The 144,179-nt window shown below is 44.7% G+C and overlaps 1 protein-coding gene across 2 annotated transcripts; it reads right to left on the bottom strand.

Annotated features, from left to right (window-relative positions):
* Positions 1-40,556: 40,556 nt before the first annotated feature.
* Positions 40,557-132,657, bottom strand: RAB3IP (RAB3A interacting protein). 2 transcript variants are annotated; one of them, XM_077265269.1, is made up of 11 exons: positions 132,522-132,657; positions 104,775-105,038; positions 92,299-92,554; positions 91,559-91,654; positions 84,602-84,679; positions 71,950-72,150; positions 70,569-70,697; positions 59,539-59,651; positions 50,501-50,600; positions 50,334-50,403; positions 40,557-40,929 (listed from the first exon to the last, which is right to left on the bottom strand). In XM_077265269.1, exons 2-11 carry the CDS (start codon positions 105,014-105,016, stop codon positions 40,847-40,849), a joined length of 1,368 nt encoding a protein of 455 aa, XP_077121384.1. In that variant the 5' UTR covers positions 105,017-105,038; positions 132,522-132,657; the 3' UTR covers positions 40,557-40,846. The 2 variants fall into 2 exon arrangements, with proteins under 2 accessions (XP_077121384.1, XP_077121385.1); XM_077265270.1 differs by lacking the exon at positions 132,522-132,657 and adding an exon at positions 132,446-132,510.
* Positions 132,658-144,179: the final 11,522 nt, after the last annotated feature.

The following is a 144,179-nucleotide window of genomic DNA, read 5'->3' as shown; positions in this document are numbered from 1 at the left end:
TATGTCTGTCCCTACAGTATGTAGCTGAGAGATCACCACTACAAACACAAAGTATTACATTTACTGTACGTATACTACACATATTATACCCAGGCTTTGACCGGCCCACAGGAGAACACAAAAATCCTCTGTGCAAGAGTGAGCCAATACCCTCTTATATGAGCAGTACTTGGCACAACATCTGAAACACTGAAAAGTGTGGGCCCTGGGGTTGGTTACTGATGGGCCCTTGGCACCCCAATCCTACACTACTTGTGTCTCTTGTATTCTGCAGCGCTCTGTCCCTGTCTTCAGTCTTCTATCAGGTAGTTTGTTGTGTAGGACATATACTACTTTAGGGCACTGCCTCCATAACACTTAATGTAACATGGGACAGGAGTTGACATTATGAGATATACTGTACGTGGTCTGCCTTCTGCGCCCCCTATAATTCCTGGTTCAACTTGTAGAGTATTGAGTGTAGTAATGATCACTCCCATCATTGTAACTGTGTAAAAAGAAAGTGAATACAAAAAACACCCATGACACTTATTTTTTCTTTTAATTTTTTTTTATTGGAATAGCAATAAGCAACACTGTAATAAAAATATGACCGGCCCTTTAAGAAATTAAACCATGATCACAATGACTCGCAAGTCAGGCCCTATACGGACCACAGAACTAGCTGTGGGCATTGAGGACCGGCTGAGAGCCACTGGACCGAAAGACCCAGAGGAAGGCGAAGAAACCCCTCGGAGAGTTCTGCCTCAGGGGGGGAAAAAATTCCTTCCTGACCCCAGTTGTGGCGATCGGATATTTCCTTGGATCACATCTGTCCTGCTGCATATTGCTGTATATCTACAGGTATTATAAGACCAGGAGAGTCGATTTGGAAGGGAAAAGATAAATACACCCTGCTCCTAGGAGCTTACAATATAATATACCATATACACCCTGCTCCTAGGCGCTTACAATCTAATATACAATATACACCCTGCTCCTAGGAACTTATAATCTAATATAAAATATACACCCTGCTCCTAGGAGCTTACAATCTAATATACCATATACACCCTGCTCCTATGAGCTTACAATCTAATATACCATATACACCCTGTGCTCCTGGGAGCCTACAATCTCCAATATAAACTCTGCTCCTAGGAGCTTACAATCTAATATACAATATACATCCAGTTGAGGTCATACAGAATAATGTACAGGTAAATGGCGTTGACGGCTTGCGATCTTCAGTTCAGGCTGGAGACATGCTGGTGGGTGCCGCACCTGCTGGTCATTACCGCGATACGGAAATAACGAGAGGGCATATGTCGGCACATCCAACCAGGAAATAAAAGTTGAAATATTTATTTGTGTAACATTAGAAGAGCTTACAGTCTAATTTAATACATTATACAGGCTGCCCCTGAGAGTTTATAGACTAATCTACACCCTGCTCCTAGAAGTTTACAATCTAATTCCATGACTACTTTGCTGATCTAATTAGCAATAGATATTCTGTCAAAAAAGCATTTACACTGCATGATTACTGTAAACAAGAGTTTCTTAGGGACGCTCGTTCACAATAATTGTGCCATCTAAATAGACTGCCAATCATCCAATGAATGAACAAAACGCTTGTTCGTCAGTTGAAATGATCTTTTGTGCCTCACAAAAAGATCATTTTTCTTGGTGGCACACCATCCTGTGTAAATAGGACATGTGCTGGCGAGAATATTGCACACTGAATGATTTATTACAGATCGTTCACTGAACATCTGAAGTTGAGTCTACCAGTGGGAATAAGCCACACATTGGGAAATTTAATGCATCACAAGGCTTCTAAACATCTATGCAAGGCCGGCGTTAACGGTGCAAACTTGACACTTGACCATACACAAAATAACTCCTTGCTTTTGCAGGCATACCGTATTTCTCAAATTATAAAAAGCAATTTTTTTCCCTCCAAATTTTGGAGGAAAATGAGGGTGCGTTTTATAATCTAGCTCACCGAAATGGCTACTGTGGTGGAGCGGGATCACAGGAGGCAGGGTCGTTGTTTCAGGAGGCTGGCGGAGTCGGCAGGAGTGGGCAGATGCTGCTGGCCCTGGGCTCTCATAAGATGTTGGTGCCAGTGAGCGGAGTCTCCTTTTCCATCGATTTCCTTGCGATGAGCTTCGGAAAAATGGCTACCGAAGTTGGCGCATGCACAGATTGAGATCTCGGGAGACGAGATCTCGTCTTCCAAGATCTCATCTCCCAAAATCTCAATCCGCGCATGTGCGGCCTCTGGCAGCGATTTTCCTAAGGCCCACCACAGGGAAATCAATGAGAAAGGGGACTCCACTCACCGGTGCAAACATCTTATGAGAGCCCAGGGCCAGCAGCATCTGCCCACTCCTGCCGCCTCCTGAAGCAGTGAACCTGCCTCCCGTGATGACGCCCCCCGGGAAGCTACCGTTAAACCAGACTAGAAGACAGATCCCCAGGTTATTTTAAAATGTTTTTTTTCCTATTTTCCACCACAAAAATTGGGGTGCATATTATGGTCAGGTGCATCTTATAGCCCAAAAAATTACATATATATAATAGAGTTGCAGACTTTGATCAGGCTTTGATCAGAGTGCGATCAAAGTGGCATCCATATCTCTCACAGGTGGAGAGGGGGAAAAAGTTTCTCCATTTTGACAGTTTTTAAAAATCGGAGAGCTTATATATTTATATATATTTAATTTATATATAGTATGTATACATAGCTCTGTAGAATTAATGGCATTATGTAAGTGAGTAAAATAAATAAATATCTGTGTTTTGTGTGTATTTGTGCAATTCTATAAGCCTGTGCACAGAGTAGAATACAGACTAATAGACTTTCTATCGAGCCTGTACATAGATTTGAGCCCGCTCAGGCAGAGCTCTGTGCTTCTGTCTGTTGAGCAGCATGCTATAGAGCAGCTGTTTGGAGCGATCAGTGGGTTTCTCAGGACCCAGTCGCCCACTGATCAACTCCACATAAGGCTATGTGCACACAATGCCGATTTTGCTGCGGGTCCGCAGCAGTTTCCCATGAGTTCACATTACAATGTAAACCTATGGGAAACAGAAATGCTGTGCCCATGCTGCGGAAAACAGGCGGAAACGCAGCGGTTTACATTCCGCAGCATGTCACTTCTTTCTGCGGATTCTGCAGTGGTTTTACACCTGCTCCAATAGAAAACAGCAGGTGTAAAACCGCAGTGAAATCCGCAAAAAAAACGCGGTAAATCCGCAATAAATCTGCAGCAAAAACGCAGCGTTTTTGCCCTGCAGATTTAACAAATCCGCTCAGGAAAAATCCGCAGTGGACCATTCTACGTGTGCACATACCCTAAGGGCTCGTGCACACGACCAATTTTCTCATCTGAATGCCAGCCGTGGTTTTGACGGATAGCACTCATACCTATGATATTCTATGGGGCTGTGCAAATGTCAGATATTTTCCACGGACCCAGTGGTCCACAGAAAAAAAATCGGAGACAAGTCAAAATCAAGAATGCAAGTCTATGGGCCCGTGAAAAAAATTGGACCCCACTTGGATGACATCTGAGTGCACTCTGATTTTCACAGACTGACATAATAGAAAAGGTGGAGAAACCTTTTTTCCCTTCTCCAGGTCTGAGAAAAACTGATGCCACTCTGATCAAACTCTGATCTGAGTCTGTAACTCTATTACGCCAGCTGCTGTTTAATCAATTCTGCTCATTATATCCTGTGGTTCCAGTTCTGGTCCTCCTGTCATCCAGCTACTATGTTGTCCATTGTTTCTGCTCAGCCTTCCTGCTGCAGCACCGTCATCTGTCCGTGCTTCATTACAGCTGCTCATCTGTACTAGATGAGACATAACACCTATCATTACAAAAAAAGAGGATTAAATGGTAGGTCGTATTTAAGGAATCATTCTGATGCACAAGAGAGAACACGTCACTCAGAGATGTTTGCTGCATTTTTTAGGGGTAAATGGTGCAGGTCTAAACATCACCATGAAAAACCCAAAGGCAGACAATGTGTGAATGGGGCCTTAGTGGTAAGTGAACTACCTACTGGGACTTGTCTTCCTCAACCTGCTGCTTCTGGGGACACAAGGTGGTTCAGGATAATAACTTTATACATTCTGTATCAATTCTGAGGTCATGTGATATCTATGATGTCATGTGCCCTGTGATGTCATGTCCCCTGTCGTAATAACGGCCACTGGTGTGTTATGTATCAAGTTTCCAACATCAAGAGTAGAATTAATAAAACAAAATCACAGGCTGCAAATAACCACCAGCCTCAATTTTAATTGAGTCATGACGCACGTTAAAACCTGAACATTTCCACCATTTTATTCTAATCCGTATCACCTACTGTTCTATGAACTAAAGGAAACCACAGGACGCCATACTGCAATTACTGATCAGGATAAACTGTCAGCTCCCGGTCACCCCTGATCCAACAGGACCAAGAGAGCTGACAATGGAGAACTGTAGCAGTCTGCAATTAAATTTATGTTACGATAACGTTTCACAACATTAATGGCAAAGCTACCCAAAAATGGAACCAAATGGAGTTGTCTCACCTGGCCCACCCCTCTCTATATGCTTTTATTAGAGTACATGGGTGTCACAGAGGGCAAAACCAGCCGATTACTGAGGGTCTTCAAGACGAGTGACACGTGATCAGTTGATCGCCACCAAGTCCTCATTTAGGGAAGGGGTTGTCCAGATTAATATCCCCGGTTAGGTCAGGCTCACACTGGCTTAACCCCTTTCTGCCCTTGGACGGAATAGTACGGCTGATTGCAGAACCCCCGCTTTGAGGTGGGCTCCAGCGGTGAGCCCACCTCAAAGCAGTGACATGTCAGCTGTTTTCAACAGCTGACATGTGCCTGCAATAGGTGCGGGCGGAATGGCGATCTGCCCACGCCTATTAACTAGTTAAATGCCGCTGTCAAACTGACAGCGGCATTTAAATCGCGCTTCCGCCCATCCGGCCGGAAATGCGCACCGGTGACCCCCGTCACATGATCGGGGGTCATTGGCGTGTCAGCATAACAACCAGAGGTCTCCTTGAGACCTCTATGGTTGTTGATGCCGGAATTCTATGGGCGTCACCCTGTGGTCAGCGCTCATAGCAATGCAGTAATTCTGCTACATAGGGGCGATCTGAGTATTGCCTCTATGTAGCAGAGCCGATCAAGTTGTAGCAACCTTTAGCCTCCCATGAAGACTATTGAAGCATGCCAAAATAAAAAAAAAATGTTTTCAAAAATATCAAAAAATTTAAAAAAAATCTAAAAGTTTAAATCACCCCAGTTTCGCTCCATTCAAAATAAAACAATAAAAAAAAAAAAATCAAACCTACACATATTTGGTATCGCCGAGTTCAGAATCGCCCGATTTTTCAATTAAAAAAAAAAGGTTAACCTGAGCGCTAAATGACGTAGCGATAAAAAAAGTCAAAACGCCAGAATTACATTTTTTTTTTGTCACCGGGACATTGCATTAAAACGCAGTAACGGGCAATCAAAAGAACGTATCTGCACCAAAGTGGTATTATTAAAAATGTCAGCTCGGCACGCAAGCAATAAGCCCTCGCCCAACTCCAGATCATGAAAAAATGAGACGCTACAGGTATCGGAAAATGGCACAATTTTTTTTTTTTTAGCAAAGTTTGGAATTTTCTTTCACCACTTAGATAAAAAAGAACCTAGACATGTTTGGTGTCTATGAACTTGTAATGACCTGGAGAATCATAATGGCAGGTCAGTTTTAGCATTTAGTGAACCTAGCAAAATGCCAAACAAAAAAGAAGTGTGAGATTGCACTTTTTTGCAATTTCACCGCATTTGGATTTTATTTCCCGTTTTTGAGTACAGCACATGGTAAAACCGATGGTGTCGTTCAAAAGTACAACTCATCCCGCAAAAAATAAGCCCTAACATGGCCATATTGACGGAAAAATAAAAAAGTTATGGCTCTGGGAAGGAGGGGAGCGAAAAACAAACGCAAAACCGGAAACCAAACCAAAATGTTCATATTTTCCTTGGAATCTGGTCAATAACATTTTTTTAAATCATAGAATCATTATAACAATCCCAGGACACATGATATAGCGGTTTTTGCTAAGATTTTCAGTTGAAGGATGTAGTTCTGAATTCCACTACTAACTCCCCATCTATACAATTTGTGAGTGAGGTCGTAAGTGAAGAGTTCCCTACCTGGACTTGTTTCCTTCAGGCTGTCAGGCTCTAATGAAACAAGATGGCTCAGGTGTTACACTTTGCACATTCTATGCTAGTTGTGATGTCATATGATGTCTATGATGTTTATGTGCTTTGTGATGTCATCCAAACTGCCTGTTTAACCCCTTCCCACCCAATGACATACTTTGATTCTGTGAACAGGTAATTTGGAAGGCGCAACCAATGGTAATCATCCAAAACTATCTTTTTACCACAGAAAGGAAATCTAACTATAGGGACATATATATATATATTTATTTACAAATTGATACAAGCAGGTAAACAAAGTTAGGAGTAATAGTAAGAGTAGTACAGCACTTTATGACACTTACTAAACTAAAAGCAATATTTGTATACATTATCCTTAGGGTTCAAAAGTCAAACAAATATTTATGCCTTACTGTCTTAGCTCAATGGGCGCCATTCTCAACACTAGACCTGTCACTGTCATATTCTCTACACGCGATTTTGATTGTCAGGCTAAAGTCACAATTGCGAGTGTGATGCGCGAGTCTCTCGCATCAATACCTAGCACTGCCACCGGCACTCGGGACCGGAGCGTGCAGCTGCATAGAAATACATGCAGCCGCACACTCCGGTCCGACTGCCAGGTATTGATGCATGAGTTTCTCGCATCACACTTGCAAGTGTGACCCCGGCCTTACAGTGGCAGTAACGGGGGTCACCAGTATTTGCCGCTAGGTCACAAGTCCTTCAAAAGTGAGTCACTTAGTACCTTGCATGTGCTCGCCACTCTATCCACCCTCGTTCTTTTCTGAAGCGTGGCCACAGCCCACACACTGTACCGTATGTCTACCCTGGAAGTAACGGCCCAGAGGAACAGTACTCTGCTACAGCCGGTGAACACGGTGACTTTGGCAGCAACACCCGTCGCGTAGCACAATCACAGCATAAGTATCGCATTGCAACCGCGAGGGTGCTGACACAAACCATTTGCAAAAATTCAACTGGGCATGATTTTTGCGCCTTGTTTGTCATGGTCGCATTATAACTAGGGTTGCAATGCGACCTGGTTCACTTGTAATATGCTGCAATGCAGCAGTAGCACCTAGCAATGTTTGGTCACCCGACGTGTCACGGCCAAAGTCAACAGGTAGCTCCAACCTTACAGTGCCATGAATTACAGGTATTGTCAGGACTCTGAACATTTTTTACCTTTTGTGCATTACTGCCCTTTTCCAACATGGCGTCTTTGGTCTCATGTGCACTTGTCTTCCTGCTATAAAACTCCACCCCAGCCTTCAGTCTGTGCTAGATTATTCTGCTTTGCATCTAGCTCCTGATTACTCCCTGGCCTTGCACCTGCACCTGCTCCTGTGAACCTGTGTTGGAGATCCTGCCACTCTGCTCTGAGTTCCTGCTGCATACACCAGTTTCCAGTAATCCTCCTTCATCTGCTGCTCGTGTTACTTCCATCTGCATTTGCTGGACATGTAAGCTGTTTCTGCTCTGCAAAACCTGAGACTATTAACCAGACCTCCCTGGTTGAGCTAAGATATGATTTGAACTGCCTAATAGCATATCTATCTGTGTCTGGACTAAGTCAAGGATCTATTCGTGTCAAGTTTCCTCAAGTATAACTGTGCTTCATAAACTTTCTGTTTGTTTGCATCTACCTCTGAAGTTTCCTATTGACTGCTAAGCTGCATTTATTATTTGCACCAAGTGTTGTGGACTTGAGTTTCTCTCTGCACCTGCTTGAATCACCGTGTGATAATATAAACTTTACCACTTATAAAACTGTGTCCTGTTGTCTTGTTCCACGCAAAGAGTCTCCTGAATTATCCCCTATAATTATTACAGGATAATCTAGCCATAAAAAAAAGGACACTGCTGGAACAATGACTGCAGAGAGCAGATTAGAGCAGGTGTTTTCCATAATTATATCACTGCAGAAAGATGTGGAAGGTCTGCAAAAGAAGTTTGGAAGCTTTGAACACAATCAACAAGTGTTTGGAAAAACTTTGCAGGACTTAAGCAATCGCATGGCAGCCCAGGAAAACAAACTTGCTGGCATAGAGTCCCAGTATGGATGGGCTTTTCAGGACATAAGCACGCAAATAGCTGCACAAGTGACTTTACCCTCTGGGCAACCGCCACCAGCTAGCCCACCTAAGTTGCCCCCATTCAGATTTAATGGTGATCGCGACAAATTTCGTGGCTTTGTCAATCAATGTATGCTATATTTTGATGTGCATGCTGACCGTTTTCCTACTGATAGATCCAAAGTATTGTGTGTAATAATGCTACTAACCTCACGAGCGCTCGCCTGGGCGAATCCGATGATTGAGTCTCGTGACCCACGGTTAAATGACTTGGATGATTTCTTGGCTGCTATGGCATTAATCTTTGATGACCCTAATCGCCGTGCAACCGCTGAATCTGCTTTGTTGTCTTTACGCCAGGCTGACAAATTTAGGGTACGTAACTATCCAACTGGGCTCCTTGAGTTGGAAACCTCCAGGGCCCTTAACAACACCAACAGTACGGCCACAACCACATTCAAGAACCCTAGACTTCCTTTTGTACATAACCATCACCCCACCATGCACAGAATCCACAACATTATCCGTGGACACTGGCCCCTCCTGACAAAGGCCTATCCACAAATTCAAATTTTCAAAGACCCTCCCCTGATGAGTATGAGACGACCGCGGAATATAAGAAACAAAGTGGTGCGGGCTGACTTAGGCACATCTAAAATACCTCCACCCAGGACACTAACAGGACAGAAAAGATCAGGCACCTTCCCTTGCCTTAATTGCAGGTGTTGCTCCAACATTATCAAAGGTAGTGAAATACTACATCCCCGCACTGGAAAGGCTTTCCCCATTAAAGAATATCATATATGCGAATCAAATTTTGTTGTGTATATCATCAAGTGATTACTCTATGTAGGCGAGACCACCCAGGCTATTAGGGATAGGATCTCGAGCCACAAATCCACCATTAGGTGCAACAAAACCTGGCTGCCACTTCCCCTGCACTTCAAGGAAGCCCAACATAGTGTCGCTCAATTAAGATTTCAAGTTATAGAAAAAGTCCATCGCCCAAGGAGGGGGGTTAACCACATCCAGTTGCTTAAACAGAGAGAAACATTTTGGATTTATGCGTTAGACACACTTCATCCTAGAGGTCTTAATAGGGAACTGGAGTGGCTAATCTAACCAAGTTTTTGTTTCCCTTAGGCGAATTGACCCACCGCACTTATAGACCCTATGTACGCAGGATGGTAAGACTTGTACCCCCAATATTTTTACAAGTTTCATTTACCCCTTGGTATAATTAATTTTTTATTTTTGGTTCATTTTTTTATTTATTTCATTAATTTTTTTCATTTTTTTCATTTATTCATTTATTCATTTTTTTCATGTTTATCTATTATGATTATTTTTGTTTTGTTTTCCCATTTTATTCAACTCAAGGTTCCTTTTCAGTTTGAATAATCATTTTAGTTTGGACTCCTACTTTTCACTTTCATTTTCAGCTGATATCATGCCAATGATATTGTTCTACTTGTCTCTTGCGTTGTACAGTGATATATACATTTGTCTACTAACTAAACCTGGTGAGCTATTACACAATGTTACATCACATAGGTTACTGTGGGTTCACTACCACAAACAAACCCTGTAAGTCTCCACAATAGCGCACTAGCTCTTAGATGTGCGTTTCTTTTTTTATGCACAGCGCAGACGCCAGTACCACTTCCAGCACGCAGGTGCCGGGTAGTTACACGGGGACCGCTGCATTACAAACCATACTGACACCGGCCCTCACATTATACACAGCGCATGCGCCGGCAGTACCCCCATTGCGCAAGCGCAAGTCTGGCAATGTTACCTTCATTCTGGGTACTGCGCAAGCGCCGGCATCCCCCTCACTTCCGGTCACATGACCGGGTAGAGCAACATTTAGAGCGGCACCGTGCAGCCTCTGGCATTGCCGCCATCACCGCCAAGACACAGTCTGTGTCGGCGCCTCCCACGGTACCACCAACACAGGCTCCAGGCTCCCCAATTGCGGTTTTCGGACGCTGGATGTGAGACTACAGAGTTACTACAGATAAGTCCAACACATATACTCACCTGTTGCTATACATATTATGTACTTTTTGCAGATCTGAGCCTCATCCACTCTATATAAGTGGATCCACACTACCCGGGGTTTATTGCTCCTAAAACCAAAACCTCTCACTACATGTGTCCCGTATCCTATGGTCAAAACAATATACAGATAAAATTAAGGTAGAACCAATCTCTACATGTAAACCCTGGTATTCTATCAAGTACCCAGATACCATATTTACCCTTAACATGCATTTGTGTTACAGCCAACCTAATATATGGCAGATGTCTTAGAACCATATATACACTGTTCTGGATAACCGTATACTAGACTAAAGGCCTTATTCTCTCAACTTGGGTAAATACCCCCCTCGTTACATGTCTAACCCCTGTGTACCACTCATTGCGTGATTCCCATAGACTTCCTTTTGAATCTATGCGCATTAAAGAAAGTTTAAGTACCTGGGTTATTAAATGTATTAATGTATATAATAAGATTAAGACATATATACTTCCCCTCATGTTCTCCTATGACCTTTGAACAGGGTAATACGGGGCCGTCTCCACCTACGAATATAGTAGAATACTTTAATATCACATGACGGAATGCAACCATAATAGGGTACGTGAATCCGTCTCTACCTCCTGTGTCGTACTGTCTTTCCTCTCAGATTTATATTCAAACCTCTGCTGACCATGCCTTGTTTTATGTCCCACTATCCAACTTGGGATTGCAGAACCTTATTAATCGCTGCCTATTGTTCATAGATGCCTGACATGTTTTCTATATAGTTTTTATTATGTATATAGCTCTTGTAGCGTACTTTGTATATAGTATATATTTGAGCACTGTATATATTGTGTGTTCATACGTATTTTCTCTATTTTTTTTGTTACAGCACTTGTTTGTGATCAAGGCCACTGTGTGGCTGAAACGTTAAAAATTTGCCCTGTGGTTTCGTCTTCTTCTTTAATAAACTATTCACTTCAGCAAAAATCACCAAGATGAGTGCAGTGATTTGACTTTCTCTTTACGCCAGGCTAAACGTTCTGTTGAGTATGCCACTGAATTCAGGAGATTGGCGGTAGATACCAATTGGGACAGTTATGCACAATTGCCTATTTTTAAAAGGGGTCTGTCTAGTATTATAAAAGATGAACTAGCTCGCTCAGTCACCACAAGAACTAGAGACATTTATACAGCATTGTGTGCGCATAGACATTCGCCTTACTGAGCGTAAGCAGTAGAAATTTGCTGCATATAACCGTATTTCTAACTTTTCCCTTCCTTCCAAAGAGCCTGCAGGTAAAACATCTCGGGAAGTGGAGGAGGTGCCCATGCAAATTGATTCCGTTCAGAGACGCGAGATCAATGAGCACCGGGAGCATCGCCTTTGTGAAAGTCTGTTTCTACTGCGGCCAGTCTGACCACTTCTTGATCAATTGTCCTAAGTGTCCTAGATGGCCTAACAAGGTGCTAGCAGCAATAGGGGAGTATGACAACTGTGATGATGAATCTGACATCTCTGAATGTAGCCTGCCTTTAAACGCTGTATTCCATTCACTTTCTATGACTTCACCCCCCAAGGAGCTGAAGGAAAAGAACTCTCACTGTTCTCTCCCTATTAAGATCCTGTGTTCAGGAAAGTGGATTTCCAGTTCAGCTATGATTGACTCTGGTGCATGTGGCAATTTCATGGATATCGCATTTGCCAAGGAACATGGTATTAAAATTCAGCAAAGAGCCTCTCCAATTACCATGGAAACAGTGGATGGGTCACCTTTAATCTCTGGGCCTGTGGATCAGGAGACCGTAACCCTTGAAATTTTGTTGGAGCCTAATCATCAGGAGCAACTTTCTTTCTTGCTAATTTCTTCTCCTCCTCATTTTCCTGTGATTTTAGGCATTCCTTGGTTGCGTTCTCAGAACCCAATTATCAATTGGGAGACAAAGGAGATTATCTTTCCAACAAAGAGCAACTCGGCGTTAACAGAAGCTGTCCCTGAGTCCACGGCTACGAAACCACATGTACAGGTATCTTCTTTACCTCCAGCATATAAAGAGTTCTCTGACCTCTGTGACAAGAAGAATGCAGATCAACTTCCTCCACACAGGCATTATGACTCTTCCATTGAGTTGCTTCCTGGGGCAGATTTATTCCTTTTGGTCACGTATACCCTTTGGCGGCACCTGAGCTTCAAGCCTTAAAGGAGTATATTGATAAAAATCTGGCCGAAGGCTTCATACGTCCTTCTTCCTCACCAGCAGGGGCACCCATTTTTTTTGTAAAGAAGAAGGATGGGACCCTGAGACCCTGTGTTGACTATCGGGAACTCAATAAAATTTTACACAAAGACACTTGTTACATTAGTAAAGAGGAATATGTAATAAAAGAAGGGATATGAGATGGTTTACTGTATGTAAACCATGTCTCATATCCTTTCGGGTTTGTGAAGGAGAGAGGAAAAGCCGGCAATTGAAATCTAGCACTGAATTAAATATAAATATATATACAGTGGGGCAAAAAAGTATTTAGTCAGTCAGCAATAGTGCAAGTTCCACCACTTAAAAAGATGAGAGGCGTCTGTAATTTACATCATAGGTAGACCTCAACTATGGGAGACAAAAAAATCCAGAAAATCACATTGTCTGTTTTTTTATCATTTTATTTGCATATTATGGTGGAAAATAAGTATTTGGTCAGAAACAAAATTTCATCTCAATACTTTGTAAAATATCCTTTGTTGGCAATGACAGAGGTCAAACGTTTTCTGTAAGTCTTCACAAGGTTGCCACACACTGTTGTTGGTATGTTGGCCCATTCCTCCATGCAGATCTCCTCTAGAGCAGTGATGTTTTTGGCTTTTCGCTTGGCAACACGGACTTTCAACTCCCTCCAAAGGTTTTCTATAGGGTTGAGATCTGGAGACTGGCTAGGCCACTCCAGGACCTTGAAATACTTCTTATGAAGCCACTCCTTCGTTGCCCTGGCGGTGTGCTTTGGATCATTGTCATGTTGAAAGACCCAGCCACGTTTCATCTTCAATGCCCTTGCTGATGGAAGGAGGTTTGCACTCAAAATCTCACGATACATGGCCCCATTCATTCTTTCATGTACCCGGATCAGTCGTCCTGGCCCCTTTGCAGAGAAACAGCCCCAAAGCATGATGTTTCCACCACCATGCTTTACAGTAGGTATGGTGTTTGATGGATGCAACTCAGTATTCTTTTTCCTCCAAACACGACAAGTTGTGTTTCTACCAAACAGTTCCAGTTTGGTTTCATCAGACCATAGGACATTCTCCCAAAACTCCTCTGGATCATCCAAATGCTCTCTAGCAAACTTCAGACGGGCCCGGACATGTACTGGCTTAAGCAGTGGGACACGTCTGGCACTGCAGGATCTGAGTCCATGGTGGCGTAGTGTGTTACTTATGGTAGGCCTTGTTACATTGGTCCCAGCTCTCTGCAGTTCATTCACTAGGTCCCCCCGCGTGGTTCTGGGATTTTTGCTCACTGTTCTTGTGATCATTCTGACCCCACGGGGTGGGATTTTGCGTGGAGCCCCAGATCGAGGGAGATTATCAGTGGTCTTGAATATCTTCCATTTTCTAATTATTGCTCCCACTGTTGATTTCTTCACTCCAAGCTGGTTGGCTATTGCAGGTTCAGTCTTCCCAGCCTGGTGCAGGGCTACAATTTTGTTTCTGGTGTCCTTTGACAGCTCTTTGGTCTTCACCATAGGGGAGTTTGGAGTCAGACTGTTTGAGGGTGTGCACAGGTGTCTTTTTATACTGATAACAAGTTTAAACAGGTGCCATTACTACAGGTAATGAGTGGAGGAAAGAGGAGACTCTTAAAGAAGAAGTTACAGGTCTGTGAGAGCCAGAAATCTTGATTGTTTGTTTCTGACCAAATACTTATTTTCCACCATAATATGCAAATAAAATGATAAAAAAACAGACAATGTGATTTTCTGGATTTTTTTGTCTCAGTTTGTCCATCCCATAGTTGAGGTCTACCTATGATGTAAATTACAGACGCCTCTCATCTTTTTAAGTGGTGGAACTTGCACTATTGCTGACTGACTAAATACTTTTTTGCCCCACTGTATGTTTCTCACTGACATATATATATATATATATATATATATATATATATATACCTATTCTATGTGTACACATTTATTCTACCTATTCTATTCTAACCTGTCAGTGTGATTTTACTGTACACTGCACTGAATTACCGGCTTTTCTATAGAACACCGGTGCGTATTTCTCGCAAGTCACACGCATGGTCCGTGTAATCCGTAATTTTCTCGCCCCCATAGACTTTTATTGGCGTATTTTTGGCGCAATACGCTGACAAACGCAGCATGCTGCGATTTTCTACGCCCGTAACATACCGTATATTACGGATGCGTAATATACGGCAGATAGGAGCTGCCACATAGAGAATCATTGGGCCGTGTGCAATGCGTATTTTCTGGATGTATTTTCTGCGCTCATACGTCCGTAAAACTTGCTAGTGTGACACCGGCCTAAGACTTCATACATGGTCTCTTTAACACCTTCACTCCCAGCCAATTTTTCATTTTTTTACCTTTTTAGTTTCCCCCCTTGTTTTCCAAAAGCCATACATTTTTTTTTGGTGTGTTAACATGGCTGTACAAGGTCTTGTTTCCTTGTGAGAGAAATTATAGTTTTGAATAACACATTAATTTTACTATACAACTTACAAAATAATGTAAGCAAAATTTAAAGTGGGATGGAATGATGCAAAATCTGCAGTTCCAACTTTATTTTTATGGCGTAGATTGTATGGTAAACATGGCCTGGAAGCCTGATTCTCCAGGTCAGTACACTCCCTGACAGAAGTTGTGTCTCTTATCCATGTTATGTAAATAAAAGCTTATAACTGGACGTTAAATTCATCCATTGCTTGTATACATTATTTTTTTGAAAGCTGAAACCTTCCGAAATCTGATTTAGGTTATGAAAATAAATTGGCATCAATGCAGAAATATTGATCAGTTAATGGAGACAGAATGGCCCGATTTTGGCAAGACAAAAGTTTTGTCGCCTGGTCATATAATGCACCCAATCCTAGTTTACATCCTCACCTGTGCTCAGTAAATGATCGGTTAATTAGTATGTGTGTATAAAAAGAAACCCAGCACCCCAGACCTTCACTTGAACTGCAACTAAAGCTCTGACAACATGCCAAAAATCCACCCTGCGACCAAAGCCTGGATTATCAAGAGGCTGAAGACCAGATCCACTGCACCGTTAGGCTGAGTTCACACGTAGCAGAATTGCCTCGGAAATTTCCGCGGCAATTCTGCGCCTCCTGCCGCGGGTATATCGCATGCAGAATTAGCATGCATATACCCGCAGAAAACTAGCGTTTTGCAAGCATAATTAGCTTGCAGAATGCTAGCGTTTTCCAAGCGATCTGTAGCATCGCTTGGAAAACTGTTTGACAGGTTGGTCACACTTGTCAAACATAGTGTTTGACAAGTGTGACCAACTTTTTACTATAGATGCAGCCTATGCAGCATCAATAGTAAAAGATAGAATGTTAAAAATAATAAAAAAAAAATAAAAAAAAAGGTTATACTCACCTCAGCGGCTTCCGTTCCTAATGCTGTGTGTTCAGGACCTTCCATTGACGTAGCGGTCACGTGACCACGATGTCATCGCAGGTCCTTCACACACACCTCGGAAGCCGCTGAGAAGGTCGGGCCGCCAGAGGGTGAGTATATCGCTATTTTTTATTTTAATTCTTTTTTTTTTTTACCACTTATATGGTGCCCAGTCCGTGGAGGAGAGTCTCCTCTCCTCCACCCTGGGTACCAACCGCACTTGATCTGCTTACTTCCCGCATGGTGTGCACAGCCCCGTGCGGGAAGTAAGCAGATCAATGCACTCCTATGTGTGCAGAATCGCCGCGATTCCGCAATTTTAATGAACATGCTGCGTTTTTTTCTGGATTGCGATTCCACTCAGGAAAAAAATGCAGCATGTGCACAAAAAATGCGGATTGCATTCTGTTACATAGGATGCTTAATGTTAGCGTTTTTTTCGCGGTTTTATAGCGTTTTTATAGCGAAAAACCGCGAAAAAAACGCAAAAAATCTGCTACGTGTGCACACAGCCTTAATGTGTCTCAGCATCAAGTACAAAGAATTAAAAAAAAGATTTGAAGAGACTGGAGATATGTTTGTCAAGCCCAGGTCTGGCAGACCCCGCAAGACAACTGCTCAGGAGGAACGTTTGTTGGTTAGAAAATCCAAAGCAAGCCCCTCTTTCACTGCAGCAGAGCTCCAACAGGTCTGGTCACCTCAAGTCCCTGTGTCAACTAGAACAGTTTGTAGGATTCTGTCTCAAAATGGCCTCCATGGTCGAATCAGTGCCCAGAAGCCAGCACTAAACAAAAGGCAAATAAAAAAACGTGTGGCATTTGCAAAGTCCCACAACCTGCTAAACAGATGGATGCTGGAAAAGTGGTAGGAGGTGGATTTCTCTGATGAATCTTCAGTAGAATTACACCACAACTGCCGCAAATACTGCAGGAGACCTACTGGAGCCCGTATGGATCCAAAATACACCCAGAAAACAGTTAAATTTGGTGGTGTAAAGATCATGGTCTGGGGTTACATTCAGTATGGGGGTGTGCAAAACATTTGCAAGGTGGAAGGCAATATCAATAGCCTAAAATATCAAGAAGTATTAACTACCTCTTATATTCCAAATCATAAAAGGGGTCAAATTCTGCAGCAGGATGGTGCTCCATCTCATACATCCATCTCTACAATAAAGTTCCTCCAGGCAAAAAAGATCAAGGTGCTCAAGGACTGGCCAGCCCAGTCACCAGACATGAACATCATTGAGCATGTTTGGGGAAGAATGAAAGAGGAAGCTTGGAAGACAAAACCAAAGAATCTAGATGAACTCTGGGAGGCATGTAAGACTACTAAGACTACATTCTTTGCTATTCCTGATGACTTCATTAATAAATGATGCAGTCTTTCAAGCATGGATGCAGTCCTTCAAGCTCATGGAAGTCACACAAAATATTTAATATGACTCTAATAGCACTGCAACTTCATTCACCAATGTTATGCAACATATATTTGTATTTTAAGTTAATTATTTGTTTGAATATCACATTACTTTCTGTGGGCGACAATTTTTGTCTTGCCAAAATCTGTCCATTAACTGATCAATATTTCTGTATTGATGCCAATTTATTTTAGTAACCTAAACCACATTTCGGAGGGTTTCAACTTCTTTCAAAAAAATAATTTATACAACCAATGGATGAATTTAACGTCAGGTTATAAGCTTCTATTTACATAACATGGATAAGCGACATACCTTCTGTCAGGAAGTCTATGATGATACCAATATTCCTTTATTTTTTGTTATTTTCTAAAACCTGTAACTTTTTTACTTTTCTATGAGTTAAGCTGTGTGATGACTTGTTTTTGTTTTTTGCTTTTTTTTTTTTGCCTGTGAGCTGATGTTTTCATAGATGCCATTTTGAAGTTCATGAAAATATTTTGCTTTCTCTCTAAGGTCACTTTCAGACGTCCTGATCTAAAATTGGTACCGGAGAAATCTGTGTCCGTATTTCCTTGTGTGTGATTTCCAGTATACATATATATTGATATATTGGGGGGCAGGTTGCATATATGGTGGGGGGCAGTACAAGAGACCAGGAAGCATATACATGGGGGGAGGGGCGGGTTGCATATATATGGGAGAGCCAGGACAAGGGACCAGGAATTATATATGGGGGTCCAGGAGAGATACATGGTGGGGCAGGACAAAGGACATATGAGGGACAGTATGTATAGCTGGGGAAGCGGGATGGATATCTGGGGGTCAGGCTGGACAAGGGACATAGAGGGCCAGGCTCAGGCATATTATAAAATAAAGGGGGCCAGGATGAGGGACTTAATTACAGTTTGGGGGCTAGAATGAGGAACATGCTATATTAGTTTATGGTAACAAGTGGGGAACATAGTTTCTTCAGGGTCCAATTAGGGACATTATTACTACTGTAATATAATTTACTTATTAGGAAACGGTTTTCTATGGAGGGAACAAAAGGGACATCCTGTTACTGTGCAGAACGGTACTATGTAGCTTTTCTTCTTCATCTCACGTAGTGTAGAAGTCAGGGAAAAAGTGGGGAAAGTGTTCTGGAAGTGATCAGCTATTGATGACTGTGTTATTTTTTGCAGAGACCGAGTCCTGGCTGGAAGAAGTGATGGCGGTTTGTGCTGGTTGAAGAAGAAAAGTGAAGATGAAGGTCTTCAAATACAGATGTCACTGGTGAGTCAGTGTATTACATGTACACGCACACTATATACTGTGTAGAGCTCCTGAGTATAATGTCACTGGTGATCACTGAATTACCTGTACACTGACACTATATACAGATCTCCTGTGTATAATGTCACTAGTGATCAGTGTATTACCTATACACTGACACTATATACAGAGCTCCTGTGTATAATGTCACTGGTGATCACTGTATTATCTGTACACTGACACTATATACAGATTTCCTGTGTATGTCACTGGTGATCCCTGTATTACCTGTACACTGACACTAAATACAGTGATCACTAGTGACATTATACACAGGAGTTCTGTATAATCTGTACACTGACACTATATACAGACATCCTGTATATAATGTCAATAGTGATCACTGTATTATTTGTACACTGACACTATATACAGAGCTCCTGTGTATAATGTCACTAGTGATCCCCGTATTATCTGTACACTGACACTATATACAGATTTCCTGTGTATAATGTCACTGGTGATCCCTGTACACTGACACTATATACAGAGCTCCTGTGTATAATGTCACTAGTGATCACTGTATTACCTGTACACTGACACTATATACAGAGCTCCTGTGTATAATGTTACTGGTGATCACTGTATTATCTGTACACTTACACTATATACAGATTTCCTGTGTATGTCACTGGACTGGTGATCCCTGTATTACCTGTGCACTGACACTATATACAGAGCTCCTGTGTATAATGTCACTAGTGATCACTGTATTATCTGTACACTGACACTATATACAGAGCTCCTGTGTATAATATCACTAGTGATCACTGTATTATCTGTACACTGACACTATATACAGAGATCCTGTATATAATGTCAATAGTGATCACTGTATTATCTGTACACTGACACTATATACAGAGCTCCTGTGTATAATGTCACTAGTGATCACTGAATTATCTGTACACTGACACTATATACAGATTTCCTGTGTATAATGTCACTGGTGATCCCTGTACACTGACACTATACACAGAGCTCCTGTATATGTCACTAGTGATCAATGTATTATCTGTACACTGACACTATATACAGAGCTCCTGTATGTCACTAGTGATCACTGTATTACCTGTACACTGACACTATATACAGAGCTCCTGTGTATAATGTCACTAGTGATCACTGAATTATCTGTACACTGACACTATATACAGCTTTCCTGTGTATGTCACTGGTGATCCCTGTACTACCTATACACTGACACTATATACAGACCTCCTGTGTATAATGGCACTTTTGATATTAATAGTGTTGTTAGTATTGTGGTTTGTATTTATAATCAGATTGTAGTATTCAGTCACTATGTGGTGGTAATTTGTGGTCTGGTCATGGTGTGGCAGTATTTGTCCTTGTATGTGGCATTATTTGGTCCTTATATGCTGGTAATATGTCATTATTTGGCCACTATGTGGTGGTAATATGTGGTCTGGTCTTGGTGTGGTGGCATTTCTCCCTTGTATGTACTATAATTCGGTCACTATGTGGTCTGGTCATGGTGTGGTCTGGTCATGGTGTGGTTGTATTTCTTCCTGTATGTGGTTGTATGTGTCTTAGTATAGGGTATTGTGTTGTATATGGTAGTCATTTGTTCTCTCTGATATTAATTAGATTCTTTATTTCCACTAGAGATTAGATACTTGGAACACAGCAGCGGAGATGCACTTACAGGGGTTTCCTGTGGAAAAAGTAATCACCTATCCACAGAATAAGTGATAACGTATTGATTCGTGGAGGTCTGACTGCTTGGAACCATTCAGCAAAATGTGGAACATTTTATCTCCATTAGACTGGAGTGCCATGTCTGACTTGACCACTGATTTATTCATTCCCTCAGTGGCTGCACTTGTTTTTTTCTAGAAGCCCCAAAGAGAATGAATGGAGCTGCGGTCCGATATCCCACCTGCCGCTCCATTTTAAAATGGGGATGTGTCCTAGAAACGATAAAACGTCCTCATTTTTCAGTTCTGTGTAGTTTCTAATGGTCGGGCCTAAGCGATCACCTATCCTATGGAGCCCATGGATCGGTGATAACTTGTTTAACCAAAGAACCCCATTAATGTAAACTACCGTAATTATACATCCCAGCTATGGGGGCGCACAGTAGATGTGCAGGAGCTGGCCATGTTTTACAGCCAATGTTCCACTATAATGGGGATAATGACTGAGATATTTGCATATAGCTGTAGAGTGGGCCCCTGGAGTCAATTCCCCTAGTGGGCCCATACACTCCAATCCAACCCTGCCGCCGGATCACAGATCAGACGGCATCCACAGTGCCTCCATCTGCCTCATTATAGGGAATCTTCCACCAGAGGTTCCGTCTGAATCAGGTATTTCAGAGATTTACACGGAAATGCTGATGCAAGCGCTCAGCGTAGAGAGCAGGATAAATGTGCGCCAATCCAAGTTCAAAGAAGAAAAGAATATGCGGCACTCACCCCAAGGTAGCAGTGAAGTTCGTGGACTTTATTGGAGAGAATATATGACATAGATCCGTCAGGACATCAGAAGTGCAGGTATACAGGAGGGTGCGGTATTGGAGTATGGACGACGGCCGTTTCGCACGCAAATGTGCTTCAACGGGTCCCGTTGAAGCACATTTGCGTGCGAAACGGCCGTCGTCCGTACTCCAATACCGCACCCTCCTGTATACCTGCACTTCTGATGTCCTGACGGATCTATGTCATATATTCTCTCCAATAAAGTCCACGAACTTCACTGCTACCTTGGGGTGAGTGCCGCATATTCTTTTCTTCTTTGAACTTGGATCTTCGCTTGACATTTTCATGCAGAGCACCAAAACCCTTAGCATTCGTGACGCCTGATTACCAGCTGTCCACCTTCAGTCCTGTTTATTGGAATTTCCATTTGCTCTACTGCCGTTCTATTTTTTTATACTTGTCTGTGGTATAAATGTGCATCAAGGCTTACTGCAATCTTTGGGAGGCAGAATGAAAAAAATCAACAGCAGGTGAAGAATTGGATTTATTTATTTTTTACGCCATTCCTCGTGCGGTATAAAAGATTAGGCGACTTTTTTCATTGGGTTGGTGGCATTACAGCGATAGCAGATTTATATCAGATTTTTATGTGTGACTGCTGTCACACTAAAAGACACTTTATTGCAAAAAATAGTTTTGAATCACCACATTTTTGAAAGCTATAATTTTCCCATATTTTGGCCGAAAATCACGTGAGGTCTTGTTTTTTGCAGGACGATCTGACGTTTTGATTGGTACCATTTTCAGGCACATGACTTTTTGATTGCTTTCTATTCCGATTTTTGTGAGGCAGAACTAACAAAAACCAGCACTTCAGGAATTTTTTTTTTTTTCTTGTGCCGAACCGTGTGTGGTAAAATTGATAAGGCAGTTTTATTTTTCGGATCAGTACGATTACAGCGATACCTTATTTATATAGGTTTTTTTATGTTTTGGCGCTTTTATACAATAAAAGCTATTTTATAGAAAAAATACCGTATATACTCGAGTATAAACCAACCCGAGTATAAGCTGACCCCCCAATTTTGCCACAAAAAACTGGGAAAACTTAATGACTCGAGTATAAGCCTAGGGTGTGAAAAGCAGCAGCTACCGCTAAATGTCAAAAGTAAAAATAGATACCAATAAAAGTAAAATTAATTGAGACATCAGTAGGTTAAGTGTTTTTGAATATTGATTTTGAATCAAGAGCCCCATATAATGCTCCATATAGTTTATGATTGGCCCCATAAGATGCTCCATATTAAAATATGCCCCATATAATCCTGCATAAAAGGTTAATAATGGTCCCATAAGATGCTCCATATAGACACTTGCCCCATACAGTGCTACACAAACGTTAATTATGGCCCCATAAGATGCTCCATAAAGATACTTTCCCCATATAATGCTGCACAAACGTTAATTATGGCCCCATAAGATGCTCCATACAGACACTTGCCCCATTTGCTGTTGCTGCGATAAAACAAAATTAGCCGGATTACTTACGGTAATGCTCTTTTAATGAGTCCATGACAGCACCCACTGGAGAGATAGGGATCCGCCCCAAGGAACAGGAAACCTACAGAGACATAAAAGGGGGCGGTCCCCCTCTCCTCCTCAGTTTAATTTCAGAGTACCCGGAGGACCGCCAGTGTTAGTCAACCATTACAATGTATCATCAGAACATAAACTTCATAGAAGTAATTACATTGGCTTTTATTAGGGAGGGATGTGACTGGGTGCTGTCATGGACTCATTAAAAGAGCATTACCGTAAGTAATCCGGCTATTTACCCTTCGCCATGACAGCACCCACTGGAGAGATTTCCAGAGACCAACACCTAGGGGGGGACCACCGTGCTGAGGATAGTCCTGCCAAAGTGTAGGTCAGAGTCTGAAGACAGGTCAAGCCTGTAGTGATTATAGAAAGTGGAAGGAGCCAACCAAGTTGCAGCCTTACATATATCCTCGATTGGCACGTTCCCTTTTTCGGCCCAGGAAGAAGCCATGGCTCTGGTGGAATGTGCTTTGATACCCTCCGGAGGTTCTTCGTTTTTCATGGAATAGGCCAACCGGATAGCGTCTCTTATCCACCTGGATAATGTTGCTCTTGTGACTCCATATCCTTTCTTTTTGCCCTGGAAGGATATGAACAGAGCCCTACTCTGCCTCCAACTACTAGTTTTTTCAATATATTGCAAAACTACTCTCCTGACGTCTAGAGTATGAAATTTTTGTTCTTCAGGAGTAGAGGGGTCTTTAAAGTAAGTAGTAAGATGTGTCTCTTGTGACCTGTGGAACCTCCCTGCTACCTTAGGAAGGTATAAGGGGTCCGGTTTTAAGATTAGTCTGTCATGAAATGTGAGAAGGTAAGGTTGATCTATCGACAAGGCCTGAATGTCGCTGACTCTTCTAGCCGATGTTAAGGCTACTAAGAAGGCTGTTTTTAACGACAAGTGTTTCAAAGATGCTGTGTCTATAGGCTCAAACGGAGATTCTGTTAGAGAGTCTAAGACTAGATTTAGATCCCAAGGAGCTACCCTAGGTATGTGGACAGGAGTAACTCGTTCACAGGCCGTGATGAAGCGGGATACCCATTTATTACCAGCAATATTATGGCCATAAAGGGCACCCAGAGCGGACACCTGGACTTTTAGTGTGTTAACTGACAGACCTAACTCTTTCCCTTTCTGTAGAAATTCTAGTATAGATTTTATTGGGACTTCAGAGGGGTTTGAACTAGTATGGAACTGAAGAAACTTCTTCCATATTTTGGTGTAAATTTTTGTTGTAGATGGTTTCCTGCTAAGCAGGAGTGTATCAATTATGCCTTTTGAAAACCCCCTGGAATTTAATATCTGCCTTTCAAATTCCAGGCCGTCAGGTGGAGGCTGTCCACCTGAGGGTGGAAGAAAGGTCCCTGAGAGAGAAGGTTTGGGATTGAGGGAAGGACCCAAGGATCCGTCACCGACATTGACCGCAGGCACGAGAACCATGGTCTCTTGGGCCAGAATGGTGCTATCAGTATTATCCTGGCCTGCTCTTCCCTGATCTTCCGTATTACTTGTGGGAGCAGAATTATCGGAGGGAAGGCATACGCTAGTTTGAATTGCCAGGGTGTTTGAAGAGCATCTAGAATGTCCGGGTGATCTGCACGGGACCGAGATGCGAATTTCTGGACTTGTTTGTTTTGTTCTGTAGCGAACAGGTCTATTTGGGGCTTGCCCCATAACAATGTTATTTTGTGGAAAACGTGAGGATTGAGAAACCATTCTCCTTGATGAAGAGTGTGTCGACTTAGAAAGTCCGCTTGTTGATTGTCCTCTCCTTTGATGTGGACTGCCGAGAGGGACAACAGATGCTTTTCGGCCAGGATTAAGGTACCGTTTGCGGAAGACATTAGAGCGTCTGATCTTGTGCCGCCTTGTTTGTTTAAATACGCCACTGTCGTAGTGTTGTCTGAACAGATTCTGACGTGGCTTCCTCGTAGCTGTGGGAGAAATTGACGCAGTGCATAGTTTACCGCACTCAATTCTTTCAGGTTTGATGAATATAAATCCTCATTCTTATCCCAGGTTCCCTGGCAGAATCTATCTCCCATGTGTGCGCCCCACCCGTGGGGACTAGCGTCCGTAGTTATCGTGTGGGATGGTGATATTACCCAAGGGACACCCCCCGCTAGGTTGTTTTTATCTAGCCACCACTCTAAGGAGGATAAGACTTTCTCGGATAAAGTTATTTTTGATTCAAGGTGCCCCAGAAATTTTCTCTGTTCCCGAAGTATCTGATGTTGCAATGTTCGGGTATGGAGTTGTGCCCACTGAACGGCTGGAGTACAGGAGGAGAGGGATCCTAGCAAGGACATTCCTGCTCTTAGTGACATTTGAGGTTTGTGAATAGCCGCCACTACTTTACCCTCTATAAGAGATATTTTTTCTTGGGGAAGTAGACATTTTTGTTTTATGGAATCTAGATTGAATACTAAAAATGTCTGAAGAGAAAGTGGGATGAGTCTGGATTTTTTATAGTTGACGATCCAGCCCAGGCTTTCTAAGGACGAGACAGTGTCAGCTAATCGTTCCGCACACTGAAGGGACGAATTTCCTACCACTAAAAAATCATCTAAGTAGGGAATGATTAATGTGTCTCTCTGGCGAAGGTAGGCCATTACTTCTAACATTACCTTCATGAAGATCCTGGGTGCCGTGGAGAGACCAAAGGGCATGGCTGTATACTGGAAATGATGAATCTCCCCCTCAAGAGTTACTGCCACTCAAGTATTTTTGATACCCGCTATGGATAGGGAGATGGTAGTAGGCATCTTTTAAATCAATGCCGCCCATTTTACAATTCGGAAAAAGGAGCTTAATGGCCGATCTAATAGACTCCATTTTAAACGTATAATTTTTAATAAACGTATTGAGTTTTCTAAGATTTATAATTGTTCGAAATGAACCATCGGGTTTAGGGATTAAAAATAACGGAGAGTAGAACCCTCTACCCTCTTGTCCCTTTGGCACCCTAACTAAAACATTTTTAACTATGAGACTTCTAATTTCCAGTTCAAGGGCCTTCTGTTGTACTGGTGAGGAAAGGGCTGTTAAAATAAAAGAATCATGGGGAATTTGGAGGAATTCTATCTTCATTCCTTCCTTAATAATATTTAGCACCCAGGAACTTGACGTGATTTTTCGCCATTGGGGAAAGAAAAATTTTAACCTACCCCCTACTGGGGTGTCTGGTGTTTCAGAATTTATTGTCTCTACGGAAGGGGGGCCTTTAAACATAGTGCCACCCTGTTTTCCCTCTCTTGTGGCCCATCGTGACGATCTTTCGTTTTGTGTTCTTTTCCCGAACGGCCTCTTCCTAAAGGTCTTCCTATAGAAAGGAATTGAGGGGTCAGGGAAGGCTTTTTTCCTCTCTTTCGCTTTTTTGAGGATCTCGTCTAATGCTTTCCCAAACAAAAACTCACCCTCACACGGAATAGCACAAATCTTAGCCTTTGACTGCGTATCCCCCTTCCAGCTCTTCATCCATAACGCACGTCTGGCATTATTAATCAGACCGGCTGATCTTGCTGCAAGGCGAAGAGAGTCAGCTGAAGCATCGGCCATGAATGCTGCTGCACCTCTAATTAGTGGTATCGCATCCCGCAATTTTTGTCTGGAGACCCCCTGTTCGATCTGTTGATCCAGCTGATCAATCCAAACAAGCATGGATCTAGCAGTGCATGTGCTGGCAATTGATGGTTTAAATATGCCCGTGGAAGCTTCCCATGATCGTTTTAGTGACGATTCTGCCTTCCGATCTAGAGGATCAGAAAGTAGGCCCGCATCCTCTACTGGTAGAGCTGACTGTTTTGAGGTGGAGGCGACTGCAGCGTCCACCTTAGGGATTTTAGTCCATGAAATTAACTCCTCATCATTAAAGGGGTACTTCCTTTTGGAGGCTGACGGGAGAAAACCTCTCTGGTCCTGTTTCTCCCACTCCCTCTTTATCAGTGCCTTAACCGCAGGAATTACTGGGAATGCTCTTCTCTTCCTCTCTGCCAACCCTGCAAACATGATGTCTTGTGCAGTTTGGTCGTCTTTTGCATCCTCACAACCTATAGTATTCCTGATGGATTTTACTAGGTTGTCCACCCCATCAAGGGGAAAACAAGCTCGACCCTCAATGTCCGATTGTGTCGAGGAAGAGGATGACGCCTGCGAGGAGTCTGAGTGGATAACGCCTTCCTCCTCGGACTCAGAGCTGGGTATAGCCTTTTCTTTCCCGGATCTTTTAGGGGGGGTACTGGCTTGTGAGATGGCCTGTAATTCCTCTCTAATTATGGCCCGTATATCTGTGACCGACATAGATGGACTCTGCATTGTTTCCGCTATACATTGATCGCAGAGTTTTTTGGGGTGGGAATCTGGGAGAGGCTCGTCACATAACGCACACTGTTTGTGCTTAGATTTTTGTCTCCTTTTGGCCTGAGAGAAGAAGACATTTGTGGAAAAGAGTGTCAGCTTTATAGGCAGAGGGGAATTTACACTCACCCAGTGAAGCTGTACGGTACCGAAATAGGAGGTTGCGACTTTCTGGATCTTGAATCCTTGGTCTCGCTCCTGTGGCTGGCATCTGAGGACCTTTTGCTGGCTGGCTCACCTGCTGGGTCCACTGTTTTGCCTGGGGACGACATGTTGCATCACCTGTGCGTTTGCAACTTCCCCCTTTTTATACAAGATTCGGTCATTTTTTATTTTTTTTTTCTCTTCAGCGGTCTACTGCGCATGCGCGAAACCGCGCTTTCCCTCACCGCTGTGTGAGTGACCCGGAAGTGTTCCCATACCTCCGGGTCAGTATGGGGATTCTTACACCGCTCCACGCATGTGCGGCCGCCATCTTATCCCGGCCTGCGCTATGGAGCGGTGTACCGGCTGCCGCTGCAGCTGTGCCGCACATCCCGGACCCTTTACTTGCTGGCCCGCATCTGGAGCCTCTTCAAGGCCACACCTCTGCAGCGTTGCTCCGTGGAATCGGGCGGCGTCTTTCCGGACCCAGCCATCCCACATGCTGGACAGACGAGGGGGGAGCCGTCTAACGGAGTCTCCCCCGACGCTGCTTCTGGACTGCATCCCCTGCCGTTCCCGCAGAAACCGCACAGGCGGATGCTCCTAGCCCAGGTATGATCTTCTGTAGTTTTCTCAGAGAATCAGAGATCCTGTCCCCTGGGAACAGGAAACCTAAACTGAGGAGGAGAGGGGGACCGCCCCCTTTTAGGTCTCTGTAGGTTTCCTGTTCCTTGGGGCGGATCCCTATCTCTCCAGTGGGTGCTGTCATGGCGAAGGGTAAAAATCACATACTCACCTCTCGTCGCTCAGGCCGCCGACACTTGCTATATTCACCTATCCTTGTTCCGGTGCCGCTCCGTCTTCAGCACTGACATTCAGGCAGAGGGCGTGCACTAACCACATCACCGTGCCCTCTGACCTGAGCGTCACTGTTGAAGACGCTGAAGACGGAGCGGCACCGGAACAAGGAAAGGTGACTACAGCGCACCGCTCCCCCACCCCATTATACTCACCTGCTCCTGGTACGGTCCCTGAAGGTCCCTGGTTCCCCGGCGCCGCAGCTTCTTCCTGTATTGAGCGGTCACCGTTACCGCTCGTTACAGTAATGAATATGCCCCTCCACCCCTATGGGAGGTGGAGCCGCATATTCATTACTGTAATGAGCGGTACCATGTGACCGCTCAGTACAGGAAGAAGCTGCGGCACCGGGAAACCAGGGACCTGCAGGGACCACGCCAGGAGCAGGTGAGAATAATTAGACTCCCCTCCCCTGCCGACCCCTGGGTATGACTCGAGTATAAGCAGAGAGGGGAACTTTCAGCCCCAAAAAATGGGCTGAAAATCTCGGCTTATACTCGAGTATATACGGTAATTATTTTTGCATCGCTTTATTCTGAGAGCTATAACTTTTTTATTTTTCTGCTGAAGGAGCTGTATGACAGCTTGTTTTTTCAGGACACTGGATGATAAAGCATTGTTTGGCATTATGATAAAACATTATTTTTTGCCTTGTTTTTTATTTTTTTATGGTATCCACTAAAGGGGTCAACTAGTGGGAAAGTTTTATAGGTCGGGTCGTCGCTGACGCGGCGATTTTAAATGTGTACTTTTATTGTTTTGGTTTTTTTTATTCAAATATTTAAAAATAGCTTTTGATTTTATTTTTTAAAAATATTTTTACAATTATTTAATTTTTTTTTTTTGTAAACTTTTTTCTAACTTTTTTACTTCGTCCCACTATATGACTATAATTTTTTGCCGGTCTGATCTCTTCTAGAGCATGGAGATGTTGCTGCATCTCCAATTGCACTGGGCATGATCAGCAGTTTGCTAGGTCTGGTGACCCGGATGTCGTCATGACGACATCAGGTCACCATTAGTGATGAGCGAATGTGCTCGCCACTACTCAGTACTCACCAGAGTATCACTATGCTCGGTGAGCACCGAGTATTTCCGGGATTATTCGGCGGGAGCTTGGGTCTCTGCCCTGCAATTTTGGCGCTCTTTAGACCATGCAGGGATTGTCAGCCATGCACTGTAATGCTGCAGCCATCTTTGTTGTGGTATTACAGTGATTGGCTGGCCGCACAGCGTCATCAGGTTTATAAAGAGACCTGGCGTCGCCCTGCTCGCCGCATTCTTCTCCGGACTCAGCGAGTGTAGGGAGATCTGCTGCTGAGATAGGGTCAGCATCAATCTTTTAATAGTTAGTGTGGGTCTGCTAGTGTTCAGTCCACAAATCCTGATAAACCTACAGTCCTTTTTAGGGCTAATTCAAGGGTACATAGATTGCAGTGCAGGGGCAGGGGAGTCTATGTGCACATCACATCAGTGCAAGGCCTGCAGGCACTGCATGTGAGTGCATAGATCTCACTGCATACCTCAAAAAGCTCCATTACTGTCTGCTGCTGCTTATTTTATATATACCTAGCTGCAGTTATCCGTGACAATTTTTTTTTGCAGCTTATTACCTGCTCATTATAAAGCAATCCATAGCCCCATTTTTTCTACATTTGCTTGGTCACGCTGCAGACTACAGCCAGGTCATTGCAATACAAGAGCGTTCAAATCTAAGGGTATGTGCACACGTTGCGGATTCTTTGCGGATCCACAGCGTTTTTTTGCAGTGCAGAAAGGCTGCAGATCCGCAATTGATTTACAGTACAATGTAAATCAATGAGAAAAAAAAAATGCTGTGCACACTTTGCGGAAAATCCGCTGCGGAAACGCCGCGGTTTTAAAGAAATAGCATGTCAATTCTTTAAGGTGAATCTACAGCGTTTTTGTACCCACTCCATTATAGAAAACCGCAGGGGTAAAAACCGCAGAAAATCCGCAAGAAAACCGCAGCAAAAACGCACAAAAAAACGCTGCGGAACCGCACAAAAAAACCGCAGGTGCGTTTTCTGCCAGGAGAGGCAGAATCCGCACCAGAAATTCCTAAGCCTAAACCGCAACGTGCGCACATAGCCTAAGAATATATAAAAAAAAAAAAAAAATTGTTCCAGGCATCAGATTTGAGTGAGCAAAAAAAATCTGTCTTTTTTTTGGTACTATCAAATATTTTGAAGTGTCTTACAACATTTTTGGACACCATTTTGCTGCCCCAAAAATCTGTAGCTGGTCCAAAAATATTTAGCTACAGTTCTTATATTTATCACTGAGAGTTGTACGCCACACGCATCGCATATCATTGCGCTAAATATCTTACAATTTTAGTACTCCTTTTTTTAGTTTCATAGACAATTTATTGACACAAATTTTGGTGTGCCCCCCAAAAAAAATCAAGGCCACATTTTTATCAGTATGCCAGCTCTGGCTGACGCCTGGTGTATCTGTGTTGTCAAAATCCTTGCTTTGCAGGCATACGTTGTATTGTTATGTCTGCTAGCCTTGGTCTACTCAGTATTTACTGTTTTCAAAAATTAAAAAAAAAATAGTTTATACAGTCTGTTATCTCCATTAGATGCCTGGTTTATCTGTGGTGGCAACAAGGCATACGTTGCATTGTTGTGTTTGCTAGCCTTGGTCTACTCAATATTTTTTGTTAAAATATTTTTGTTTTGTTTTTTTGGAATATTTTTTAAACGATCTGTTATCTCAGTCAGATGCTCGGTGTATCTGTGGTCTCCAAATACTTGCTTTTCAGGCATACTGATCACATAATTTTTCTCCAAATAAATCCATTTGTATTGAGCTTTTCCAATATTTCAGTAGGCCCACATCTTCGCGCTCGACCTTCCTGTTCCAGTTTCTAGGGAACCGCAGCACACCAGTATTGAAGCCAGAGCAGTGTGAAAAGGTTGTTGGTTGGATAGCGGAATGCTTCCAGTCACTTAGCCACCATGTCTTCCACACGGTCAAGTCTGAGTAGCCATGAGTGTGGACCGGATATTACTCACCCTGATCCACCTTCCTCCCACCATGCCGAGTGCCCTGAGACAACAGATCCCACACTTGGACACTGCGAAGAGCTGTTCAGTTTTCCCTTTAAAAGATTCTGGACTCTCGGCCGGTCAACTTGAAGTGGGGCCAGATGAGATCGCATGTAGTGATGCCCAAAGATTTGAACAGCCAAGGTCACACGAAGGCGATGGTGGGAAAGTGTCACAAGAGGTGGACGATGATGAGACAATTGCCAGAAAGTCAGGAGGAGGAGCAGAGTTATGTAGAAGACTAAAAAGTTGTGGGTGACAGTGACTGACCCAACCTGGCAGGACATGCAGAGTGAGGACAGCAGAACACATGGGGAAGGAGGCATAGCACCCAAACAGGCAGGAAGAAGCAGTATGGTGGCCACAGACAGAAGGCGTGCATCCGTTTCCCCGTAACACCAACATGAGAAAGTTGCCATTCCAACTGTTAGATCTTCCAGAGTCTGGTTATTTTGTAAAGACTCTGCGGATGACCCCAAACAGGCCATTTGCAGTAACTGCCACACCCGCATCAGCAGGGGTAGCAAAACTACCAGCCTGACCACCACCAGCATGATCAGGCACATGGCAGCAAAGCACCCAACTTTGTGGGCCAAACCCCAGGCTCCAGGAACACTGTCTGCAGGTGACACCACGGCTTCTTCCACTGTTTTGCGTAGGAGCCAATCCCCAGTTCACCGTGCCTGTGAAGATGCCTCGGGCCCGGCACCTGTTGTTGCCCACAGTCAATCAGCACCATCATCCACGTCCTTGTCCCAGCACAGCCTTCAGTTGTCTATACCAGTCATTGGAACGCAAGCCGAAATACCCAGCCAATGCCCCACAGGCCACAGAACAAAATTCTAACATTTTCCGTCTGCTTGCGCTCCAACTGTTGCCTTTTAGGCTCGTTGAGACTGAAGCTTTCTGCAACCTGATGGTGGCGGCAGTCGCAAGGTACACAGTCACCACTATTTCTCCCGGTCTGCCATACGGCATTACATCAGCATGTGTCCCACAACATTACCTGTACCCTCAACAATGCTGTTACTGTGAAAGTCCACCTAACCACGGACAAGTACTTGTGGGCAGGGACGGTACATCTCACTGACGGTACACTGGGTTAACATAGTGGAAGCCAGGACCCAGTCAGACCTTGGGATGGAACACATCCTCCCCACGCCAAGGATTGTGGGCCATACGTCAATCAGGGTTGCCCCCACAGTCTACAGCTCCTGCACCTCCTCCTACTCTTCAGCCTCCATCTCTGAGATTAAGACATCAGTCAGAAGCTGGAAGCACTGCAGAACTTCCTCAGCCAGGCGGCAACAGGCTGTGCTGAAGATAATCTACTTAGGTGCACAAACCGCACAAACCGGACAGCGCTGAAAGAGCAGTCAGATATTTGCATGACACCGCTGAACCTACAGCCAGGCATGGTCGTGTGTGACAATGGCCGGAACCTGGTGGCGGCTCTGAGGCAAGGTGAGCTCACACACGTACCTTGCTTGGCCCATGTGCTTAACATCGTGGTTTAACGTTTTCTCAAAAGCTACCCGGAGCTGCCAGATCTGCTAGTGAAAGTACGCCGTCTGTCTGCCCATTTTAAAAAGTCAGCTACAGCTTCAGCCGCCCTTGCCGTGCTTCAGCAGCGGTTGCAGCTTCCGGCTCACCGACTGGTGTGTGATGTCCCCACGTGTTGGAACTCTACACTGCATAGATGGAAAAGATTTGTGAGCAGAAGATGGCAGTTGTTGACTACCAGCATCAATAAGGCCTTCGATTCAGTTCAGACTCCACACATAAGACCTCCGAAGTGGACATGGATGTCAGACATATGTAACATCCTCCAAAACTTTGAGGACTGCACCAAGATGGTTATCGGTGATGACGCCATAATTAGCGTCACCATCCCGCTTCTCTGCATTCTGAAAACCTCTCTGCTCACAATTAAAGAGGATGCATTGCAGGCAGAGCATGAGGACATGGAGCAAGGAACCATACAGGGTGATTACACTCAGTCCAGCCTCATGTCGTCCCAACGTGGATTGGTAGACATTGAGGAGGAACAGGTGCTACAAGCACAGCTGTCATACCATCTGTTCAGCGGGGATGGCCTGAGGACAGGGAGGAGGAGAAGGACAGCATGTAAAAATACTTGGGTTTCCCATAGACTTGCACTGGGCTCGTTGCTCAGGTTGAGTACCTGAGTATTCCAATTTGTTCGACCCGAGCATTTTAGTGCAATGAAATGCAATCAGAAAGTCATATGTACCCAAAAGACATCCATAAAAATCAATAAAAATATCCATAAAAATATAATCCGAGTCTTAACGCAGTTCAAAAGACAAAAAAATAAAAGAGCAGGTGTCTGAAAATGTCAATACAATTTTTTATTTACTTGGTACCAATTTTTTTTTTTTTTTTTTGTATAACCACTAAAATGTAGAATTTAAAACAAACTATAATAATAATAATAATAATAATAATTTTATTTATATAGCGCCAACATATTCCGCAGCGCTTTACAACTTATAGAGGGGACTTATACAGACAATAGACATTACAGCATAACAGAAATCACAGTTCAAAACAGATACCAGTAGGAATGAGGGCCCTGCTCGCAAGCTTACAATCTATGAGGAAAAGGGGAGACACGAGAGGTGGATGGTAACAATTGCTTTAGTTATTTGGACCAGCCATAGTGTAAGGCTCGGGTGTTCATGTAAAGCTGCATGAACCAGTTAACTACCTAAGTATGTAACAGTACAGACACAGAGGCTATTAACTGCATAAAGTGTATGAGAACATGATGGAGGAACGTGATTATGTTGTTGTTTTTTTATTAATAGGCCACACAGGGATAATTAGGTTAATGCGTTGAGGCGGTAGGCCAATCTGAACAAATGAGTTTTTAGGGCACGCTTAAAACTGTGGGGATTGGGGATTAATTGTATTAACCTAGGTAGTGCATTCCAAAGAATCGGCGCCGCACGTGTAAAGTCTTGGAGACGGGAGTGGGAGGTTCTGATTATTGAGGATGCTAACCTGAGGTCATTAGCAGAGCGGAGGGCACGGGTAGGTTGGTAGACTGAGACCAGAGAGGAGATGTAGGGTGGTGCTGAGCCATGGAGTGCTTTGTGGATGAGGGTAGTAGTTTTGTACTGGATTCTGGATTGGATGGGTAGCCAGTGTAATGACTGGCACAAGGTAGAGGCATCGGTGTAACGGTTGGCGAGGAATATGATCCTGGCAGCAGCATTCAGGACAGATTGGAGCGGGGAGAGTCTGGTAAAAGGTAGGCCAATTAGTAGAGAGTTACAATAGTCCAGACGAGAATGAATAAGTGAGACAGTAAGAGTTTTTGCAGAGTCGAAAGTAAGAAAAGGGCGAATTCTGGAAATGTTTTTGAGATGCAGATAAGAAGAGCGAGCCAGTGATCGGATGTGGGGGGTGAATGAAAGCTCGGAATCAAGGATGACTCCAAGGCAGCGGGCATGTTGCTTTGGAGTAATGGTGGAACCGCACACAGAGATGGCAATGTCGGGCAAAGGTAGGTTTGTAGAGGGAGAGAACACGAGGAGTTCAGTTTTTGACAGGTTCAGTTTCAGATAGAGGGAGGACATGATGTTAGAGACAGCGGTAAGACAATCACTGGTGTTTTCTAAAAAGGTCGGCGTGATAACTAACTAAAAGTTTAGTATGATAATTGTACTAACCTGGTGATTTTGGCAAGACATTCACTACAAAATGAAAACCGTAAAAACAAACAAGGAGGTGGCGACGTGGGAGGAGAAGATCACGCTCACACGCTCAGTATTTGGTCAGTATTTTAAATCAGTATTTGTAAACCAAAACCAGGAGAGGAACAATCAGAGGAAAATTATAATAGAAACAAGTCACCACTTCTGTATTTATCACCCACCCATGATTTTGGCTTACAAATAGTGATGTAAAATACTGACCAAATACTGAATGTATGTTTATGTATGTTTATTTTAACAGGGGCCAAACATTCAGATGGGATAGTCCGAGTAGTGAACAACCCCTTTAATCCTGTGTTTCTAAAAACAGAACAATGTCCGAATGCAGATTGTAAGGTAGTCCAATCTATTACATCTCTTACATTCAAACATTTTGCCAACATGATGCACAACTATGTAGACAGCAGTTTCCAAGTAACGTACTTTTTATTTCCTAAATGTTGCACTTCAATTTGGTTTTGTCACAATTTAGGCTTAGTTCACACGCTTCAGGCTTTGATGCTATTTTTTGCTGTGTTTTGGTGCAAATTATACGTATATGTATTAAAAAACATATCGTCTGGGTTTTTTTGCAAAATTTTTGCACGCATTGCTTTTTAAAATGCTGCAAAAACACTGAAAGAATTGACGTACTGCAAATTTAAAAAATACTGCAGTTTTTAAATTCCTTAAAAAAACGTGTGCATGAGATTTCTGGAGTCTCATAGCTTTTGTTGGTACTGTAAAAAGCAGCTTTTAATAAGCATAAAAATGCTGGAAAAACAAGCCACAAAAAACGTAACATGTTTACACTATAGTGTCATTGTCAGTGTTACATGGGACTGGAGGTTTCATCTAAAATATCTGTGCTGAAAGAGTTAGCAGTCCATTATCTGGTATGCTAATTTTTTTTTTGCTTGGGATGTTGCAAAACAAACCTCGGGCCACGAGTTTAACGTTTTCCTGTCAAAGGAGCTTTACAACTGCTTATTTTGTTTGACAACAGGTGGTTTTACGAGGTTCTATTTTCTGATACGACTAATTTTGTATTACATTTTTTGAAAGGCAGAATGGGGGTGAGGGCGATTTTTTTTTTTTTTTTTTTAAACACTTATCCATGAACTATAAATTGACATGCTAATTTAGTTAGAATTTGCAGAAACAAAATTTACCACATTATATAAGAACTAGATTGTGGCCCGATTCTAACGCATCGGGTATTCTAGAATATGCATGTCCCCGTAGTATATGGACAATGATGATTCCAGAATTCACGGCAGACTGTGCCCGTCGCTGATTGGTCAAGGCAACCTTTATGACATCGTCGCCATGGCAACCATTATGACATCTACGTCGATACTGTGCCCGTCGCTGATTGGTCGAGGCCTGGCGGCCTCAACCAATCAGAGACGCGGGATTTCCATTATGACATCATCGTCGCCATGCTGTGCCCGTCGCTGATTGGTCGAGGCCTGGTGGCCTCGACCAATCAGACGCGGGATTTCCAGGACAGAGACAGACAGACAGAAAGACAGACAGACGGAAAAACCCTTAGACAATTATATATATATATAGACTAGATTGTGGCCCGATTCTAACGCATCGGGTTTTCTAGAATATGCATGTCCCCGTAGTATATGGACAATGATGATTCCAGAATTCGCGGCAGACTGTGCCCGTCGCTGATTGGTCGAGGCAACCTTTATGACATCATCGTCGCCATGGCAACCATTATGACATCTATGTCAATACTGTGCCCGTCGCTGATTGGTCGAGGCCTGGCGGCCTCGACCAATCAGAGACACGGGATTTCCATTATGACATCATCGTCGCCATGCTGTGCCCGTCGCTGATTGGTCGAGGCCTGGCGGCCTCGACCAATCAGAGACGCGGGATTTCCAGGACAGACAGACAGAAAGACAGACGGAAAAACCCTTAGACAATTATATATATACTAGACTGTGGCCCGATTCTAACGCATCGGGTATTCTAGAATATGCATGTCCCCGTAGTATATGGACAATGAGGATTCCAGAATTCGTGGCAGACTGTGCCCGTCGCTGATTGGTCGAGGCAACCTTTATGACATCATCGTCGCCATGGCAACCATTATGACATCTACGTCGATACTGTGCCCATCGCTGATTGGTCGAGGCCTGGCGGCCTCGACCAATCAGAGACGCGGGATTTCCATTATGACATCATCGTCGCCATGCTGTGCCCGTCTCTGATTGGTCGAGGCCTCGACCAATCAGAGAGGCGGGATTTCCAGGACAGACAGACAGACGGAAAAACCCTTAGACAATTATATATATATATATATATATATATATATATATTTATTAGATATTTATTAGTCCCACATAGTTACATAGATTGAAAAAAGTTCTAGGTCCATGAAGTTCAATCTTTCTCCACCAATTGTACATTTCGTCACTAATTTAACTATAGCCCACAATGTTATGTGTATCGAGGAAATCACCTAGCCCTTTTTTTATAAGCTTTTATACTGTCTGCCATTACTACCTCTTGTGGTAAGGCATTCCACAGTATGACTGCTGTAACTGTAAAGAACCCTTTCCTATTTAGCTGCCGGAAACGCATTTCTTATAACTGTAATGAGTGGTCCTTAGTATTGCATTTGGAAGAAATAAGTCATGCACAAGTCCTCCCAGTTGCCTGGATCCACCTTCTTACCTCTCAAATATCGGTACCACATCATCCATCCTCCAAACCTGTGGCACCACCCATGTTACAAGAGAGACTAAGAAATGGAGATGCAGCGGTCTGCCAAATAGCAAGCTCAATTCCCTCAGTATTCATGGATGAGTGCTATCTGGGACGGAAGATTTGTAAATGTTTAGTTTGCTCAGCCGCAGGCATACCTTTTGTGTTCAACTAGTTATATCAGGTGGTGAATTTAGATTTTTGCCATGTTGAAAGATCACTGGAACAGACAGGTCATTGATGAACATGGATGAAAAGTGCCTGTTTAATATCTCAGCCTTTTCTTTGTCTTCTATAATCATCTTGTTATTACAGTCTTTTAAGGGGCCGATCGCATCTGTTTTTTTTCTTTTTGACATTGATGTATTTATGAAATTTTTGGAAAAGTATTTTAATGTCGTTGGAGATTTTTTTCCCTGTAGATCACATTGCTGGCTTGATTTCTTTTTTACACTTCTTATGTAGATCTTTATACTACTGAAATGCCATGTCTGTATTCTCAGCCTTCTTGACGCTGAATGCCCTTTGTTTTTCGTCTCATTAAACTTTGTAGTGTCTTATTTATTCATAATGGTTTATTGGTTTATTTCTTGACATTTTATTATCAGAGGGTACACATTTTCCACAGGATTTTAGCAGTATTTCCTTAAACTTGCCGTATTTATGTTCGGTATCCCCATTACCATGACATGGTAATTTGTTGAAGTCAACCTTCCTAAAGTTTCAGGTTTTTGCATTTTCCCTTTTGAATGTTTGCGTTTCAATGCAATTTTCACTTACCATATTATGGTCACTGCTTCCAAAATGCTCCCTGATCTATAGATCTGAAATTGTATCTGGTCTATTTGCCAGAACCAGAATCAGTAGATTATCTTTGTTGGTTGTTTAATCTACCAGCTGAGAGAGGAAATGGTCCTGAACTGTGGATAAGAACTTATAACACAACAGAAGTTTCTATGTCCCATTGAATGTCTGGATAGTTTGGACAGTTAAAATCCCCCATAATAAGGACCTTATTTTCTGCCTTTTTAATTTGTTGCGGCATTTCATCCTCAACCTGTTCAGCTATATTAAGAGGCTTGTGGCAAACTCCAATTAGCAGCTTTCAATTATTGCCATCCCCATGTACATTTACCCATACTGACTAGGAATCACTCCTAAACTCAGATGCGTGGAGGGAAGGCACTAAAGAAATATATCTGTTCTAATATGGAATGTAAGTCTGCAAGGACAGGGTCCTTTCCCCTCTGTACTGGTCTGTCATTGAAAATTTGTTTACTGTAAACGATATCTATAACCCTGTACGTAACCCCTTTTCTCATGTATAGCACCATGGAATTAATGGTGCTATATAAATAAATAATGATAATATGCAATAACGGGTGGGAGGAATCCCGCAAAATAGGTTTACCATAGTGGGCGGAATCTCTGGCATAGAACCAGTGGGACTTCAGGAAATTCTTACAATCAGGCCTGCCACTATGGGCGGAGTCCCTGATATAGTACCAGTGAGGCTCCGGGAGCTGCATTTTTGACGCACCCCCATGAAATCATGTGACCATCGATGAGACTCCGGGAATTATGTTGTAACAGACACCCCCCCGTTGGCTCATGTGATCATCACACACTGCCCACTGACAACGGGTTACACTCACAAAACACATTTTATTGCCTGATTGCCATCAGCTCCCAACTCTTCAGCCATGTGGGCGATCTGCCCATATAGCAATACGTACATGCAGCATCACAATGTGACCATATACAATCAAACTGACATTCATGGGATGTGGATAGGCAGGTCCATGGATGGAACCACTGTCTTTTTACGTCCTATTGGAAACTGGCACGTTCCATTAGGACGTGGAAAGATTGTTTTGCGACAGGAGGAAACATGTTTCATCTACGCAATGCAATCAATGTGTTTACATGCGCATGTTACGTAAAAATAAATTAACCCCATGTAGTGAGGAAGGATAATCTTTGGAAGAATGTAGTTTACAAAAACACTCGATGTGAGTGGTATCAATGAGGTTACATCCACCACATACCTGCTGAGATACGTACAGAATTATTGTAATGAATAGGATATAGGTACAGTACCTGCTGATTGTGCACCTATCTCAACAGGTAGGTGGGGGTGCAGCTCTGTTCAACCCCTTTTAATGTCCCATTACTCATCCTCAAGCTTCTCCCCCATACTAAGAAGACAGCTACTAATCTATGCTTAAAGGGAACCTGTTATCCCCAAAATCGAAGGTGACCCAAGCCCACCAGCATTAGGAGCTTATCTACAGCATTCTGTAATGTTGTAGATAAGCCCCCAACGTACCCTGATAGTTAAGAGAAATAGGTTAGATTATACCCACCTGGGGGGGGGGGGGCGGTCCGGTCCGATGGGCGTCGCGGTCCGGTCTGGGGCCTCCTATCTTCTTACGATGACGTCCTCTTCTTGTCTTCATGCTGCGGCTCCGGTGCAGGCGTACTTTGTCTGCAACAGGGCAGACAAAGTATGCCTGCGCCGGAGCCGCAGCGTGAAGACAAGAAGAGGACGTCATCGTAAGAAGATGGGAGGCCCCGGACCGGACCGCAGTGGGAACGCCCCTGGGTGAGTATAATCTAACCTCTTTCTCATCTTTCAGGATACATCGGGGGCTTATCTACAGCATGACAGAATGCTGTAGATAAGCCCCTGATGCTGGTGGGCTTAGCTAACCTTCGATTTTGGGGGTGACAGGTTCCCTTTAAAAACATCCAGGCTGCCTAACAGTTTATGCTTCACAAAAACATTTTAAAAAAGAGAAGAGAAGAAAAAAAAAAAAATCTGAAAACTACTAAAATGCTGAAATGTAATTAAATGTTAATTACATACTAGTATGGAATACTGCAGGCGAGTAACTACAACACAAACAGAAAAAAGACAAGGTACCCTTCAAATTACCGTTTATTTCTTAAAATTTTGAAGTTACTAATAATTTACAGATGTAATGCCTGCAAATGCTTACCAGAAGCTCAGCAGCGATAGTATCAGGTGCGTACAGGACAAGTCAATTTCAGAATACTACATGAACGCTAAGTAGTGTAGCTCACAAAGAACAGTATAGATATGTAATTATTTTGGTGGCTTAGATATGCAGTCGATGTGTTACCATTATCCATCTTTACTTCTGCCTTTGTGGTTTTGGAAAATGTCCCCATATATAGTACTTAAGTGTTTTAAAGTTCATCTTTGAAAAATCCAAGCTTTGCTCGAGACATTTCCTTTCTTAACTGCATGATTTCCCAAAACATCTGGTCCACTATAAAAACAAACAAAAAAAACATTCTTACATTCACACAAATAACCTTTTATTTTGTAATCATTTTGTAAGTGAAGCTCCCCCCTTCAATAATAAAAAAAATAAAAATAATATATAGATAACATTATTGATGATTGATGTGTGTATAATTTTAAGTTCCCCTAGGACTTGATGGGTCAGAACATCTGGCTTCACAAGGTTAGCAGCAGATCATTTAGGTCTTCTAACGTGTGAGGCCTCCAGGCAGATTTTTCAGAGCAACCCACATATGCAATTGATATCTGGAGTTTTGAGGCCAAGCAAACACCATGAACTCTGCCCAATTTCCAGCACCATTCTTGTATATTTTTTGCATGGCACATTACTCAGCTAAGCCAGTAGAGAATTCAACTGTCATGGCACTTGGTCTGTGCAACAAATAGGTAGTTCGTGTCAAACATAAAACCTCAAATACCATGATCCATCCAAGATTCACCATCAGAGCAATGCTTAAATTAAACAGCACACTGCTTCTGCCAATTTGCCTCATTTTCCATAGTGCATGACTTTAGGCGAGTGACGCACAAGAACCAAGCCAGCCACATGATGGATGGATGACATGATACACGTTAGTGACTTTTGGGCATCAATTATCTTGGCTCATCTGTTTTCGTTAGGCCACTTTTGGTAGCACTAAAATTACTCCATGTCAAACGCCCCACAAGTCCTACTGTTTTGAAGAAGCTCAAAAATCTCAATGTGGCTCTTGTGAAATATATATATACATTATTATTAGAGTAGAGTGTCACCCATTGTTTATATTGGTACGTTTTTATTCTTTTCTTCCTTGTCCATTAACTCCAATAATATGCATGTTCCATTCGTTATCTTTCTGGTTGTGATGCACCTATTTCAGAGACAGTAACCATGATCGGCTATTTGGCGTTCTTCATCTCCATGGCACCACGTCGGGTTTCTATGGGTGCCCTTGGTTTCCAGGAATGGACAAAATACTTTGCTCACGTGGTGACACATCATACCTAGATCACATCCGGAACACGTGATCATGCCAGGAACCAGCAGCGTCTCCACGGTAACGGTAATCACTGCACTGCTTGTCACTACCTCACACATATTGGTGGTGTCGTGCAACCCAGAAATACTAATGGTTCACAGCATGGGGCGCGACCAGAAGTATTGTATCGCGCTGGCGGTGCCGGCTATTATAATTCGATTCTGCACACACATGGAGCTCCTTATACATCATTGGCTATTGACACGTTAAAGAATCCTTCTGCCAGCACCCAACCACCCCTGGACGAAGCGTTTCATTGCAAAACGTGCGTCGGGTGTGGTGGGTCCCCAGTTGTCATCTTCTAAGTATAGTACCTTTTTCTATGTATTCCTTTTTTATTTAAAACTGTAGTGTCTCCCTTGGTTACCATTTTTCTTCATACACAATTAACAACTCTGCATTTAATTTTTAGCAATCTGTCTAATGGCAACTTTGCCTTTTATTACTGTTATCCAATACCAATATGCAGCTGGCAGTTCTGTATAATTATATTAACCCCTTCACCCCCGGAGCTTTTTCGTTTTTCGCTCCCCTCCTTCCCAGAGCCATAACTTTTTTATTTTTCCGTCAATATGGCCATGTGATGGCTTATTTTTTGCGGGACGAGATGTACTTTTGAACGATACCATTGGTTTTACCATGCCGTGTAACAGAAAATGGGAAACAAATTCCAAGTGCGATGAAATTGCAAAAAAAAGTGCAATCTTACACTTGTTTTTTGTTTGGCTTTTTTGCTAGGTTTACTAAATGCTAAAACTAACGTTCTATGATTCTCCAGGTCATTACGAGTTCATAGACACCTAACATGTCTAGGTTCTCTTTTATCTAAGTGGTAAAAGAAAATTCAAAAGTTAAATAAAATAAAAAAATTGCGCCATTTTTCGATACCCATAGCGTCTACAATTTTCGTGATCTGGGGTCGGGTGATGGCTTATTTTTTGCGTGCCAAACTGGCTTTTTTAATGATACCATTTTGGTGCAGATACGTTCTTTTGATCGCTCGTTATTGCATTTTAATGCAATGTTGCGGCGACCAAAAAAACGTAATTTTGGGGTTTTGATTTTTTTTTCTCGCTACGCCATTTAGCGATCAGGTCAATCCTTTGTTTTTATTGATAGATCGGGCGATTCTGAACACGGCGATATCAAATATGTGTAGGTTTGATTTTTTTTTTTTTTAAATTGTTTTATTTTGATTGGGGCGAAAGGGGGGTGATTTGAACTTTTATATATTTTTTATTTTTTTATATTTTTAAACACTTTTTTAAATTTTGGCATGCTTCAAGAACCATGCACAACTCTATCTCCTCTGCTACATAGAGGTGAAGCACAGATCACCTCTATGTAGCAGAAATGCAGGGTTGCTTTGAATGCCGACCACAGGGCGGCACTCAAAGCAATCGGCCATCAACAACCATAGAGGTCTCAAGGAGACCTCTGGTTGTTATGGCAATGCACCGATGACCCCCGATCATGTGACGGGGGTCAGCGGTGCGAGCACCTCCGGCCGCGCGGCCGGGAGCCCTAGTTAAATGCCGCTGTCAGCGTTTGACAGCGGCATTCAACTAGTTAATGGGCATAGGCGGATCGCGATTCCACTCGCGCTCATTGCGCGCACATGTCAGCTGTACAAAACAGCTGACATGTCGCGGCTTTGAGGTGGGCTCACCGCCGGAGCCCACCTCAAAGCGGGGGTTCTGCCAGCTGACGTACTATTCCGTCAGCTGGCAGAAAGGGGTTAAACTATTGGTCCATTTACAGCTTTTTTCTCTTTACAGGGCAACTTTGCCTTATATCACTGCACTTTAACAATGATGCTAGTCGTGCATAAATATACTATTAACTACTTGCTATATATTGTTTACATTGCGTATTTTTTACATGTTTTTGCCAATTAGTAACAATTGTTGCACTTTAAATTTGACTAATTTCTGAAATCTGTGTGTATACATGGGTCTCTTATTATAAAAATTGATTGAGTACTTTCTTATATACTATCTGGGTGTTCCCACCTTTCTCCCGTTTACCTGTGGTGCTTTCTCTTTATTGTTTACTTACCGCTTTTATGCATGGCTTTAATGTATTGAATAAAATTTATATTTTTTACCCATTTAAACTCTGGCATCTATTGTAAAGTTCTTGTTGGTGTATCTATGTCTTTTCCTTTACGGCCAGAGCATAGGATAATTAATTGGTGTATTTCTTGTGAAAGTCGCTCAGATTGTTAAAGATGTTTTCCCACAAACAAAGTACATTTTAATTAATAGAGCTTGATCCCCCTCGGCCAACAATAAAATGATCCAATTATATATAATACAATCAATCATATTTAACCCAGTCACGACTATTTAAAATGGGTTGGACTAACTCTTCAGAAAGTCTGAGATGCCATACAGGGGAAGCAGACTTTTTACATATGGTCTGGGGATGTCCAGTTATTCAATCCTTTTGGAGTGAGGGGACATCATTACTAAACCTCCCTTGTACATATTTCCGATCCTTTGAACCCATTAATATGTTTATTCGGGGTACTGGAAGAAGAGACAAGGGGACACCATGTTCAATTTTTTTTTTTTTGAGAGAAACGCTTTTTCTGGCAAGGAAAATGATAGCTTTGCGCTGGATGGGAAACAATCACCCATCCCTTAGGGCCTGTATTGATCTGGTGAATTCAGTTATACCTTATGAACGTACATTATACCATAATAGGGGCTGTATGGGAAAATTTGACAAGATCTGGGATGTATTGAACTCATCGTACCTCACCATGTCGTCACGTGACAGATAGTCTAGCCTCACTATAATAAATGGTAGAATTCTACATTGGTTCGCGCCTCGTTTCAACATTTAAATACAATCAAAATGAAATTGGTTTGGGCAGCAAGACAGTTTTAGAGTTTTATTACAGGTCCTTTGGATATACTGTATTATTTTAAGTTTTCTGAGACTAGGTCTATGTACCAAGATATGTACTGATATTACTTGGGCTATACATTTGTACTGGCTTGGTTGCAAGCAACATGTATGTCTTACTGTTCTCTGTTTTTTGATGTTTAATAAACGAATTAAAAAAAAAAATTAATAGAGCTTGGAATAATAAGATTAACAGTTCAATGCATTAAGAAAAACATTTCCTGTGCGGAGATAATCCTATAAATGTGCCACTACTATGTGCCGTCTTATTACTGTGTCCAACAATGCATAAGTGCTCAAGTTCATAGTCTATGCATACCACAGTTCCTGTGGATGACATAGCAGGGGCTCACAGCTGCTTCTCTCTTAGGTAACATTCCTGCCCCTGTTATATCACAGGAGCAAGTGTTTCTGCCACGTCTCCAGCACTTTAAGCTCATCATAAAATCAGTCAGTGATGTAAGAGTCCAACGCCTGCCGAAGCTCCTACGTCACTGGCAAGATTTAGGATGAGCTCATAGTACTGACAACGCAGAAACTCACTTCTCTGTTAAAACAGACAGGGGAAATATGTTCCCTCACAGTAGCAGCTGTAAACCCCTGCTGTGTTGTCTGTCTAATCTCTTCTCATAAGTGACTTCTGCTTATTCCGCTAGCCAGAAGCTATGGTATGTAGGACCAAGAACAGGAGCAGCTATGCACGGTCAGACATTGCAAATAACATTGATAAGGGCACATTGATAAGATTATCGCAGATAAGGAATATCACTCTGTGGAACTTCTTATTACTCCAAGAACTATTAAAGTATACTTGGTTCGAGGGACGACCCCTTTACAACCTTAGGTATTACTTTCTTGGAGTTTTAGTTTTTTGCTTCCCTTTTTTCCAAAGCCATAAACTTTAACTTTCTGTAAATCTGGCCATGTGAGGGCTTGTTTTTTGCAAGCCGAGCTGACATTTTTATTGATACCATTTTGGGGTAGATATGTTTATTGCGGTGTAGAAAAAAATACTAATTCTGGAGTTCTATTTTTTTCTCTCGCTAGGCCATTTAACTATTGGCTTAATTCTTTATATTTTGATAGATCTGGCGCTTCTGAACACAGTGATAGTAAATGTGTATTTTTTTTAATTGTTTTACTTTGAATGGAACAAAAGGGGGTGATCTTAATTTTATTTTAGAAAAATCTTTAATTGAGGTGTGTCCGCACTTTTGGGGTGTGTGTGTGTGTGTGTGTGTGTGTGTGTGTGTGTGTGTGTGTGTGTGTGTGTGTGTGTGTGTGTGTGTGTGTGTGTGTGTGTGTGTATGTGTATATATATATATATACACATACATACATATATATACACATACATACACACATACATACATATATATACACATACATACACACATATATACATATATATACATATATACACACATATATACATATATACACACATATATACATATATATACATATATATACATATATATACATATATATACATATATATACATATATATACACATATATACACATATATATACATATATATATATATATATATATATATATAATGTGTGTGTATATATATGTATGTTTTGTCTGTATATATATATATATATATATATATATATTTTGTGTATGTGTGTGTATATGTATGTTTATGTATATGTGTGTGTATATATGTATGTATATATTAGGGGGGTCGGCTTATACTCGGGTCGGCTTATACTCGAGTATATACGGTACATGCATATACACACACACAGTACAGACCAAAAGTTTGGACACACCTCATTTAAAGATTTTTCTGTATTTTCATGACTATGAAAATTGTACATTCACACTGAAGGCATCAAAACTTTGAATTAACACGTGGAATTATATACTTAACAAAAAGTGTGAAACAACTGAAATTATGTCTTCTATTCTAGGTTCTTCAAAGTAGCCACCTTTTGCTTTGATGACTGCTTTGCACACTCTTGATGAGCTTCAAGAGGTAGTCACCAGGAATGGTCTTCCAACAATCTGGAAGGAGTTCCCAGAGATGCTTAGCACTTGTTGGCCCTTTTGCCTTCACTCCGTGGTCCAGCTCACCCCAAACCTTCTCGATTAGGTTCAGGTCTGGTGACTGTGGAGGCCAGGACATCTGGCGTAGCACCCCATCACTCTCCTTCTTGGTCAAATAGCCCTTACACAGCCTGGAGGTGTGTTTGGGGTCATTGTCCTGTTGAAAAATAAATGATGGTCCAACTAAACGCAAACCAGAATAGCATGCCGCTGCAAGATGCTGTGGTAGCCATGCTGGTTCAGTATGCCTTCAATTTTGAATAAATTCCCAACAGTATCACCAGCAAAGCACCCCCACACTTCCTCCTCCATGCTTCACAGTGGGAACCAGGCATGTAGAGTCCATCTGTTCACATTTTCTGCGTCGCACAAAGACACAGTGGTTGGAACCAAAGATCTCAAATTTGGACTCATCAGACCAAAGCACAGATTTCCACTGGTCTAATGTCCATTCCTTGTGTTCTTTAGCCCAAACAAGTCTCTTCTGCTTGTTGCCTGTCTTAAGCAGTGGTTTCCTAGCAGCTATTTTACCACAAAGGCCTGCTGCACAAAGTCTCCTCTTAACAGTTGTTGTAGAGATGTGTCTGCTGCTAGAACTCTGTGTGGCATTGAGCTGGTCTCTAATCTGAGCTGCTTTTAACCTGCGATTTCTGAGGCTGGTGACTCGGATAAACTTATCCTCAGAAGCAGAGGTGACTCTTGGTCTTCCTTTCCTGGGGTGGTCCTCATGCGAGCCAGTTTCTTTGTAGCGCTTGATGGTTTTTGCCACTGCACTTGGGGACACTTTGAAAGTTTCCCCAATTTTTCAGACTGACTGACCTTCATTTCTTAAAGTAATGATGGCCACTCCTTTTTCTTTTCTTAGCTGCTTTTTTCTTGCCATAATACAAATTTTAAGAGTCTATTCAGTAGGACTATCAGCTGTGCATCCACCAGACTTCTGCACAACACAACTGATGGTCCCAACACCATTTATAAGGCAAGAAATCCCACTTTTTAAACCTGACAGGGCACACCTGTGAAGTGAAAACCATTCCCGGTGACTACCTCTTGAGGCTCATCAAGAGAATGCCAAGAGTGTGCAAAGCAGTCATCAAAACAAAAAGGTGGCTATTTTGAAGAACCTAGAATATAAGACATAACAAAAGTGTGAAACAACTGAAATTAAGTATATAATTCCACAAGTGTTAATTCATAGTTTTGATGCCTTCAGTGTGAATTTACAACTTTCATAGTCATGAAAATACAGAAAAATCTTTAAATGAGAAGGTGTGTCCAAACTTTTGGTCCGTACCGTATATCCATCCTGACCCCCTTCCCTCCCATATGTATAACCATCCTGGCCTCCCCCTCCTCATTTGTATATCCATCCAGGCCCCCTTTTTTTGCAAATTTCACTGCACTTGGAATTTTTTTTCCTGTTTTCTAGTACATGACATGCCAAAACCAATGATGTCGTTCAAAAGTACAATTTGTCCCACAAAAAATAAGCCCTCGCATGGGCATATTGACGGAAAAATAAAAAAAGTTATGGCTCTGGGAAGGAGGAGAGCTAAAAACTTATAACGCAAAACCAAAAAAAGCTGGGGTCATGAAGGGGTTAAAAGTCTCCTTAGGAGACTTGAAACTGCGATCATCTACAGAGCCCCAGTTGTCATGCCAACCCATTGGCGCCCCAAAATCATGTGACAAGTGGGGGTTGTGACATGCTCCCAGGCAATCATTAAATGCTGATATCAGAGATTGAAGGCATTTTAACAGCAGTAGGCGGATCGTGATTCCACCCGTGGCTGCTAGAGACACATGACAGTTGATCAGATCCGCTCTGCGCCGCAGCCCACATCAAAAAGGGGATACACTACCTATGATGCACCTATACACCATAGGCTGTTAAAGGGTTAAACTTGCCAATTGATTCTGCGTACAACACTTCAAGAGCTCACCTCATACTTTGTAACCAATGTGATTCAAGGCTCAACTCACCTGCCAGTGGTTGTACCATTATGCAGACAGGTTAAAAAAACAAACCAAAAAAAAAAAAAGGGTACACTGGACATTATTTCACACAAACCCCCCAAAATGGGCCAGACAAAATTGTTGGCACCCTCAACTTAATATTTGAGTGCAGTTTTATTGTATTCCAAAGGGTGTGCAACAAGTTGCTTCCTATAACCATCAGGCTTCTTACACCTCTCAACTGGGATTTTGGACCACTCTTTTGCAAACTGCTCCAGGACTCTTATGTTCGAAGGGTGCCTTCTCCCAACAGCAATTTTCAATGTTCAATAAGATTTAGATCTGGTCTCATTGCTGGCCACTTCAGAACTCTCCACCACTTTGTATCCATCCATTTCTGTGCGTTTCTTTAAGTATGTTTGCGGTCATTGTTGTGCTGGAAGACCCATGACCTAGGATGCAAACCCAGCTTTGTGACACTGGGTACTACATTGCGACCTTTGGCTATCTTCAGATTTCATGATGCCTTGCACACAGTCAAGGCATCCAGTGCCAGAGGCAGCAAAACAACCCCAACATAGCTATGAACCTCCATCATATTTTACAGTAGGTACGGTGTTCTTTTCTTTGCAGGGTTCATTCTATTATCGGCAAACAGTAGAATGATGTGCTTTACCAAAAAGATCTATTTTGATCTCAAAACCAAAAGCATTTTGGCTTACTCATGTGCATTTTAGCAAACTGAAGCTAGCTATTTTACGTCTCCGAGTCAGCAGTGGGGTCATCATGGATCTCCTGCCATAGTGTTTCATTTTTCATTTCAATCAAATGTTGACAGTTCGCTGACAATGGTGTACCCCAAGACTGCAGGACAGCTTGAATTTCTTTGGAACTTGATAGGAGCTGCTTATCCATCCTCTTGGCTTTATTGCATTTCAACCTTTTATCAATTTTTTTCTGCCGTTCACTCCAGGGAGATTAGCTACACTCCCATGGGTTGTAAACTCCTTGATTATGTTGTGCACCGTGGATAAAGAAACATCAAGATGAAGATGGACTTCAAAACCAAAATTGTTGAAAACAATCTCAAGGTTACAAGTCCTCAGACAGATCTTTTCTCCTCTTTCTGTTCTCCATGTTTAGTGTGACACACACATACACAATGCAAAGACTGGGTCAACTTCTCCCCTTTTTATCTGGTTTCATATTCACCAGACCCGTTACTTGCCACAGGTGAGTTTGAACGAGCATTGGAAAGGTACCAATGCACCCATCCTTCAGCTATAAAGCTTTAACTACTGGCAGATGAAAAGCATAGTGAATCACATATATAACAATGTATTCATTTATGGTTACAATTACTACTATATGACATGTTCCACAATATCGTTGTGTCCCATAAATAACTTCCGCTACTCACCATCCTGTTGTTTAACAAGTCCTTGATGGATGTATCGAATATACGTGAAGAAATTACACACAGAGGTAATCTGTAAAATAAATTAATAGGCATTAGTAAGGATACGTTAAAAAACAAACAAACAAAAAAAAAAACACATCAGTAAAACAATGACTCCTCTTACTCACCCTATATCTACAGCATGGAGAAATATAGTAATAATTGCTGGAGTCGCCAAGTTTGATTCTGTGCTTACAAGATTTTGTTTGACCACTTAAAGCGCATTTTCTGAAAAACAAGTTAGTAATGATAAAAAATATTCTAGGCAACAATAAATATACATATTCAAAAAAAACTGTCAGGAGATGCATACTGCCCGATGAACAAGATATTTAGGAGAAAACAAAAGGAAGCTTGTTGAATTTATAAAAGCAATAAATTTATTGATTACAAAAAACACTCCATAAAAAGACCGATAAAATACACACAGTACAAAAACACAAGCACATTATCTGTAAATAACCGTGCATATAACACAAAAGTATAAAGAAGAACACCAGGACTAAAAAGGAACGTTCCAGTTAAATCATTAACTGTATATATCTGAATATATGCTGTAACTAGGGTGCAGACAAGCCAAAAACTCCATATATTGCTACTGGTAGAATGAATAATATATCTATCACCCCCTACATGTCCTGTTCAATATGGACTGGAGTGATGGAAAAAACTATAGACCACGCGCTATGTATAACCTAAGGTCCTAGACCCCATGACCTTATGGACCCTGGAAACGCTAGTGGCCCAAAGTGAAAAATGATTTGTATGATGAGCACATGGAGGGCTAGTCTCACCTGATAAGGGAACGCTCCAGCACGCACCCCGACGCGCGTTTCGCTACTTGTAAGCACTCGCTTTCTCAAGGGGAATGGTGTGGATTGGGAATGGTTTACAGGACCTTATATCGTCCTGACAACGGCCATGTGACCATCATGTGATGGTACCCGCCCCCCGGCCGTGTTAAACGGCGCATGCGCACATCGCCGTAGTCGTCTCCCCACCCCAGCCCGGACATGCCCTGCCGCACACAGGAGCATGCTCCGAAGGTCCCGATCACATGCGCAGATGGGCGCCGCCGGACAAGAGCGGGTGACAAACCGCAGCGACAGTGCTGATGCGCACCACAACCAGGGAGCATATAATAAACAATTCTATAGCCTATACAACAACGAAAAATCTATATATGTACTGCATAAATATTCAAAACAAGCTCTCCCATATAGCAGGGGTCCAGACTTTTGCAATTTTTCTCCCAATATGTTGATACTGTCCAATCTTGTATTCCAAGTGACCCTATGGATCTTTTGCTGCTTATATCATATGCAGAGGAGGCAGAACTTAGTAATGCTGCAGTATTCACTGCTTACTATGGGAGAGAGCCTATATCGTATAAAACAGAAAAAAGAAAAAAAGTGATTAAAACCAAACACAAAACACATAAACAATGTTAAAATACAGGATGGCTAAAGGGGAAGGAAATTGATGTAATGAGGGGGTGGGGAAAATAATTTTACAAAAATGTAGCAAAATTCAGGGATTCATTTAAACCAGCCGGTTTCATGGTTCCTAATGTTACAATCCATCTCAATTCTCGCTGCGCTAGCAGCTTTTTTACGTCTCCCCCTCTGATGCCGGTGTGTATAACATCTATACCTCTTACCAGAAAGTTTCTGGGATTACAGTTGTGTACCATGCGGAAGTGTCTCGGTATTGTTTTAAGAGATGACACGTCTTCTACCGTTGCCGCAGCCTCAATATCTCGCACGTGCTCTCTAATTCGTATTCTCAATTCCCTGGATGTTAACCCGATATATATAAGGGGGCAGCCACAAGTGGCGTAATAAATTACGTTCTGTGTGCTGCACGAGATGTATTCCCTTATTTCAAACTCTTTATGATCTACTGACACAAAAGATGACGTTTGGTATGCATTTTTACATGCTACACAATGACCGCATTTGAAAAAACCCTTTCTGGGTTGTATATTACCAAAGTAATTTTTAGTTGGAGCCACATAGTGGCTCCTAACTAATAGATCTCCTAAATTTTTTGCACGCCGAGATGTCATAAGAGGTTTATCTGACAAAAAGGGTCTCAGGGAGGGTTCCGCACTAAGCACAGGCCAGTATCTAGTCAGTATACCTCGCATACTGTCCCACTCGTGGTTATATACCGAAATAAATCGTATATTGTCATCCTTTTTCTTCTTATGCTTTTTTTGATACAGCAAAGAGGTGCGGGACACTGACTTAGCCTTGTTATACCCGCGCTTGATGCACCTCCGACTATACCCACGCTGCTCAAAGCGTTCTCTCAAGTCTGAGGCCTGCGTTTCAAATCTCTGGTCCGTCGAGCAGATCCGCCGCATCCTCAGGAACTGTCCAACCGGGACGGCCCTTACTGTGGACTGGTTGTGCGCAGTCGTGGCATGGATCAATGAATTAACGGACGTTTCCTTACGGAAGACATCAGTCTGGATGGTGGATGTGGAATCCACCTCCAGGCTGATATCCAGGAAATCAATTTTGGTCTTATTGTATCTATATGTCAGCTTGATGTTAAAATCATTTCTATTCAAATCCGCCATGAACTCGTCTAACTGCTGCACTGTCCCCCGCCAAAAAAACAAAACGTCATCGATATAGCGTAACCAGCACAGCACATGGTCCGCGGCCCCCGCCCTGGCGTCACCAAAAACCAACCTCTCCCAGTAACCCAAAAAGAGGTTAGCGTACGCCGGGGCACAGGCCGCGCCCATGGCCGCGCCACGCCTTTGTTGATAATACTGGTCTTTAAAAGTAAAAAAATTGTGCGTGAGGACAAAGTGCAGCAGCTCAAGAACAAGTTCACACAGAGGGCCGTCCAGGTTGGAGGTCCCGAGGAAGAAGCGGACCGCCCGAATGCCATCATTGTGGTTAATGCAGGTATACAAGGTTTCTACATCGGCTGTTACCAGAATGATGTCATGACCTACAAAGGCGCCGTCAACCCTCGTAAGGACGTCCGTCGTGTCCTTAACATATGAGGGTAATGTCTCTACAATTGATTTTAAATAGTGATCTACAAATTTACAGATGGGGTCACATAAGCCACCTATTCCTGACACGATCGGACGTCCCGGAGGGTTGACGGCGTCCTTGTGCACCTTGGGAAGTAAGTAAAAGGTAGGTATTTTTGGAAATTTAACAGTGAGGCCCTCAACAACCTTTTTGTCAATAACCCCCGAATCCAAGGCTCTCAGCAGAATTTTTTGGAGCTGTGCAGAGAAAGACACCACTGGATTATATCCAATTTTGGTATAAACATCATTATCACGTAGCTGTCGATATGCCTCCCGTTCATATTTAGCCACGGGCCAGACCACAATGTTCCCTCCCTTGTCAGCCGCTTTGAATACCACATCCTCCATAGATTGTAACTGGCGGATGCTATCTCTTTCTGCATGGGTCAAATTGTCATACCGGCGATAGGTTGACAATTTCTTCAAATCATTGGTAACTAATTTAGTGAAGACATCTACCGCCGGGCAGAGTGACAAGGGAGGGAAACTTGTGGATCTGGGAAGAATATCTCTGGGGAACCTACCTTCCGTAGTTGGGTTCTGTTCACGGAACCCAACTACGTCTGGCCCGTGGCTAAATATGAACGGGAGGCATATCGACAGCTACGTGATAATGATGTTTATACCAAAATTGGATATAATCCAGTGGTGTCTTTCTCTGCACAGCTCCAAAAAATTCTGCTGAGAGCCTTGGATTCGGGGGTTATTGACAAAAAGGTTCTTGAGGGCCTCACTGTTAAATTTCCAAAAATACCTACCTTTTACTTACTTCCCAAGGTGCACAAGGACGCCGTCAACCCTCCGGGACGTCCGATCGTGTCAGGAATAGGTGGCTTATGTGACCCCATCTGTAAATTTGTAGATCACTATTTAAAATCAATTGTAGAGACATTACCCTCATATGTTAAGGACACGACGGACGTCCTTACGAGGGTTGACGGCGCCTTTGTAGGTCATGACATCATTCTGGTAACAGCCGATGTAGAAACCTTGTATACCTGCATTAACCACAATGATGGCATTCGGGCGGTCCGCTTCTTCCTCGGGACCTCCAACCTGGACGGCCCTCTGTGTGAACTTGTTCTTGAGCTGCTGCACTTTGTCCTCACGCACAATTTTTTTACTTTTAAAGACCAGTATTATCAACAAAGGCGTGGCGCGGCCATGGGCGCGGCCTGTGCCCCGGCGTACGCTAACCTCTTTTTGGGTTACTGGGAGAGGTTGGTTTTTGGTGACGCCAGGGCGGGGGCCGCGGACCATGTGCTGTGCTGGTTACGCTATATCGATGACGTTTTGTTTTTTTGGCGGGGGACAGTGCAGCAGTTAGACGAGTTCATGGCGGATTTGAATAGAAATGATTTTAACATCAAGCTGACATATAGATACAATAAGACCAAAATTGATTTCCTGGATATCAGCCTGGAGGTGGATTCCACATCCACCATCCAGACTGATGTCTTCCGTAAGGAAACGTCCGTTAATTCATTGATCCATGCCACGACTGCGCACAACCAGTCCACAGTAAGGGCCGTCCCGGTTGGACAGTTCCTGAGGATGCGGCGGATCTGCTCGACGGACCAGAGATTTGAAACGCAGGCCTCAGACTTGAGAGAACGCTTTGAGCAGCGTGGGTATAGTCGGAGGTGCATCAAGCGCGGGTATAACAAGGCTAAGTCAGTGTCCCGCACCTCTTTGCTGTATCAAAAAAAGCATAAGAAGAAAAAGGATGACAATATACGATTTATTTCGGTATATAACCACGAGTGGGACAGTATGCGAGGTATACTGACTAGATACTGGCCTGTGCTTAGTGCGGAACCCTCCCTGAGACCCTTTTTGTCAGATAAACCTCTTATGACATCTCGGCGTGCAAAAAATTTAGGAGATCTATTAGTTAGGAGCCACTATGTGGCTCCAACTAAAAATTACTTTGGTAATATACAACCCAGAAAGGGTTTTTTCAAATGCGGTCATTGTGTAGCATGTAAAAATGCATACCAAACGTCATCTTTTGTGTCAGTAGATCATAAAGAGTTTGAAATAAGGGAATACATCTCGTGCAGCACACAGAACGTAATTTATTACGCCACTTGTGGCTGCCCCCTTATATATATCGGGTTAACATCCAGGGAATTGAGAATACGAATTAGAGAGCACGTGCGAGATATTGAGGCTGCGGCAACGGTAGAAGACGTGTCATCTCTTAAAACAATACCGAGACACTTCCGCATGGTACACAACTGTAATCCCAGAAACTTTCTGGTAAGAGGTATAGATGTTATACACACCGGCATCAGAGGGGGAGACGTAAAAAAGCTGCTAGCGCAGCGAGAATTGAGATGGATTGTAACATTAGGAACCATGAAACCGGCTGGTTTAAATGAATCCCTGAATTTTGCTACATTTTTGTAAAATTATTTTCCCCACCCCCTCATTACATCAATTTCCTTCCCCTTTAGCCATCCTGTATTTTAACATTGTTTATGTGTTTTGTGTTTGGTTTTAATCACTTTTTTTCTTTTTTCTGTTTTATACGATATAGGCTCTCTCCCATAGTAAGCAGTGAATACTGCAGCATTACTAAGTTCTGCCTCCTCTGCATATGATATAAGCAGCAAAAGATCCATAGGGTCACTTGGAATACAAGATTGGACAGTATCAACATATTGGGAGAAAAATTGCAAAAGTCTGGACCCCTGCTATATGGGAGAGCTTGTTTTGAATATTTATGCAGTACATATATAGATTTTTCGTTGTTGTATAGGCTATAGAATTGTTTATTATATGCTCCCTGGTTGTGGTGCGCATCAGCACTGTCGCTGCGGTTTGTCACCCGCTCTTGTCCGGCGGCGCCCATCTGCGCATGTGATCGGGACCTTCGGAGCCTGCTCCTGTGTGCGGCAGGGCATGTCCGGGCTGGGGTGGGGAGACGACTACGGCGATGTGCGCATGCGCCGTTTAACACGGCCGGGGGGCGGGTACCATCACATGATGGTCACATGGCCGTTGTCAGGACGATATAAGGTCCTGTAAACCATTCCCAATCCACACCATTCCCCTTGAGAAAGCGAGTGCTTACAAGTAGCGAAACGCGCGTCGGGGTGCGTGCTGGAGCGTTCCCTTATCAGGTGAGACTAGCCCTCCATGTGCTCATCATACAAATCATTTTTCACTTTGGGCCACTAGCGTTTCCAGGGTCCATAAGGTCATGGGGTCTAGGACCTTAGGTTATACATAGCGCGTGGTCTATAGTTTTTTCCATCACTCCAGTCCATATTGAACAGGACATGTAGGGGGTGATAGATATATTATTCATTCTACCAGTAGCAATATATGGAGTTTTTGGCTTGTCTGCACCCTAGTTACAGTATATATTCAGATATATACAGTTAATGATTTAACTGGAACGTTCCTTTTTAGTCCTGGTGTTCTTCTTTATACTTTTGTGTTATATGCACGGTTATTTACAGATAATGTGCTTGTGTTTTTGTACTGTGTGTATTTTATCGGTCTTTTTATGGAGTGTTTTTTGTAATCAATAAATTTATTGCTTTTATAAATTCAACAAGCTTCCTTTTGTTTCCTCCTAAATATCATGTTTAGTAAGGAAGATGATCATGGTATCTAGTGATATACAGTGGTCGCTATGATGTTTCTGGAAATTTGGCTAATTGCCCGATGAACAAGCATGAAACAGACAGGCTCCCTTATTTGAGTTGTCTCAGAAGCAGAGCCCCCTTCAGATTGTCATTAGGTTCCAGCTGCACATAGCCGAGGCAGCATGAGGCAGAGCCTGTCAGCATGACTGCAACCAGGTATGTTTTTTCTAGTAAATGTTGAGGTGCATTTCTAGTTCAGTTCCCAACTAGCTTTTCCTAGCCTCGCAGTTGATTAATAGGTCGCTTCCATGTGTATAGACAGATATTTGTTGAACAAGTATGGAGAAAAGCTGGCCGGGGGCCACATCAGACTGGTCAAGTATTTTCCTATTGTCCATGCCCAGTTTTACAAACTAGGTTTTCTCTGAAAACGCTGCAACATTTCTGAGTAAAATGTAGCTGGCTGCAATTGTGCAGCCAGGCACTTATTACCGTATTTACCCGAGTATAAGCTGACTTTTTCAGCACTTTTTTGTGCTGAAAATGCCCCCCTATGCTTATACTTGAGTGAGGGTCCAAAAGATGGAGGGAGAGCGGGAGCAGCGGGTCTCAGGAGGCAGGAGCCGGCTGCTGCGGCTAAAGCCTCAGCCTGCTGCTTAAGAGAAATGAATATTCACTGTGCCGGCAGTGAATATTCATCTCTCTGTAATAGCATGCACAGTGTCAGATGCCGACTTCCAGCAGCGGCCGGGCGATCACGTGTTCCCGCTAAAGAGAAAGGAATATTCACTTCTCTCCGCTCCCATGGGCGTTGAGGGAAGTGAATATTCATTCTCTTAAATAGCAGGGACACATGATCGCCTGGCCGCTGCAGTTGCTGGCACAAGACGGAATAAGATGCTGTGGGGGAGCTCAGGGACGTCAAGTAAGAGGGTTTTTTTTATGCTGTTCTGATAGGGGCCATGCATACCAGGAAAGGGATGAGGAACTATGCATACCAGGATAGGGATGAGGAGCCACTCATATCAGGATAGGGATCAGGGGACCATGCATACAAGGATAGGGATGAGGAACTATGCCTACCAGGATGGGGATGAGCGGGCCATGCAAACCAGGATAGGGATGAGGCGGCCATGCATACCCGGCTTATACTTGAGTCAATAAGTTTTCTGTGCTAAAATTATGCACCTTGGCTTATACTCGAGTATATATGGCAATTCTGCCCATGGTTCCGGCAGCATGATAAACGACTGGCGTTGGCACCCGTTTAGGCACCAATCATCATTCTCCACATGGGATACCATGGCAGCCAAAAGCCTACTATTGTCTCCATCTTTTAATGCACACCTGAAACACACTGCTTCTTTGTGTAGCATCATGGGAAAGTCTAAAGAAATCAGCCAAGACTTCAGGAAGAGAATTGTGGACTTGCACAAGTATAGCTCATACTTGGGTACAATTTCAAGATACCTGAACGTGCCTCTTTCATCTGTACAAACAATTAAAGTAAGTACAAACAAGATGGGAATGTCCAGCCATCATACCGCTCAGGAAGGAGACAGGTTCTATGTCCCAGAGATGAACGTGCTTTGGTCCAACATGGGCGCATCAAGCCAAGGACAAAAGGAAAAGACGTTGTGACGATGATGGCAGAAGCAGGTAAGATTGTGTCAATATCCAGAAGGAAACAAGTACTGTATCAAAATGAGCTGAAAGGCCACTCTGCCAGGAAAAAGCTATTACTCCAAAAGAAACATTAAAAAAAAAAAATCCACATTAATGTTTGCAAATGCACACAGGACGAAGAGACCTTAATTTTTGGAGACATGCCCTGTGGCATGATAAAACTAAAATTTACCTTTTTTGGCATAACCATTGTTATGTTTGGAGGAAAAAGGGAGAAGCTTGGAAGCCTAAGAACACCATTCCAACTGCGAAACACGGGGGGTTGGAAGCATCATGTTGTGGGATTGGTTTGCTGCAGGAGGGACTGATGCACTTCACAAAATTGATGGCATCAGGAGAAAAGAAGATTATGTGGCAATACTGAAGCAACATCTCAAGATATCAGCCAGGAAGTTCAAGCTTGGGCGGAAATGGGTCTTCCAAATGGACAATGACCCGAAGCATACTGCCAAAATGATAATAAAGTGGCTTAAGAATATCAAAGTCAATATTTTGGAGCGTCCACCACAAAGCTCTGATCTCAATCCTATTGAAAATTTATGGGCAAAGCTGAAAAGGCAGGTGCGAGCAATGTGACCTACAAACCTGGATCGGTTACACCAGTTTTGTCAGGAGTACTGGGCCCAAATTCTGACCAACTATTGAGAGAAGCTTGTGGAAGGATATCTCAAACATTTGACCCACGTCATTCAGTTTAAGGGTAATGGTACCAAACACTGATGAAATGTATGTAAACTTTTGACTTTGCAGTAAGTAATAAAAATGCCTTAAATTATTGTTTTCTTTTTTAAACTGCAGCTATCATTTTTTCATTACTTACTTTGGTCCCCCGCATTCAACAGCTGACGCTTTCACAAATCGAACAGGCTGAAGGCCAGCAGGCTCAATACTCAAAGTATTATTTTCAACGGCTTCAAGTACAGCAGCTGCTAGCTGTAAGATGAAAGTAGCATTAAGTCATTAAATTCATTTATAATCAATAGCATCTCATTCAGTTAGTCAAAAGAGCCTTCAATCACTATAGAATCCCTATCAAAAGTGCAAAAGATCTTTCCATTTGGCCAATTTTTGAAGTGGACTTCAAAGTGGGAATAATTCATCCAACGCAACTAATAAATGGGAAGCAAATCAAATGGTAAAACTGGAGAGACAAAAAATGCAAATAGGGTCTTATCCATTAACTGAGTGGTATAAAATATTACAGGCAAGCTCTTTTTTTCAGAACCCATGACAGCACCCTTATATTCCCTCCCTTTACAAAAACGACATTTATATATCTTAACTTTCACTAACACCAAAGGGGTGTATAAGAAAGAAAGAAAGAAAAAAAAAAAAAAAACACCCAGCAACCTGGTGGTGATAGTTTTAGTAAAGTTAGGGAATATAAGGGTGCGGTCATGGGTTCTGAAAAAAAAAAAAAAAAAAAAAAAAAAAAAAGCAAAAAACCCAAAACACATTACCGGTAAGTAATATACACGTTTTTCTGTCACCCATGACAGCACCAAGAATTACTCATATTGGGAAGGGTCCACAGCCTGTAGAACCCTTCTCCCAAACACGAGATCAGAGGATGCAGATAGCTCTACTCTATAGAGCTTATAAAAGGGTAGATGGAGGGGACCACATGGCCATCTTACAGATGTGCACGATGGAGACATCCGCCTTCTCTGCCCAGGATGCAGTCATTGCTCCTGTGTAGTGGGTCTTCAAGACCTTCAAGAACAGCCTTGCCTACACTCACATAAGCTAATTTAATAGCCTATCTGACCCTTTTTGCTAAGGTCCCCTTTGAAACTTTAAGGCCCTTTCTAGACCCTTGAAATTATACAAAGAGGGGCGCTATCTTTCATCCAAGGTGCGATGCCTCAAATACTGCAGTAAACCTCTTCAGACATCTAAGGTATGTAGTTTTTCATACTTCGGATTGCTAGGATTAGAGCAGAAAGATGGCAACACAATCTCCTGCGACCTACGGCGTTTTGAAACTACATTAGGGAGATAGATCCGGGTCTAATTTCAAAACTATCTTATCATCCAGAACCTTAGTGAATGGAGGTTCTGCTGATAAAGCTTGGATATCACTTATTCTGCGGCCGATGTTAAGGCTACTAGCAGGGCTGTTTTAGCGAGACTATCTTGTCTGAGGCAGAATTCAAGAGTTCCAGCGAAAGCTTGTTAGAGGTATGATTGCAATTTTCTTCCCCCTTTATATGAGGTGCTATAAAGATAAAAGGTGAGACTCAGCCATCTAATAAACTGATTAGACAGTGTCCTTAAGGATCTTGGCAGAGATCTCCCCTAATGGTATATGTAAGCTCCAGTTACTCTGTTATATGACAATATATTTACATGGTGACTTTGTATAGATGAAATGACCTTTGTTATATATTGCTTAAAGCTTCTTTAGGTTTAAAGGAATCAAATCTTTTATGCAATATACAGGTGTATATCTGTGACAATGCTACTACTGGAGGATAGAGTCTCTAACAGCGATATTGCCTTAGAGTGGAGGTCAGACTGCTTATTAATTTTGACACTTAGCACGACACCTTCTTCTACCTTGGGAGAAAACAAATCTGACTCTCCGAGTTTACGAGAAGACAACGGATGACCTACACTCTTGGGTTCTAACTCTTTTTTTTTTTTTTTTAAAGTAGACAACCTAACTGTCAAGGTTGTCCCCAACTCTGCCAACTGAGTTCTGCAGCGCTCAACACATCTACCCATCATCCGAAAATCGTCAACGTAAATGATCACCAATGCTTCCTTCTTCGATAAGCAAGATGTAATAACTACTTTAATCTCCCTAAAGCCGTAAGGGCCCATTGACAACATTACTCCTTCTACGCTGAGAACTATTCTCAGGAAATATGGCGTTTCATGTGCATTTGGACATGATTGCTATATAGTAGTCTAGGAGTTAAATTTGTGTACAATCAGGAACCAGAGGTTTAATAGCCGATCTTAGACAAAATTTTAAAAATGACCTAACTCAGGAATCTGTACAGCTCCTTCAGATGGTAGAAAACCCAGGTAGGACTGGGTTAAATCATAACTGAACAGGTTTTGATTAAGGCACCTAGGGAGCTCTGCACATGAGCAAGCCAGGTGTCCTTCTTGTCCAGACTGCTGGAAAGACAAGCAGACTGCATGCGTCTTGGAGCTAAAAAGAGAGACAGGCCAGACTACACTTCAGCCGAGTATGCACGGGGCCATATGCAGAGAACAGTAGTTGCCCTGGATAAATGCAGTTTTATTTGACCAAGCAGTGGTTAGCTCAGCTGTATAGCAGTAGTCCGGGTCTGTGCTGTTTAGTCAGTGCTTGGAGAAGGCTAGACAGTTTAGGACTATGACCTTTGTGCAACTTGTAGAAGGAACAAAAAACTGCCCTTGCTTGAACCAAACCCCCATTGGCTGTATGAACGCTACCCCTGAATTTGGTAACCTTGCCTTGCATAGTGAACAGTTGCTGAACTTGGTTCTCTCAGACTATAACCAGTTATGCAACGGTACCTTTACAATGAGGCACCATAAGGTACAGAGGGGCCATGCCATGAGGCAACATAAGGCACTATGAGGTACAATGGGGTGGGACTATGAGGCCACAAAGCACTATGGAACACTGAGGCAATATGAAGACCTATGGGACACTATGCCCCATGAAAAATGCTATGGGGCACAATGAGGCAATATGAAAGTGCTAAGAGGCACCATGAGCACTAAGGGTCGCTATGCGGCGCTACGAGGCACCATGAGCACTAAGGGTCGCTATTTGGCGCTACAAGTCACTATGAGGCGTCACGAGTCACTATGAGGAGCTAAGAGTCACTATGAGGCACCATGAGGCTCTGAGTCACTATACACTGTGTTCCAAATTATTATGCAAATTGGATTTAAGTGTGATAAAGATTTAATTGTTTTGTTTTTCAAATAAACTCGTGGATGGTATTGTGTCTCAGGGCTCAATGTATCACTGAAATCAATTTTAAACACGTGATAATTGGTTTTCCAGATGATTCTAATTAAAGGAAAACTACTTAAAAATGATGTTCCACATTATTAAGCAGGTCACAGTTTTCAAGTAACTTGGGAAAGAAAAAGGATCTCTCTGCTGCCGAAAAGCATCAAATAGAGCAATGCCTTGGTGAAGGGATGAAAACATTAGAAATTTCCCGAAAACTTAAGCGTGATCATCGTAGTGTTAAGAGATTTGTGGCTGTATCTGAGCACAGATGTGTTTATGCTGATAAAGGCATAATGAGGAAGATTTCTGCCAGGCAAGTTCATCGGATTAAGAGAGCAGCTGCTAAAAAGCCATTACAAAGCAGCAAACAGATATTTGAAGCTGCTGGTGCCTCTGGAGTCCCTCGAACCTCAAGTTGTAGGCTCCTTCAAAGGCTTGTTGTGGTGCATAAACCTACTATTCGGCCACCCTTAAACAGTGTTCACAAGCAGAAATGGTTGCATTGGGCCCAGACATACATGAAGCCTAATTTCCAAACAGTCTTGTTTACTGATAAGCATTGAGCAACCCTGGATGGTCCAGATGGATGGAGTAGTGGATGGATGGTGGATGGCACCATGTCCCAACAAGGCTGCAACGTCAGCAAGGAGGTGGAGGAGTCATGTTTTGGGCCGGAATAATGGAGAAACAGCTGGTAGGGTCCTTTAAGGTTCCTGAAGGTGTGAAAATGACCTCTGCAAAGTATACTGTATAGAGTTTCTGACTGACAACTTTCCTCCATGGTATAAAAAGGAGAAATGTGCCTTCAGGAGCAAAATCATCTTCATGCATGACAATGCACCATCTCATGCTGCAAAGAATACCTCATTGGCTGCTATGGGCATAAAAGGAGATAAACTCATGGTGTGGCCACCATCTTCCCCTGACCTCAACCCTATAGAGAACCTTTGGAGTATCATCAAGCAAAAGATCTAGGAGTGTGGGAGGCAGTTCACATCAAACCAGCAGCTCAGGGAAGGAAGAAATACAAGCAGAAACTCTCCAAAAACTCACAAGTTCAATGGATGTAAGAATTGTGAAGGTGATATCAAAGAAGGGGTCCTATGTTAACATGTAACTTGGCCCGTTAGGATGTTTTGGAGTTAAATAGATTTTTTATTCAGTTAATGTGACTTGCTAATGCTGCAAATTCAACAAATGAGCATTTTCAGTTCTTTAAAACATATCAAATGTTTAGAAATTCTGCTGTGCCTAATAATTTGGAACAGTACATTTTAAGTTTTTATTCATTTTGGAGATTATACTGTTATCATTGGGAGGTTTCTTCAATAAAATTCGATGTATACTCTAACGGGTGATTACTTTTATTAGACTGACTGTCATTTGCACCAACCATTTAGGAAAATACGATAAAAATGTCAGTTGCATAATAATTTGGAACATAGTGTAATGAGCTATGAGGTACTATGAGTCATTATGAAGCCAAACTCACTTCCATTTAAAAGAGTAACCCATCTCATTTAAGATAAACCTTCACCTTGGGTGGTAAATCTCAATTGTCAGACTGTCCCTATTAAAAGTCTGTCCTCCAGCTGCACCTCATTAGTTAGCTCTTTCAGGTGGGGCTAATGTGCTGTATTAACACTATGTACCCTTCTAGGGGTGGAGTAAATAGGCTGGACAGCAATGGAAAAATGTGAGTGTTAAGGTACCGTCACATTAAGCGACGCTGCAGCATCGCTGTTTCGTCGTTGTGTGGTCGCTGGAGAGCTGTCACACAGACAGCTCTCCAGCGACCAATGATGCCGAAGTCCCCGGGTAACCAGGGTAAACATCGGGTTACTAAGCGCAGGGCCGCGCTTAGTAACCCGATGTTTACCCTGGTTACCAGTGTAAATGTAAAAAAAAAACAAGCACTACATACTTACATTCCGGTGTCTGTCGCGTCCCCCGGCGTCCGCTTCCCTGCACTGTGTAAGTGCCGGCCCTAAAGCAGAGCGGTGACGTCACCGCTGTGCTCTGCTTTACGGCCGGCCGGCGCTGACACAGTGCAGGGAAGCGGACGCCGGGGGACGCTACAGACACCGGAATGTAAGTATGTAGTGTTTGTTTTTTTTTACATTTACAATGGTAACCAGGGTAAATATCGGGTTACTAAGCGCGGCCCTGCACTTAGTAACCCGATGTTTACCCTTGTTACCAGTGAAGACATCGCTGAATCCGCGTCACACACACCGATCCAGCGATGTCAGCGGGTGATCCAGCGACGAAATAAGGTGCTGGCCTTCTAGCTCCGACCAACGTTGTCACAGCAGGATCCTGATCGCTGCTGCGTGTCAAACACAACGACATCGCTATCCAGGATGCTGCAACATCACGGATCGCTATCGTTGTTAAGTTGTTCAGTGTGAAGGTACCTTTAGTCTACCACAAAAAAAAAAAAAAAGGAGGAAAAAAAACACCTGCTTACATGTGATAAACCTAGGGAGCTCTGACAATAAATGGCTTCACCCAACCACTAAACTATGAGCGGAGAAAAAGCTTCGGTGTTATCATTCATATTCTCTAACATAGCCTAAGGGTCCAAAGCCCAGGTTCCATCCTGAAGCTTACACTTAAGTAAATGAAGCCTTTGGCTCAGCCGGGGTCTTACAAAGCACACACTCCCTCTTTGCATTAACTTTCTTAAGCCTTTCCTAGCAAAAAAAACAACAAGGAAAGGGCCCCATTAACAAGGTTTGTTAGAGGTATGCCTGTGAACATTCACGAGGATTAATCACCACCAGCTGTTTAGTGAAGGGTACCGGATTCAGAGACTGTACCAAGTCACAACACTGTTCCTCTCTGTAGCTGTGGACTCATGACCCACTCTGCTCCACTGGATGGTGTTACTGTGGCTTCTTCACTGCTGCTGTACCTCCATCATACACTTGAAGGAAAGCCGGAGCCAAAGCGTTCTTACTGCACTCAGACCCATTTAAAATGGGGGACTCGCTACAGCTCATGGATGCCTCCTCCAGACACCCGATGCCCAGCCAGTCTCCCATGCCGGTACTTGCCCAGCCTCAAGCTGCGTAGAGGCTGCGATCCATGTCAACTAGACGAAGGATGTGCTTCCTTTTTCACCAACGTGCATCATCAGGGACCAATTTTCTAGATAGCGTCCTGAGGCTGGACATGCACAAAGCTGGGATGCGTGGACGTTGGGCACCAGCCTGTGAGCAAATACTGGTACACTGCAACAATCACTCGGGGAGGACACCCATGTGGGACCAGCCGCGGCCCTGCCAGGAACTGGCCCAAGGCTGGAAAAAAAAAAAACAACACTTTCCTTCTTTCTTCACCAAATGTTCCCCATCAAGGACAGGAAACCAACAGATGTCGAGAGAGGCGTCTCCCTTTTTCTCTGGAAGGTTTCCTGTCCTTGAAGGGCGGATTCGCTTTCTCGCTGGTGCGGTCGTGAGTGACAGAAAGACCCTGTACATACATATCATTAGTTTATGGTATATCTCATGACAAGCTCCTTTCAGCCCCTTTCCAACAAGGCCAATTTCTGTGTTTTCATTTCTTCTGAGCCATATATTTCTTATTTTTCTGTTCACATAGCCATATGGGGGATTAGATTTATGCAGGACGAGTTGTAATTTTAAAATGAACCCATTCATTATAACACAATAGTGTACTGGAAAATGGGGGGGGAAAAATCCAAGAGTAGTGAAACAATTCTGACATAGTGAGGTAAAAATTACTTGGCAATATGACTGTCCTCATCAGTACGATTATGGCGATGCACGCTGTGAGGATTCAGGAGTCTGCAGTCACAGAGTTAGCAAAAGATTGGACAACTGGACTCAGTCTGTGAGCCAACTCCATGCAGCCACTCCGGACTTGCACTGTGGGCTTCATAAGTTAGGGCCTTTATTAGTAATATTTTTGGGGTACATAACACTTTTCGATCGCTTTCAGTATTAGGCGGGATCACATTCCCATGTTCTCCGTTGAGCACTTAGGTGGGGTTTTTTGTGTAAATCCTACGAAAATTTTATTCAGATGAAACCCCCAACAGAAGCAATCACTGTAATGAGGGAGATAGAGACACTTTGGACTTATTTTGCATATGTTCAAAATGAAGAAAAGCCAGCAATTCAGTTTTTGTTGCTTTTATGCACAGATCACCGTGCGGTAAAAGTGATAAGGCAGTTTTATTCTTCGGATCACTACAATCACAGTGATACCAGATTTATAACTTGTTTTATGCTTTGCTACTTTTATACAGACTAAAAACAAAATCTTACAAAAATGAATTTATTTTGCATCGCCATATTCTGAGAGCAGTAACTTTTTTTGCTGAAAAGCAATATTAGGGATTGGTTTTATGCAGGACGACTTGGTGTTTTTGTTTATACATTTTGTTAAACATACGTATTTCTAATCACTATTTATTGAATTTTTTGGGTGTTAGTGATGAGCGAATATACTCGTTACTCTAGATTTCTCGAGCACGCTCGGGTGTCCTCCGAGTATTTTTTAGTGCTTGGAGATTTAGTTCTCTTCACCGCAGCTGAATGACTTACATCTGTTAGCCAGCTTGATTACATGTGGGGATTCCCTAGCAACCAGGCAACCCCCACATGTACTTATGCTGGCTAACAGATGTAAATCATTCAGCTGCGGCAAGAAAAACTAAATCTCCGAGCACTAAAAAATACTCGGAGGACCCCCGAGGTGCTCAGGAAATCTCGAGTAACGAGTATATTCGCTCATCACTAGAGTTAGTATGATGAAAATGTGACCATTTTTGCTGCAATTTTTATAAAAACAAATTTTTCGGTGTTTGCTGTATGGAATAACATGAAAGTTTTGTAGATTGGTATTGCTTAATCAGGAATGACCCAATTATGTGAATGTTTTATTTTTATTTTAACACAAAGGCTGCGTTTTTAGTGGCCAACGGCTTTGTGATCTTTTTGCGTGTTTTTTTATTTTTTTTTATTTTAAAATGTCACTTTGTCCCACTGTGGGACATGAATATTTTTTACTTTGATCGCTGGTCTCATACACTATAGTACTTGCATTCTGCAGTGCAGGAGTACTTTTAATTCTAGCTATAGTGACTCAACCTGTTAGAATCAACTTATAGCTGAAACTAACAGGTCATCATCCCATGGAGTCATCAGATAACCTCGGGGGAAACCATGGCAACAATCGGCACCTGTGATTACGACCCCGGAAGTAAGATTGTGTTTAAGGGGGTGTTATAAACCCCTTTTAACCACTTATATGTCGCTATTGTGCTAGATAGCAGCATTTAAGGGGTTTATTGGCCCTGAACGGGCCCTGGTCAGGGGCAATGCCTCAGGATGTAAGCTGTCATATTACTGCTGGTCATCCATGGGATTTTTGACCATTGAGATGCGCTATACACTCAATCCTTGGAGCATTGGGAAAGTAGCGCTGAGGATTAAAGGGCACCTGTCACCCCGTTTTTTGAAGATGAGCTAAAAATACCGTTAAATAGGGGCAGAGCTGGGCGTTACATTAGTGTCTTTGTGTGCCTTTATAACCTACCTAAGCTGCCGAAATACCTTTGTAAAGTCGCCGTTTTCTGCTGTCACTCACGCTGGTCTGGTCCTATGGGCGTGGTGATAGCGCTGTTTCTCCCCCAGAAACCTGCTCATCATTACGTTGGTGGCGTAGTGGTGTGCGCATGTCCAAAGCGAAGATCCACTGCCCAGGAGATTCAAAACAGCGCGGTCTTCGCTATTCGCCGTTTACCGGTGGGCGCGGCCATCTTTCCTGTGGCCGCGCGTGCGCAGATGTAGCGCTCTGCTGCCCGGGGCTTCAGGAAAATGGCCGCCGCGATCTCCATCTGCGCACGCGCGGAATCCCGCGGCCATTTTCCTGAAGCCCCGGGCAGCAGAGCGCTCCATCTGCGCACGCGCGGCCACAGGAAAGATGGCCGCGCCCACCGGTAAACGGCGAATAGCGAAGACCGCGCTGTTTTGAATCTCCTGGGCAGTGGATCTTCGCTTTGGACATGCGCACACCACTACGCCACCAACGTAATGATGAGCAGGTTTCTGGGGGAGAAACAGCGCTGTCACCACGCCCATAGGACCAGACCAGCGTGAGTGACAGCAGAAAACGGCGACTTTACAAAGGTATTTCGGCAGCTTAGGTAGGTTATAAAGGCACACAAAGACACTAATGTAACGCCCAGCTCTGCCCCTATTTAACGCTATTTTTAGCTCATCTTCAAAAAACGGGGTGACAGGTTCCCTTTAAGGACCCTTAATTACCCCTGCAAAAAGGTGTATTGCTAGTTAATATCACATACTGGTATCCACACACATTATATAAAAAATAAATAATAAAACTATGAATTAACACATGAATTTGAATTATGGCAAGAAAAAAGCAGCTAACAGTCTATTCAGTAGGACTGTCAGCTGTGTATCCACCAGACTTCTGCACAACACAACTGATGGTCCCAACCCCATTTATAAGGCAAGAAATCCCACTTATTAAACCTGACAGGGCACACCTGGGAAGTGAAAACCATTCCCGGTGACTACCTCTCGAAGCTCATCAAGAGAATGCCAAGAGTGTGCAAAGCAGTCATCAAAGCAAAAGGTGGCTACTTTGAAGAACCTAGAATATAAGACAATTTCAGTTGTTTCACACTTTTTTGTTAAGTATATAATTCCACATGTGTTAATTCATAGTTTTGATGCCTTCAGTGTGAATGTACAATTTTCATAGTCATGAAAATACAGAAAAATCTTTAAATGAGGTGTGTCCAAACTTTTGGTCTGTACTGTATATTACACACACCCCTCCTAAATTAAAATCAGTCATGCTGGGCAGCTCACAGCCTCCTTGTCTTATCCTGCAGTCTTAACTTCGCTTTCCGATGACCTGTCACTTCTGCCCTTTCCCCTCCAGAGCAAACATGAGTATGGAACTCATCCTCATCTCTACAGGCCGGCCAGGCTCCTCTCCCCAATGAGAGAAAGTGTTAATCACAGGCATGGATCGTGGTAGTGGGAGCAGTCATTACACAGTCAGTAACTCTCAACTGACTCACTGTCACCTCCACTAGTCTGGCGGCTGGTGCCCTGTTCGATCGCACATGGCGAAGGCCAGCCATGGGCACATGCTCTATATGGCAAGGAAATTATTATAAGCAATACAATGAAGGAAAAAAAACTAAAAAAACTCAGACTTTGAGCATTTAATCAGATAGTGGTTCTTAAATGAATTGGTCAGCAGATTTTGCTACTTCATCTGAGAGCAACATAATGTAGGCAAAGACCCTGACCCAAAGATCTATCACTTGGTTTGGGGCTAGGTTCCCGCAAATCAGGGCAGGAGCCGAAAATGGTACAAACAAAAACGTTAACTTGTCCAGCAAAACACAAGTCCTCACATGACTGTCAGCTGAAATATGGAAAATGTTATAGCCATCTAAATATAGGGATGCGAAAACTAGTTTTTGCAATAAAAAGCGTCTTTTATTGTGTGACAGCAGCTAAACAGAAAACCCGATATACATCTGGTATCGCTGTAATCGCACCGACCCGAAGAATAAAGTTTTCTAATCACTTACAGCACACGAGGAACTGCGTAAAACATTAAATAAAACCAAATCTTCACCTGCTGTTTATTTTTTCATTCTGCCTCCCAAAGATCGCAGTAAGGCTCAGCTCACATTTATCTGGCGCTCTACAATGAGCGCTTACATTGGGGTTTCTGTGTAAATCTCCAAAATACGTGATTCAGACAGAACCCCCTTATAATGAGGCAGATGGAGGTACTGTGGACACCTTCTGATCTGTGATCTGGTGGTGACCATTTTTTTAGGTTTGTTGAATTGTAGAATTTACCTCATTCTTTGGAAATGATAAACAGGGACAGATGTCTTGCTGATAGATCCTTTTTAGAAAAGGACAAGTTCTCTCCATTAGTGGCTCTTCCTTCCATGCTTTGAATTCATTGTAAAGTGAGGAGTCGGCCTGTAAAATTTAACAGCATTATAAAATAATTTATCTTAGTGTGTAACTCTTTGAGCATTAGATCCTATTCAGAATTCATTTTTTCACATGTGTTCTGTGTTTTTCATAGATCGAACACGCACCCACTATAGCCTAAGGGGCTGTTCACATGTTTTCCTTTTTGCAGGCGATTTGCAAAAAAAAAAGTCATGGATAAAATGCCAATTTTTGAGTCATGGAACAGCATTACATAGTCAATAGCTCGGTAAAAATGAATGGCAGCACATATTGCCATCTTGCAAGCCGTGTGCTGTCCGCTTTTAACATCGTAGTGGATAAGTGGAGCAATACAATTCAGTGATATTTATTGTATGAAAAAATATGAAACAACGAATGTAAAAACTGAAACACTGACCGACCAAGCACTGATGAAAAGCGTAATTTTTTGCATACCTGAAAAAAAAAATCACAATCACCAACGTCTGCCGGAGGGCTTAGACTGGTATTCTACGCATGGACATCAAATACGATAACCACTTATTCACGCAGTAAGGAATTCCGTTCTAACATGTCTGAATGCCTCAGCAGCAACCACATCTTATCCTGCAGCAATTTGATCAATTTTATTTACTGAAGGGAACCCGAAAGCTCATACATGCTGGCCAATTCACAGACAGCAAGTAACAGATACTGGCTGCTTGATTTAAGGCACGTGCGATTCTGAAACATTGCAGCGCTTCAGAGAGAAACACACTTTAAAAGCCATCTTGGAACAAGGCGCATGGGAGACTCATCATATAGGGTTTTCAGTGGCTTCTCCCCACACATGAAGGCAAAGACCTGTCATTCAAGGAGGGCAGAGAGAAGCCACCATGGACATGGACCCACCCGTCCACCTAGTCTCCCATGCGACTCGGTCCCCGCAAGCTTGCAAAGTCAAACAGACCTGGGTGAAATTACACAACCAGTGTCTGATAAATGCTGCTTGTGGATCAGCCAGCATGCATCAGCTGTCAGGTTCACTTCAAAATTTTTTTTGTTCTTAAAAAAAAAAAAAGAGAAGTTCTCTCATGACTCATGTAGACTACAAATTACACATGAATGCGTAATCCTGCAAATGTAAGATTAGTTACCTATAATAATTGATTCAGTTGCCATTTTGCAATGTCAGGGCATTATAAAAAAATACTAACAGTCCCTTCTGATAGTAAAAGGAAAGGAAACCATAACAAAAGTATTCAGAAAAAAAAGAAAAGAAAATTTTTTTTATTACCTCTCTACATTTTTTCACAATTGGCTGCATTACAGTAAGGTCCTGAGTGCCAGCTCCCATAGCACTGCTCGTGCTTTTGTTCCTTGCATGGCCTTTCTTAAACGGAGTCTTCCCACCTGGCTGTAGCTCTTTTGTAGGGGAGGATGGGGATGTGGAGAGAAAACCCTTTAGGGCTTTAACTTCTGCTTGCAATATATCAATCTATAAAAAAAAAAAAAAAACACAACATTGTCAACCCAAAAATATGCAAGATACCCTGAAATATAAAGAAATCACCCTGCACATCTGCACTTGAACTTAAAGGGGTATTCACACGACCAAAAGTTCATTTTAATAAATAGATCTTGGAATAGTAATACTTTAGACAATTGGATGTAGTTAAATAAAATGTTCCTGTGCTGAGAATGTTATACATGTCCCCTGCTGTGTACTGTGTAATGGCCGTGTGACCGTGCAGGAACATGGTATGATCATATCACAGCTCCTGGGCAGGGGGATGCAAAAGAGCATACAGACATCACAGGAGGGGATCACAAATTGTTGAGGTAAAATATTAATTCTTTGAGGTAAAAAATTTTTTAAAGACCAGCAGGAAAAGGTTTTATCTCACAGAAAGAATTATTATTATTATTTATTATTATGGTGCCATTTATTCCATGGCACTTTACATGTGAGGAGGGGTATACATAGTAAAAACAAGTACAATAATCTTAAAAAATACAAGTCACTGACTGGTACAGTAGGAGAGAGGACCCTGCCCGCGAGGGCTCACAATCTACAAAAGAATCAGTTGTGATCCCCTGCTGTCCTGTCTGTATACTCTTTTCCTTCCCCCTCCCCTGCCCAGGAGCTGTGGTATGAGCAGACCATATTCCTGCATGGTCAGACATAGCAGGGGACATTTATAAGATTATCTCAGCACAGGGACAAATTTTTTTTTATTTTTTTTTAAACACATCCAATTGTGGAAATTATGTTTATAATCCTTATTCCAAAAAATGCTGGGGCGCTTTGTAAAATGTAAAGAAAACAATGCAATGATTCTGAAAATCGCTTATAGCCATGTTGTATTCACAACAGAACATGGTAAAATGTATAACTCTATGATCTATTTCATTAGGAAAATTAACTCAATTAGAAATTGACGGCAGCAACACATCTCAAAAACATTGAGACACGGCCATGTCTACTATTGTGTAGCATCCCTTTTCACAACAGTGGGTAGACGTCTGTCTAGGATGTGAGGAAACCAACTGCTAAAATTTTGGGAGAGGAATGTTGTCCCATTCTGGTCCGATGTAGGTTTCTCGCTGCGTCACAAACTTGGTTCTTCTTTGATAATTTGGTAATTCTTTGTTTCATCACACATCAAATGTTTTCTATAGGTGAAAAGCGTGTACTGCAGGAAGTCAGTTCACCACCCGAACATTTCCTCTGCAAAGTCATGCGTGCTGTTGTGATGCAGTACGTGGTTTAGCATCATCTTGCTGAATTAGGAAAAGTTTTCCCTGCAATAGACATTGTCTGCACCACAGCATATCTGGTTCTAAAACCTCTGTATAATACCCTGCATTGATCATATCATTCAAGATATGCCAGCTGCCCAATGCCATAGTCACTAATGCAGCCTCATACCCACAGATACCGGCTAAAGAACTGTGTCCCGATAAGCTGGATGGTCCTTAGAGTCTGTATGTCCCGGAGATCCTGCAGACTCACAGGCACATGGTTTCCATAAAGAATTTTGATTCATATGACTGCAGAATACCGTATAAACTCGAGTCGTCGCGTCTTCCCCGTCCTCTGCACTGACGCTCAGGTCAGAGTGCACGATGATGCGATTAGTGTGCGCGCCGCCCTCTGCCTGAACAGTCAGTGCAGAGGACGTGGAAGACACAGCGGCGCCCAGCGGTGGAACAGGAAAGGCGAGTATAGCAAGTGTCAGGGGCCTGAGAGGCGAGTAGGTCTTTTTTTTTTTGTTATCGCAGTAACAGCATATGGGGCAAATGTCTGTATGGAGCATCTTATGGGGCCATAATCAACATTTGTGCAGCATTATATGGGGCATATTTTAATATGGAGCATCTTATGGGGCCCATAATAAACTGTATGGAGCATTATATGGGGCGTATTTTGTATGGAGCATCTTATGGGGCCATCATGAACTGTATGGAGCACTATATGGGGCTCCTGATTCAATATGGATATTCAAAAACACTTAACCTACTGATGTCTCAATTAATTTTACTTTTATTGGTATCTATTTTTATTTTTGACATTTAACAGTAGCTGCTTCATTTTCTACCCTAGGCTTATACTCGAGTCATTAAGTTTTCCCAGTTTTTTGTGGCAAAATTAGGGGGGGTCGGCTTATACTCGGGTCAGCTTATACTTGAGTATATACAGTAGGTTTCCTTTTTGCCCAAATCCATTTTAACCAAGCTTTGGCCCTCAAAGGATGACAGCATTTCTGGATTGTAGTGATATCAGACTTCTTTGCATGATAGAGCTTTTTTGTGGATTACACAGCAAACTGTTCACAGACAATGAATTCTGGGAGTATTTCTTAGCCTATGCAGTGATTTTAATAACAAAATCATGTCTGTTTTTAATGCAGTGCAGCTTAAAGGGAACCTGCCAGCAGGATTGTGCACAGTAACCTACAGACACTGTCAGGTCGGTGCCATTATACTGATTAAAATGATACCTTGGTTGATGAAATTCGTCTTGTAGTTGTTCTTTAACCCCTTAGTGACAGAGCCAATTTGGTACCTAATGACCAAGCCAATTTTTACAATTCTGACCAGTCACTTTATGTGGTTATAACTCTGGAACGCTTTAAAGGTAATCTGTCACCGATATATTTATTTCATTATTTTTCTCTAACTAAGGGGGTGATCAAGGGGGGCTTTATTTACTATTTTTTTATTTTGATCACTGTGATCGGGTCTATCACAGTGATCAAAATGAATCAATAGAAGAAATCTCCTATGGGATGCAGGAGGGTCCAGGGACACTGGGAGGTACTGTGGGGGAAGGGAAATCAGGGGACCCCATTTCTCTCTCCTCTGATGTTCGATCACATCAGAGAAGAGCGAAACGAAATGGCAAATCGGACTTTTTTTTTGCAGTCACCGTTATACGGTTAAATAACGGCGATCGCAACACTGAGGTCGGTAAAAAAGGAGATTTTTGTGTACTCACCGTAAAATCTTTTTCTCCGAGCCAATCATTGGGGGACACAGGACCATGGGTGTTATGCTGCTTGCCACTAGGAGGACACTTAGTAAACACAAAGAGTTAACTCCTCCTCTGCAGTATACACCCCTTGACTGGCCAGTAACGACTCAGTTCGGTAGTAAAGCAGGAGGAGTAAAACCAAGACATGTAAACTATGTCCAAAACTAAGGAACAAAATACCAACAACAACCAGCCAAAAGTCTAACAGGGCGGGTGCTGTGTCCCCCAATGATTGGCTCGGAGAAAAAGATTTTACGGAGAAGTACACAAAAATCTCCTTTTCTCCTACGCCTCATTGGGGGACACAGGACCATGGGACGTCCTAAAGCAGTCCCTGGGTGGGGAGCAATTGCACTGCTAAAAACCCCATGTACCACTGGCTTACTGAGGTACCGCTGTCTGCAGAATACGCCTGCCGAGGGCAGCGTCTGCCGAAGTCTGGGTATGGATATGATAGTGCTTCGTGAAGGTATGCAGACAGGACCAAGTCGCAGCTTTACAAAGCTGTTGTGCAGACGCCTGGTGCCGAATGGCCCAAGAAGCGCCGACCGACCGAGTCGAATGCGCCGTAATCCCTGCTGGGGACAGGAGTGTTCCTGACGCGATAAGATTCCTGAATGGTGGAACGAATCCATTTGGCTAGAGTGGCCTTCGAGGCAGGTAGACCTTTCCTGTGTCCTTCCGGAAGCACGAACAGGACATCCGACCTACGGAAGGGAGCCGTGCGAGAGATGTACCACCGAAGGGCTCTAACCACGTCCAGAGTATGGAGAGCCTTCTCAATACGATGGGTTGGTGCCGGACAGAATGACGGCAAGACAATGTCCTCATTTAGATGAAAGGAGGAGACTACCTTCGGTAGGAAGGAAGGAGAGGTTCTCAGAACTACCTTGTCTGAGTGAAAAATCAAGAAGGGGGGGGGGGGTCGGCAAGAGAGCCGCCAACTCAGAAACCCTCCTGATTGACGTAGTCGCCACGAGAAAGACCACCTTCCATGAAAGGAGGGTGAGAGAAATGTCCTGCAATGGTTCGAAAGGGGTCTCCTGAAGAACTCCGAGAACCAAGTTAAGATCCCATGACGCCAAAAGGCATTCTATAGGGAGGAACCACTCGGGAGACTCCTTGGATGAACGTCTTAACGGACAGTTTGGAAGAAATCTTCCGTTGGAAAAGGACGGACAACGCGGACACCTGCCCCTTGAGCGAGCTTAGGGCAAGGCCTGAGTCTAGACCGGATTGGAGAAACTCCAGAATGGACGGAATGGAAAAGACCAAGGGAGAACGTCCATGGGTATGGCACCATGAAAAGAAGATGCGCCAGGTGCGATGATAAATGCGCATGGATACGGGTTTCCTAGCGCAAATCATGGTAGAAGAAACCCCTGGAGAGAATCCGTCTTGGGCTAAAATCCAGGATTCAACGGCCACGCCGTCAAAGACAGGGCCCCGGAGTTCTGGTGGTAAAACGGGCCCTGTGAGAGAAGGTCCGTGCGATCTGGAAGGCGCCAGGGGGTGTCGGTGACCATTTGGACGAGTTCCGCATACCATGCTCGGCGTGGCCAGTCGGGCGCAACGAGAATCACCGGTCTCCCTTCTGCTCTGATCTTCTTGATGACTCTCGGAAGCAGAGGAAGAGGCGGAAATATGTATGGCAGCTGGAACCGATGCCACGACAGGACCAGGGCACCTGCCCCGACGGCGCAAGGATCGCGGGAACGAGCAATGAACTGGGGAACCTGGTTGTTGAACTTCGAGGCCATGAGATCCACATCCGGCATCCCCCAGCGAAGGCAAATCTGCTGGAAGACTTCCGGATGGAGGGACCACTCGCCCGAGGCAAGACCTTGGCGACTGAGGAAGTCCGCTTCCCAATTCTCCACGCCCGGTATGTGGATTGCCGAGATGAGCGAGTGATTGGTCTCGACCCAGCGCAGGATCTGGGAGACTTCGAGCATGGCTGCTCTGCTGCGGGTTCCCCCTTGTCGGTTGATGTACGCCACGGCCGTGGCGTTGTCGGATTGTATTCTGATGGGATGGCCTGCGAGAAGGTGGTGAAAGTTGCGTAAGGCAAGAATGATCGCTCGAATTTCCAAGATATTGATTGGGAGGCACGACTCCCTTGTGGACCAACGGCCCTGTGCCCTGTGGTGATTGAAAACTGCGCCCCAGCCCAAGAGGCTGGCATCGGTGGTTACCACTAACCAACGCACAGGAAGAAAGGACTTCCCTTGGTTCAGGGAGGACTGTAGCATCCACCACCTGAGGGTCTGCCTGACTGGCGGGGGCAGGCGAAAACGACGGTCGAGGGAATTCGGGCTCCTGTCCCAGGCTAACAGGAGCGCCTGTTGCAAAGGGCGGAGATGGAACTGTACAAATGGAACAGCTTCCATTGCCGCAACCATTTTTCCCAGGATGCGCATCGTGAAGCGAATGGAGTGAGGGACTGGGCGGGAGACCTTGCACGCTCCCTGTTGTAAAGATAAAACCTTCTCTGGAGGGAGAATGACCAACCCGCGGGAAGAGTCCAGAATCATGCTGAGGAAGCAGATTTGCTGAACCGGCACTGGAGATGATTTCTCGAAGTTGATCTTCCAACCTAGGTGAGAAAGAGAATCCACGGTGATGCTGACAGACTCCTCGCAGGCGGACTGGGACGGACCTTTGATTAATAGGTCGTCTAGATAGGGTAGGACTACCACTACCCGAGCGTGAAGAATGGCCATGACAGCCGCCATGACCTTTGTGAAGACTCTGGGGGCGGTGGCAAGTCCGAAGGGCAAGGCCACAAACTGGAAGTGTTCTTCTTGGACTGCGAAGCGCAGGAACTGCTGATGAGGAGGAAAAATTGGAATGTGTAGATAAGCATCCTTGATGTCTATGGATGCAAGGAACTCTCCTTTTTTTAGTCCATCCTGAAGTGTCGGACCCGTACGAACTTGTTCAGCAGTTTGAGGTCCAGTATGGGCCGTAGAGTCCTGTCCTTCTTTGGGACCACGAAAAGGTTGGAGTAAAACCCCTTGAACCTTTGGTCTCGAGGGACCGGAGCGATGACCCGTCCCTTTGAAGCGCCTGTATGGCCTGAAAGATGTGATGCCTTTGATTTGGGGGGAGAAGACTGGAAGAAACGCGGAGGGGGGGATGGAAGAAAACTCGATTTTGTATCCGTCGGACACGATCTCTCTGACCCACTGGTCGTGAACGACCGAGAGCCAATTTTGACGGAACGAAAGAAGGCGTCCGCCTACTCTGTCGGTGTCCGTCGGACACGCCAACGAGTCATTGTGTGGAAGGTTTAAGGGATGCGGATAGCTTAGGGGCAGACGGTCTCGGTCTGGGTTTCCAGGAGCGGTTTGGTCTGTATGAGACCTGGGAAGTTCTGTTGTCCAGTCGGCCCGAACCAGGGGAAGAGGAGGACCAACCGGAGTTGTTACGAAAGGACCGGAGTCAAAACTGCTGTTGATTCCGAAAAGGCCGGGCCGGTTTTTGCTGGGGAAGAAATTTACTCTTCCCTCCGGTAGCGTCAGAAATGATTTGGTCTAATTTCTCCCCGAATAAACGACCCGCTTGGTAAGGTAGAGAAGTCAGCGACTTCTTAGAAGCAGAATCTGCTCGCCAATCGCGGAGCCATAAGGCCCTCCTGATGGAAATTGCGTTTGCCGCTGCTTGCGCTGCGCAATTCGCCGCATCTATGGAAGCGTTAACCACGAAATCTCCGGCCTGAGCTATCTGGCTAGCTAGTCTGGCCGCCTCTGGGGGAAGAGTACTGCCGTGGACGGAAGAGGTTAACACCTCTGCCCAGGCCACCATAGCCTTAGCTACCCAGGTAGCTGCAAAGGATGGAAGAAGAGCTGCTCCTGAGACTTCAAAGACTGAGCGAGCCAAATAATCAATTTGACGGTCAGAGGGATTTTTGACTGATGAACCGTCTGACAGGGATAAGACCGTTTTGGATGCGAGTCGCGATACGGCCGGATCCACAGAAGGAGAGAAAAGCAACTCCTTGACCAGATCCTTAGAGAAAGGATATTTAGCTTCCGTGGCTTTCTGAGCCATGAAGCGCTTCTCAGGGTGCTCCCTGTGTTTTTGGATAATGTCCTGAAACTCAGGGTGATTAGCAAATATCTTTTGGACGCGTTTAGTCTTTTTAAAAGATACAACGTGTTCCTGAGAGGAAGCAGATTCGTCGTCCACCATTAACGTTTTGTTGACTGCCTCAATAAGGGAGTCAAGTGTCTCCTGACCAATAGAGGAGTCTTGGGTTAAAGATTCCTCCGACTCATATACTGAGTCCCGTACGCTGCGACCCTCAGGGGAGGGAGAGCGAGAAGATGAGCTCGCAGAAGCTGAAGCTCGGGCGTGTACGGGAGATGAGGGAAGGGTCCTTTTTCTGGAACCCCGGGAGTCCCGTAGAACGGTACACCCCCTGTGGTCGGACGGCCCCGCACCGTCACCAGATTCCGTCGCAGCCGACGGAGGTGAGTTGTGGCTCAGGGAGGACCCTCGGAAAGAGTCCAATGCCTTGACTAAAGATTCCATTGAACGTGACAGGGACGCGGCCCACACAGGAGGGTTAGGCTCGGCGGGGTCGGTGGCGACATCGGAGGTAGCGGCAGAAGGTGGCTGCGCACAGGCCGGGTCACAGTTCTGGCACAAGGGAGTACTGTGGGCCCGCGGCAAAGAAGAATTGCCAAGTGGCACATACGGTAAAAAAGACAGTCTACGGAGGCAAAAAGGGGCAACAAAAAGCACACTGAGACATAGCTGTATGTCTGCCTCCAAAATACTGCACTAGCCTGGGATTTTGCAGAGAAGGGGTTAAGCGTTTCCCTATAGGAAGGGGCAGCTTACCCACGGTCCTGCGTCGGTGTCCCCAGGGAGGAAGAGAAGCGTTTTCTGCAGCGTTCCACACAGGAGAGGGAGACCCAATATGGCGGCCGAGATCTGCAGGGCTGTTCTCGTTCAGAACGAGAAGCGCCTGAGCGGTGGGCGGAGCTCCAGCGGTGGGCGGGAATTACAAAACGCGGCCTAGGCCGGCTGAAAAGCCGGGAACTAAATTTACACAGGCTGCCGGCGGCATGCGCCTGCGGGCGCAGTGTAGCGCCGAACGATCGCCGCTGCGGCAACAGCGGCGCCTCTCCCCAGGGACCCGGACCGCATCCTCCAACGCTGCAGCGTGAGGAGGGGAATACTCACAGAGCCTCAGTGCGGCTTCCAGCTCAATCTGTCCTCCCTGCGCCGGGGGATGAGAGCATCGTATGTACCTGCCTCGGAGGACTTATGGCTGTGCCACCATGCAGATGTGCCTGCCGCAGGGGACTTTACGGCTACCGTGGGGACTACAAGACGCCGAGGTGAGGGCTTGAGTGCGGTGGAGCCCGGGAGATGCACATGAGAGGTATACTCTATGTGCTCGCCCTCCTATAATGGGGGAGATCGGGACAGAGTAGGAACTGTCGCCCCGGGTTACGTTAGGCGTGCCCCATACGTCGCAGGAGAGGAACGGGGAGGTATACTCGCCGTGCACGCCTGTTGATGGTTCGGGGGAGAGCGGACCCTGGAAAAAGAGTCCGTCGCCCCCTTCACTCCGTTAGATAAAAAATAAAAATTGACAGAAAATAAAAATAAAATAATAAATGGTGGGGTCTGAACAGACCCAAGTGCCTCCTGCAGACACTAAGCAAGAACTGAGTCGTTACTGGCCAGTCAAGGGGTGTATACTGCAGAGGAGGAGTTAACTCTTTGTGTTTACTAAGTGTCCTCCTAGTGGCAAGCAGCATAACACCCATGGTCCTGTGTCCCCCAATGAGGCGTAGGAGAAAATAATCCGAATCATGTTCTCTGGGGTCTTAGGTACCCCTGGTAGCCGAGACCCCAGAGAAAATCCGACTCTGGGAGGCGCTATACACTTTTTCCACAGTGCTGTTAATTAACGGCGCTGTGGATTAAGTACCCTTAACTACCACCGTTAAAATGCGTATCAGTGGTCATTAAGGCCTGTAGCTAATGAGTATCCAATAATGACTATCGCCGTTGTCCTTTGTGCACATGGATTTCATTAGAATCTCTGGATCTTATGATATCTACTGTAGATAGTGGTACTCTGCATCCATCACTGCTCCTTATAAACAACTAGCTATTGAACCCGTTCTATGCCCGGGTGGCGAGCATTTATATTGGTATATGGTCTCCATCCTGGTATGTGCTGCTCCCATCTTGCTCTCCCATCCTGTCATGTGCTTCTCCATCCTGCGCCCCCATCCTGTCATGTGGTGCTCCCATCCTGCGCCCCCATCCTGTCATGTGCTGTTCCATCCTGCGCCCCCATCCTGTCATGTGCTGTTCCATCCTGCGCCCCCATGCTATCATGTGCTGCTCCATCCTGCGCCTCCATCCTGTCATGTGCTCCCATCCTGCGCCCCCATCCTGTGATCTGCTACTCCATCCTACACCCCCACCCTGTCATGTGTGTGCGCCCCCATTCTGTCATGTGCTGCTCCCATCCTGTGCCCCCATTCTGTTGTGTGCTGCTCCCATCCTGTGCCCCCATTCTGTAATGTGCTGCTCCCATCCTGCGCAATCATTCTGTAATGTGCTGCTCCCATCCTGCGCCCCCATTCTGTAATTTGCTGCTCCCATCCTGCGCCCCCATTCTGTCATGTGGTGCTCCCATCCTGCGCCCCCATTCTGTCATGTGCTGCTCCCATCCTGCGCCCCCATTCTGTCATGTGCTGCTCTCATCCTGCGCCCCCATTCTGTCATGTGCTGCTCCCATCCTGCGCCCCCATTCTGTCATGTGCTGCTCCCATCCTGCGCCCCCATTCTGTTGTAATGTGCTGCACCCATTTTGCCTGTTCCTGTTTCCATTCTGCCATATGTTGCTCTCACCTTTCTCTCTCCGGCTCTACTGCCCGAGTGCGGCTGTGCCGAGTGCGGGCAGCTGTGCGTGGCTGTGCCGAGTGCCGGCGGCTGTGGCGAGTGCCGGCGGCTGTGGCGAGTGCCGGCGGCTGTGCGTGGCTGTGCTGGGCGCCGAGTGCTGGGGGCCTGAGCAAGCGGGGACACCGGCGCACTGTGGGGGGTCAGGTGCCGGAGTCGCCGCTAGCTCAGGCCCCCGGCACTTGCTACATTTACCTGTCCCCCGTTCCATTCCACTGCTGCGCGCCTCTCTGTCTTCCGGGGTCCTCTGCCTGTGACTGTTCAGTCAGAGGGCGGCGCGCATTAAGCGCGTCATCGCGCCCTCTGAACTGAACGTCGCAGGCAGAGGAGGAGGTGGAGGACGGAGTAGCACGCATCAGTGGAACGGAGGACAGGTAAATATTGCATACTCACCCTCCTGGCTCGTCCCTGCTTCTCCGTTGGAGATCGCGGTGTGCGTTCAGTGCTTACGCACACCGCGATCTCCTGGGAGCGTCGCTCTGTGGGGTCCAGACTGCGCCGGCGCTTGCGCAGTCTATAAAGGCTTCGGACAGAGTGACGCTCCCAGCGTTATATTATAGATGTCTTGTGACTTGGTTATTGACACTAGCTGTTTATTAGAACCACTTCTTCAGTCTTTTGTTAACCCTGTCCCAACTTTTAAGATGTAATGCTGCCAATTTCTAAAATTAGTTTGTTTGTTTTTTTTCAAATGAAATAGAACATTTTTTGACTTTTAAAGCCACAGTCACATATACAAATACTGATGTAAAATATTGAAAGTCAAAACCAGGAGGGGAACAATCAAAAGGAAAAAGTATAATAGAAACACATCACCACTTCTGCATTTATCACCCACTCCTGGTTTTGGCTTATAAATACCGATGCAAAATATTTACCAAATACTCAACATGTGCATGTGGCCTTAGCTTTTGATCTGTTTTTTTATCTTCTTTTGTTAATAAAACATGGCTATTAGACTTCCAAATCACTGCATTCTTGTTTTCTTTACATTTTACAGAGCATTTTAGCAGTGTTTGGAATTTGCATTGCAGATAAACAGCATATGAACTTAGGATAACCAAACCCAGTAAACCCCCCCCCCCATAAGAATCTGTTATATACAATATACACTTCAATATGTACAAAACTCCTGTGAATCTGACTCTAGAAGCAATACTCAAGATGTTCACTTCTAGAATAAAGCCAAACTATTTTGAAAGAAAGCAGAGTTACAATCAAAATTATATCCCTACGGAAAATTAAGTTTATCATAACAATTTTGAAATTCTGTTGTTTGCAATAAACAAAGTAACAAGAAAAATTTAAATAACTTCAGTAATTAAAAATTACTTTTCACTGTTATGACCTGCTGCAAACTTGATGCATAGTCAGACACCAGATTCTGGGACAGTTCCTGAATTCCAGTTCACTAATATTTTGGGGTCTGCGTGCTGCAGCAGCTTTCTACAAAGCCAAAAGGATTTTTGAGTTTCAAGTCAGGCTACTGTATTGGCCACTCCAGAATTTTCCAGCACTACCTCTGATACCAAGCATTGGTAGAATTTGATGTATACTTGGGCATAATTGGAAATTCCAACAGGACAATGACCCCCAAGTGCATGTTTTCTCCGAGAATTTTTTTAAATACATCTTGCCCTCCACATGCTGCAGTTTCCAGTGCCGGAAAAAGAAAAGTAGCAACAGAGCATCATCGAGCAACTGTCATATGTCAATGTAGGCAGTGTGTTTAAGCGTAGGTTTCATTCTTCTACCTTTAAACATATCTCTGATTTATTGGCTAGAAAACCTAGATTGGTTCATAGAACAGAATCCAAAAACTTCTGTGGCTTATTTATATGTTTTTGACCTTATTTAAAGCCAACTTTTCTTGTGCTTGTTGCTCAGTCAAGATAGAGATAGAGCAGGTAGAATTTCAACATCAGTGCCTGCTGCCACCAAATCTTGGAGCAGGTCTTTTGTAGTCATTTAAGGGCTTTTGATTACCTGCCTCCTCAGAAACCTGGCCGCAGTTGAGGAAAGATTCCTCTTTCTTCCATGTCCAGGTAGAGTAACCAGTGTTCCAATGTAGATTATAGGAGGCTAAATAAAAGGATGCCTTGTCTGTAATCCAATGTCTTATTCCAGAGAAATCTACATTTTTCTTATATGTAGAGAAGCTGTTAAATACTATGGGCTAGTACAGTAGAACTGAACTTTGTCTCGTAACAAGCACATTGCAGCAACTCTCATAGCTCTGCTGTATTGCAACTCTGGCTTTCTGAGAGATGGAAGATGAAGCACAGAGGGTTCTAATAAGAATTAAAGATACTAAACTAAAGAAACTATTTGTTATACGAGTTGCATTGAGCAATTGTTCTCTTTACATTGCTTATTGCAAACAGCAGAAAGTTTGCAAAAGGTAGCTGAACAATTTTGATTTTTAATGAAGACTAAAATATCAAATGAAAAAAAATATGTTACGCTTTTAATCACATACCTTTCCCTGTGCTTCCTTGAGCTGCTTCTCAGCCGTGGCCTGTTTTACATTTGCTTCATGAACCATTTTGTGTGCCTCCTGGAACAGATATAAATTTTACAGACATGACGCCTTACATTTTTTGCCAGCCATTAGATGACATTAATAGTAAAATAGCACCTTACAGTTTAAACCAGAGGGCCCAGCGAAGGTCGCTGGTCGTTGCTGAAAGTTCAGAACTTTATTTGGTCGTCAGATCGGCGTGTATCGTCGTGTTTGACAGCAAAAGCAACGATGCCAGCAATGTTTTACAATGGTAACCAGGGTAAATATCGGGTTACTAAGCACAGGGCCGTGCTTAGTAACCCGATATTTACCCTGGTTACCATTGTAAAAGTAAAAAAAAACCAAAAAAAAAAAAAAACAGTACATACTCACCTTCTGATGTCTGTCACGTCCCCCGGCGTCCGCGCTGCTGCTCAGAGCTTCCTGCACTGAATGTGTCAGTGTCGGCCGGAAAGCAAAGCACAGCGGTGACGTCACCGCTGTGCCCTGCTATTGCCGGCGCTTACACAGTGCAGGGAAGCGGACGCCGGGGGACGCGAATGTAAGTATGTAGTGTTTGTTTTTTTACATTTACAATGGTAACCAGGGTAAACATCGGGTTACTAAGCGCGGCCCTGCGCTTACCAACCCGATGTTTACCCTGGTTACCCGGGGACTTCGGCATCGTTGGTCGCTGGAGAGCTGTCTGTGTGACAGCTCTCCAGCGACCACACAGCGACGCTGCAACGATCGGCATCGTTGTCGATATCGCTGCAGCGTCGCTTAGTGTGAAGGTACCTTTACTGATGGTATTTAGTTTGTTTATCTATGATCTTCTGTTTCAGATCAGCTGCAGTGCTCTCTAGCTGCAGGATTGGATCAGGATTTTCAGGGGGTTGCACATGTTTTTCTTCTAGGTCTTCATGTGGGGTGGATCTGCAGAGCAAGAGGCTCTATGTGAATATTAATGACGGCAGAGCATTTCATCATCAAGACCACTACTTGACTGTCCTATCCCCTGATGATTCCCTTTTTGGGATGAAACGCGTAGGGAGGTGGTCCTGAACAGGAATGGTCTATGGAGTCATGTATCGATTCGTTGGATCTCTGACTAACTGAATAGCAGGGTGCATCCTTTATGTGGCATCTTCATTATCTGGTGAGATTGTTACATATTATATTATGCACCCCCTTCTACTTTTGCAAGCATATTATGAGTGATCATCAGTGGTACTGATCTATTTCACATATTTGAGCAAAAGTATACTGGCACTGACAGTAGCATCAATATCTGTTCAGATTTGAACACTCAGTTTCTCTGTTGAGCTTGAATAAGGCCCATTAGTTGAATAAGTGTCTTTGAATCAAAGAGAATCAATCTGTCTGAAGCACTATCATTTTGATCTCTATTAATAATCAGTTTATTATTTGATTAACTGTTGGTAATGCACGTTTGGCAATATATGTTGTATCTTGTCAATTAAAAAAAAATATATTAAATGCTATGTTTTAGGTCCCCTTTTTTTGCTATTTATCTAAATGGATCTGCAGAGCAGCTGATCCATCTCAAGTTGTGACAATAGCTTTCTCTTTATGACATTGAAACGTTGGGTGACTAGCTATTTCTCAGTGAGTGGACTTGCAGGTCTTGTATCCATCAAGAGTTTCCTCATAATACGCTTCATATATCCCCTCTCATTTGGTCTGCTGTTATAGTAGTATTTCATCAGATCCAGGTTCTCTTGCCTTGTCCATGTCCCTTGGAAAAGAAGATTGGCGACAAAGATCAAGGCGACAGGAAGGGAAGTCAGCCAACTAACAAACACAGAAGGGTGGAAAGATAAAAAAATAAGACCAAGCTGGACAAGTGCAAAGGTCTGACCCCAACTGAAGCCCTAGAGACTACTAAACAAAGGCTCACAGCATTTGCGGCAAGACTAGGGATGTTCATTAGAGAAGCTGAGGACAAGAAGATAAATGCCCTGTTCTCCAAAGAACCATCCAAGGTGTACTCCCAGTCCCAACCACACAATAACAGCACAAAGGCAGCAACTCCACCAACAGCAGAGACTGAACAATAATGGAGTAACATGGGAGAAGGAAAAAACACCAGTGCAATGTGGCTGCAACATCTGACAATAAAACTCAACAACCAACTAGAGCAAAGAAAGAAATTACCAGCAGTACATGAAAGTGTGGCAAAGCAGAGGAACCAGCTTGGCTAACACAAGGAAGAAGAGCACTGATCATGAAGGATCAGTTCCATCCAACTATCGCCCAATATCCTACCTTACAACAACATGGAAACTCCTGTCAGGCATCATAGCCACCAAGCTACAGAACCATATAAACCAGTACCTGAATCCAGCTGAGAAAGGCACTGGGACCGGCACCAGAGGCTCTAAGCACCAGCCCCTAGTAGATAGAGCAGTCGCTCAAGACTCAACATCCAGACAGACCAATCTCAGCACAGCCTGGATTGACTACAGGAAAGCCTATGACTCAATGCCACACACATGGATCTGTGAATACTTGGCTCTCTACAAAGTCAACAGGAAATTAAGAACCTTCCTCAGAAACTCAATGGGGCTATGGATAACTTATATTGGAAGACAACTCAAGACAACTCGAACAAGTAACCATCAAATGCGGCATATACCAAGGTGATGCACTGTCCCCATTGCTGTTCTGCATAGGCTTGAACCCCCTCAGTCAGATAATTACAGAGTCTGGCTATGCATACAAGTTCAAGAGTGGAAGCAGAATCAGCACCTCCTCTACATGGATGACATCAAGCTGTATGCGAAAAATGAACGAGACATCAATTCACTGATCCACCTGACAAGGATCTACAGCAAAGACATCGGGATGTCGGTCGGACTGAAGAAGTGCGGCCGGTTGGTAATAAAGAGAGGCAAAGTATTCAAGACTGATGGAGTGGAATTACCAGAAGGGCACATAGATGTACAGATATGCTACAAGTACCTCGCCATCCCACAGAGATACAGTAACCGTGATGAGGAGGCAAGGAAAGCAGCCACAGCCAAATACCATCAAAGGTTAAGACAGGTCCTGAAGAGCCAGTTATCAGATACCCTGCTGGCATAGTGTGCTGGCCTGGATGCAGATGTGAAGACGCAATAGCTCCTCACAATGCATGGAGGTCTCCATCCTAAGTCTAGCACCCAAAGATTGTATACCAACAGAAAGGAGGGCGGTCGAGACTTGATAAGCATCCAAGCCACCATCACGGATGAAAGGAGGAGTATCCAGGAATACATTAGAAAAATTGAATCAAAAGATTAGATGCTGAGAGAAAGCCTAAAGGCAGCAACAACAACAGATCTGAAAGGAAGAACAGGAACATGAAGTGCCATGTCAAGACAAGCCGCTGCATGGGATGTACCTTCAACAGATAATGGAAGTGGCAGACATGGAGAAATCCTACCAATGGCTGGAGAAAGCTGGACTCCGAGACAGCACAGAGGCACAAATCATAGCGGCACAAGAGCAAGCACCAAGTACCAGATCCATAGGAGCAAGAATATACCACACAAGACAAGACCCAAGGGTGTAGACTATGCAAAGAAACCTTAGAAAAAGTCCAAGACATAGTGGCAGGATGCAAAATGCAAACAGGAACAGCGTATACCGAAAGTCACAACCAAGTAGCAGGAATTGTATACAGGAACATCTGCACAGGATATGGGCTAAGTCCCCCTAAGTCCAGGTGGGAGACCCCAGAGAAACTGGTGGAGAATCGAAGGACTAAAATCCTGTTTTCGGGCACATGACTTATTTTTTTTTATCGCTTTCTATTCCAATTTTTGGGAGTCAGAAGGCAAAATTAACAAAAACCAGCAAGTCAGGATTTATGTTTTGGGGGGTGAGGGGGAGGATTTATGCCATTTCGTGTGTGGTAAAATTGATAAGGCAGTTTTATTCTTCGGGTCAGTACGAATACAGCGATATCTCATTTATAGTTTGTGTTTTTGGCGCTTTTACACAATAAAAGCTATTTTATAGAAAAAAAAAATATTTTTGCATTGTGTTATTCTGAAAGCTATACCCTTTTTAATTTTCCGCTGATGGAGCTGTATGGCAGCTTGTTTTGTGTGGGACAAGATTATGTTTTCAGTCGTACCATGTATATTTATATCCGTTCGTTTTTAATCGCGCTTTATTCCACTTTTTTTTCGGCAGCATGATGATAAAGCATTGTTTTTTGCCTTTTTTTTTTTTTTTTTTTACTTTTATGGTTTTCATTAAAGGGGTTAACTAGTGGTTCAGTTTTATAGGTTGGTCGTTGCAGATGGACGTGGCAATGCCAAATGTGTACTTTTATTGTTTTTTTTCCCATACAAATATTTAGTTATATAGATACAATATCTTGATTTTTTTTTTTTTATTATGTGTGATATATTTTAAACTATTTTTACAATTATTCAAACATTTTCTTTTTACTTTGCAGGCTGATCACTTGTACAACATGGGGATGCAGCAGCATCACCATGCTGTAGAAACTGTCAGCTCTGCACTGACACTCAAACTGGCTGATCACGCACTACGCATATAATGAACCACTAAGAGCTAGAAGAGCAGAATCCCCCTCAAGTGATCCCATTTTGGAAATTATTCCCCATTAGGAATTTATCTACAGGTGTAGTAATGATTTTTGACTCCATGGAAATTTTCCAGAAACAAGCAACAGTGGATGTTGCTCAGTGAAAATTGCAAACTGCCATTGTAGTGACCAGAATGTTGTAGTGCCCGTACATTGTGCCCAGCTCATGCACCTGTAAATAATGAGGGCTCCCATCGATACAGAAATGCCAATCATGCGGACGCTGGGGTTCAGAAGGGAGGGGATTTGGGAGCACAAAATTTGCTAAATTTCTTTTGGGTGGAGGGCGAGGGCCATTTCGAGTTTCCAGAGTCTTTGTGCTTCCATGAACATAGATACACCCTGCATTTCTATTACGGCTGTGTGCACACGTTGCTGATTATTTGCGGTTTTTTTGCAATAAAAACGCTATAAAACTGCAAAAAAAAAAAAAAAGTATACAATATGCATCCCATCATTTAGAATTAATTCTGCAATTTTTGAGCACATGATGCGTTTTTGTCCGTGAAAAAAAAAAAAACGAAAAATCCGCATTGCGGTAAAAAAACGCAGCATGTTCATTAATTTTGCGGGTTTTTTTTGAGGATTTCCCACTATAAAATGCATTGGGAAATGTCCGGAAAAAAACGCGGCAAAAACGCATGCAGATTTCTTGCAGAAAATTTCAGGTTTTTCTCAGGAATTTTCTGCAAGAAATCCTGAACGTGTGCACATAGCCTAACAGATGACAGAATGCGAGTGGGGACTTGCTTTTTTTTGTGGATCACATTGAAGCTTTTATTAGGAACATAATTTGGACATTTATCTGGCGCTCTACGCTGAGCACGCACATTGGAGTTTCCCTTTAATTCTTCGAGTGACGCAATTCAGATGAAACCCCCGAGGGAGGCACTCACTATGGAGGCAGAAGAGTTTCTCTGGACTCAGTCTGGCCTTTGTTCAGTGGTGGCCTTTTTTTTTCCCCCATAGGTGAAGAAAACTGTGGCTGACGGCACTTTTATGCACGCCTAATAAAAAGATGAACACCGCCGGATCACAGATCAAACGGCATCCACAGTGTCTTCATCTGCCTCATTATAGGGAATCTTCCGCAGGGGGTTCTATCTGCTGCTGGCATGGATAAACCACACTTGGCTCTTTTTTTTTTGCCATCCTCAACAATTGACATATGAAAATTTTATGACTGGTTCTGGAAGGACCATAACGACCATTTATTTTTTATTTTTTTCAATTAAGTCGACCATTTTAGACAATATTCTTTTTTCAAAGAGCTTTGGAACACTTCTGTTTTTTGTTCCAATTTTGAAAGTGCCATTTTTGCAAGATTCCTCGAGCCACCAATAAGATACAAACTATAAATCCTTAGAAGTTTCATAGCCCAGCATACTGTGGAGACATTTTATTGAAAAGGTTTTACTTTTTTCTATGAATTATTTTGTTTTTAGAAGGGAGGACTCAGTTTTTGAATCTAGAATAACTCCTACTAATTGTTTCTTGAAAGAGGGAACAAGAACTGATTTTTTAAGGTTTAAGAGTCAGCCTAGACTAAAGAAAGGAGGGGAACTCTTATCCTGGATAAGTTTTCCCGAATACTTTCAATGGAGTATAGCTGACCTTTCTGAATTTGGACTGAAATAACAGCACCAGATAGAAATTTTACTTTTTCTGACACTAGTATGTTCAGGGCTTTTGATGGATGGGAGAGATTACATTTTTCAGGAGGATGGGAAGCAAGAATGGAGGGATTGCCAAAATCTTTATCTTTGTAACAGATGATGCAGCTGAACGTCATCAGTGGGAGGTGGAGATAAATGATGCACAGGAAGTAACATAAAGAGACTGCAACACCACACTGTGGCACACCAAATGCCGGAATGTACGTTGTTTCTCATAGTTAGCTAAACGGAAACTGGAAACAAGTAGCCACCACTTGAATGACACCCATCCAGGCAGGAGCAGGAGATATGTCACTTATGTGTGCCCACTATCCCACTGCCCCATGTTGCTTTAGCCATAGGGCGGCTAGAAGAAACGTGGATCAAGAGAGGCAGTGGAAACAGAAAAGAAAACAAGAAACTCCTGACCTGGGGCTGCTCATCAAGTCGTTCCCCGTACAGTCCATGAGGACTGTCTTATTCCTGACCCATTGTAGTAACAGGAAACCCTGGTGGGAGGTTGAAGTGGGACCCTTTTGAACTTCTGTTCCTGCGCTTACAAATTTCAAGGGTCATCCTCCTTGTGTGGCGTTATGGAGGATACGGATGAGGTTTTAATAAAATTTTGTCCAAACGCTACTTTCAGCTACCCACCTCAAAAAGACTGGCTGTCAGTTCTTCCAGTTCAAGCCCAAGTTGGTCCCGCACTTTGGAAAGTCTTTCACATTCTTCATCTTTTAGTTTAAGCTCCTGGGAAGAAAAATATTTGGTGGTGAGCCTGTTGAATTTCATAGATTTTTTTTTTGAAGCAACACATCAATAGTTCTTTGAGAATACATATTTTTAACTTCTTAGGATGCATAAAATTTTGGTCTTGCTACCCAGGGATATTTTTTTTTTGTTGTTTTGGATCACAGTGCTTACAAAGTCATAATGATTGCTCTGTTTGTATACATACAAGAGGGATTATTTTGTCTGCAGAAAACAAAGGTTAACAGTACGTAATAAATCAGCTTAGCTGTTCAACAAATGTGTAACTTGCAGAGTTGATGTCGGAATGACCCAGCAGCTTTGCAATACCAGCAGAAACCTAGTAATCGCCAAGGTCCTACAGAATCATCAGCACTAGCAATGTATCCACCAAAAGGAGAAGACAGAAGTGGTATTAAACAGCTTCTGTCTTATCCCCAGTGTCCACAGCTATGTATGACAACCAGGCACTAGACCTGCTGCTGATAGATCGCAAGAGCCTGAATTGCACTGCGTACAATTACAATGGCATTGGTATAAGGATCAAGACCAAGTGCCATAAACTTATGTACAATAAAAATATGATATTTAATGCAGTAACTAAAATAAGCATTACTAATATTACATGTACACATTAAGATTACTCTTTGCGCTTTAGCAAGTTCCTCTTTTAGTCGCTCATTTCCTTTTTCTCTGACTTCGAGTACAGATGGGCTCCGTAAACGGTACAGGCTGTCTGTACTCCTACTAAGGATATCATCTGGACCATCCATCGCATCCATCACAGCTCCCTGCAAAAATTCCCGCTCTGCCCGATTGCTGTCCTTCCTTCGTCCACGTTTGGGAGAACATGTCTGACATCCCGAGGTAGAACAAGATAAAGTGTCTGTTTGACTAGTGCTGTAAATGATATAGAATATTTGCATGTCAGAAATGTTTTACAAAAACTGTGAAAAAAAACAAACAAAAAAAAAAACATTCTACAGAATAACTGAGTTAACTGCTAATGCATGGAAACATAGGAAGTTTTTCCCACTGTGATGTCATTTCAGGCATCATTTTATCATGTCCAGTGACCACTAGTGATGAGCGAACGTGCTCACATAACAAACAGGCAATCCCTCGCATGTGTTGTGGCTGTCTATCAGCTGCAAAACATAAAGCCACAGGACTCTTCAAATTATTAGAGCAAGCCCAAGATACTCAGATAACACCCGAGCATGCTCTGATAATACGTTATCCGAGCACGATTGCGCATCACTAGTGACCACCACTCACACACAGTGCTCCATACAGCATAAAAAGGGCCCCACATTAAACAAAAAAAAAAAAATCCTCCACTCTTGGCACAACGGGAGTGTTGTAATATTATTGCGTCCGCTGAGCTATCAGATGCAGAAGGAGATTGATGGCAGAAGGACGCTCCCTCCTCAATCATTGCTCTCAACTGTATAAGAATCCAGGATGCCAATACAGTTTAACCCCTTCATGACCCAGCCTATTTTGACCTTAATGACCTGGCCATTTTTTGCAATTCTGACCAGTGTCCCTTTATGAGGTAATAACTCACGAATGCTTCAACGGATCCTAGCGGTTCTGAGATTGTTTTTTTGTGACATATTGGGCTTCATGTTAGTGGTAAATTTAGGTCGATAATTTCTGCGTTTGTGAAAAAAACGGAAATTTGGCGAAAATTTTGAAAATTTCGCAATTTTCACATTTTGAATTTTTATTCTGTTAAACCAGAAAGTTATGTGACACAAAATAGTTAATAAATAACATTTCCCACATGTCTACTTTACATCAGCACAATTTTGGAAACAAAATTTTTTTTTTTGCTAGGAAGTTATAAGGGTTAAAATTTGACCAGTGATTACTCATTTTTACAACAAAATTTACAAAACCATTTTTTTAAAGGACCACCTCACATTTGAAGTCAGTTTGAGGGGTCTATATGGCTGAAAATACCCAAAAGTGACACCATTCTAAAAACTGCACCCCTCAAGGTTCTCAAAACCACATTCAAGAAGTTTATTAACCCTTCAGGTGTTTCACAGCAGCAGAAGCAACATGGAAGGAAAAAGTGAACATTTAACTTTTTAGTCACAAAAATGATCTTTTAGCAACAGTTTTTTATTTTCCCAAGGGTAAAAGGAGATACTGGACCACGAACGTTGTTGTCCAATTTGTCCTGAGTACGCTGATACCTCATATGTGGGGGTAAACCACTGTTTGGGTGCACGGCAAGGCTCGGAAGGGAAGGAGCGCCATTTGACTTTTTGAATGAAAAATTGGCTCCAATCTTAAGCGGACACCATGTCGCGTTTGGAGAGCCCCCGTGTGCCTAAACATTGGAGCTCCCCCACAAGTGACCTCATTTTGGAAACTAGACGCCCCAAGGAACTTATCTAGATGCATAGTGAGCACTTTAAACCATCAGGTGCTTCACAAATTGATCCATAAAAATGAAAAAGTACTTTTTTTTCACAAAAAATTTCTTTTAGCCTAAATTTTTTCATTTTCACATGGGCAACAGGATAAAATGGATCCTAAAATTTGTTGGGCAATTTCTCCTGAGTACACCGATACCTCACATGTGGGGGTAAACCACTGTTTGGGCACATGGTAAGGCTCGGAAGGGAAGGAGCACCATTTGACTTTTTGAATGAAAAATTATCTCCATCGTTAGCGGACACCATGTCGCGTTTTGAGAGCCCCTGTGTGCCTAAACATTGGAGCTCCCCCACAAGTGACCCCATTTTGGAAACTAGACCCCCCAAGGAACGTATCTAGATGTGTGATGAGCACTTTAAACCCCCAGGTGCTTCACAGAAGTTTATAATGCAGAGACATGAAAATAAAAAATAATTTTTCTTTTCTCAAAAATGATTTTTTAGCCCGGAATTTTTTATTTTCCCAAGGGTAACAGGAGAAATTGGACCCCAAATGTTGTTGTCCAGTTTCTCCTGAGTACACAGATACCCCATATGTGGGGGTAAACCACTGTTTGGGCACATGCCGGGGCTCGGAAGTGAAGTAGTGACGTTTTGAAATGCAGACTTTAATGGAATGCTCTGCGGGCGTCACGTTGCGTTTGCAGAGCCCCTGATGTGCCTAAACAGTAGAAACCCCCCACAAGTGACCCCATTTTGGAAACTAGATCCCCAAAGGAACTTATCTAGATGTGTGGTGAGCACTTTGAACCCCCAAGTGCTTCACAGAAGTTTATAACGCAGAGCCGTGAAAATAAAAAATAATTTTTCTTTCCTCAAAAATAATTTTTTAGCCCGCAATTTTTTATTTTCCCAAGGGTTACAGGAGAAATTGGACCCCAAAAGTTGTTGTCCAGTTTCTCCTGAGTACGCTGGTACCCCATATGTGGGGGGTAAACCACTGTTTGGGCACACGTCGGGACTCGGAAGGGAGAGAGCACCATTTGACTTTTTCAACGCAATATTGGCTGGAATTAATGGTGGCGCCATGTCGCATTTGGAAACCCCCTGATGTGCCTAAACAGTGGAAACCCCTCAATTCTAACTCCAACACTAACCTCAACACACCCCTAACCCTAATCCCAACCCTAACCACAACCCTAACCCCAACACACCCCTAACCCTAGTCTTAACCCTAATTCCAACCCTAACCCTAAGGCTATGTGGCCACGTTGCGAATTTGTGTGTGGGTTTTTCGCACCGTTTTTGAAAAATCTGCAGGTAAAACACACTGCGCTTTACCTGCGGATTTACCGTGGATTTCACCTGCGGATTCCTATTATGGAGCAGGTATAAAACGCTGCGGAATCCGCACAAAGAATTGACATGCTGCGGAAAATACACGCAGCGTTTCTGGGCTGTATTTTCTGCACCATGGGCACAGCGGATTTGGTTTTCCATAGGTTTACGTGGTACTGTAAACGTGATGGAAAACTGCTACGAATCCGCAGCGACCAATTCGCTGTGGATCCGCAGCCAAATCCGCACTGTGTGCACATAGCCTAATTCTAACCCTAATTGCAACCCTAACCCTAGCCCTAAGTGCAACCCTAGCCCTAAGTGCAACCCTAGCCCTAAGTGCAACCCTAGCCCTAAGTGCAACCCTAGCCCTAAGTGCAACCCTAGCCCTAAGTGCAACCCTAGCCCTAAGTGCAACCCTAGCCCTAAGTGCAACCCTAATCCTAAATGCAACCTTAAGTGCAACCCTATCCCTAAGTGCAACCCTAACCCTATCCCTAAGTGCAACCCTAACCCTATCCCTAAGTGCAACCCTAACCCTAAGTGCAACCCTAACCGCAACCCTAACCCTAAGTGCAACCCTAACCCTAAGTGCAACCCTAACCCTAAGTGCAACCCTAACCCTAAGTGCAACCCTAACCCTAAGTGCAACCCTAACCCTAAGTGCAACCCTAACCCTAATGGAAAAACAAAAATAAATATAAATTTCTGTATTTTATTATTGTCCCTACCTATGGGGGTGATAAAGGGGGGGTTTATTTACTATTTTTTTTATTTTGATCGCTGTGATAGAACCTATCACAGCGATCAGAATGTACCTGGAAAGAATCTGCCGGCCGATTCGGCGGGCGCACTGCGCATGCGCCCGCCATTTTGGAAGATGGCGGCGCCCATGGAGAAGACCGAGGACACCAGGAGGGACATCGGAGCTCGGTAAGTACGGGGGGGTGCGATCGGAGCACGGGGGGAGCAGACAGGAGGACGAGGGAGCGGACAGGACGGGGGAGCGGACAGGAGGACGGGGGGGGAGCATGGGACATGACAGGACGGAGAGGAGGAGATCGGTGGCGGTGGGGGGGTGCAGACCAGTGTTTCCAGCCAAGGCCGATGATATTGCAGCATCGGCCATGGCTGGATTGTAATATTTCACCAATTTTCATAGGTGAAATATTACAGATTGCTCTGATTGGCTGTTTCACTTTCAACAGCCAATCAGAGCGATCGTAGCTACGGGGGGGGCGAAGCCACCCCCCCCCTGGGCTGAAGTACCACTCCCCCTGTCCCTGTAGGTCGGGTGAAATTGGAGTTAACCCTTTCACCCGGCCTGCAGGAGCGCGATCATTCTGTGACACAGCATATGCGTCACAGGTCGGATTGGCACCGACTTTCATGACACATACGCTGTGTCACAGGTCGGGAAGGGGTTAAAGTGCAATGCCGATGTCACGGGCCAAATATAATCACCCTGTGGGTCACATTTGGCCTGCAGGACAGAGTTTGACATATGTGCCATAGCCGAATGAGGCATTGTTTTTTGCTGGATAAGTTGTACTTTTGAATGAGACCGCTGATTTTACCATATAGCGTACTGGAAAGTTCCAAAAAAGGGCAATTCCACAATTATTTGTTTGTTTTTTCCTATTTATCATTTTCACTATATGGTAAAACTGACCTGGCAACATGACTCTCCAAGTCAGTATAAGTATGCAGATAGTGGGTTCATAGCTGGACTCCAATGAAGGAGTAAAACCATCTCAAGGAGGATCACAAGGAAATGGACAGCATGTGACTTACATATGAGTGTCTGAGCAAAGGGTCTGAATACTTATGACCATGTGACATTTCTGTGTTTTCTTTATTACATTTGCAAAAATTTCTACATTTCTGTATTTTTTCAGACAAGATTGGGTGCAGAGTGTACACTAAAGTGAAAAAATGAACTTTTTTGAATTTACCAAACAGCTGCAACGAAACAGAGTGAAAAATTTAAAGGGGTCTGAATACTTTCTGTACCCACTGTATAAATTATGAATAGCTTTTTTTATATTTTAGGTGGTGAAAAAAAAAAAAAAAATGTGTAAACTTGTATGAAAACAATCCATTTGTATGGTTTGTGTCACCATTTTCCAAGACCTGTAGAGTTTTCATTTTTTGGGCTATGGGTCTTATTTTTTGCTCCCGAAGCAGAAGTTTTTACCAATAAAATTTTGGTGTAGATATGATGTTTTGATCAGCTCTTATAAGATAACAATCTGTACAGGTTGTGTGAATATACAAGTGTTCCTGATGAATGCCTGCACAAAGATAGCTACATTTGTAAGGAAGTTTGAGGTTTTTCAATTTTAAATAATTTCTTCTCTATGTGGGGGGAAAAAAAAAGCCTTTATACTTAAACCTTTATGGACCTCAATGACCTTTTATCTGGCCCTGGGCAGATTCCCAGGGACCTCAGTGCTTGGGTTGGCAGCTGGCCCTTTAAATTTCTTCTTGCTCCGTGAGCGCGCTCACGCCATCTTCACTACTGAACAATAAGGTGCGTGCAATGATCGGATTACTCACGGATACCACTGCCAGTGTCAGAACGTACATTGTGGGCGGAGTTAGTGGCGAATTATACGGCCCCCGAAGGATAGTATAAATAATCAAAAGGCCCTTGCAGAAAAAAATAAGGTTCCCCACCCCTGCTTTAAAACAATGTAAGAATTAGATACATCCCATGCCACATCAACGCCGCCACTTCTGCAGCACTCCCATCATGTTTACAGGCCTGCAACAGCAGTCCCATGCTATAGACACAGGGTGTAACTGCTGCAGCCAGACTGAAGTAGCAGTCCCATGCTATAGACACAGGGTGTAACTGCGGCAGCCAGACTGAAGTAGCAGTCCCATGCTATAGACACAGGGTGTAACTGCCGCAGCCAGACTGAAGTAGCAGTCCCATGCTAGAGACAATGTAACTGCCGCAGCCAGACTGAAGTAGCCGTCCCATGCTAGAGACACAATGTAACTACCACAGCCAGACTGAAGTAGCAGTCCGATGCTATAGATACAGGATGTATCTGCCACAGCCAGACTGAAGTAGCAGCCCTATGCTACAGACACAGGATGTAACTGCTGCAGCCAGACTGAAGTAGCAGTCCCATGCTATAAACACAATGTAACTGCCGCAGCCAGACTGAAGTAGCAGTCCCATGCTATAAACACAATGTAACTGCCGCAGCCAGACTGAAGTAGCAGCCCCATGCTAGAGACACAGGATGCAACTGCCGCAGCCAGACTGAAGTAGCAGTCCCATGCTAGAGACACAGGATGCAACTGCCGCAGCCAGACTGAAGTAGCAGTCCCATGCTATAAACACAATGTAACTACCACAGCCAGACTGAAGTAGCAGCCCCATGCTAGAGACACAGGATGCAACTGCCGCAGCCAGACTGAAGTAGCAGTCCCATGCTAGAGACACAGGATGCAACTGCCGCAGCCAGACTGAAGTAGCAGTCCCATGCTATAGACACAGGATGCAACTGCCGCAGCCAGACTGAAGTAGCAGTCCCATGCTACAGACACAATATAACTGCAGCAGCCAGACACAAGTAGCAGTCCCATGCTATAGACACAGGATGCAACTGCTGCAGCCAGACTGAAGTAGCAGTCCCATGCTATAGATACAGGATGCAACTGCCGCAGCCAGACTGAAGTAGCAGTCCCATGCTATAGATACAATGTAACTGCTGCAGCCTTGTAAACAATTAAAGGCAATTATATAAAAAAGAAATTAATGCTTATTTAGAGAAAGAGGGGAAGAAAGGCACTCCCCATGCTATTGATCTATGAAAAACACTCCGGGCCTTATGACAAAGGGAGTTTTTTATGCCAGAAACGCGTCAGGTTTTTAATATGCAGCGTAAATCCCTTTGTTACTAATTAAATTAAAAATAAAGATTTTTCATTTTACATTTATTGGATGGAAGTGCCGGATTTCTCCTACACTGTACTTCTGTACTTCCCACTCCCGTCTCCAAGACTTTACACGTGCGGCGCCGATTCTTTGGAATGCACTACCTAGGTTAATACAATTAATCCCCAATCCCCACAGTTTTAAGCGTGCACTAAAAACTCATTTGTTCAGATTGGCCTACCGCCTCAACGCATTAACCTAATTATCCCTGTGTGGCCTATTAATAAAAAACAACAACATAATCACGTTCCTCCATCATGTTCTCATACACTTTATGCAGTTAATAGCCTCTGTGTCTGTACTGTTACATACTTAGGCAGTCAACTGGTTCATGCAGCTTTACATGAACACCCGAGCCTTACACTATGGCTGGTCCAAATAACTAAAGCAATTGTTACCATCCACCTCTCGTGTCTCCCCTTTTCCTCATAGATTGTAAGCTTGCGAGCAGCAGGGCCCTCATTCCTCCTGGTATCTGTTTTGAACTGTGATTTCTGTTATGCTGTAATGTCTGTTGTCTGTATAAGTCCCCTCTATAAGTTGTAAAGCGCTGCGGAATATGTTGGCGCTATATAAATAAAATTATTATTATTATTATTATTATTATTATTCTAATGCTTAGGGTATGTTCACACGTTCCTGATTTCCCTCCTTTTTTTTTCAGGACTAAAAACCGCAGCTCTTGGCAGAAAACGCAGGTGCGGTTTTTGGTGCGTTTTTGAGTGCGGTTTTTTATGCAGATTGTCTGTGTTTGACACAAATAAAGCTTTAACTGCAGTGGGGGGAAAAAAAAAAAAGAAATGATGTCATTTCCTTGTCCAACCCTTTTCTTCTTCCATCCTCCATTTTGGGACTAAACACCAAAATGAGTGGACGTGTTTTGAATGACAGCGCTCCGCAGAGTGCTGATCGTAGGCCAGATCACAGCCCGCGGATCCAGCTCTATCCAGCTATTTAAGTCTACGTTCACACTTGCGTTTTGCGCCGCATGCGTCACTGCAGCGCACGCATCCGGGCGCAGAGGACGCAGCAAGTTGCATTTTTGCTGCGTCCAAAATCAATCAAAAAAAGGACGCATGCGGCGCAAAACGCAGCGTTGTGTATGCGTTTTGCTGCGTTTTTGTTTGCGTTGTGTGTTGCGGCGCCGACGCTGCGGCGCACAACGCAAATGTGAACATAGCCTAAGTGCCACGTATTTCAGTGCCACGTATTTCAGTGCCGCGTATTTCAGTGCCGCGTATTTCAGTGCCGCGTATTTCAGTGCCGCGTATTTAAGTGCCACGTATTTAAGTGCCACATATGTAGGTGCCACGTATCACGTATTTCAGTGCCACGTATTTCAGTGCCACGTATTTCAGTGCCACGTATTTCAGTGCCACGTATTTCAGTGCCACGTATTTCAGTGCCACGTTACACAGGGTGGATTGATTTAAATCACGCCGATTTAAATCATGATTTAAATCACGATTTAAATCAAAAGATTTTTTTCTATTTAAATCGGATCGATTTAAATCATGATTTTAATCATGATTTAAATCACTGATTTAAATCAAAAGGTTTTTTTTAATATAAATCACGATTAAAATGAGAAGTGAGAGCAGTGCGCATGTGCGCCCATAGTTACACGGACGAAACTAGGGGCAACGATCTAACGCCAGGGTGAGGGGGGGGACCCCAAAGTAAGTAAAAATCTTTTTTGTTTTACTATATGGCAATAGGTAGGTGTTTAAAAGCAGCATGTCTTAATTGTATAAACTATTAATAGCCTCCACATTTTGTTCATACTGCCCCTTTAATTCCACACTTCTAGCTTGGTTTCACTTTTGGTTTAGTTTCTTTTTCCATTCAGTTGACATGCCCAAACTTGTTGGATAGTCAGCAGTACTTGGCTGTAGTAACAATCAAACTTCATAAGTGATCTGTGTGAGCCATGGCAGGTCGTAAGAGAGACCCTATTTGGGTTCATTTTGTTGAGATGCCAGCAGCAGATCTTGGAAAGAAAGGTGCAAGAGCAAAGTGCAAATACTGTCAAAAGGATATCCAAGGACTTGTTTGCCGTTTGAAATCACATTATGAAAACTGCAACCAGAAGGGAAATGAAGATGTTGATAGTGAAGTGTTTCTTTGGTCATCTTCATCACCGCACTTCTCATGATGTTGCCTCATTCACGCCACCAGGCCTTGCATCTCTTTGTTGCATCGTTTGCATTTTGCAGGCATGCCTGCCTTACCGATAGGCGAAGGAGCTTCATTAAAATATTCCCAAACTGGGTCTCTTTTACGGCCTGCTGCCATTATAAGGAAAGAATGTAATAAACCTCAGATCGTACACACAAACAGATCCAGACTTGTCTGTCTGTGGCTATGCTGCAGTATTGTGTTCAAAGTTTCACTTTCATTTTTTTGTCTGCTTGCCCCTCCTCCTCAAAACACTTAGATTCACATTCTTCTTGTGTTGTGCAGATCTATTCCACTCCAAACAATCAGAAACATATTGTCTAACTTCTTGGACTTGGCACTGAAGGGGTTGATTCTGTATTCATAGGTTTGTAGAACAATAGGATTAAGGTCTTTTTCTCAACTCTGTTCATGTTGTAACATTTTTGCCATGAAGAAGAGGCTGGGACCTCTGCGGAGTCAAATTCAGTTTTGAGAACTGCGTAAGTAAAGCGAGCGTCTGTGATAATATAGGAGAGAAACTGACGAAGCTGCCCGGTGTGGTGGCGATACGCGTTGGGTCTCCTTGTAGCCCACATTAGGACTCTTTTTCCAGGCGCTATAGGCTTGGGCATCATGTGCCCTGGGTAATATGCTATCTCTACAGCTCACACTATCTTGGTGCTATTTTTCTGTATAGTGGCATGTTAGTTAGTCACATGCTATTGAGGCATTATGCTGATATATTTTTTGCTGCTTGACATTTATGTACCGTTATGTACACACCTGTCGTCTCTACTTGCTAGGCAGGTTTGTGCATGTGTGTCCCTTATCTAGCACTTGCAGTGCAGGGATTTGTATGTCTATGTGGGCTTTATACTCTTGCTATTTTGCATTCACACTATTAGTGGTCTGTTCCCATTTGCAGTACCCAGGGGAGTGCCCAGGTAGCTTGGCCTATTTCTTTCATTCTATGAGCAATTTGGTTCTAGGTAATTACATCATATGTACATGACTCGAGTCCTATGTGGGGTACGGCCGTATTAGGGGCTGTTGTGTATAGCATTTGCATGCTTTTTAAGTGTTTTTATATGTCCATGTGTTTGTTACCCTTGTTTGTATATATATTTCAATAAAGCTGTGTATATATAATTTTTCGCCATTTCCTTGTTGTGGTGATCCCCTTTCTTAGGACCTTGTCTGTTTCACCTTTTGTGTATGCTCATAGGAGAGAAACTGCCCACTAATCCTACAGAAACCTCTGGAAGAGCATGGCATTGTGAATGTTACACATATACAGCCTTTATTCTACTGAGTTAAACAACTCAGCTTTATCTCATGATGGAAGAACCTTTGGATGGTAAAATATTTTCCTCAAAAAGCAGTTTATTGAAAAAAATCCGATTTAAATCAAAAAAATCCGATTTAAATCAAAAAAATCCGATTTTTTTGATTTTTTTTTTAAAAAAACATTGATTTTTATCCACCCTGGCCACGTATCACGTATTTCAGTGCCGCGTATTTCAGTGCCGCGTATTTCAGTGCCGCGTATTTCAGTGCCGCGTATTTCAGTGCCGCGTATTTCAGTGCCACGTATTTCAGTGCCACGTATCACGTATTTCAGTGCCACGTATTTAAGTGCCACGTATTTAAGTGCCACGTATTTAAGTGCCACGTATTTAAGTGCCACGTATTTAAGTGCCACGTATTTAAGTGCCACGTATTTAAGTGCCACGTATTTAAGTGCCACGTATTTAAGTGCCACGTATTTAAGTGCCACGTATTTAAGTGCCACGTATTTAAGTGCCACGTATTTAAGTGCCACGTATCACGTATTTTTGCTATTGTAAGGTGGCATTAATCCCGGTCAATAATGGAGAGGCGTCAATAAGACGCCTATCCATTATTAAGCCAATGAAAGGGTTAAAAAAAAAACCACAAAGACTAGAAAAAAAATATTTTAATGAAATAAACACACACACTTTTTGACCAAATTTTATTAAACGCTCAATCCGTCAAGAAGACCCTCGACCTGAAAAAGAGGCAAAATAAAAAAACAAATTCATACTCCCTGGCCCTGTCCGCAGAAATCCATCGAGGGTCCCACGAAGATCTTCCATGGAGAACAGACACATCCAGAGATATGTCTGCTCTCCACGGCTGCAGCAACACACTGACAGGAGCCATAGTTCCTGTCGGTGTGTCACTGCGCATGCGCGAGCGAGTTTACCGGCGGTCATTGACCCCGGCACTCTCGCTTAACGGCAGTGCTGCGTGGGAAAGTTCAACGCAGCTGTACTGCCGTTAACCGAGACGCCGGAGCCATTGAACTCCGGAACAGTACGCGATACACTGCTAGGAGCTTCGCTCCTGGCAGTGTATCGCCGGAGAGCAGCCGATCGGCGTGGGACACTCGTTTTATGGATTCTGCGGACAGGGAGTATGGATTTGATTTTTTATTTTGTGATTTTTTTCCTGGAGGATCGAGGGCTTCGCCTACAAGTGTGCTGTTGGTGAGTATATACTCTGTGTTATATGTTGTATGTACTGTACTGTGTGTCATAAATGTGTATTGTGTGTGTTTTGTGTAACTTCACAACTGTGCTAAGTCGCCGGACACAGGGACAACTCTCCCATCCTAATACCGGATGGGAGTAGTAGTCCCATACGGCGACTTAGCACAATGGTGGCACTAGCGTCGCATGGGGACACACACACACACACACACACACACACATACACACACACATACATATACACACACACACACACACACACACATACCAAATCAATCAAACGGCCGACACGATCCCCATGCGACGGTATGCCTCCATGTCTCTCCGCCCAAGCACTTCCAGCCGCTTCCCCGCACTTCCTGCTGCAGCGGTTCTGCACCACAAACCGCAATAAAACCCGCAGATATATTTTTGATCTGCGGGTTTTACTGCGGGTTTGACCTCACAATGGAGGTCTATGGGTGCAGAACCGCTGCTGTTTCGGACAAAGAAGTGACATGCTCCTTTTTTCCCGCAGCTATTCAGCGCGGCTTTTTTTTTTGAAATTCAGGATCATGTGCACAGTGGTTCCTGTTTTCCATAGGGTACATTGTACTGTACCCTGCATGGAAAAAAGCTGCGGAACCGCAGCGGCAAAACCGCTGCGGTTCCGCGGTAAAAAACGCACTGTGTGAACATGGCCTTAGAAATTCAAAATCATTACCAGCCTATGGGACAATTTAGCCTGAAAAATCAATAACGCCGTTAGTCTGTTGTCTCACCTTATTCCTTTAACATCTTGACAGTTTAAATGTCTTGGAGAAGAATACACAGGCTGTGTTGGTAGGTCTGATGCATTTAATGTGTTTGGTTGAATAGGACTTGAACCAACACTTAAATGTCTGTAGATGACGTTAGGCGAGGTAGTAGTTTCTTGAGGCTTTATATCGATAACGCCAACATCTGGAGTTGAGGGTGAAGCAAGATTTACTTCATGAAAACCTTCAAGGGGGTCGCTAGCCATAATAAACGCATCATCCAGGGACCTGAGTGAAGGAGAGGGGGGGAGGGAATTCACATTAGTAAATAGCTGCTACAAACAGATTTTGTTTTTTTAACAAACTGTAAAGTCAGATCAGTGTTCCTCAATAGTGGCAGCGGACCAGATAGGTGGCGGAGAGGTTTGTGTTCCTGCCTGATCACCAGCATGGGTCGCACTTTCGGGAGAAGGGATAGTAATTGGAAGCATGTTATATGCATGGAGCAACAGGGTGAGTTGTTTTATATATTGACCCTTTATCCCTAGGTGGGTAGTATAAGGCACTAGCACTTTACATTATGCCCTTGTTTGGTTTTCGGTCAGGACACACTAGCCTTCATCTACCTGATCCTTTATTGTTTGTGTCTCCAATTTAATCTAGTAATCATGTATGGTATACTCTTGGATTAAACGTCTGTTGTATTTATTGAATATGTAATTAAAAATTATACTATAGTGATTGTGGACTCTATACTCCGCTTCTTTTTGTATTTGTAGCAGTTCTGTGGCTCCGCCTGCATGCAGTTGAATGAAGATATCAGAATATTTTAAGAGTTCAGAGACTCCATGACTTTTTTTTTTTTTTTTTTTTTTTTTTTTTATTTGATAGGTGGTGGGGAGGATAAAAACACACAAGGAGAAACAGGATTGCAGTAGGCATCCAAACCTCTGTGGCCGTTCAGTCTTGTATTTTTTCCCCAGTCTGCAAGTAGCAATGCAATATTAGCAATAGATAACCGCTGAGAGTCTTTGTTACTGCATCCATAATAGCACACAGAATAATTAAAAAAATAAATCTATTTCTATTTCTCAAGGGCAAAGGCTTATCTGCTTGCAACTTTATCCTGTTTAACAGTAATGCTCTTTACACCAGTAACTTAGTGGTGTGCAAGCCTCATAATACCTTCAATGGAAAAGTACCAACATGCGACAGAACTGAACACCCAACTATGGTATATTCATAATTACATCTACTTCACTGCGAGCGCAAAAGCTAAACTCAAACTACCGTACATTCACTCTGCAGAACCCTTAAGTGCATTAGAATATTAAAAATAAATGACTGATCGATGCGGCCATGAACAAGGACATTATTTAAAGTAAGAAAATTCTACACAAAGGAAATTTCGCCTGCTAAAGTTGTCAGTGTCCCTTGTTCACTTGTCATCTAAACATTATATACAAAATCTGTCAAACAAAAACTTTCTCCCAGCTCTGTGTGTAAATAAGAAGGGACAATTGCTGTATAATATTAAAAGTTTGTAAAGTTACACATTTCCCACACTGCAGCATAAATGTAACCACAAACTACAGATTTCAGACATGTCGTGAAAGAGAAACGTCAAATACCATTGAAAATAATACTATCTACCTAATCAAAACCAATTTCTCCATAACACAAACACGCAATCGCTGGCTGACGCAGTTCATTTTCTAGAATAGGTTCTTTACTATAATTTGAAGAGAAAATGAACCAGAACCACAAATGGTGGGTAAATGTTGCTGTAAGAAAGACAGCAATGCAATGAATCTAGCTTTCAGTATGGCGAGCTCTAGGAAATGGGCTTCTCATGTTGCAGTAAATTACTTTTGATAATTATCCTTGTGATAGAAAAGCAAGAATCTGTCATGGCCAGGGGTAAAGTTACACGGAACAAAGGCTTCTCATGCATCTTTAATACTTTTCTAGTGGGAAGATATAAGAAGAAATACAAAGGCATATGGAGATTGCACAACAGTTGCCAAATACAAAAGCTTTTAACGTTGGGAGTAGTGATCTGACAGCAGACCAAGACACACACGTCCACACACATAGCTGCATCATCCCACGTGTCCAAAGAGGTTAGAGTGAGCGTGCCCTCCCACCACCAACATGGGGAGTTGCAGACTGGTTGACCTGGCAGTTGGGGTCTAATGAATCACACTGGCCATCTTAGAACTCACGTTGTTCACACATCTTTTAAACTCCAGTAATCCAGCCAAGTTGTTCAAACAGAAGATGCTTTGGGAAACTGGTGTTTTCTGCCTGAAGAGTCTATTGTGACGCTTTTTGTGGCTCCCTGAGTGGCTCTGATGGTTTTGGCAGATGGTGCTTTTTTTTTTTTTTTTTTTTATGGGTTTTCTAATCATTTTTGCAATTTTTTTTACCATTTCCCTATAATTTTATGTATTTACTAGATGGTGGCCCGATTCTAACACATCGGGTATTCTAGAATATGTATGCGTAGTGTATTGCGCAGCCCACGCTGTACATTGCGCAGCCCACGCTGTACATTGCGCAGCCCACGCTGTACATTGCGCAGCCCACGCTGTACATTGCGCAGCCCACGCTGTACATTGCGCAGCCCACGCTGTACATTGCGCAGCCCACGCTGTACATTGCGCAGCCCACGCTGTACATTGCGCAGCCCACGCTGTACATTGCGCAGCCCACGCTGTACATTGCGCAGCCCACGCTGTACATTGCGCAGCCCACGCTGTACATTGCGCAGCCCACGCTGTACATTGCGCAGCCCACGCTGTACATTGCGCAGCCCACGCTGTACATTGCGCAGCCCACGCTGTACATTGCGCAGCCCACGCTGTACATTGCGCAGCCCACGCTTATAGCAATGTGGGCATGATATCCCTGTTAAAAAAATAAAGAATTAAAATAAAAAATAGTCATATACTCACCTTCCATTGGCGCCTGGATCCAGGAAGCGGATACCGACGCTTGGGATCCACCAAAGCTCCGCCGAGCCGCTCGCGCCGGCCGCCATCTTCCGTTCCCAGGATGCAATGCGAAATTACCCAGATGACTTAGCGATCTCGCAAGACCGCTAAGTCTTCTGGATAATTTCGCAATGCATCGCCGGGAACGGAAGATGGCGAGCGGGTCGGCGGACTACGGAGGGTGAGTATAGCAGGTTTTTTTGTTTTTTTATTATTATTATTATTATTATTATTAACATTAAAGTTTTTTTTTACTATTGATGCCGCATAGGCAGCATCAATAGTAAAAAAAAATATAGTTCTTACCGATAACGGTATTTCTCTGAGCCCATGACGGCACCACGGAGAGAGGGGGATCCGCCCATCAAGGACAGGAAACCTACAGATAAAAAGGCGGTACCTCTCTCCTGCATCAGTTGTTTACTAGAGAACGATGGGAGACTATGAATAGAGACTTGCTTTTAACATTACTTAAAGACTTAACTTGAGATACCGCGTGACTATTTATACTATTAGCATAAGGCACTCTATTAACGTGCACACCCAAGAAGTGAAGGGAGGGAATGTACGGGTGCCGTCATGGGCTCAGAGAAATACCGTTATCGGTAAGACCTATATATTTTTCCTCTGACGCCACCACGGAGAGAATCACAGAGATTAGTACATTAGGGAGGGACCACCGCTTCCAGAACCCTTTTACCAAAGGTAAGGTCCGAAGAGGAGATAAGGTCCAATCTATAGTGCCTATAGAAAGTGGACGGTGAAGACCAGGTAGCAGCTTTACATATCTGCTCATTCGAAGCTCCGGCCTTCTCCGCCCAAGAGGTTGCCACTGCTCTTGTTGAGTGTGTGCCTTGATATTTCCCGGGACGGGTACGCCACTCGATGAGTATGACAGGCTGATGGCTTCTGTAATCCATCTTGCCAGGGTGCCCTTAGATGCTTTCTTCCCCTTCCAGGGACCCTGAAAACATACAAAGAGAGGCATCCTCCCTACTCTCCCTAGTGGCTTCTATGTAATGCATCAGGCATCTCCTCACATCTAATGTGTGTAAAGACTCTTCCTCTTTGCTTTGGGGATTAGGACAGAATGAGGGCAGAGATATTTCTTGCGTCCTATGGAAACGGGATGCCACTTTTGGGAGATATGCCGGGTCAGTTTTTAGGACGACCCTATCATCGAGGAATTGCGTGAAAGGGGGGGTTAGCGGATAGGGCCTGGATGTCACTGACCCTACGTGCAGAAGTGAGAGCAACGAGCAAGGAAGTCTTAAGGGATAAGATTTTAATTGGAGCATCCGCTAAGGGTTCAAAGGGAGGTTTAGATAATGCTCTAAGGACTAAATTTAAATCCCACTGAGGGGTAATTTTCACAGGTAGAGGCCTTGATCTACCGGCTGCTTTGATGAATCTAGAAATCCATCGATTCCCTGCCAAATCATAGTTGAATAAGGCTCCTAGAGCCGCTACATGGACTTTCAAAGTGCTTGTGGCTAGACCCATCTCTAACCCATTCTGCAGAAACTTAAGTATGGCTTTAAGAGGGACGCCCTCCCCCATTTTGGCACCTGAAGATGAAAGGAATTTTTTCCATACTTTCCCATATTGTTTGGTTGTAACGGGTTTTCTGCTTTGTGGCAGTGTAGATACCAGCCCCGGAGAAAACCCCCTGTTTTCTAGTAACTCCCTTTCAAATGCCAAGCTGTCAAGTGCAAACTTGCCACCTGTGGATGATGAACTGGGCCTTGGGAGAGGAGGTTTGGGAGATCCGGCAGTACCCATGGATCGGAAATGGACATCCTAATCATCCAGGAAAACCAAGGCCTCTTCGGCCAGAACGGGGCTATCAAGATTATGTGAGCCCTGTCCTCCCGAATCTTCCTCAGCACTGCCGGAATCAGAGAAATAGGGGGAAAGGCATATGCTAGTTGATGGTTCCAGGAGATCAGGAACGCATCTAGAGAAACAGGGCTCCCCAACGGTGTTAGTGAGCAAAAGGTGTTCACTTTTTTGTTTAGATAGTTTGCAAAGAGGTCTATGTTTGGTGTGCCCCATTTTACCGAAATCTGAGAGAACACTGACTGATTCAGCTCCCATTCCCCCTGTTTCAAGCGAGAGCGACTTAGGTAATCTGCTCTGCAATTGTCCACCCCCTTTATATGAAGGCCCGATAGGGATTGAAGGTTGGTTTCGGCTATGTGGAAGATTGAACTGGTTATCTCCATCAGACTCCGAGAACGGGTACCCCCCTGGTGATTTAGATACGCTATCACCACTTTGTTGTCCGACATAATTCTGACATGGTGAGACCGAAGGGGACCCAGGAACTCTAATAGTGCAAACTTGACTGCCAGTAGTTCCTTCGTATTGGAGGACACTTTTTTCAAATATGGTGGCCAAGCCCCCTGAGCTAACAGGTCGTTCAGGGGTGCCCCCCACCCGCTGGGACTCGCATCTGTTGTTACTATCTGTGAGACTGGAGTTACCCATGGGATTCCTTGAGAAAGATTGCCTTGCGATGTCCACCAACCTAGTGACAATTGTGTTTGGAGATAAAATGAGCCAACTTTCTAAATTCCCTTTTAGAGAGACTTCTTCTGACAAGATTTGCCATTGAAGCTCTCTTGAGTGTAGTGGAGCCCATTGGACTGCAGGGATGCAGGCCATCATGGATCCCAAGAGGGACATCGCTTGGCGGAGGGTTGTGGAGGGGGTGTCTCGCCTTCTGGATACCAGTCTTATGATGTTTTGAATTTTTTCCCTCTGGAAGACGGCATTCTTGTTTTATAGAGTCCAGAGTAAGGCCCAGGTACTCCTGGATCTGGCATGGTAACAATCTGGATTTTTTTAAGTTCACTAACCAGCCCAGTTTTTCCAGTGAATGTCTGATTGTCTTCAGCTGTACCTCGCAGTGTTGTGGAGAGGAACCGATTATCAAAAAGTTGTCGAGGTATGGCACTATCAGGGTATCTTGCTCCCTCAGGTGCGCCATTACCTCTGCAACTAATTTCGTGAAGACCCGTGGTGCTATAGCCAGCCCGAAGGGGAGGGCTAAGAATTGAAAATGGTATATCACCCCCCTGATGTAGACTGCTATTCTGAGGAATTTTTGGTGATCTTTGTGGATAGGGACGTGATAGTAGGCGTCCTTCAGATCCAGGACTACCATGAAACACAGTGGAAACAACATTTTTATCGAGGTTTTTATTGTTTCCATTTTGAATGACTGAATTTCTAGGAATTTGTTTAGACCCTTCAGATTTATGATAGTCCTGAAGGATCCGTCCGGCTTCTTCCTCAGGAACAGAGGGGAGTAATACCCTTGTCCTCTTTCTTGTAGGGGAACTTCCATGAGAACCCCTTTGTTTACTAGTCCCATGACTTTTTTCTAATGCTAGTTGCTCTTCCTCCAAAGATCTTAGCGAAGTCGTCATGAACGAGGGGATGAGGGGGCTTTTGAAATTTCAGTTTCAGTCCGGATCTTATGTTCAAAACCCAAGGACTGCTGGTAATTTTCTCCCAGGCTGAGAGGAAGAGGGACAGTCTTCCCCCCACCTGGGGCAAGCATTCATTGTGCGGGTTTTTTGTTGTCGTTAGGGTTTTTGTTGAATATGAAACCCTTGTTTTTGTTCCGCTTGTCTTCCCACCTATCTTGGTTTTTCCCTGGCTTCCTTAGGAAGAACCTCTTGCTCCGAAAGGGCCTCCTGTATGAAGGGAAATGATTTCTTTTTATCACCCGCTTTCTCTAGTATATCATCTAGAGCGGGCCCGAATAGGAACTCTCCTTCACAGGGGATGGTACACAATTTAGACTTTGTCTGGAGATCTCCCGGCCATCATTTCAGCCAAAGGGCCTGTCTTGCGGCATTAGAAAAAACTGCTGACCTAGCGGATAGTTTGATTGAATCGGCTGAGGCATCTGCCAAGAAGGCGGCAGCTCCACGCATAACAGGTAACATATTTAAAATTGAGTCTCGGGATGACCTGTTTTTGAGCTGGCTTTCTAATTGGTCTAACCACATCATCAGGGAGCAAGATGTACATGAGGCAGTGACTGCCGGTTTAAGGCCTCCAGCAGCCGCTTCCCATGAACCTCTGAGGAAGCCATCTGCCTTCTTGTCCATTGGGTCTTTTAAGACCCCCATGTCCTCAAACGGAAGGGCATATTTTTTGGATGCCTTAGCAATTGCCACATCCAGTTTAGGCGCTTTATCCCAGAAGGAACAGGATTGGTCATCGAACAGATATTTCCTTTTCGGAGTAAGTAGTGACTTTCTTATAGGCTTTTTCCACTCTTTTTTAATTAAAGCCTGGATTTTCTCATTAAGGGGAAAGGCCCTTCTCTTTTTTTGGAAAAGCCCCCCGAACATTATGTCTTGAACGGATTTTTTTGGGTGAGGGTCTGCCAGCCCCATAGTGTTCCTAACGGCCTTAACAAGACTGTCAGTTTCCTCTATAGGAAAGCAACTACGGCCTTCCGAGGAAGATGATGATGAAGATGATGAGGAGACGGAGATCTGTGCTTAGTCTTCCTTCGCTTTTTCCCTCCTTTGAGGGATTTAAAGGTCTCTTCTACCTGGACTTTAATCAGATTTATAAGGTCCGCTGCGAACCCGGGAAGGCCTTCTGACACTGTCTGCTGAATACAAACACTGCAAAGTCTTTTTTCCCCATGAAGATGGAAGATCTTCTTTACATAAGGCACATATGTTATGTTTAGTTTTGCTTGCGCTTTTCTTCCCCTATAGTAAAAAACACAAAGATAGGCCCTCACTGTCACTAACTTTCACGAAGATCACTTATTACCACCTTATGGACCCATAAATACCGGTTGGGGACGATCCATGTTTGTTGTCGCTTTATCCCTTGAGCCGGACGTTACGCTGGATTCCTTGCTGCGCAGTGATCCAGAACGCCCTTTCCCGGTAGAGTCCTGGTGTCCTTTCTGGGTTCGTCGCTGCTGCTGCTGCTGCTGTGGCGGCGGCTGTGGAGATGCCCTGGGCAGGGGAGATACTTGCTCTGCATCGCTCATGGCTGGTGAGCACTGGCCGGTCTCCATTGGAAGCGTTTGCCCCCAGGTATACGTTGCTAAAATAGCGGTGGATGGCGCCATTTTTTTTCTCGCGCATGCGCAGTTGCGGCATCCCGCGCCTGCGCAGTTCTCCAGAGGCTGCGCACAGGGGCGAAGATCGCAGCGCTCGCGGTACCCTTCCAGCCGCGCGTGCACAAAGCCCCCGCTGCTTGAAATCTCGCGCGTGCGCAGACAGGGCAAGATGGCGCCACGCACCACCGCATGCTGACTCCTCGGAACTCCCGGGAACTGCAGCCCGCAGACTGACGCCAGGGAGCCATCGGCTCCTATCCATAGAGGGACCCCCCTTGGATACTGCTGCTGCTGGTGAGTCTTACCTAGAGAGGTGGCCGAGGTCCCGCCACCTCTCTCCGCGCACCCTAAAGGCCTACTAGCCCCAGCGATGGCGCTTCGGGTCACCACACCAGCCGAGGCAGGGGGGCCCCCGCTGCCTGAATCAAGCTGATTGGCCCCGAATTCCCACGACGAATCTTTTCCTCTGACGAAGGTGAATCTGTAGGTCTCCCATCAAGTACAGGAAACCAACTGATGCAGGAGAGAGGTACCGCCTTTTTATCTGTAGGTTTCCTGTCCTTGATGGGCGGATCCCCCTCTCTCCGTGGTGCCGTCATGGGCGTCAGAGAAATTGGGGACACACAGGGTTAATAGCAGCGGTTACGGAGTGCGTTACCCGCGGCATAACGCGGTCCGTTACCGCCGGCATTACCCTGTGTGAGCGGTGACCGGAGGGGAGTATGCGGGCGCCGGGCACTGAGTGCAGGAGCGGCCATTTTCTTCCGGACTGTGCGCGTCGCTGATTGGTCGTGGGCGTTTTGCCTCGACCAATCAACGACTTGGATTCCATGACAGACAGAGGCCACGACCAATGAATATCCGTGACAGACAGACAGAAGGACAGAAAGACGGAAGTACCCCTTAGACAATTATGTAGTAGATAGATAGATATATCTATCTATCTATCTACTATATAATTGTCTAAGGGTCACTTCCGTCTCTGTCTGTCTGTCTTTCACGGATATTCATTGGTCGCGGCCTCTGTCTGTCATTGAAATCCAAGTCGCTGATTGGTTGTGGCAGTTTTGCCGCGACCAATCAGCGACGGACACAGTCCGGCGGCAAATGGCCGCTCCTTCCTCCCCGCAGTCAGTGCCCGTTCCATAATCCCCTCCAGTCAGCACTCTCACAGGGTTAATGGCAGCGGACCGCGTTATGCCGCGTGTAACGCTTACCGCTGCTATTAACCCTGTGTGACCAACTTTTTACTATTGATGCTGCCTATGCAGCATCAATAGTTAAAAGATCTAATGTTAAAAATAATTAAAAAAAAAAAAATAAAAAAAATATTGTAATATACTCAGCGTCCGTCGGCCCCTCGGATCCAGAACCGGCCTTTCCCCTCCTCGCGACGCTCCGGTGACCGCTCCATGCATTGCGGTCTCGCGAGATGATGACATAGCGGTCTCGCGAGACCGCTACGTCATCTCGCGAGACCGCAATGCACTCTTGGGACCGGAGCGCGCGAGGAGCGTTGGTAACCGCTGCGCCTGCATCCGGGGCCAACGGAAGGTGAGTATATAACTATTTTTTATTTTAATTCTCTCTTTTTTTTTTTTTTTTTAACAGGGATATGATGCCCACATTGCTATATACTGCGAGGGCTGTGCTATACACTACGTGGGCTGTGCTATACACTACGTGGACTGTGCTATACACTACAAATCCTGTGTATTCAATGTATTATTCTAAAATTTTCATAAATAAACTACATACATATTCTAGAATACCCGATGCGTTAGAATCGGGCTACCATCTAGTATAATATATACAGCTCTGGCAAAAATTAAGAGGCCACTGCAAAATTTTCAGTTTGTCCGATTTTTCTCTTTATAGGTATATTTGAGTAAAATGTAAAATTGTTTTTTTATATTTATTTACACTTATAAGATTATCCCAGCAAAATAAATTGAGGAAAGTATTATTTCAAGATCTATTGATTAAAATTAATGTTCATGGGAAACCCCTTAAAGTTTTCCTAATTCCCCCCATAAATGGAAAACTAGGAATTAGTCCTACCGATAATGGTATTTCCAGGAGTCCATCATGACAGCACCACAAGGAGAAATACGAAATAACTCCTATTTAGGGTGGGATAACAGCTTGGAGGACTTTCCTCCCAAAGCCAGTCTGTTGATTTGACAGAATGTCCAGCTTGTAGAGTTTGCAAAAGGTATTTGAGCTAGACAAGTTGCCGCCCGGCAAATTTGGTCCATGGATGCACCCGCGCTTTCTGCCCATGAAGCGGATATTGCTCTCAAGTGAGTGGGCTTTTAGGTGTTCTGGAGGAGATTCACCAGCTGAAGTATACGCAGCGCAAATGGTAGATTTAATCCATCTGGCTAGAGTAGCCTTTGAGGCTTTTTTGCCTCTATTCTTCCCAGACATCTGGATAAAGAGGTTTGAGTCAATTCTCCAGCCGTCTGCAAGCTTTAGATATTGCAATACTGTTCTTTTAACATCCAGGGAATGGAGAGAACATTCTTTGTCATTGTTGCAGTTCTGACAGAATGTAGGCAAAATAATTTCCTGGTTTATGTGAAAGTCTGTCACTACCTTTGGGAGAAACGAAGGATCCAACTTTAGAATGATGCAATCTTCCTGTATTTTTAAGTATGGATCTGTTATGGACAGGGCTTGGATTTCGCCTATTCGCATTGCTGACGTTATTGCGACTAGGAAGACAGTCTTGAATGTTACAGACTTTAGGTCTGCCTGATCCAGTGGCTCATATGGAGCTTTCCGTAATTCATTTAGTACCAAGCTGAGGTTCCATGGGGGTACTGAACTTCGTATCGTTGGTCTGATACGTTGCGTAGCTTTGATGTACCTCACTATCCAGGGATGATCCGCTAGTGGATAATCATAAAAGGCACTTAAAGCTGAGATTTGTACTTTTAGCGTACTAGGCCTCAAGCCCATATCAAAGCCTGCATAAAGGAAATTTAGGATTTGAGGAATATCTGGTTCTTGGAGAGCAGATATTGGAGTATTGCTCTGTGCACAAAATTTCTTCCAAATTTTTAGGTATATAGCCGAGGTCACTGGCTTCCTGCTTTTTTGCATGGTTGAGATGACCGACTCCGACAGTCCTTTTGATCTTAAGATCTCTTTTTCAAGATCCATGCTGAGAGTTGTAGCATTCTTAGATTTTGATGGACCAGCGGTCCCTGCGTTAGTCTACGTTCACATTTGCGGTCTGCGCCGCAGAGTCGGGCGCCGCAGCGTCGCCGCATGCGTCATGCGCCCCTATATTTAACATGGGGGCGCATGGACATGCGTCGCACTTGCGTTTTGCGCCGCATGCGTCCCTGCGGCGCCCGCGTCCGGGCGCAGAGGACGCAGCAAGTTGCATTTTTGCTGCGTCCAAAATCAATCAAAAAAAGGACGCATGCGGCGCAAAACGCAGCGTTGTGCATGCGTTTGTTTGCGTTGTGCGTTGCGGCGCCGACGCTGCGGCGCACAACGCAAATGTGAACGTAGCCTTAGAAGATCTCACCTTAGTGGTAGTAGAACTGGTTCTTCCACTGCCATCCATCTCAGCAGAGAAAACCAGCTCCTTTTGGGCCAATATGGAACTATTAGGATTACCACTGCTAGACTTTCTTGAATCTTCCTCAAAACTCTGGGAATTAAAGCAAGTGGAGGGAACGCATAGGCAAGTTCCATGTCTCAGTGTTGAGCCAAGGCATCTACGCCAGTTGGATTGTCTCTTTGATTTAATGAAAACAATTCTTTTGTCTTTGTATTTTGCTTTGAGGCGAATAAATCTATTTGTGGAGTGCCCCATTGTTGAGTTAGCTGAACAAAGACTTCTCCGTTTAGAGACCACTCTGACGGCTGCACTTTTTCTCTGCTGAGAAAGTCCGCTATTTGGTTCTCTGAACCTTTTAGATGTACCGCTGTGATGGACTTCACGGTGTCCTCCGCCCAAGAGAATATTGCTTCTGCTAGTCCCTGGAGGGGATGGTGCCTCGGTCCTCCCGGATGCAGAAGAAAGGCTACCGTGGTCGAGTTGTCTGAGAAGACTCGGATGTGATGTCCCTGCATCTCGTTTTGGCACCTTTTTAGTGCTTCCCAAACCGCTCTGAGTTCCCTGTAATTCGAGGAACTGTCACGTACCGATGATGTCCATGTTCCTTGAAGGTAACGTCCTTCTATGTGGGCTCCCCAGCCCCTTGAGCTTGCATCGGTGGTTATGTTTACGCATGGAGATATTCTCCAAGGCTTTTCTTAGGTTTTTTATGTCGATCCACCATGAGAGGGACTGTTTTACCTCGCTGGGTAACCACATCTTGTTGTCTAATTAACTTTTCTTTCCATTCCATACCGAAAGAACTTCCGGTTGAAGCGTTCTGGAGTGAAACTGGCTCCACTGTACGCTGGGGATACATGAGGTCATAGAACCCTCATGGCTTTCCTGATGGAAATGTATTTGCGTTTCTTTAATGTTTGAAGTTCTTTTTTGATTGACCGTTGTTTTTGGTCTGGCAGGAAGGAGTATTCCAGTTCGGAATTTAGTAGTACTCCCAGAAATATTTTCTGTGTTTCTGGTTCGAGACTCGACTTTTTTGAATTTATTATCCACCCCAGACTCTTCAGGAGTGATATGGTAATTTTTAAGGTTTCTTCCATCTGTTGAGATGAATCTGCCATCAGCAACAGATCGCCTAGGTATGGTGCGATGAGAACTTCCTTTTCTCTTAGATGAGCCATGACCTCTGTCATGAGCTTTGTGAATATCCTTGGGGCAGAGGCGAGACCGAATGGTAGACACTGAAACTGGAAATGAAGTATCTTCTTGTAGTTTCTAATTGCAAATCTGAGGAATTTCTGATGTGAGGGATGGATGGGCACATGATAGTATGCATGTTTGAGATCTAGTGTACACATCACCGAGTTCTTTTTTTATTAACGGTATAATCGATCTGAGAAATTCCATCTTGAAGCGTTTGTACGCCACCCATTTGTTTAATGGTCTTAAATTTATTATTGTACGGTATTCTCCGCTTGTTTTTTTTTAATGGAGAACAGACTGGAGTAATGACCTTGAAACCGCTGATGATGGGGTACCGGGATTATGACCTGCAGCTCGAGTTCCCGTATGTCTGTTAGCAGCCTTTGATGTACTGCTGACGACTCCGTGTGTCAAACAGAATCTCTTGGGGGGTAGATGAGTAAACGTTATTTTGTACCCCTGTGCCACTGTCTGTAGAATCCACTGATTCTGAGTAATGTTCTGCCATCCCTCTAGGAAGTATTGTAGTCTTCCTCCTATATTGTTGGCGTCATTGTTTGCTGGGTCCTGATGACTGGTCTCGAAAGGAATCTCTTTCTCTGCCCCCTTTAGGGTAGCTCCATCTGCCGGACTTCCCTTTCCCTCTATAGTCCTGTCTTGGGTGGGAGCGAGTTTTTTGAAAGAACTGTGTTTTCTTTGGCTTTTCCTTAGGAAACCCTTTTTTCTTGTCAGACGCCTTCTCGAGCAGCTCATCTAGGACTGGACCAAAGACGTGAGATCCTGAGAATGGAATAGAGCACAGTTTCTTTTTTGATTGGGTATCTCCCGTCCATGATCTCAGCCATAAGGCCCGTCTTGCTGCGTTTGACAGCGCGTTATTCCTGGCAGCAAATCGCACTGATTCCGCTGAAGCATCCGCCATGAAATCAGTCGCCATTTTCAGAACTGAAAGAGATTTTAGGATTTCTTCCCTGGGAGTCCTGTCTTTAATATGACCCTCCAGCTCGTCTACCCAGAGACTCATGGATCTTGCTACAGAGGTGGCCGCTATGTTCGTCTTCATAATGGTGGCTGACGACTCCCAGGCCTTCTTGAGAAGATCTTCTGACCTTTTATCCATTGGGTCTTTTAACCCTGACGAGTCCTCAAAGGGAATAGCTGTTTTCCGTGTGACTTTGGCCACAGGAATATCAATGTTTGGAACAGATTCCCAGACTTTAATTTCTTCTTGATCAAAGGGAAGACGGTACTTGAAGTCCCTCGGGACTACTAGCTTTTTTCCCACGTCTTCCCATTCTTCCATTATCATCGCTGTTATGTGGTTGTTGACTGGAAATACTCTATTTCTGCGGATTCTTAGGCCCCTGAACATCTCGTCTTGAACTGATAGTGGCTCAGACGAGTCCTCTATTTTCATAGTGCTCCTAACTGCTTTTAGTAGCATATCCGTATTTTCGGACGAGAACAGGTATCTTTTCCGTTCCTCTGGAAACACAACCGAGGAATTGCCCTCTTCATCTGAGCCCGGATCGGAGTAACCTGAAACCTCTCCTCAGAACTTAAGTCCATATGCCATCTAGGCCTCTTAGGGCGCGGAGACTGGGGTGGCGCCAATGTGGACACCGTAGCTTGGACTTCGTCCCTAATCATGGTTTTGATATTAGCTAATAACGAAGCCTGTTCGTCCTTTAGTAGTTTAGCGATGCATTCTTCAGATAACTTCTTTTTATAACTATCTGGGAGCTTGGTGGTGCATAACGGACATCTGATAGTTCTTTTCTTAACAGTTGACCGCTTGGGAAGGTCCTTGTCCTACAAATGTAAAGGAAAACCCTGTAGCTATGGATCTAAAGTCCTGTAATGTATCCCACACCACATACTACTCACATGGTCCGTGGACAGCTCTAAGGATTGGACGTCTGGACGACTAGCACCTTCCATCTTATCGAGTCAAGTGTGCTGTCAGTTGTCCGTCATTAAATAGTCTGTCTTACCTGGCTTCAAGACATCTGATTCGTCCTCCTTCCGAGCTCAGCTGCTGGCCTCTACGGTGATTTCAGGTCCCCAGCTGTACTGCGCATGCGTCATCCGGAACGCACGCCGATCAGCCTGGGACCTAGATCCTGGCGCCTCGGCGTACCCGGAAATGCACCAGCGCCGCCGACCCCGGGAATCCGGCCACGCCCCCGGAAGTCGTCATCGGCGCCCTCCGACCCGGAGCGCCGGACCGGAAGTCCTGGGAACGACGCCATCGCCGGCCGCACATGGAGCCCGAGGAAGCGCCAGACACCGCAGCCTCAGAGCCCCTTTTGTGAAGGGATGAGGCAGCCCATGGGAGCAAACAGCTCTACCTAATTGAGGAGGGACCTCCATCGGTATCCTGCAACTTGGGGAGTTTCCACTATGAGACTCCCGCGGCCAGAGCCTCCTCCAGGAGGATAGGACCGCACTCAGGAGCGTCTGCTCTACCGAGACCTGACTCCGGTATCAGGTAAATCCGATCTTCTGGAGAACTCTCTCCTGCGTCTGTCCCTGATAGGGACAGGAAAAACACTGAAGGGTGGAGGGGCTATTTAACCTCTTCTGTGTTCCTGTCCCTATCAAGGATATGAAGGGCAACCTCCTTGTGGTGCTGTCATGAGGGACGACCTGGAAATTACTATTCATTCCCAGCCACTTCTCTTCTGCCAGGCAAGTTCATTAGATCCCAAGTGCTGCGATTCACATGAATGTTGCTCTGCTAAAAATACAGATACGTATCCTGAGATAAACATGGAAATAACTACTTTGATTGGAAACTAAGGGTACTGTCACACAGTGCAATTTTGATCGCTACGACGGTACGATTCGTGACGTTCTAGCGATATCGTTACGATATCGCAGTGTCTGACACGCAGCAGCGATCAGGGACCCTGCTGAGAATCGTACGTCGTAGCAGATCGTTTGGAACTCTTTCGTCGCTTGATCACCCGCTGACATCGCTGGATCGTTGTGTGACACCAATCCAGCGATGTGTTCGCTTGTAACCAGGGTAAACATCGGGTAACTAAGCGCAGGGCCGCGCTTAGTAACCCGATGTTTACCCTGGTTACCAGCGTAAACGTAAAAAAAACAAACAGTACATACTCACATTCCGGTGTCTGTCCCCCGGCGTCTCAGCTTCTCTGCACTGTGAGCGCCTGCCGGCCGGAAAGCGAGCACAGCGGTGACGTCACCGCTCTGCTTTCCGGCTATGGTGCTTACACAGTGGAGAGAAGCAGAACGCCGGGGGACAGACACCGGAATGTAAGTATGTACTGTTTGTTTTTTTTACGTTTACGCTGGTAACCAGGGTAAACATCGGGTTACTAAGCGCGGCCCTGCGCTTAGTAACCCGATGTTTACCCTGGTTACCCGGGGACTTCGGCATCGCTCCAGCGCCGTGATTGCAACGTGTGACCGCAGTCTACGACGCTGGAGCGATAATCATACGACGCTGCGACGTCACGGATCGTGCCGTCGTAGCGATCAAAATTGCACTGTGTGACAGTACCCTAAGGCTACGTTCAAATTAGCATATCTGTGCACAGCGTATGCCTACGTACAGATTCACATGCGTCTTGTGTACCCATCTTTAACATTGTGCATGCAGGGACATGTGTTTGCATCAGTTTGAGTGCGGATGCATCCCCATGCGTTGTTTCGCCGTGCCCGCCGAACGCAACATGTTGCATTTTTGTCACGTGAAATATGCGTAGGCATGCGCATGTGGATGAGTGCGTCAAAACAATGCATTACTGTCTATGGGAACGCATTGGTACGCATGTGTTTGATGCACATGCGTACTTCAGACTGAGCATGTCCAGGAACTGATTGAGACGCCCTCCTGGAAATATCAAATGCATGCGCATAAACAATGTAAACGCAGGCAAAAACGCACACGCAACGCAGAGGGTTTTTTTGCATCATGCGTAAGCTGATGCGGATAAAAAAAAAAAAAAAAAAAGCAGCTTAAGCATGCGTTTAAAGGCGTTTGCAGATGATACGCTGCGCATAGATATGCTAATGTGAACTTAGCCTAAGCTGCAACTGAAGCTGAAAAAAATTGCATTAAAGTAATCAAAAAGTCACAGCACTAAAAGGAAATTTAAAAATAACAAAACAAAAAACTGCTTCAGGTACATGCATCAGGGGTTCATCATACAAAGCCGGTACACATTGTTTCACCATCATTATGCATACTAGGAAAAGTCACAAATCACTACAGAAGTCAATAACTGTTCTCGGATGGTCAAAGATTTTCTAGATCTTGAATGTGTTCCTGGCAATCACTGCCCTGTGAGGACACTGCACTATTCCATTTTTATACAACAAGATCCAATCTGTATTTCTGCCAAGCAATTTAAAGGAAGAATGATGCAGTCTAAAAGCTTATAAAAGCCTACAGTAAAGACTATCCTGGCAGTCAGGAGAAAGTTAATGACTAATAATTATTAAAAGACAGTTGGGTTAGTCTATGTGTTATGAAAACAATTATGTGCCAGGCAAGATTCATGACAAAATTCAAACTGAATACTATAAATGGATGTGCTTTTAAAAAGGAATCTGTCATGGAGGTTTTTGCCTCTGAGACCAGCATGATACAGTGACAGAGTTCCTGATTCTAGTGATGTGTCACTTACTGGGCTGCTGGCTACCCTTGTGTGAAAAAGCGTTCTCCCCTTCCTTATTTCCTATTCTTTTGCAGGTTTGTCACACTTAAAGCTACGTGCCCACAATCAGGAATAGCAACATTTTGGACGCAATGCGTAGAAAACGCTATGCTCAAATTGCCACACTTGTTTGTCAGTACATGCGGATTCACTGCATGTAGTGACATTCAATTGTTAAAAATCTGCAGTGGAGACTAGGGTCTCAGCTACAGAAATTGACACGCTACGGCTCGTAGATTCGCACCGCGGGTGAGTTTACGCATCAGTAAATAGAAGAACAGTGGGCATGAGATTTCTACAAATCCCAGCCACTGTGCTTCTAATGTCCAACGCAGCACAGAAATATTACACAGATAACACAAGTAAACAAAATGCAGTTTTTAAATGAAGGTCTTTGTTATTAACCATGCTGTTCTGTTTGGTCAAAAATGACCAAATTTTAAATTTGATTTTTGAAGTTTCCACAATCATGGTTTGTGGAGCCATGTCATCTGCTGGTGTAGGTCCACTGTGTTTTATCAAGACCAAAGTCAACGCAGTCATCTACCAGGAAATTTTTGAGCACTTCATGATTACCACTGCTGACAAGCTTTTTGGGGATGGAAATTTCAATCCCCAGCAGGACTTGGCACCTGTCCACACTGCCAAAAGTACCAATACCTGGTTTACAAACAACAGTATCACTGTGCTTGATTGGCCCGCAAACTCATCTGACCTTAACCCCATAGAGAATCCATGGGGTATTGTCAAGAGGAAGATGAGAGACACCAGACCCAACAATGCAGACAAGATGAAGGCTGCTATCAAAGCAACTTGGGCTTCCATAACACCTCAGCAGTGCCACAGGCTGATCACCTCCATGCCACGCCACATTGATGCAGTAATTGATGCCAAAGGAGACCTGACCAAGTATTGAGTGCATTTAATGAACATACATTTCAGGAGGCCAACATTTCGGATTTTAAAATCATTTTTTCTTGCTGGTGTTATAAAGTATTCTAATTTACAGAGATAATGACTTTTGGGTTTTCAATGGTTGTAAGCCATAATCATCAACATAAACAGAAATAAACACTTGAAATAGATCACTCTGTTTGTAATAACTATATAATATATGAGATTCACTTTTTGTATTGAAGAACTGAAATAAATCAACAATTTGATGATATTCTAAATTTTGTGAGCTGCACCTGTATATTTTGTTAAGCTTTGCTACTTTTACAGACTAAAAACATTATTTTACAAAAATGAATTTGTTTTAGCATCATCATATTCTGAGAGCTGTAACTTAACATTTGTATTCTCAAATGAGCCATATTAGAGTTTGTTTTGTGAAACGATTTGGCGTTTATACCATTTTTTTTTCACATATTACTTTTTGATAGCTTATTATTCAATTTGGTCTGTATCAGTATAATGAAAAAAAAAATAAATCAACATTGTGTGTTTTTATTTATTTATTTTTACAGTATTCACCGGACTAAATAAAGTGCCAGTTTTATAGATCAGGTTGTTCCAGATACAGTGATACCAATTATATATTTTTTTTGTTTCTGTTTTAGCACAAACACTGTTTTCAGTGGCGATATTGCTTTTCGTGAGCTTTGTGTTTTTTTCTTCTTGACACATTATATTTAACTTTTTTCACCAACTTCCAGTGTGGGACATGTAGCATTTTTAAGGTATGTGCACACGTTGCAGATTTCCTGCAGATCTGCAGCTTTTTTTCCCCTGAGCAGAAACGCTGCAGATCCGCAAGTGATTTACAGTACAATGTAAATCAATGGCAAAAAGAAAAAAAATGCTATGCTAATGGTGTGAAAAAATCTGCATGGAAAAGGCAGCAGATTCAAAAAAAGGACCATGTCAATTCTTTTTGCAGATCTGCTGCGTTTCTGCACCCATCCCATAATAGGAATCTGCAAGGGTTAAAAAAAAAAAAGGATAAAATCCGCACAAAAATCTGCAACGTGTGCACATATCAAAAAAAGGCGCAGATTCTGACCTGAGTTTTCTGCCAAGAAATGCAGAATCTGCACAGAAAATTCTACAGTCACATCTGCAACATGTGCATATATAGCCTTACTTTGATCGTTGTTCTCGTGTACTGCAGTTCCAGAGACAAGTCAGTGAGTCACTTATTGGGCCTGTGAGCTGAATTTCACAGGCAACCATACCCTGGGATCACCACATGACCTCATGTTACCATGGCAACAATCGGCACCTAAGACCGTGAAGTGTGGGTGGGGTTGGTGTGACTTCTGCTATAGGGGGGCCTTTTGACACCCTTTTAAACACTTGAATACCGCTGCCACGATCGACAGCAGTATTTAAGACGTTAAGGCTACTTTCACACTAGCGTCGGTACGGGGCCGTCGCGCTGCGTCGGCCCGACGCATACTGTGCAAGCGCCGCACAACGGGGGCAGCGGATGCTGTTTTTCCACGCATCCACTGCCCCATTGTGAGGTGCGGGGAGGTGGGGGCGGAGTTCCGGCCGCACATGCGCAGTCAGAAATGGCGGACCGTCGGCACAAAAAAAGTTACATGTAACGTTTTTTGCGGCCGGCGGTCCGTCACAACACGACGCAACCGTTGCACGACGGTTGCGACGTGTGTCAATACGTCGCTAATGTTAGTCTATGGGGAAAAAACGCATCCTGCAGACGACTTTGCAGGATGCGTTTTTTCGCCAAACGACGCATGCAAAAAAAACGCTAGTGTGAAAGTAGCCTAATCGACCCCAATCAACTCTAAAAACCAGCCGAGGCCGATACCACAGGGTTTCAGATGATATGTACAGCCGTCACTTACGTAGTAGCGCTATTCACTTATTACCGATCGCAGTTTTAAAACGGCAATGCGGTAATAAGGTCCCTTAAAGGTCGCAGTTTTAATTGGTATCGGTGGCCATTAAGTGGTTAAAAGAGGATATCCGGGACTTTGCAAAATAAAGTGCCTAAGCACCAACAGGCAGGTAGTTGCTACGTACCTACCTACCTGTTGAGCCCGGCGCCGTACTTCATGGTCACAGACCGCTTCTGATGGAATTCAGCTGCCTCTGCTGTCATGTCAATAGAGCGGCAGATTGTTTTCCACCCTTCTCTGCTGACGGGGCGACTGCCAAAGTCTATGGAGCCACTTTCTGACTCAAGACTTAGGGCAACTGCAGACGACAGTATCCGCTCATCCGAGAGAATCGGGCAGATAATGCAAATCACTCTGCTCAAACTCTGATCAGAGGTTGATCACAGGGTGATCTGATTCTCTCAAATAAGGAGAAAATGGAGAGAGAAAAACTCTCCACCTTCTCCATAGTGCCAGTCTGTGAAAATAGGACTGGACTCAGATGTCACGCGAGTGCAGTCCGATAGCTTCCACAAACTCAATGAATTGTGAGGCCAAATGCGATCTGAATATTGAATAAAATTGTGGGGTACTGTGATTGTTTTCTTGGACTGACTTGATTCGAGGACAAAACTCTGACGTGCACAGCTCCACAGATCAGCATTGGTTCAAATGCAACACCATTTTTTGATTGATCGCACTTAAACAGTAAAAACACCTTTCTGCACCTGCCTTACACTGGGAAAGCAACACCACTTCACACAGTAGACGCCAAGTGAGCTGCCAAATCTGCAGTGGTCATGGGGAACCAGAGAAGATGGCGATCAGTAAGTATTTTAAACACACCAAGGGTTCATTCAGATATCGATTTCTTGCGTATGAGTTCTAAACGTGTGCATTGTCACATGCTGAGTCACAGATCAATCTCACCAATGCAAGTTTATGGATACATTGATTTAAAAAAAAGCACCGGTTTAGCTCTGGTTTTTATAGACCAGAAGGTTGAGAAACCATGTTTTTGGGTATTGTCTTCAAGAAAAACAAACTCTGAACAAATTATGATGGTAAAAACGGACAGTGACCAAAATGATGAAATTAGGACTTTTTCCAAGGATAAGAAAAATCAGATATCTGAATGAGTCCTTACACAGCAATGTCAACGCTTCTTTAAAAAGACAAATTGACCATCTGGGCCTCTGCCATGGACTGTGACATGAGCTTTAATTTCTACAGGGCATATGTCACGAGTATTGGCACTGCAACAAACAATGACTAAAAACAAACAAGTCAGATCAGACTGTTCACAGACTCCTGGTGTACACAGTTTCCAGTGCAGCCATTTAGATCATGTAAGAGGCATGCCCTGCAGAGCCCGATGGTTAGGAGTGGCACTGTACAAGAGGGGGTGGGAAGGAATGCCACAAATTAAAGGAAATGCAGCATCACCGCAACTTCTTCATTTTCAGGATGAGTTGGGATCCAAGCAGTCAACTAGCACACCAAACAAATATCTAGACAATTTATAGTATAGGTCCCTTTTGTGTAGCCACCTGTATGATATGCCCCCCTCCCCACTCCAGACACACAGTCCCTCCTGTACGCTACGCCCTCCTGAGACACACACAGTCCCTCCTGTACGCTACGCCCTCCTGAGACACACACAGTCCCTCCTGTACGCTACGCCCTCCTGAGACACACACAGTCCCTCCTGTACGCTACGCCCTCCTGAGACACACACAGTCCCTCCTGTACGCTACGCCCTCCTGAGACACACACAGTCCCTCCTGTACGCTACGCCCTCCTGAGACACACACAGTCCCTCCTGTACGCTACGCCCTCCTGAGACACACACAGTCCCTCCTGTACGCTACGCCCTCCTGAGACACACACAGTCCCTCCTGTACGCTACGCCCTCCTGAGACACACACAGTCCCTCCTGTACGCTACGCCCTCCTGAGACACACACAGTCCCTCCTGTACGCTACGCCCTCCTGAGACACACACAGTCCCTCCTGTACGCTACGCCCTCCTGAGACACACACAGTCCCTCCTGTATGCTACGCCCTCCTGAGACACACACAGTCCCTCCTGTACGCTACGCCCTCCTGAGACACACACACACACACAGTTCCTCCTGTACGCTACGCCCTCCTGAGACACACACAGTTCCTCCTGTACGCTACGCCCTCCTGAGACACACACACAGTTCCTCCTGTACGCTACGCCCTCCTGAGACACACACACAGTTCCTCCTGTACGGTACTCCCTCCTGAGACAGTCCCTCCTGTACGGTACTCCCTCCTGAGACACACAGTCCCTCCTGTACGCTACGCCCTCCTGAGACACACACACACACACACACACACACACACAGTTCCTCCTGTACGCTACGCCCTCCTGAGACACACACACAGTTCCTCCTGTACGCTACGCCCTCCTGAGACACACACACACACACACACACAGTTCCTCCTGTACGGTACTCCCTCCTGAGACACACAGTCCCTCCTGTACGGTACGCCCTCCTGAGACACACACAGTCCCTCCTGTACGGTACGCCCTCCTGAGACACACACAGACCCTCCTGTACGGTACGCCCTCCTGACACACACACACAGACCCTCCTGTACGGTACGCCCTCCTGAGACACACACAGACCCTCCTGTACGGTACGCCCTCCTGAGACACACACAGACCCTCCTGTACGGTACGCCCTCCTGAGACACACACAGTCCCTCCTGTACGCTACGCCCTCCTGAGACACACACAGTCCCTCCTGTACGCTACGCCCTCCTGAGACACACACAGTCCCTCCTGTACGCTACGCCCTCCTGAGACACACACAGTCCCTCCTGTACGCTACGCCCTCCTGAGACACACACACACAGTTCCTCCTGTACGCTACGCCCTCCTGAGACACACACACACAGTTCCTCCTGTACGCTACGCCCTCCTGAGACACACACAGTTCCGCCTGTACGCTACGCCCTCCTGAGACACACACACACAGTTCCTCCTGTACGCTACGCCCTCCTGAGACACACACACAGTTCCTCCTGTACGCTACGCCCTCCTGAGACACACACACACACACAGTTCCTCCTGTACGCTACGCCCTCCTGAGACACACACACACAGTTCCTCCTGTACGCTACGCCCTCCTGAGACACACACACACACACACACACACACACACAGTTCCTCCTGTACGCTACGCCCTCCTGAGACACACACACACACACAGTTCCTCCTGTACGCTACGCCCTCCTGAGACACACACACACACAGTTCCTCCTGTACGCTACGCCCTCCTGAGACACACACACACACAGTTCCTCCTGTACGCTACGCCCTCCTGAGACACACACACACACAGTTCCTCCTGTACGCTACGCCCTCCTGAGACACACACACACACAGTTCCTCCTGTACGCTACGCCCTCCTGAGACACACACACACAGTTCCTCCTGTACGCTACGCCCTCCTGAGACACACACACACAGTTCCTCCTGTACGCTACGCCCTCCTGAGACACACACACAGTTCCTCCTGTACGCTACGCCCTCCTGAGACACACACACACACAGTTCCTCCTGTACGCTACGCCCTCCTGAGACACACACACACACAGTTCCTCCTGTACGCTACGCCCTCCTGAGACACACACACACAGTTCCTCCTGTACGCTACGCCCTCCTGAGACACACACACACAGTTCCTCCTGTACGCTACGCCCTCCTGAGACACACACACACACACACACAGTTCCTCCTGTACGCTACGCCCTCCTGAGACACACACACACACACACACACAGTTCCTCCTGTACGGTACGCCCTCCTGAGACACACACAGACCCTCCTGTACGGTACGCCCTCCTGAGACACACACAGACCCTCCTGTACGGTACGCCCTCCTGAGACACACACACACCCTCCTGTACGGTACGCCCTCCTGAGACACACACACACCCTCCTGTACGGTACGCCCTCCTGAGACACACACACACCCTCCTGTACGGTACGCCCTCCTGAGACACACACACACCCTCCTGTACGGTACGCCCTCCTGAGACACACACAGTCCCTCCTGTACGGTACGCCCTCCTGAGACACACACACACAGTCCCTCCTGTACGGTACGCCCTCCTGAGACACACACACACAGTCCCTCCTGTACGGTACGCCCTCCTGAGACACACACACACACAGTCCCTCCTGTACGGTACGCCCTCCTGAGACACACACACACACACAGTCCCTCCTGTACGGTACGCCCTCCTGAGACACACACACACACACAGTCCCTCCTGTGTGGTACGCCCTCCTGAGACACACACACACACACAGTCCCTCCTGTACGGTACGCCCTCCTGAGACACACACACACACAGTCCCTCCTGTACGGTACGCCCTCCTGAGACACACACACACAGTCCCTCCTGTACGGTACGCCCTCCTGAGACACACAGTCCCTCCTGTACGGTACGCCCTCCTGAGACACACACAGTCCCTCCTGTGTGGTACGCCCTCCTGAGACACACAGTCCCTCCTGTACGGTACGCCCTCCTGAGACACACACACACACAGTCCCTCCTGTGTGGTACGCCCTCCTGAGACACACAGTCCCTCCTGTACGGTACGCCCTCCTGAGACACACACACACACACACACACACACACACACACACACACACAGTCCCTCCTGTGTGGTACGCCCTCCTGAGACACACACAGTCCCTCCTGTACGGTACGCCCTCCTGAGACACACAGTCCCTCCTGTACGGTACGCCCTCCTGAGACACACACACACACACACACACACACACACACTCCCTCCTGTGTGGTACGCCCTCCTGAGACACACAGTCCCTCCTGTACGGTACGCCCTCCTGAGACACACAGTCCCTCCTGTACGGTACGCCCTCCTGAGACACACACACACACACAGTCCCTCCTGTGTGGTACGCCCTCCTGAGACACACAGTCCCTCCTGTACGGTACGCCCTCCTGAGACACACACACACACACAGTCCCTCCTGTGTGGTACGCCCTCCTGAGACACACACAGTCCCTCCTGTACGGTACGCCCTCCTGAGACACACAGTCCCTCCTGTACGGTACGCCCTCCTGAGACACACACACACACTCCCTCCTGTGTGGTACGCCCTCCTGAGACACACAGTCCCTCCTGTACGGTACGCCCTCCTGAGACACACAGTCCCTCCTGTACGGTACGCCCTCCTGAGACACACACACACACAGTCCCTCCTGTGTGGTACGCCCTCCTGAGACACACAGTCCCTCCTGTACGGTACGCCCTCCTGAGACACACACACACACACACACACACACACACACACACACAGTCCCTCCTGTGTGGTACGCCCTCCTGAGACACACACACACAGTCCCTCCTGTGTGGTACGCCCTCCTGAAACACACACACACACAGTCCCTCCTGTGTGGTACGCCCTCCTGAGACACACACACACACAGTCCCTCCTGTACGGTACGCCCTCCTGAGACACACACACACACAGTCCCTCCTGTACGGTACGCCCTCCCGAGACACACACAGTCCCTCCTGTACGGTACGCCCTCCCGAGACACACACAGTCCCTCCTGTACGGTACGCCCTCCCGAGACACACACAGTCCCTCCTGTACGGTACGCCCTCCTGAGACACACACACACAGTCCCTCCTGTGTGGTACGCCCTCCTGAGACACACACACACACACACACACACAGTCCCTCCTGTGTGGTACGCCCTCCTGAGACACACACACACACAGTCCCTCCTGTGTGGTACGCCCTCCTGAGACACACACAGTCCCTCCTGTACGGTACGCCCTCCCGAGACACACACAGTCCCTCCTGTACGGTACGCCCTCCCGAGACACACACAGTCCCTCCTGTACGGTACGCCCTCCTGAGACACACACACACACACACACAGTCCCTCCTGTGTGGTACGCCCTCCTGAGACACACACACACACACACAGTCCCTCCTGTGTGGTACGCCCTCCTGAGACACACACACACACAGTCCCTCCTGTGTGGTACGCCCTCCTGAGACACACACAGTCCCTCCTGTACGGTACGCCCTCCCGAGACACACACAGTCCCTCCTGTACGGTACGCCCTCCCGAGACACACACAGTCCCTCCTGTACGGTACGCCCTCCTGAGACACACACACACACACACACACACACAGTCCCTCCTGTGTGGTACGCCCTCCTGAGACACACACACACACAGTCCCTCCTGTGTGGTACGCCCTCCTGAGACACACACACACACACACACACACACACACAGTCCCTCCTGTGTGGTACGCCCTCCTGAGACACACACACACACAGTCCCTCCTGTGTGGTACGCCCTCCTGAGACACACACAGTCCCTCCTGTACGGTACGCCCTCCCGAGACACACACAGTCCCTCCTGTACGGTACGCCCTCCCGAGACACACACAGTCCCTCCTGTACGGTACGCCCTCCTGAGACACACACACACACACACAGTCCCTCCTGTGTGGTACGCCCTCCTGAGACACACACACACACACACACACACACACACACACACACACACACACAGTCCCTCCTGTGTGGTACGCCCTCCTGAGACACACACACACACAGTCCCTCCTGTGTGGTACGCCCTCCTGAGACACACACAGTCCCTCCTGTACGGTACGCCCTCCCGAGACACACACAGTCCCTCCTGTACGGTACGCCCTCCTGAGACACACACACACACACACACACACACAGTCCCTCCTGTGTGGTACGCCCTCCTGAGACACACACACACACAGTCCCTCCTGTGTGGTACGCCCTCCTGAGACACACACAGTCCCTCCTGTACGGTACGCCCTCCCAAGACACACACAGTCCCTCCTGTACGGTACACCCTCCCGAGACACACACAGTCCCTCCTGTACGGTACGCCCTCCTGAGACACACACAGTCCCTCCTGTACGGTACGCCCTCCTGAGACACCCTCCATGACACTCCACAACTCCCATGTCCTGGGAGTGACTGCAGTTGTAGGTGTGAGGTGGACACTGGCCACAGGAGGCCTCGCAGGCATAATAGACTTGTGTCTGGTGATGTCACATGCGAGCACTTCTCTTCCAGTTCGGGACCCTATCTGCAGGGCACCACACGCCCTCCATGTAACCCCTCTCCCAGCAGGACACTGCTATGTAAACATGGCAGCTCCAGCTCCTGCGCTCCGCCTGCACTCTCACACAGAATGCACGTACCTCTGACAAGAAGCGTCACACGGACAAGGACGTCATGTGCCACCCCCAAACGGCGCTGTGCAGCCCCCACACTTACCAGGTATGAGCACGCGAAGAATGAGCGCTCGTGCACGCGCTGCGCGTTCACCACCGAAGACGGGCAGGTGCACAATGAGAACCCAGGGACATAACCACACCGACCGGCGCCGCCCATGTGACGTCACCAAGGTCATGCCACCAATCAGAGCCCGAGAAGCAGCTGCACCTGCGTCTGTACCAAGGACTAGTACCAATCAGCTCGCTAGGAACTGTGTGCGTGACGTCAGAGCGTGCGAGTTGAGGCGTTCTCGGCGCTGTACAGTGTACTGTACACACGGGACGTGCCTTGTGGTTTCTCTAGGTTTGCGGCTTATGGAAGGGATGACGGAGGGATAGCTCCCAGCTCAGGCGTATGGCTTTATGTAGCGGTGGGGTAGACTTTATCCAAGCTGTGGTGCCGCTTGTAGAGACGAGTGTTGGCAGAAAGCCGGTCATTTATGTCTGTGAATAAGGCTGGGCTCACAGTGCGTTCTCCAGCGTGCAGTGGCCACCGCAAAACTGGGTTCAGTCATATGCGGTGACAGGGCCATAGACTATAGCGGTGCAAATAGAGTCACCGTGTGCTCTGTCGTGCATCATATTAGGCCATATACAGCTCTGGCAAAAATAAGAGACCACCACATCAGAACCCTGTCTTGGGCAGCCCAATCTCCAGACCTGAACCCCATTGGAAACCTCCGGAATATAATCAAGAGGATGATGGATAGCCACAAGCCATCAAACAAAGAAGAACTCCTTACATTTTTGTGCCAGGAGCAGTGTGAAAGACTTGTGGAAAGCATGCCAAGATGCATGAAAGCTGTGATTAAAAATCATGGTTATTCCACAAAATATTGATTTCTGAACTATTCCTGAGTTAAAACATTAGTATTGTTGTTTCTAAATGATTATGAACTTGTTTTCTTTGCATTAGTTGAGGTCTGAAAGCACTGTTGTTTTTATCTTGACCATTTTTTTTGTCAGAAAAAAATACAAAATTTATTGCTTGGAACTTCGGAGACATGTTGTCAGAAGTTTACAGAATAAAAGAACAATTTACATTTTACTCAAAAATATACCTATAAAGAGAAAAATCAGACAAACTGAAAATTTTGCAGTGGTCTCTTAATTTTTGCCAGAGCTGTACACCAGTAAGTGACTTGCTGCCTGAGTCTAATATATGTATACTACCGAACATAATGCAGGACAGAGCACACGGTGACGCCATCTGCACCGTTCTAGTCTATGGCCCCGTCGGCGCATACGTCTGTATCCAGTTATGCGGGAGTGAGGAAGTTCAGTGGCTCTGCCGGGGGTGGCAGAGCCACTGAACGTAGGAGAAAGCACTGTGAACCCAGCCTCAGGCCTCATTCACACATCCGTGTAAAATTTACCATCCACGAGAAATGTGACTGGATGTTATGCCAGTTGCATCTGGGTGGCTTCTCTTTTTTTTTTCTCATGCACTTTTTATTTCAGAGAAGGAAAGTCTCTGTTCCCAAGCCAATAATAGGCCACAGGACGGTGACGTTCCAATGCAAGTTTATCACGAAGTAACAGATCAGTGAGACAGACACAAATCAGAAGCCTTCCAATGTGCATCCGTGTCTCACTGATCCGCATTATTTGGTATGAGTCTTATCCTCAAACATGGACATGGTCTGAGTCTCATGGATCTCACTTGGGTTTGTGACGTTCTCTGATGTTTGAACACTTCTATTCAACTCTATGGGTATGTGCACACGTAGATGGAACCTCTGCGGATTTTTCCGCACCTGTTTTGAGAAATCCGCAGGTAAAAAGCACTGTGTTTTACCTGCGGATTTACCATGGATATTATGCAGCTTTTGTGCGGATTCCACCTGCAGTTTTACACCTGCGGATTCCTATTATGGAGTAGGTGTAAACCGCTGAGGAATCAGCACAAAGAATTGACATGCTGCGGAATAAACCGCTACATTTCCGCGCTTTTTTTCCGCAGCATGTGCACTGCGGATTTTGTTTTCCATAGGTTTACGTGGTACTGTAAACACATGGAAAACTGCTGCGAATCTGCAGCGGCCAATCCGCAACGTGTGCACATACCCTAAGAGTCCATGTGCCATGCAATAAAATATTGGCAGAACGCATACATTTTACACAGATGTGTAGAATGCAGCCTTTAAAGGTGTTCAACCCCTTGATTTTTTTTTGTTAAAAACTTACTATGCTACACCTTAACAAATTGAGTTATACTCACCTTCCTGGTTGCCCCTGATGGTTTCTTTATAAACTTGCAGCATTCCGTCTTTGTGTTCGCCACGTAATGTGAGTCGTTCTGAGATGGTGTGCCTTTTTCAAATTAAATTGCAGAATCCAAGTACATAGACGGAGAGAGCCACCCTGACGCACTTAGTATTAGAACAGAACTCTGTTTATTACAATGTACATGGTCACTCCATTATATAGGAATTTCTTGTACATACTGTACATTGTAAGAATATAGAAATATCCCAATGTATACTTTAGCAGCATTTCAGAAAAATAATAAAAAATCAATGGAATCTTAGTATAAGAATATAAGAATTCATTATAATAGCCGCACAAGAAGCTGGACAGATGCTAGGCCAAATCGCAGAAACTTATAAACCACAGAAGGAAGAAACGATCAGACAGGCCAGGAATATAGTAAAAATAGAAAAAACTTTATTATAAATACATATAACAGGCATAACAGTGGGTACTCCCACAGGGCATATGTGCAATCTAAAAAGAAACGCGGGACATGGAAAGGCAAACGGCTAATGGTAGGGTACTCCTGGATAGTATATATGTACTCACAATAGTATATAGGTAACCATGTGGTCTCAAAGGACCACCAATAATACAGAGAAAGCTATATAGCATTACCTCAATCAAAAAACTATAAACAATAGTAAAAACTAGTATTTAGAGCTTCTCATACCTAGATAGATGAACAGGAGTCTACCACGGCTCCCCCATCTTCTACTCTGGTAGACTCCTGTTCATGCACCCTAGCATCTGAGCTGGAGTGGTCGGATAAAGCCCTTATTCCGATATTTTGGAGGGGGCTGGCTGACCATGTGAAGGACGCCCTGGCCACTAGTGAGATTCCCGCCATACTGGAGGAGTTAATAGCAGTGTCCACTCGTATTGACCTCCGTTTTCACGAGCGGAGGTTAGAGCGAGCCCAGTGTAGGCAGAGGTTTCGGCTGGCTCCCACCTTCGCCAAACCTCTCCAGTCCAGGCCCCTGAGTCACATGAGGCCATGGAAGTGTCACGAGCGGGATCTAAGTCCCGGACCGCTGGTGCACTCCAGGTTTGTCATCTTTGCCAGCAGTCAGGACATCTTGCCACCAGATGTCCCCAGCGGTCGAAGAAACGTCAGCGCCTAGTGGTAGTAGGTGGAGGTACACTAGACACGGCGACGTTTGCCTCCAAATTGCCCTTTAAGGGGATAATTACAATAGGCTCATTCACTCACTCGGTAGAACTCTGCGTGGATTCTGGAGCGGAGGGCAATTTTATGTCTTCTGCCTTCACCCAAAGTCACGCAATACCTCTGGTAATGCTAGTTCAAACTCTAACTGTACAAGTGGTGAATGGGTCAACATTGCCCTCACAGATAACACAGCAGACCATCCCTTTCACTCTGTCCTTGTCGCCATCTCGTCAGAAGATTATATCTCTGCTCGTCATTCCTGAGGGAATTGATGAAATCCTGTTAGGGATGCCTTGGCTACGGTATCACTCTCCTCATGTCGAGTGGTCCACAGGCAGAATTTTAGGATGGGGTGAATCTTGTGGGGGTAGATGTCAGAGGGAGAGCGTTCAGGTTGCTACTAGTGAGGTACCCGCAGATTTATCCTTTCTTCCCAAGCAATATTGGCCCTATGCGGACGTGTTCTCCAAAAGGGCTGCGGAGACCCTTCCGCGTCACCGCCCCTATGACTGCCCTATTGACCTCTTGCCTGGTGCTGAGCCTCCCCGGGGTCAAGTCTATCCTTTGTCTCTCCCGGACACAGAGGCAATGTCACAGTATATCCGAGAGAATCTGGCAAGAGGATTCATTAGGAAGTCAGTGTCACCTGCAGGGGCTGGGTTCTTCTTCGTACAGAAGAAGAGTGGAGAACTGCGTCCATGCATAGACTACAGGGGTCTTAATGCCATCACCGTGAAAAATAAGTACCCACTACCCCTGATATCTGAGCTTTTTCATAGGCTACGGGGAGCAAGGGTATTTACTAAATTAGATCTGCGGGGTGCTTACAACCTGATTCGCATCCGTGAGGGGGATGAATGGAAGACGGCTTTTAACATAAGGGATGGGCACTATGAATATCTGGTGATGCCCTTCGGGCTCTGTAATGCCCCAGCCATTTTCCAAGACTTTGTAAACGACATCTTCTGGGATATGCTTTCCAACTCGGTCGTAGTTTATCTGGATGATATTCTCATCTACTCTCCAGATATAGACTCCTGTTGTGAAATTGGATTTTGGGCTCCCCCGGTGGCCACTGGTGGAATTGAACTGGTGTGCATCATCCTCTCTGTTCACCTGTTTCCATCAGGATGTGGGAGTCGCTATTTAGCCTTGCTCCTCTGTCACTTCCATGCCGGTCAATATTGTAATCAGAAGCCTTTCTGTGCATGTTCCTGCTGCTAGACAACTCCCAGCTAAGTTGGACTTAGTCCTTGTTTGTTTTTGCATTTTGTTCCAGTTCACAGCTGTAGTTTCGTTTCTGTGTCTGGAAAGCTCTTGTGATCTGAAATTGCCACTCTGATGTTATGAGTTAATACTAGAGTCTTAAAGTAATTTCAGGATGGTATTTTGATAGGGTTTTCAGCTGACCATGAAAGTGCCCTTTCTGTCTTCCTGCTATCTAGTAAGCGGACCTCAATTTTGCTAAACCTATTTTCATACTACGTTTGTCATTTCATCTAAAATCACCGCCAATATTTGTGGGGGCCTCTGTCTGCCTTTCGGGGAAATTTCTCTAGAGGTGAGCCAGGACTATATTTTCCTCTGCCAGGATTAGTTAGTCCTCCGGCCGGCGCTGGGCGTCTAGGGATAAAACGCAGGCTACGCTACCCGGCTACTGTTAGTTGTGCGGCAGGTTTAGTTCATGGTCAGTTTAGTTTCCATCCTTCCAAGAGCTAGTTCGTATGTTTGCTGGGCTATGTTCTCTTGCCATTGAGAACCATAATAGTTTGACCGGCCAAAAAGGGTTAAATTAATTGACAGAGAAAGGAGAGAAAAGAGAAGTCTGCTGAAGATTTTTTTTTTTTTTTCTCAGTTCTGAGTGTGCTTGTAATTGAATCTCTTGCAAGTCTGCCTATATTGCAGCCTTTCTCTCTCTCTCTCCTTCTAATCCTGGAATGGCTCTGTGTTCACCTGTTTAAAATGGATATTCAGAGTTTAGCTGCAGGTTTGAATAATCTCACCACGAAAGTTCAAAACTTACAAGATTTTGTTGTTCATGTTCCTATATCTGAACCTAGAATTCCTTTGCCTGAATTTTTCTCGGGGAATAGATCTTGCTTTCAAAATTTCAAAAATAATTGCAAGTTGTTTTTGTCCCTGAAATCTCGCTCTGCTGGAGATCCTGCTCAGCAGGTCAGGATTGTGATTTCTTTGCTCCGGGGCGACCCTCAGGATTGGGCTTTTGCATTGGCTCCAGGGGATCCTGCGTTGCTCAATGTGGATGCGTTTTTTCTGGCCTTGGGGTTGCTTTATGAGGAACCTCAGTTAGAACTTCAGGCGGAAAAGGCCTTGATGTCCCTATCTCAGGGGCAAGACGAAGCTGAAATATACTGCCAGAAATTCCGTAAGTGGGCTGTGCTTGCTCAGTGGAATGAGTGCGCCCTGGCGGCGAATTTCAGAGAGGGTCTCTCTGATGCCATTAAGGATGTTATGGTGGGGTTCCCTGTGCCTGCGGGTCTGAATGAGTCCATGACAATGGCTATCCAGATCGATAGGCGTCTGCGGGAGCGCAAACCTGTGCACCATTTGGCGGTGTCTACTGAGAAGACGCCAGAGAATATGCAATGTGATAGAATTCTGTCCAGAAGTGAACGGCAGAATTTTAGACGAAAAAATGGGTTGTGCTTCTATTGCGGTGATTCAACTCATGTTATATCAGCATGCTCTAAGCGTACTAAGAAGCTTGATAAGTCTGTTTCAATTGGCACTTTACAGTCTAAGTTTATTCTATCTGTGACCCTGATTTGTTCTTTATCATCTATTACCGCGGATGCCTATGTCGACTCTGGCGCCGCTTTGAGTCTTATGGATTGGTCCTTTGCCAAACGCTGTGGGTATGATTTGGAGCCTCTTGAAACTCCTATACCCCTGAAGGGGATTGACTCCACCCCATTGGCTAGCAATAAACCACAATACTGGACACAAGTAACTATGCGGATTAATCCGGATCACCAGGAGATTATTCGCTTTCTTGTGCTGTATAACCTGCATGATGTGTTGGTGCTTGGATTGCCATGGCTGCAATCTCATAACCCAGTCCTTGACTGGAAAGCTATGTCTGTGTTAAGCTGGGGATGTAAGGGGACGCATGGGGACGTACCTGTGGTTTCCATTTCATCATCTATTCCCTCTGAGATTCCTGAATTCTTGACTGAATATCGTGACGTTTTTGAAGAACCTAAGCTTGGTTCATTACCTCCGCACCGGGAGTGCGATTGTGCCATAGATTTGATTCCGGGTAGTAAATACCCTAAGGGTCGTTTATTTAATCTGTCTGTGCCTGAACATGCTGCTATGCGAGAATATATAAAGGAGTCCTTGGAAAAGGGACATATTCGTCCTTCGTCATCTCCCTTAGGAGCCGGTTTTTTCTTTGTGGCTAAGAAAGATGGCTCTTTGAGGCCGTGCATTGATTATCGGCTTTTGAATAAAATCACGGTTAAATATCAATATCCGTTGCCACTGCTGACTGATTTGTTTGCTCGCATAAAGGGGGCCAAGTGGTTCTCTAAGATAGATCTTCGTGGGGCGTATAATTTGGTGCGAATTAAGCAGGGAGATGAGTGGAAAACCGCATTTAATACGCCCGAGGGCCACTTTGAGTATTTGGTGATGCCTTTTGGTCTTTCAAATGCCCCTTCAGTCTTTCAGTCCTTTATGCATGACATTTTCCGTGATTATTTGGATAAATTTATGATTGTGTATCTGGATGATATTTTGATTTTTTCGGATGACTGGGACTCTCATGTCCAGCAGGTCAGGAGGGTTTTTCAGGTTTTGCGGTCTAATTCCTTGTGTGTGAAGGGTTCTAAGTGCGTTTTTGGGGTTCAAAAGATTTCCTTTTTGGGATATATTTTTTCCCCCTCTTCCATCGAGATGTATCCTGTCAAGGTTCAGGCTATTTGTGATTGGACGCAACCCTCTTCTCTTAAGAGTCTTCAGAAATTTTTGGGCTTTGCTAACTTTTATCGTCGATTTATTGCTGGTTTTTCTGATGTTGTTAAACCATTGACTGATTTGACTAAGAAGGGTGCTGATGTTGCTGATTGGTCCCCTGCTGCTGTGGAGGCCTTTCGGGAGCTTAAGCGCCGCTTTTCTTCCGCCCCTGTGTTGCGTCAGCCTGATGTTGCTCTTCCTTTTCAGGTTGAGGTCGACGCTTCTGAAATCGGAGCTGGGGCGGTTTTGTCGCAGAGAAGTTCCGATTGCTCCGTGATGAGACCTTGTGCTTTTTTCTCGCGTAAATTTTCGCCCGCCGAGCGGAATTATGATGTTGGGAATCGGGAGCTTTTGGCCATGAAGTGGGCTTTTGAGGAGTGGCGTCATTGGCTTGAGGGGGCTAGACATCAGGTGGTGGTATTGACTGACCACAAAAATCTAATTTATCTTGAGTCCGCCAGACGCCTGAATCCTAGACAGGCGCGCTGGTCGTTGTTTTTCTCTCGGTTTAATTTTGTGGTGTCCTACCTGCCGGGTTCTAAGAATGTTAAGGCGGATGCCCTTTCTAGGAGTTTTGAGCATGACTCCCCTGGTAATTCTGAACCTACAGGTATCCTTAAGGATGGAGTGATATTGTCTGCCGTTTCTCCAGACCTGCGGCGGGCCTTGCAGGAGTTTCAGGCGGATAGACCTGATCGGTGCCCACCTGGTAGACTGTTTGTTCCTGATGATTGGACCAGTAAAGTCATTTCTGAGGTTCATTCTTCTGCGTTGGCAGGTCATCCTGGAATCTTTGGTACCAGGGATTTGGTGGCAAGGTCCTTCTGGTGGCCTTCCCTGTCTCGAGATGTGCGAGGCTTCGTGCAGTCTTGTGACGTTTGTGCTCGGGCCAAGCCTTGTTGTTCTCGGGCTAGTGGATTGTTGTTGCCCTTGCCTATCCCGAAGAGGCCCTGGACGCACATCTCGATGGATTTTATTTCGGATCTTCCTGTTTCTCAGAAGATGTCTGTCATCTGGGTGGTGTGTGATCGTTTCTCTAAGATGGTCCATTTGGTTCCCCTGCCTAAGTTGCCTTCTTCTTCCGAGTTGGTTCCTCTGTTTTTTCAAAATGTGGTCCGTTTGCATGGTATTCCGGAGAATATCGTTTCTGACAGAGGTACCCAATTCGTGTCTAGATTTTGGCGAGCATTCTGTGCTAGGATGGGCATAGATTTGTCTTTCTCGTCTGCTTTCCATCCTCAGACTAATGGCCAGACCGAGCGGACGAATCAGACCTTGGAGACATATTTGAGGTGTTTTGTGTCTGCAGATCAGGATGATTGGGTTGCTTTTTTGCCTTTAGCGGAGTTTGCCCTCAATAATCGGGCCAGTTCTGCCACCTTGGTGTCTCCCTTTTTCTGTAATTCGGGGTTTCATCCTCGATTTTCTTCTGGTCAGGTGGAATCTTCGGATTGTCCTGGAGTGGATGCTGTGGTGGAGAGGTTGCATCAGATTTGGGGGCAGGTAGTGGACAATTTGAAGTTGTCCCAGGGGAAGACTCAGCTTTTTGCCAACCGCCGGCGTCGGGTTGGTCCTCGGCTTTGTGTTGGGGACTTGGTGTGGTTGTCTTCTCGTTTTGTCCCTATGAGGGTTTCTTCTCCCAAGTTTAAGCCTCGGTTCATCGGCCCGTACAAGATATTGGAGATTCTTAACCCTGTGTCCTTCCGTTTGGACCTCCCTGCATCTTTTTCTATTCATAATGTTTTTCATCGGTCATTATTGCGCAGGTATGAGGTACCGGTTGTGCCTTCCGTTGAGCCTCCTGCTCCGGTGTTGGTTGAGGGCGAGTTGGAGTACGTTGTGGAAAAAATCTTGGACTCCCGTGTTTCCAGACGGAAACTCCAGTATCTGGTCAAATGGAAGGGATACGGTCAGGAGGATAATTCTTGGGTGACTGCCTCTGATGTTCATGCCTCCGATTTGGTCCGTGCCTTTCATAGGGCTCATCCTGATCGCCCTGGTGGTTCTGGTGAGGGTTCGGTGCCCCCTCCTTGAGGGGGGGGTACTGTTGTGAAATTGGATTTTGGGCTCCCCCGGTGGCCACTGGTGGAATTGAACTGGTGTGCATCATCCTCTCTGTTCACCTGTTTCCATCAGGATGTGGGAGTCGCTATTTAGCCTTGCTCCTCTGTCACTTCCATGCCGGTCAACATTGTAATCAGAAGCCTTTCTGTGCATGTTCCTGCTGCTAGACAACTCCCAGCTAAGTTGGACTTAGTCCTTGTTTGTTTTTGCATTTTGTTCCAGTTCACAGCTGTAGTTTCGTTTCTGTGTCTGGAAAGCTCTTGTGATCTGAAATTGCCACTCTGATGTTATGAGTTAATACTAGAGTCTTAAAGTAATTTCAGGATGGTATTTTGATAGGGTTTTCAGCTGACCATGAAAGTGCCCTTTCTGTCTTCCTGCTATCTAGTAAGCGGACCTCAATTTTGCTAAACCTATTTTCATACTACGTTTGTCATTTCATCTAAAATCACCGCCAATATTTGTGGGGGCCTCTGTCTGCCTTTCGGGGAAATTTCTCTAGAGGTGAGCCAGGACTATATTTTCCTCTGCCAGGATTAGTTAGTCCTCCGGCCGGCGCTGGGCGTCTAGGGATAAAACGCAGGCTACGCTACCCGGCTACTGTTAGTTGTGCGGCAGGTTTAGTTCATGGTCAGTTTAGTTTCCATCCTTCCAAGAGCTAGTTCGTATGTTTGCTGGGCTATGTTCTCTTGCCATTGAGAACCATAATAGACTCCCACCGGAGAGATGTTTGCAAGATCTTCGACCTCCTACGGGCTAACTCCCTCTATGCCAAGTTGGAGAAGTGTGTGTTTGAGCAGGAATCCTTGCCTTTCCTTGGCTATATCATCTCTGCCCAGGGATTGGCTATGGATCCTGCCAAGCTACAGGCTGTGATGGACTGGCAGGAGCCCCATTCTCTCAAAGCGGTGCAGCGCTTTATGGGGTTCATTAATTACTATCGCCAGTTCATTCCCCACTTCTCAACTTTGGTAGCTCCCTGTTGTGAATTCCGTTCTGAAGCTCCCTCCTGTGGTTGCTAATGGTATTTTTGTGAGTTCTGCCCTTGGGCTCCCTCTGGTGGTTTCGAGTGGAACTGCTGCTCCTTTAGGTAGCTGTGGCAGCTGCCTTCACTAATCGCCTTGCCTGGGTTTGTTATTTAAACCTGCTCTGGGCTTTAGTTCATGCCAGCTGTCAATGTTCTTGGTTGGATTTAGTTCTCTCCTTGGATTTCTCATATGGCCTGTCCTTGTCAGCAAAAGATAAGTTTTTGCTAGTTTTTGTTTGTCCATTTTCCTGGACTCTATTGCTCTGCAAATATTTCTCTTTTTGTCCAGCTTGTCACTATGTCATATTCAGGCTAGCTGGAAGCTCTGGGAAGCAGATTTGCCCCTCCACACCGTGAGTCGGTGTGGAGTTCATTTTTGTAAACTCTGCGTGGATTTTGTAGTTTTTAATACTGACCGCACAGTATCCTTTTCTCTCGGTCTATCAAGTTTAGTATTGGCCTCCTTTGCTGAAATCTGATTTCATTTCTGTGTACGTCATTTCCCTCTTCACTCACAGTCAATATTTGTGGGGGGCTGTCTTTCCTTTTGGGGTTTTCTCTGAGGCAAGATAGCTTTCTATTTCCTTCTTTAGGGGTAGTTAGTTCTTAGGCTGTGAAGAGGTGTCTAGGGAGAGTCAGGAACATCCCACGGCTATTACTAGTGTTGTTGTTAGGATTAGGGACTGCGGTCAGTAGAGATACCACCTTCTCAGAGCTCGTCCCATGTTGCGTTTTAGCCACCAGGTCATATCAGTGTGGCCTCTTAACCACCAGGTCATAACAGTACAGCTGGCCCACAATGTGTTAAATGCATCTCAAAAGAGGGAAAAGAAAGTTCTGAGTCATTTTTTTTTTTCCTTTGTAGCTTGTTTTGTCTTTTTTTTCCCCTTAATCTCTGGGTGGTTCAGGATTTTGGTGCTGATATGGAGGTTCAGGGTCTGTCCTTGCGCGTGGATCAACTCGCTGCAAGGGTACAGAGTATCCAAGATTATGTTGTCCAGACTCCGGTATTAGAGCCTAGAATTCCTATTCCTGATTTATTTTCTGGGGATAGATCTAGATTTTTGAACTTTAAAAATAATTGCAGATTGTTTTATGCTCTGAGACCCCGTTCCTCTGGTGACCCCATTCAGCAGGTGAAGATTGTTATTTCATTGCTGCGTGGC

The sequence above is a fragment of the Ranitomeya variabilis genome, chromosome 5, assembly GCF_051348905.1.
Source record: "Ranitomeya variabilis isolate aRanVar5 chromosome 5, aRanVar5.hap1, whole genome shotgun sequence".
Taxonomy (NCBI): domain Eukaryota; kingdom Metazoa; phylum Chordata; class Amphibia; order Anura; family Dendrobatidae; genus Ranitomeya; species Ranitomeya variabilis.
The sequence above is the reverse complement of the archived record's forward strand: the minus strand, read 5'-3'. Positions and strand labels throughout refer to the sequence as shown.

Bases quoted from the DNA above. Each gene is read 5' to 3' on its own strand.
- RAB3IP (XM_077265269.1), bottom strand. From the start codon at position 105,016: ATGGCTAGCGACCCCCTTGAAGGTTTTCATGAAGTAAATCTTGCTTCA. The intron at 72,151-84,601 runs GTATGTGATTAA...TTTTTTTTATAG, and splicing joins TCAAGGAAGCACAGGGAAAG to ATTGATATATTGCAAGCAGA. The intron at 50,404-50,500 runs GTGAGTAAGAGG...TTTATTTTACAG, and splicing joins CTCCATGCTGTAGATATAGG to ATTACCTCTGTGTGTAATTT.